The sequence below is a fragment of the Zeugodacus cucurbitae genome, chromosome 5 (genome assembly GCF_028554725.1).
Source record: "Zeugodacus cucurbitae isolate PBARC_wt_2022May chromosome 5, idZeuCucr1.2, whole genome shotgun sequence".
NCBI classification, from domain to species: domain Eukaryota; kingdom Metazoa; phylum Arthropoda; class Insecta; order Diptera; family Tephritidae; genus Zeugodacus; species Zeugodacus cucurbitae.
Genome location: NC_071670.1, coordinates 26,086,716 through 26,230,894, shown reverse-complemented (window position 1 = coordinate 26,230,894; position 144,179 = coordinate 26,086,716). Strand labels below are relative to the sequence as shown.

Genomic DNA, 144,179 nt, shown 5'->3' with positions numbered 1-144,179 from the left:
GTTCCTTATGTATATATTATAAAGTGAACGAATCAGATGAAATTCAAAATTGAGTTATAAGGGAAGTTGGCGTGGGTGTCAAGAATATTATATACCGAATTTCATTGAAATCGGTCCTGAGATATGGTTTTTGACCCATAAGTGGAAGAGGCCACGCCCATTTTCCATTTTTTAAAATCCTCCTCAGTGTGCCAAGAAATATGTGTTCCAAGTTTCATTAAGGCTGTAATACTCTGTGCAACATGTTGCGAGAGTATAAAAATTGTATTACCTTTTCAATGAAAACCTTTTAACATGAAATAAGTCGTTCTTTTTGAAAAGAAAGTAACAATATGTGTTGAAACACAAAATATGTCGTTTTTTCTGGAAAAAAATGATTAATAGCGTTTTCTTTTCTCAATGAAAATTATGACTCTTTACATTTCAATATTATATGTATATGTATATGCTGCTTACCTCTTTGAATGTTTTCCATTTTTGACATGATAAAAAAACAATAAAGTGTCTTTTTATTATGCTGGTCAACTCTCACTCACAATTTGAAAATCGGAGTACAGGGCAGAATAAAAGTTACATTTTTTGAGAAAAGAATACGCTATAATTCTGACACAACTAAGATGTGTCGTTGTCGTGGTTAAAAAATAATGAGACATAACAAGTTGAATTACGTCACATTCTTATTTCACGATTTATATTTCTGCACATCAGAATGCAATTTTTATACAATATGGTCGATGAAATTACGCACATTTCTGCATACTAAACTTATGACACTATTTATCTAAATTAGCGATATGTATTTACATAATCAGTTTGGAATAACTCGCCGTGATGTCTTTTACTCTGATATATATCTATATGAAACAAGTAAGGAAAGGCTAAGTTCGGGTGCAACCGAACATTTTATACTCTCGCAATTTATTGAAGAAATTTTAATAAGATAACACCCAAATTTACCTATAAATTCGGCGCAAAGTTTAATAGAATAACGAAAATAATAACGAACAAGTAAGGAAGGGCTAAGTTCGGGTGTAACCGAACATTTTATACTCTCGCAATTTATTTTTTTAACTTTATTTATATTATATAATACACAATTTGACCCACATATTCGTCATATATATTGTATAAAGTCCATTGAAAGTTGGAAACCATAATATTAGGTTAGAAGCACCGAGGTCCTCGTGTTCGATATATGGGACCTTAAAAACCTATGGTCCGATTTCGGTGATTTTTAGAATGGGGCTGCCACACTTTTAACATAGTATTTGTGCAAAGTTCTACACCGATATCTTCACTAATACTTATTTTATATATTGTAATGTAAACGATTCAGATCGTCTTCAAAGTTCTGGTATATAGGAAGTAGGCGTGGCCTATTTTCACAACATATCATAAGGATGTACGGAAACTATTACAAACCAAGTTTCATTGAAATCGGTCGAGTAGTTCCTGAGATATGGTTTTTGACCCATAAGTGGGCGACGCCACGCCCATTTCCATTTTGTAAAAAAATCTGAGTGCAGCTTTCATCTGCCCTTTCTTATGTGAAATTTAGTGTTTCTGACGTTTTTGGTTAGTAAGCTAACCCACTTTTAGTAATTTTCAACCTAACCTTTGTATGGGAGGGGAGCGTGGTTATTATCCGATTTCTGTAATTTTTGGACTGTATAAGGAAATGGCTAAATAAAACGACTGCAGAAAGTTTGGTTTATATAGCTCTATTGGTTTGCGAGATATGTGGAAAAAACTTAATAGGGGGCGGGGCCACGCCCACCTCCCCAAAACAATTACATCCAAATATGCCCCTTCATAGTGCGATCCTTCATACCAAATTTTATGGCCATTGCTTTATTTAGGTCTTAGTTATGGCACTTTATGTGTTTTCGGTTTTCGCCATTTTGTGGGCGTGGCAGTGGTCCGATTTTGCTCATTTTCGAAAGCAACCTTCCTATGGTGCCAAGTGTGCCAAGTTTCATCAAGATATCTTAAATTTTACTCAAGTTACAGCTTGTACAGACGGACGGACAGACAGACCTTCGGATTTGAACTCCACTCTTCACCCTGATCACTTTGGTATATATAACCCTATATCTAACTCGTTTAGTTTTGGGTGTTACAAACAACCGTTATGTGAACAAAACTATAATACTCTCTTAGCAACTTTGTTGCTAGCAACTTTGTTGCGAGAGTATAAAAACGTCCTATATAGTGTATGAGGGCTGAGGTAATTCCTGAACCGATTTCATTCATTTTCAACAGCTAGGTACACTATATCCAAAACTATACACGTACTTAATTTCGCAAAGATATAGATTTCACATATTATCCAATACATATGTGTAGATTAAAGCCCACCGTATTTTTGAAAAACCTATAATTAGGTATATGGGAGCTAAGAGATGTTATTATCCGATTTTAATAATTTTTGGAACAGAGACACACTATTAGAAGAAAACAATTTCCTCTGAATTACATTAAATTATCTAAGAGATTTACCAATATTTTCGGTTAAAATTTAACCTTAGGCGCTGAGTTCAACATGTCCGATATCTGGGGTCTTGAAAAGTTATAGTCCGTTTTCGACAATTTTTTCTCAAGTGAAGCCAGAGATGATATGTACTATTTGTGTAAAGTTTTATTCCGCTATCTTCATTGGTTCCTTATGTATACATTATAAAGTGAAGGAATCAGATGGAATTCAAAATTGAGTTTTATGAGAAGTTGTCGTGGTTATAAACCGATTTCATCCATTTTTCACATGTATCATCAGGGTGTCAAGAAAGTATTATATACCGAATTTCGTTGAAATCGGTCGAGTAGTTCATGAGATATGGTTTTTGACCCATAAGTGGGAGATGCCACGCCCATTTTTCATTTTGTAAAAAAATCTGATTGCAGCTTCCTTCTGCTATTTCTTATGTAAAATTTAGTGTTTCTGACGTTTCTCGTTAGTGAGTTAACCCACTTTTAGTCATTTTCAACTTAACCTTTGTATGGGAGGTGGGCGTGGTTATTATCCGATTTCTTTCATTTTTGGACTGTATAAGGAAACGGCTGAAAGACACGACTGTACTGACGTTTGGTTTATATAGCTTCATTGGTTTGCGAGTTATATACAAAAAACCTATTTGAGAGCGGGGTCACGCCCACTTTTCCAAAAAAAATTACTTCCAAATATGCCCCTCCCTAATACGATCCTATGCTCCAAATTTTATTTTCATAACTTCATTTATGGCTTAGTTCTGGCACTTTATAAGTTTTTGATTTCCGCCATTTTGTGGGCGTGGCAATGGGCCGAACTTGCCTATTTTCGAAAGCAACCTCCTCAGGGTGCCAAGGAATATTTGTGCCAAGTTTCATCAAGATATCTTAATTTTTACTCAAGTTACAGCTTGCACAGACAGACGGACGGACGGACGGACATTCGGATTTTGACTCGTCTCGTCACCCTGATCATATATGTATATATAACCCTATATCTAACTCGTTTAGTTTTATGACTTACAAACAACCGTTAGGTGAACAAAACTATAATACTCTCTTTAGCAACTTTTGTTGCGAGAGTATAAAAATACCCTCTAAAATTAAGATTTTATTCTTGGACAGTATGAAATTGTTGTACTGATTTCAATACATAAACGGACAGCTCGTATGTGTGTGACTATGTTCACTTAATACGAACATATCCCATGCAGAGCAGCCAGTCAGCCTTGTGAAGAGACTTTGGCGTTTTCGTGGATTTTTATGATACAGTGAGGATACACAAGCATAATAAAACATGACGGACACTAAAAATAGCAACCCTCCGCATAGACTACACGGATGAAGTGGACAGACGGATATAGGGATGGCAAGAGAAATGAACAAACTGAACTGGCGAACATGCAAAACGGAGAATAAATAGACAGAAAATGATGCATCCGTGTCAATGTCAACCGCAGCCGTAGCCGCGCTCACCCAAACGTACAAACTCTTTAAAACGCGAGCACACATCAGTACATGTGTGTATATTTATGTAAATATAAAAACCAAATGCAACCGGTATATATGTATGTATGTAGGTATTCAGATATCTGTACTTTCGAAATATGTACATCTCATGCATCCCCCACTTCTCAACGACAACCAAATATATTTTTAGTGAAAGAAACGGACATTAATTCAAAATAGCAGATTAATACTTGTGCACCCTTGAGGCGGGAATACTGAAAAACTGAATCAGAAAAATCTCAAGTGATTGACCCGTTGTTGTTGACATTGAAGGAGGAACAACGAATATTCCCTCCGAAGTCAAAACTGGCAATTTGAAGTACTTTCAAGGCATGGAAACATAACATTTTGGTGTCTTCATCAACTATATAGAATATTCATAAGAGTGTACGAATACATACATACACATGTACATATCTAACCACCCGTTATGTGATGTTGAATGAACGATATAATACATATGCGTTTGTCCGTTTCGCACAACCCGGCGTTCCAGCGCTCCAGATGTGGCGACATTCGGGCAAACACCAAATGCATCGATGCGTCGTTAAGTGCGCCTTCGGTATCCAACGGATACACATGTTTATTTATTTTCGGACTTCATTGCGTATGACGTTATATACCGTCACACTTGCGCATAATTTCAAAGCGTTCTCGTCCATAAACATCACAAACACACACATCCACACTTACATGATATGTGCCCGCTCCCAATTGAATGTTTGTGTGTAGGAGCATGTTCTAAGAATATGCAATAACAAATAAATATGTACACATGTGCCAACGTAAGGATGCAAACATGGAAAATAGAAAATCATAGATTCATGAGGTACGAGTATCTGCGCTCATGAAATGTACCAAGCTAACGAATGTGTCTGTATGTATGTAGTTGCATTTTAGTTTATGTTGTTAATGTGGGGTAAGTCCATTCAAATTCTCAAATTGAAAAGGAAAGTCAAAGTCAAGTTCACCTCACTTACACCCATATACATGGGTATTTATAAACTCATTTTTATATGTATTTAGATAGACAAATATATCTACATATTTGTGTGCATTTGGTTTGAGTTCTATTAATAATCTCATATTATTTCTTTTAGATACATCCAGTTCGTTGAATTTAAATTTAAGAATGTAGGTGGGTCCATATCGACGAAAATCAAAACAAATAGTGATGGTTGTTTATCGTTCTTACATATCATTAATTTACATGAATAGTGCCATAACTCAAAAAACACGATTTTTCAGTTGAGTTTGCAGAAATGTCTGCAATTTCATCGTCCGTATTGTAAATAAATTGCATTCTGATGCGTAGAAAACTAAACCGTGAAATAAGAATGTGACGTTATTTATCTTGTTATGTTGCATTATTTTTTAACCCCAACAACGAAACATCTCAGTTCTGCCAGAATTAGTCATGTTTATTTTTTCAGAAAGATCGAAATATTTTGTGATTTTGTGTTACAACATTATTATCATAAGGTGAAGTTGGTTTCTTTTTCAGAAAAAACGACTCATTTTGTGTTGCATAGTTTTCATTGACAAGATATAATAATACAATTTTTAATGTTGATTTTTTAGCAATAACGACAGTTTTAACTTATGACTACGAAATTAATTTACATACATACATTGTTGAAATTGTATAAGAATAAGCTCAATATGTATGTATAAGTTTTTGCATAAGTCTGGCAACACTGCGATGTTTAGTTTGTGTTCTTATTTATCGCATTGTTCACTTACATCTACATTCGCAGTTTTTACAGCTAATCTCAAGTGCTCATTTCACAATAAAAATACATTTCTTTTTTATTCCAACATACATAATTCAAAGTGGGTCACGTTAATGTCCACGAAAAACCTTTAGTACACTCTATTTAGTCCACTTATACTCAACTACTACTATTTAATATATTACATGTCACGAGTTAGCTTAATAACATATGGCGTTTTTCTATATGAGCTAAATAAGATATAATTGAAAACATTAAACCGCAAGAAAGAAAATAAAGAAAAATATATTTTTTTGAGTTGTGACACTATTCATGTAAATGAACGATATGTATAAGTTAAAGAACAAAAATATTAAAGAAAGCAAGGTCTGCAATTAATATTTCGCTACAATCAAAATGCAAGCCCAGCCTACTAACTAGCAAGGAAATAAGCCAGCGAATTAAGCAACACGAATACCGAATTGCCCAACACGTAAATCAGCAGCATCAGCTAAAGCGCACATTTATATAGGGCTAGCTTAACTTAATAGTTCAGTTATAATTTAGCAGTCGTAACTCAACAATTGTAATCAATCAAATATTGGCAAAAATTAAAGCACCCATTTCGTGTTTTTATTTTTTTTTTATTCTTTTAAACAAGAATGAAATTAACTTATATAACACGCATTCGAGCTTACAGTAATAATAAATATTTACTGGCACATAGCCAAAAAATATTTTTCATTTTTTACATATTTTGTCTGAATATAAACAATTCTCATTTGTAATGGTAAACGAGGGAAGCTAAATTTTTTGTGCATTTAAACATAATTTAATCTAACTTGTAAATTAACAAAAATTATACATTTCATTTCATAATTCAAATTTTCTTGTGAAATAGTAAAATAAGTAAATTTTTTAAGCTCAACGAATAATCGTACATCGTTTTAATTCCTTAAAATACAATTAATTACTTCCCAAAACCACTTGCAAACACTTTCGAACTGATCTTACGAAGTTTGTCCCTACTTCCCGCTCTATGGAGACTGATACTTCTAGTAAAACCTTTTTCAGCTGATTTATAATAATAATAATTTTATAGCTGATTTGTTCTCGAAGACTCTCCTGACCAACTCTTCCCAGAGATATAAGTTAAATTTTATTCTTATTTAAAAGAATAAAATAAAAAATAATAACACGAAAATGTTTTTAATCTTCAATTTATTTTTATGATCATTACCACTGACTATTCATAACTACAACTAAATTAAGACTATTCGTTTCTACTACTAAATTATGACTATTTAATTATATTAAACCTAGCCCTATATAAACGTTCGATTTAGCTGACGCTGCTGATCAATTCGGTGCGCGTGTTTCCGTGCTAGTTTTGTTTGGCTGGGCTTGCATTTAGGTTATTTCGAAATATTAACTGCAGAACTTGCATTTCGTTATTTGTTTTATTCTTTTACGAAATAAATTGCAAAGCTTGCTTTATTTAATATTTCGTTCTTTAACTTATACAATTAAATTGAGATCGGGGCTCTGTGTAGGTGTTTCAAGTAGCTTGGGGCAGTTGTGAATTTACCAAAGCTGTGCTATGTCTGAAATCTGCTTCCGATCATTGTCCCGGTGGCTGGCAATCTCCAATTCCTGGGAAGTATGCGTAAGATTTTGCTTTAAGAATTTTCTAACGCACTAAATAACAAATTATCCATTCAAAAATAAAAAAAAAATTGGTATCACAACAAACTTTAACTATTTAGCAGGTGTTTAAGGCCGTGTATTAAGACATTCATAAACGTCATATAAATGGATTGCATATTTTGGTAAAGCATGGAAGTAATGAATAAATGCTTTGCATGGCATTGGCATCAGTTTTAAAAATACTTTGCATGTTGCTTTTACGAAGTAGCCATTTTAGAATGACATTAAATAAAAAAAAAAACAATATTTACATTACAGTTTGATCGCAAATATATTTTCAGGAATCCCAAAACGAAAGATTCTATGCTAAATTCTTCGATAATTTCATTTACAGTGAACTTCCAACCACTGAACCATTGCTGCGCCAACTTTAACTTAGCTAAGTTCCTTTTGTTTTTACGTGATCTCTCCAAGTCCGACTCTTATCAATTGTAATCCCCAGATTTGTTGCGCATGTGTTTACTGGTTGTTACTGACCATGTGTTATATCCAACGAGGATATACCTACACTACTTGTACAGACTTTTCGGTGATAAGGTCATTGTTCAAAAGCACAGGGGCCAGTATACTGCCATGGCGCACGCCAGCCCGAACAGGTCTCAAATCCGACTCAGTATTACGGCATATGAATGTTTTTATGGTAAAATTAATAATTGTACTTAGTGTTTGAACAAAATGTTGCAGATCATTTGAAGCCCATTCGAACGCTACACAGCATGTTTTGCCAGGTGTTTGATTTGCAAATGGTAGGATGGTGCTGATATTTTATATTCAAATGCTTATCTATATCGGATTATGCAAACTTTGAATATTCATATTATATAATATCATTTAATAGCTGTCTTCGTCAAGGCACCAACCAAATTATGAGCTGAATTTGTACAAGATAATGTATAAAGATTAAATTAATTTATGCTCGAATTGTGAGTAGCCAATACATAGCGAATTCGCCAAGAAAAGGCGAAGGAACCGGCGAAAATGAATATTTGGTATTGTCCCTGGCGAATGTGGAAAATGAGTTTTGCTTCCACTGTCAAAATCTGGCGAACGTTTATTTGGGGCACTCTATTTTTAAATTTCCTTAGAATATCTGAGATGCCAAAAAATGTTATGAACCTAATTTCATTGAAATAAGTCGTGAATTTCCTGAGAAATGGTTTTTAACCCATTAAGTAGGCGTAGGACCTAGATAAATTGCTTTTCGTCCTTTAAAAATTAACTTTCTTAAAATTTTAAATCAATGTTGTAGAACATTTTTATTTTATTTTTTACATTAAACCCCTGTACAAAATTCAAAACAAATTTAATACAGTAATCCCCGCGTGAGTGCCTATACTTTGAGGCATGGTTGTTCTTTCTATGAATTAACATATAAACTTCTCCCTAAAGTGTCTCATCCGCTTAAATGCCTGTAACATTTTTTTCGTCTTTTAAGTGTCTTTTTAATATTTTTTGCAGTGAATGCACTGAACATTGTCAACAGCAAAACATACACATATTTATGTAATTTTTATATATCAAAACGATCAGGGCGACGAGACGAGTCCTAATGTCTGTCTGTCGGTCCGTGGCGAAAACCGAAAACACATAAAGTGTCATAACTAAGCCATAAATAAAGTTATAAAAGATGGTCCCAGTAAGGGCCATATTTGGATGTAATTTTTTTGGGGGAGTGGGCGTGACCCTGACCCAAATAGGTTTTTTGTATATATCTTGCAAACCATTAAAGCTATATAAACCAATCTTTCTGCAGTCGGTTATCTTACGTACCTCACCATACCCCAAGAAAATATTTAAAATGGGATAATAACCACGCCCACCTCCCATACAAAGGTTAGGTTGAAAATTACTAAAAGTGCGTTAACTCACTAACGAAAAACGTCAGAAACACTAAATTTTACAGAAGAAATAGCAGAAGAAGCTGCAGATTTTTTTACAAAAAGGAAAATGAGTGTGGCATCGCCTGCTTATGGGATAATAAAGCGGAATAAAAGTTTACACAAATACTGTATATGATCCGTGGCATCACGTTTGAATAAATTGTAGAAATCGGACTATACGGGTCAAATTGTAAGTTATCTTAATAAAAATATAGCAATAAATTGCGAGAGTATGAAATGTTTGGTTGCACCCGAACTTAGGCTTTCCTTTGATTGTTTTTTTTTTTGTTTTTCATTCTTAATAAGAAATAAATGTGTTTTTCATTCTAAAAGAAAAAAAGTAGGTCGAGGTATTTGAGAAAAACTTTGGGAAGTGACTTGAGGCATTTAAACGGGTTCGCCAAGTACTTTCGCTTCGCCAGTAACAAAACGAAACAAATAAGGGAATAAGGGAAGATAATTAATTTCAGTTTCACCATTTGACTTAATTTTTATTTAAATGGTCACGATTTGCCATTTAAATATTATTTAAATACTGTCATACGTAGCCATGGTTAGGTTTTTCTATAAGCTGATTTCCAATTTGTTTCCCATTTTGACAAACAAATACAATTTATTTGTTTTCATAAATCAGCTGTTTTTGTTACTAACATCCCTGCCTTTTAATTTTTTGGATGCCAAATGTAAAATTCGTGAAACCGGCTGTAAAAGCCTAAAAATTAAAATAAATAATTTAAAGTAACATTTAAAAATTTACTGGAAACATATTCGCGAGTATAGACCCAATGTAGCCCCATTAGACCCAATATTGTGGTGAAATCAGTCCAGACCATGATCTAGCCCTATTCCACTATTATAACAATTTACGTGGTAGAAGTTGTCATAATACGTATAATTAAATTAGATTTTTTCGATTAGTACTATGTATTCTAGTTCTAACAAGTAAGGAAAAGTTAAGTTCGGGTGCAACCGAATATTTTATACTCTCGCAATTTATTGCTATAGTTTTATTAAAATAACACACAATATGACCCATATATTCGGCATAAAGTCCAAGATATTTCACATATTAACCGATTTATAAGCTATTAAGCCCATCGTATTTTTGAAAACCGTATAATTAGGTATATGGGAGCTAGGGGAAGTTATGACCCGATTTTAATCATTTTTGGTACAGAGACAATCTATTAGAAGAAAAAGATTCCCTCTGAATTAAATTAAGATATCTGAGAGATTTACCGATGAGTTCTTCATATTCGATTTACGGGGCATTGAAAAGTTATAGTCCGATATCGATAATTTGTTCACAAGTGCTGTGGCATCATATACAGTATTTGTGTAAAGTTTTATTCCGCTATCTTCATTGGTTCCTTATATATATTATAAAGTGAAGGAATGAGATGGAATTCAAAATTGAGTTATATGGGAAGTAGTCGTGGTTGTGAACCGATTTAATCCATTTTCCACACGTGTCATCAGGGTGTCAAGAAAATATTAAATATATTAATATATAAGTGTGTAGCTTCCTTCTGTAAAATTTTGTGTTTCTGATGTTTTTCGTTAGTGAGTTAACGCACTTTAGTAATTTTGAACATAACCTTTGTACGGGAGGTGGGCGTGGTTATAATCCGATTTCAACTAGTTTTAGGATGTGTGGTGGGGTACGTAAGGGAACCGACTGCAGAAAGTTTGGTTTATGTATAATAGTTTTATTGGTTTGGGAGATATATACAAAATACCCATTTTGGGGCCACGCCCACGCCTAAAAAAATTTCATCCAAATATGCCCCTTCCCAGAACAATCCTTCGTGACAAATTTCACTGTCATAGCTTAATTTATGGCTTAGTTATAGCTCTTTATGGTGCCAAGGAACACATGTTCCAAGTTTCATTAAGATATCTCAATTTTTACTCAATTTACAGCACGGACGGACAGACAGACATCCGGATTTGAACTTTTCTCGTCACTCTGATCACTGTGGTATATATAACTTTATATCTAACTCGTTTAGTTTTAGGACTTACAACCAACCGTTAGGTGAACAAAACTAAAGTAGTCTCTTAGCAACTTTGTTGCGAGAGTATAAAAATTTTAGCTATTGGTAAGTACATTAACACTGCACTGATATCATGAATTTATCGATTTGTGTTATTAATCCATTTCACAATTTTTGGGTTGCACCCGAAATTTGTCATTCTTTAATTTTTCCTTATTTGTTTTTTTTTTTGCCATTTGGTAAAGCGTTACGCGCCCTATATTCCCCTCGTTGTTTACCTCCTCCACAAGTTTAACAAACCACACATGTCCGAATACGCGCAGGGGATATCATGAATACATGAATACATCCGTTATATGGGCAGATAAATGATGTGTGGCCACAACTACCGTAACCTCACAGCTAATATTCGAATCCACTACGCATCAATGGCAACGCATTCGATGTGATCCTTCGCACAAATAATCTGTGACCGAAATTTTTATTATGCAAAATATGAAGTATTGTGTCCAAAACTACTGAATAAATATGTATATGAATGTGTGTACCATAAGTGCACGAGTGTTGCGTAAGTACTTCTATGCAAATAGCACATGCTTGGATTATTTGCCCTCCAGCAATTAATATTTGGGCGAGTGCATTGAACGTTTGCATTTGGCTTGTTACTTTGTGTTCGAACGATTTGATCGTTTGTGCAATTTGCCAACTATCAATTGAGCAGCAACAAAGCAGGGAAAATTTTGCACGCTTGTCAGCGTTTTGTGAATTTCGCACCAAATAATTGAATGCGAGCGAAGACTTTCGTCTGTTCGTTTTTATAAACCGTTGTGGTTGATTCGCTGGTCAAATTTATGGCGCGTAAGTGCTGCCACGCTGCTGCGTAAACAATTCGAACAAAAGGGCTTTGTTTGTCGGAATCACATCAAACCGTAAATGTCAGTGGCGAGTAAATGAGCTGCAGGTATTTGCTTACATAGCGCGTATATTGTTATTTTTTAGCTTCTGCAATATTGTTGTAGCTGACTCTTAACCTCTTAACCTATTGAGAATTCAGTACTTCAAGCTGTGGATCTAGATTTGTTATACTCTCGCAACAAAAGTTGCTAAGAGAGTATTATAGTTTTGTTCACATAACGATTGTTTGTAAGTCCTAAAACAACGAGTTAGATATAAGGTTATATATACCAAAGTGCTCAGGGTGACGAGTAAAGTTCAAATCCGGATGTCTGTCTGTTTGTCCGTCCGTTCAAGCTGTAAGTTGAGTAAAAATTGAGATATCTTAATGAAACTTGGAACATGTGTTCCTTGGCACCATAAAGAGCTATAACTAAGCCATAAATTAAGCTATGACAGTGAAATTTGTCACGAAGGATTGTTCCGGGAAGGGGCATATTAGGATGTAATTTTTTTTGAGCAAGTGGGCATGGCCCCGTCCCCTCCTAAGTTTTTGTGTATACCTCGTAAACTACTAAAGCTACATTAACTCTCAGGAGTCGTTTTTCAGGCATTTCCATATATAGTCCAAAAATGGAGGAAATCGGATTATAACCACGCCCACCTCCCATACAAAAGTTACGTTGAAAACTACTACAAATGATTTAATTCAGTAAGGAAAACCAACAGAAACCTTAAATTTCATTATAAAGAAGGTACGGAAGACCTGCACTCAAAATGGTATACAAAATTTTAAATGGGCGTGTTTCCGCCCACTTATGGGTCAAAACCATATATCCGAAACTACTCGACCAATTTCAATGAAATTCGGTTTGCAATATTTCAAATCGGTTCACAACCACGCCTACTTCCTATTTACCAGAACTTTAAAGACGATCTGAATTGTTTACTTTACAATATATAAAGTAAGCACTAGTGAAGATATCGGATATCATTTATAGTGTGGCATCGCCCTTCTAAAAATCGACGAAATCGGACCATAAATTTTCAAGGCCCCATATATCGAACATAATGCTTATAATTTTTTTTTACCGAAAATATATTTGGAGGGAATATCTTTATTTTAATAATATGTCTGTGCCTAAAATATGTGAAATCGGGTCATAACTTCACCTAACTCCCATATACTTAATATTAGGGTTTTCAAACCTTCAATGGAATTTATACGAATATGGGGGTCAAATTGTGTGTTATATTAATGAAATCAAATAAATATATTGCGAGAATATAAAATGTTCGGTTACACCTGAACTTAGCGCTTCCTAACTTGTTATCTGTAAATTTAGAGATCTACAATTAGTCGCAGAGGAGTAATTTAGTGAGTTTTCGGAGTCGTAGAATTTGTGGGTACAGTTAAGGTTAGACTATATTAGAAGATGTTTCACAAGCCTAAAAAGTTGATATAAACTCTCTTTCATACCGAATTATGTTAGCCCTAAGTATGATAAAAAGTAATTATGAATTCTCAAATTCCAAGTATTCTTTTCGCTACACACTATTTTTCTTTAGTAAGCAAACCTTTTCGCAACAACTCGAACATTGTCAAATTGTCATATATTATTTTTTGTATGCGAAAGTAAAATTTACAAAACACCGAAATGAAATTTATCTCATAAATGGCCTAAGATTGTAATTTGCTTGATACTTACAATTAGAGACCGACCGATTAATTGCCCTTTGCATCGGCCAGTATCGGCAAAAAATATCAAATTCGCATCGGTATCGGCCATATTTGGCCGATTCTTTGTACTTCTATCGAATGTCACTTAAAACGATATTTCGTTGTTTGCTTTTTTAAAGGTTGAAAAATCTTCTTCTGAACCAAAAACTCCTCACGGCAATAATATATAAAGTCTAGTATAATTAAATGTATTATTCTTGAATTGAAGTTTTTATTTAGCACAGTTAGAATGATTCAATGTCAAATATGCATAATTTTGTTCAAATTTTTTAAGTTTGGAAGATAATGTCATAAGTTCACTCTTATAGGAACCCTCGTTGCGAAAAACTGAGACTATCAATTTTAAAAAGTTTCTCTTGAGTCGAATGTTTCGCAATAGACAGGAACAGTTAATAATCACTTTTTGTTCTGGACTATAAGGTGGTCAGAACAAAACAAACCGAAGCTTCTATCGAGTCACCATCAATATGTGTGGTCTTGCTCTGTTGAAACAGAAACTTCTATTGGCTCTACGCTTCTGGGCAATACCTTCCTTCAGACGTTCCCATTTAAATCTAACTATAGATATTTTGTAGTATCCAAAAACTCTTTGGAAGCTTGTGTAAGGCGTTCCCGAAGTCGTCAACTATAGAAATGAAAGCTGCCTTATTTGTAATAAGTTGTGAGTTAAACTCTAATGATTGAGTTATAAGAATATTTTTGTATTATAAAATATAAAATTTGACGAATACTGTTTCGATCTATTGCGCTATCTTCACAGTACTCGTAATAGTCAAAAGAATTCAACATGTTAGACTGATTTGGGAGTTGACGATATGCTTTTTCATACATTCTAAAATTTTACTCACGTTTAAATTAACATAACAGCATGTTGACCACTAAATTTTTAAGTTTGATGCAAAAATATTATGAACGATAAATAATGCTTTCGAAACCAAAGTGCTATAGAATAAAAAACCCATATGTGTGGTCAAAATGTGACAAACATAAGCCGATGGATATTTTATTGTTTACGAATTGCCAGCTGCAACACATATGTATAAACATACACACTCGTATAATAATAACATAATCGCAAATGTGCTCCATGGTGTTTATGTATGTACATATGTACTTATGTACTTTCATTACGTGATTAAAAGACATTCTACATAGTTTTGACTTCTGGCAGATGTGGTTGATTCGAAACTACAAGGTTTTGGTATAATAATCCATATCATAGGATTACATTTTACACTTGAATATTACGTCCTTTGTATTTGTCCATTTCACTGTTGACTCACCTTTGCGATTTAATGTTCCCAGATTTATTAGTTTTTTAGTTTCCAATATGATAACATTTAAAAAAGGATATATGTATGTACATGCACATGGGTATGTGTATGTGAATATGGCATATGGATATACGGATATTTTATTAATGTTGCAAAATTTTCAATTACAAAGGAGTGTTAAAAAAAGTTCATGACTTTCAAGTAAAAATATCCGCTATATTCACCCAATGTACTAGGAACATTTAAAATTACGAACGGTTTGGATAGCATTGTTAATTATGATTTGAGAGTCTCTTCTCCCAACATATCAAACATTTTCTCAAAACTGAGTATCACATTATATCTGGAGCCAAATAATTTTTAGAAACACTCCAATAATTTCAAATTATGGTACATCAATGCGGTTATAGAGGTTCCCTAGCTTTTTTTTCGTGATGTCACTATAGCTGATTCATTTTGTAATAGGTGAGCCACAACATAATCTTTCTTTTATGATTGCAATGTAAGGAGGGATATTCCTTGTTTAATATTAAAAAAATGGGGACTACTACATATCATAGTAAAGGTTGTATGGAAACTTTGGTCAAACCGATTATCTCAGGAACTAATCGATCAATTTCATCCAAATTTGGTACATAACATTTCCGATATCCTGATGATATATTCCGTAGGCGTCGATCTTCTAAAAATGGTCGAAATTGAACCATTACTTTTCAAGAAGCAACATACCGAATATGAGAACAGCAGTCACTACGGCTGACTTTTTTCCCGAAAATATTGTTCTACATATAAGATATGTAAATGAGTTAACTAAACTGAGAGTATATACATATGTAATTTTGAATTGAACTTTGTGGTACTTCATGTTGTGTATTTTTATACTCTCGCCACAAATGTTGCTAAAGAGAGTATTATAGTTTTGTTCACATAACGGTTGTTTGTAACACCCAAAACTAAACGAGTTAGATATAGGGTTATATATACCAAAGTGATCAGGGTGAAGAGTGGAGTTCAAATCCGAATGTCTGTCTGTCCGTCTGTAACTTGAGTAAAAATTAAGATATCTTGATGAAGCTTGGCACACTTATTTCTTAGCACCATAGGAAGGTTGCGTTCGAAAATGAGCAAAATCGGACCACTGCCACGCCCACAAAATGGCGAAAACCGAAACACATAAAGTGCCATAACTAAGCCATAAATAAAACTATGGAAATAAAATTTGGCATGAAGGATCGCACTATGAAGGGGTATATTTGGATGTAATTTTTTTGGGGAAGTGGGCGTGACCCCGCCCCCTACTAAGTTTTTTATACATATCTTGCAAAAAAATAGAGCTATATAAACCAAACTCTGCAGTCGTTTTTTTAGCCATTTCCTAATACAGTCCAAAAATGAAAGAAATCGGATAATAACCACGCCCACCTCCCGTACAAAGGTTAGGTTGAAAATTACTAAAAGTGGGTTAACTCACTAACCAAAAACGTCAGAAACACTAAATTTCACATAAGAAATGGCAGATAGAAGCTGCACTCAGATTTTTTTACAAAATGGAAAATGGGCGTGGCGTCGCCCACTTATGGGTCAAAAACCATATCTCAGGAACTACTCGACCGATTTCAATGAAACTTGGTTTGTAATAGTTTCCTTACATCCCAATGATATGTTGTGAAAATCGCTTCACAACCACGCCTACTTCCTATATACCTGAACTTTGAAGACAATCTGAATCGTTTGCTTTACAATATCTAAAGTAAGCACTAGTGAAGATATCGGTTCAGAACTTTGAACAAATACTATACAAATACATTTTAGTGTGGCAGCCCCATTCTAAAAATCACCGAAATCGGACCATAGGTTTTTAAGACCCCATATATCGAACACGAGGACCTCGGTGCTTCTAACCTAATATTATGGTTTCCAACTTTCAATGGACCTTATACAATATATATGACGAATATGTGGGTCAAATTGTGTATTATATAATATAAATAAAGTTAAATAAATAAATTGCGAGAGTATAAAATGTTCGGTTACACCCGAACTTAGCCCTTCCTTACTTGTTTTTAATTACCTTCTGATGTCTGATATGAAGCTAGATTTTAAATGATATTTATTTACGACATAACGGGTGTTTTTTTGACGTGTGGCAATACTTTTTTCTGAGTTGTTCGTTTTGACAACTGTTACTTGATTTATACTCATTTGGATTTGCTATTTCATAATAAACCAAGAATGATAGAAGACAAGATTACAACAGGCTGAAGCGTTCATGACGTTCATGACGAATGGGAATAGGCAACAGAAGAATTGTCAAATGGAAAACGGAAATGTGAAACATAGTGAACCAAATTGAATAATGTGCAGATAAAATATCACAATGAACGTAATTCTTAAAATCTTCATTTATAATTAAAATTATATGTTTTCTTACAAAAAGTTCGCCATTTTGCCAACTTTTTTGTTGGTTGGAAAAGTGAAAAAAATTCTTTATAGACGACTGTTTTGTACTATTGTTGTTTAATTGCGCCATTGCGGACTTCTTTTTCAAGTTAATACATTTTTCACTTAGAATTTTAAATAATAATTAAGCACTAGCCTTGACTTCAGCTCTTTGTTTTGGTTTTATTGTTTTGTACCACCGTGCAATTTTGTTTTGCTCGCGTGTTCGGGGTCGTGAAAGTTGTCACTCAACAGGAACTCAAAACCCAAAAAAGCTAACTGTAAACGCCTGTCGTAATCTTGTCTTCTATCATTCTTGATAATAAACATATTTACTCCGGACGTATATTGCTGACTTTCGCACCCAATCGCTGCAAAAAGTGGTCGATGATCGGACCGCTCGTCTGGAACTTATTCGAGCCCGAAAACATTTTTAAAAACTATTGGCAAATCTTTTGTAATTAAGCTAAATTCTTGGCCAAAACATTAAATTATATGCATTTTATTTCTTCTTGACTACAAAATTACTTATTATCATATATAATTTTGCTATTGAGCTAGATTTATGATTTTCGCCCATTTTTCACAGTTAGAGTGAATTTTGTATTTCATTACCGTCAAGATTTCTAAGGCGCAATGTATAAGTAAACAAGTAAGGAAGGGCTAAGTTCGGGTGTAACCGAACATTTTATACTCACGCAATTTATTTATTTAACTTTATTTATATTATATAATACACAATTTGACCCACATATTCGTCATATATATTGTATAAAGTCCATTGAAAGTTGGAAACCATAATATTAGGTTAGAAGCACCGAGGTCCTCGTGTTCGATATATGGGGCCTTAAAAACCTATAGTCCGATTTCGGCGATTTTTAGAATGGGGCTGCCACACTATTAACATAGTATTTGTGCAAAGTTCTGCACCGATATCTTCACTAGTGCTTACTTTATATATTGTAAAGTAAACGATTCAGACTGTCTTCAAAGTTCTGGTATATAGGAAGTAGGCGTGGTTGTGAAGCGATTTGGCCTATTTTCACAACATATCATTAAGATGTAAGGAAACTATTACAAACCAAGTTTCATTGAAATCGGTCGAGTAGTTCCTGAGATATAGTTTTTGACCCATAAGTGGGCGACGCAACGCCCATTTTCCATTTTGTAAAAAAATCTGAGTGCAGCTTTCATCTGCCATTTCTTAAGTGAAATTTAGTGTTTCTGACGTTTTTCGTTAGTGAGTTAACCCACTTTTAGTAATTTTTAACCTAACTTTTGTATGGGAGGTGGGCGTGGTTATTATCCGATTTCTTTCATTTTTGAACTGTATTAGGAAGTGGATAAAAAAAAGCGACTGCAGAAAGTTTGGTTTATATAGCTCTATTGGTTTGCGAGATATGTACAAAAAACCTAGTAGGTGGCGGGGCCACGCCCACTTCCCAAAAAAAATTACATCCTACATAGTGCGATCCTTCATACCAAATTTTATTTCCATAGCTTTATTTATGGCTTAGTTATGGCACTTTATGTGTTTTCGGTTTTCGCCATTTTGCGGGAGTGGCAGTGGTCCGATTTTGCTCATTTTCGAAAGCAACCTTCCTATGGTGCCAAGAAATAAGTGTGCCAAGTTTCATTAAGATATCTTAATTTTTACTCAAGTTACAGCTTGCACAGACGGACGGACAGACGGACCTACAGACAGACATTCGGATTTGAACTCCACTCTTCATCCTGATCAATTTGGTATATATAACCCTATATCTAACTCGTTTAGTTTTGGGTGTTACAAACAACCGTTATGTGAATAAAACTATAATACTCTCTTTAGCAACTTTTGTTGCGAGAGTATAAAAATATAAGTTGACTTCTTAGACGTGCTCGAGTAATTTTTCACCAAAGACTATCCTGGACGTGGGGTCTCACAAGTATAAGATTCTTTTCACTTCATAATATATATTAAGAATAAAAGTAAAGCTTTAAGATTAAGACATCTTTTTTGATCGGCTTTTATTTATAAAGATTGAAATACTCCAACGAAAACCTTTTAATTTTAGAACTTTTCAGAATTTGTTTAAATTGTTTTAAAATTTTTTCCAATTATTAGTAACTAAATATTTTCACATATCAAATGAATAATTTTGTCATAAATTATTATCAAGTAACCAAATATCTACTTTTTGTGGCAAAAAAAAATTGTGACAATCGGTTAACATATAGCAACACTGTGGATATACAAAATTGCTACATCCCGCGGACACAAGTTATCATTATATGTATGTTTCTTTGCGAGGTAGTTGCTTTATAGGCCTCTTGTGATTGGACTTCTACTGAAACCATGTTTTTGACAAAAAATACATTTATTTTGCATTTGTCCATTTTAATATCGGTTGCAGCATTTCATTATCAAATTATCGAGCTCAGATACCGAAGGGTTCCTATGATCACTTGTCAATTGATTGAAAAATAAACTACGACCATAAACGATAGACTTAGTGATTTTCAATATAATTTGATAAAAATATTATATAGATACCATAGTTAACCTATGAGAGAATTATGTTAAGTTTAACAGCTTGACCTACGCCTGACATACATCCCCACATTCAAAGCTATATTTGTTTATGTTTTTTTGTTGTATATTGTGAATGCAGATGTGTCAATACATTCGGCTGGACATTCATTACGACATTTCGACCTTCTCTTTCTTTGTTTCCCATCGAATATTTGCTTCGCACCAATAGCGTTAGCGCCAACGTCAGCGTCAGCGCCACCCGCTGTTGAGTCCAGTTGTAAGTCGTTCACAACTGGTTGCGGTGCATGTTTAATACCTGCTTACAAATTTAACACCGCACAAATGCACTCATACATATTAAACATATCATGCATTTGAAGCCCTGAATGCCATACGTTCTCGTCTTGCCGCATTCATTGCAAGTGCAGCACATTGAAATGCCGTGCAGCGTGCAACGTGCAACAAACTCGTGAGTAAACATTTTGACGATTCGCAAGACTCGAGCCGATTCAATAGCCTCTTCTTCGTTCACCTCAGAGTCAGTTCACTTTGGCAACAGAAAGAGTCTTTGCATCTGCAACTGGGTCTAAAACAAAAAATGACAATGTATGGTATATTTACAGTTATCTACTTTTATTTTTACTAAACACGGGAGTATGTATAAAATTTCGGAGGGGAGGGGAAAGCTTTTAAATAATTTGATTTCGAAATTCGAAATGGCGATAACCGAAAATCTATAGATTTGGTACAGAGGAGTATATTAGAGATTGGCATATGTGGATGCAAATTTGTAGGGAAAATGCGCATGGCCCCGCTTTAAAAAGGTTTTTTGCATATACCTCTAAATAAGCTATATAAAACAAATACGAAAATAGATCAAATCGGATAATAAACGCACCCACCCCCCCATATAAAGGTACTACTAAAAGTGCGTTAACTCCCTAACGAAAAAGTCAGAAACACTAAATTTTACAGAAGAAGTGGCAGATAAGAGTTGCACTTAGATTCTTATAAAATAGAAAATGTACCTACATGATATTTTTTTGACACCATGATGTTACCAATTGAAAATAGGCGAAACCGGTTAGCAACCACGCCTACTTCCCATATAACACAATTTTTATTTTTCAATTTTACTGATTCGTTCAATTTACAATAACATATCTAGAAATAATGAAGAAGTCAGATTAAAACTTTTCACTAATACTACATTGAAGGCGAACCATCACTCCTCAAAAATTGTCGAAATATGACAAGCTCCATATACCATTTAGTGTATAATTTCGCTCTCATATAACTAATATTAGGATTTCAAACATCCGGCGGTCATTTTATCGTATACATATATCAGTTTGATTGTGAGATATTTTATGAAAATTAAGTGTGTATAGTCTTGGAAAATACGTGAAATCGATTCAGGAATTATCTCTGCCCTTCAATATTATTTGTTTGATATATTCTTAAGGAAACTTTATTTCACAAATGATACTGAATTCTAAATAATTTATTTCAATTCATTGAATTTAACGATCCCGAAATCGCCGCCCATGCTTCACAGTAGAATTATTCATGTGAGTGTGTGTTTATAACCAAGCCATGCAGTGGCAGCAGCAACAGTGGCAAACACTATTAACATTAGCATTAGCGGCAATAATTGTGAAACTGTTTTTTTTCGATTTTTTTCTTTTTTATCTATTATGTGTATATACATACATATATACATAGCTGGGTCTACTATTCGGAGGATTATGCTGGTAGGTAAAAGAGTTTTTTGTTTTAATTTTCCACTTTGACATCGCTTAAGACATCTCCACGTCATGAAAGAGAGTGGATTTGCCCAAAAGTAGCGGTGACTGGCAATATTTTTGCACTTTTCGTCGCGGCCGCCTTTTACTTGCAGTTACCTTGGCCTGCTGTGGACCAGCGAGCATAATCCTAACCACCTTCTCAACCAATAACAATATTAACTAGTAACTGCTCTGCAAGTACAAGTACACAACACTTTTACAGCTGTGACCGTCTTAATAGTACGAGTACGTGCTAAATGTATGTAGTATATTGATGGAGATGACAATAAACAATGCAAACCGATGTTAAAGCGCTGGAAAAGTTATGAATTGCGGAGTAATACTTGGGTTTAAACACCTCTATCAATCTCATCCGTTACCATGAATTCTGCAAACCAGTACTTGTCCGATGAATATGCTGGCCAGGTTGGAAGTAACATTTATCAAACATTCGCTATGCAAGCAATCATCTTTTTTCCACCAGGAATCAAAGTTTTATCAAACAAAAATAACAAAGTTAGCGACATTTTCAGAGCGATAACTGGAGAACGATTGGATGAAATGTCCTGAAAAGTTGATAGCATCTTTTGTTTGTGGCGCGATCTTTCGGTCGGCCAAAGACTTTTGTCTTCGGCCTATGTGTGGTTAGTGATTCATCAACTACATAAACGAGGATGTCACGACCATGAAAACTCCAATAGATTTAAAGGATTAGTATGAAAATGTTAGTTAATTAACCGATGTTTTAACTGGCGCTTGACTTGCAGAGTAGTAATACATAAGCTTTTCAAATTGATTTTAGGTTCTATTTAATGGTATTGAACAAGTCGTGTGCCTTTACTCTTACGATAGTCTTAAAAGTCATATTATACAGTACATGAAGTAGAAATGGCGAAAACACGTTGAACATTCGGCAAAGAGATAATAACATCAAGTAAAGGAGCTGTCAATTATTACTTATTCCTTTTTTCTTATACATACATACATATATGTAAAAGACAATACTTGTCGTCTTTATCGAGATAAAATCAGATCTTTTTCATTTTATTGTTATTGTCGACAATAAATATAAGACTGAAATTTTAATTTCTATAAATATGGCAGAACCTGTACTATGGTCATATGATGACTTATGCCCTTATGATGACGCACATACATACATACAAACAAAATATTAATTATTATTGGTAAAATATTGCAATATTAAATAAAATAAAAATATTAAGGTTACTCAAATGTTGTTGTCATAATAGTGTGTGTACATACATAATTTGAACAAATTGTTTCATTCACTAACTAACGGTCACCCTAACGGATATAGGGATGTGTATGTGTAAATGCCGGTGGATGCGATCATGACTATGCCGTTTAGTGGCACATCCTCCACATATATACAATCCGCGTCATCAGGATAGCGCCCCCCAAGCATTCTTGGTTGATACCAAATATTTGGGTTAGAGCTACAAAATTTATTTCAACATACTTTAAACAATTTGCCTCAAAATAAGTTATAAGAGAACACAATACGATGCATTACAGTATACTCTCGAAAAGTAAATTCTCAGAAAGTAAATAATCTCGGAAAAGTTAATAACCTTTAAGATTACACATGCACCTCGAAAAAGTAAATTTTTTAATTTATTAATTTTTTAATTTACTTTTCAGAGAGTGTGATAAAAAATTCGACACGAAGCAAGCAGTGTTTTTTACAATGTTGCAAAAACACTTTTTCTTCTTCTTGACTGGCGTAGACAACGCTTACGCGGTTATAGCCGAGTCCAAAACAGCGCGCCACGTATCCCTCCTCCTGGCAGTTTGGCGCCAATTGGTTATTCCAAGCGAAGCCAGGTCCCTCTCCACCTGGTCCTTCCATCGGAGTGGAGGTCTCCCTCTTCCTCTGCTTCCACCAGCGGGTACTGCATCGAATACTTTCAGAGCTGGAGCACGTTCATCCATTCGAACAACATGTCCTAGCCAGCGCAGCCGCTGTTTTTTTATTCGCTGGACTATGTCTATGTCGTCAAATAACACATACAGCTCATCATTCCATCTTTTGCGGTATTCGCCGTTGCTAATGTTTAAGAGACCATAAATCTTCGCAAAACCTTTCTCTCGAAAACTCCTAGTGCCGTCTCATCGGATGTTGACATCGTCCACGCTTCTGCACCATAAAGTAGGACGGGAATGATGAGAGACTTGTAGAGTTTGGTTTTTGTTCGTCGAGAGAGGACTTTACTTTTCAATTGCCTACTTAGTCCATAGTAGCACCTGTTGGCAAAAGTGATTCTGCGTTGGATTTCCAGGCTGACATTGTTATTGCTGTTAATGCTGGTTCCCAGGTAGACGAAATTATCTACAACTTCAAAATTATGACTGTCAACAGTGACGTGGGAGCCAAGACGCGAATGCGCTGACTGTTTGTTTGACGACAGGAGATATTTCGTCTTGTCCTCGTTCACCACCAGACCCATACGCTTCGCTTCCTTATCCAGTCTGGAGAAAGCAGAACTAACGGCGCGGGTGTTGTTTCCAATGATATCGATATCATCGGCGTACGCCAGTAGCTGTACACTCTTATAGAAGATTGTACCTTCTCTGTATAGCTCTGCAGCTCGTATTATTTTCTCCAGCATCAGGTTAAAGAAATCACACGAGAGTGAGTCACCTTGTCTGAAACCTCGTCTGGCATCGAACGGCTCGGAGAGGTCCTTCCCGATCCTGACGGAGCTTTTGGTGTTGCTCAACGTCAGCTTACACAGCCGTATTAGTTTTGCGGGGATACCAAATTCAGACATTGCGGCATAAAGGCAGCTCCTTTTCGTGCTGTCGAAAGCAGCTTTAAAGTCGACAAAGAGATGGTGTGTGTCGATCCTATTTTCACGGGTCTTCTCCAAAATTTGGCGCATGGTGAATATCTAGTCTGTTGTTGATTTTCCAGGTCTAAAGCCACACTGATAAGGTCCAATCAGTTTGTTGATGGTGGGCTTTAGTCTTTCACACAATACGCTCGACAGAACCTTATACGCGATGTTGAGGAGGCTTATCCCACGGTAATTGGCGCAAATTGTGGGGTCTCCCTTTTTGTGTATTGGACAGAGTGCACTGAGATTCCAATCGTCAGACATGCTTTCTTCCGACCATATTCTGCAAAGAAGCTGATGCAAGCACCTTATCAGCTCTTCGCCGCCGTATTTTAATAGCTCGGCCGGTAATCCATAGGCACCCGCCGCCTTATTGTTCTTCAAGCGGGTAATTGCTATTCGAATTTCTTCACGGTCGGGCAATGGAACATCTGCTCCATCGTCGTCGATTGGGGAATCGGGTTCGCCATCTCCTGGTGTTGTACTTTCACTGCCATTCAGCAGGCTGGAGAAGTGTTCCCTCCACAAACTCAGTATACTCTGGTCATCAATAACTAGATCACCTCTGGGGGTCCTACAGGAGTGTGCTCCGGTCTTGAAACCTTACTCTAAAAACACTTACTCTCCTGTTTATCGCGTCTTTTTAGTAAATAAACTCTCCTACTTGATCCACTGGTTTAAAAATGAAAACGATGCAAATCAGGTGTCAGACTTTTTGAATTGTCGTACAAAAATGGTCAGAAAATATATTGCAAAAGAAAAAAAAACAAAAGAATATTCAAGATTTTTTCTCTTCATAGTAAATACATATGTATGTATGTAAATGTAAAAATGTAAAATTACCCAAAATACCAATCGATTTACTTTTCGAGAGTATACTGTATAAAATTTTAATATATTAAAAACCAAAGCAGTACAAATATTTGATAACGGAAACTGGGTCATCAGGATAGCGCCCCTTATGGTAACTTCATTTTTATACTCTCGCAACAAAGTTGCTAAGAGAGTATAATAGTTTTGTTCACATAACGGTTGTTTGTAACACCCAAAACTAAACGAGTTAGATATAGGGTTACACAAAATGGCGAAAACCGAAAACACATATAGAGCTATAAAATGTTCGGTTACACCCGAACTTAGCCCTTCCTTACATGTTTCCATTCACAGTTTTCCGAAATAACGAATATTCGTTTTAACGAAAACCTATAAACGTCAAGCAAATTTGTTACATTGAGTACTTTAAATAACGAACATCGGGGATTTTTAAGTACTCGGTTTAACGAACAACATGAAGAAGAAATATGAAGAAAGAGGAAAAAATCAAATAACTTCGAACAAGAATTAAAAATAAAACTGGAAAAAATTCAAAAGAAATGTGCAAATTGAAAAAATGTTGAATTTTATAAAAAAGCTTAAAATTATTGATCAGCACCAAATAGAAATATGAGTGTCAGAAATGGTCCATTTTGGAAGAATTTATTGGATTTAAATTGTTTTGTTATGGTTTTTCATTTTTTAACAAATTTATTAATTATTAAATTGCAATTTACGGATATATAACTCATTTTTATTGATAAGAATACCTCTAAGTGAGTACTCGAATTAACGAAAAATTCGATATAGCGAACAGGCCTGACAATTAATGTGTTCGTTATTTCGGAAAAGTTTTTAATAAAATCTAGTGTAATGGTTGACCAAACAATTCTTATACCTGAGACAGACATGTAGTATTTATTGTAGTATGCTATACAATAGAGTTCTAGAAACCATTGAAATTTTGTGGTTTTGTGAAATGTACTACAATGGATTGCATTGAACACACAAAGAACACAAATCTCTAAGCTCTTCTGCCACAATCATATGTTTTCTGACATTTTGACATACAGAAAATAAATTAAATTCAAAATTAATTGAAATTAAAAAACAAAATTTAAAAAAAATGATGTGAAAATATGTAATATGTAATAATTATATTGGACAATAATATTTTAAGATTGCTTGAAGTTATAACTAAGTCAGGATCAATTTTCCTGCCTGTTATTCATAATTACATTTTGCTTGAATTTATTTGTATCAACTGATGAATGTAAACATAGTACAATATACTACGTGTGTGTCACTATGCTGGTTCATAGTTTCTAGAGCTTTTATTGTAGTACATACAATAGTATGTCGTCGATTAATTTCGTTTTGGTGGTATATTGCTTACCACTCTCATACACCTTTCCAACCAATCATCCCCAGACGTTATCTATAATATTTAGGTCACGGGAGTATGGCTGCCACTCCAGAACACCGACATTTTGACCTTGTATCCCTGTTTTTCAGACAGTACAAGCTGAATTTAGGCATTGTTGTGCCGTGAATGTCATTCTAGAATCTAGATTATCAAAAATATAAAACACAATTAAGGAAGGGCTAAGTTCGGGTGTAACCGAACATTTTATACTCTCGCAATTTATTGATGTAATTTTATAAAGATAACACAATTTTACCCATATATTCGGTATAAAGTTCAATAAAATAACGAAAATCATCATAGATAGTATATGGGGACTGAGGTAATTCCTAAACCGATTTCACTCGTTTTCACCACCAAGATACAATGTATCGAAGACTAAACGCTCACTTAATTTAATGTTATTTATAATTAGGTATATGGGATCTGGGGGAAGGTATGACCCGATTTTTACCATTTCAGTTACACAGAGAAACAGTTATAAGAAAAAAATTCAGATGGAATGAATTACATAAAATATCTGAGGGATTTACCTATATTTTCGGTGAAAAATTACCCTTAGGCACTGAGTTCTTCATGTTCGATATTAAGGGCCTTGAAAAGTCATGGTCCGATTTTGAAATTTTTCCACAAGTGATGTCACAGCTCAAATACAGTATTTGAGTAAAGTTTTATTCCGCTATCTTCATTTGTCCCTAATGTATATACATATGTATTATAAAGTGAACGAATCAAAAGAATTCAAAATTGAGTTATATGGGAAATAGATGTAGTTGTGAACCGATTTCGCCCATATTCCACCCGTGTCATCAGGGTGTCAAGAAAGTGTTATATACCGAATTTCATTGAAATCGGTCGAATAGTTCTTGAGAAATGGTTTTTGATCCATAAGTGGGCGACGCCACGCCCATTTTCCATTTTGTAAAAAATCTCAGTGCAGCTTCCTTCTGCCATTTCTTATGTAAAAACTGGCGTTAGTGAGTTAACGCATTTTAAGTAATTTTCAACCTAACCTTTGTATGGGAGGTGGGCGTAAGGAAATGGCTAAAATAAACAACTGCAGAAAGTTCGGTTTATATAGCTTTATTGGTTTGCGAGTTATATACAAAAAACCTATTTGGGGGCGGGGTCACGCCCACTTTTCAAAAACAATTACATCCAAATGTGCCCATCCCTAATGAGATCCTATGTTCGAAGTTTTATTTTCATAACTTTAATTTTGGCTTAATTATGACACTGTATAGGTTTTCGGTTGCCGCCATTTTGTGGGCGTGGCAGAGGACTGATTTTGCCCATTTTCGAAAGCAACCTCCTCAGGGTGCCAAGGAACATGTGTTCCAAATTTCATTAAGATATCTTAATTTTTACTCAAGTTATCGCTTACACGGACAGACGGACAGACGTCCGGATTTCAAATCCACTCGTCATCCTGATCATTTATATATATTTAACCCCATATCTAACTCTTATATTTCTTGGCGACACAAACAACCGTTATGTGAACAAAACTATAATACTCTGTGCAACAGGTTGCGAGAGTATAAAAACGTTCAGCTTTCTTAATCCCCCTTTTAGTAGTTGATTTGAACACTTTAATGTTATTTTTCCTTCAGTTTTGACCAGGAGTCGTGATAATTCGAAGCTTCTCTGAGAATTTACCGCCATTCTGCTTCCGTAAATCGACGATTATTGCCACAAGAGGTTCTTTGGTTTGGATGTTTCCTCCGTAGATAAAACAATTCTTCTTCCCAAATTGTACAACAATTTGAAATAAAAACCAATCAAATAAGCACCAAAAAAATTTGGTGCTTGTGGTTGCCAAATTATGCGAGATAATTAACATTGCATTTGGGAGAGCTATACTGACGCAATTCTCATTTGCAAATTTTTGTACTGTTTTGGTTTTTAAATAAAAAAAAGTATAATGCATCGTATTGTGTTCTATTATAGCTTATTTTGAGGCAAATTTTTCGAAAAGTTCGAAAAAATTTTGTAGATCTAACCCAAATACTTTGGCTATCCTGACGAGACGGAGTGTACCTATATATTTATTATATGTGCATATGCAGACGATTATATCGGCATTCAATTGGGGAAAGAGTGCTCTCGCTGAAGACTCACTGACAGACAGTGGTTTACGATGATATGCAATGATAGCGATTTCATTACTTTGGTTTGCCAGCGAATTCACATTTGAAGAAGATACCAACATACTCGTAACGACATATCCAAGCGACGTGCACAATACTCGAACTCGTTGCAACAACTTACTACACTTCCCAACGCGGTCATTGCAGCATGAACACAATCTTTAATGATCGTGAGTAATTTACAAGCATGTGGTCGTCACCCGCCGCCGCCACCACTGCCTATGCCACTGGGAAACCCTGACAAATACATTTTCAACGATCTGGCAAACATGTTGCGCTACATTTGTATGACCATGCCATCTATGTGATATATCTGCATGTATTTCATGTATTTGTTTATATTCTAAGGCTTGAATATGTAGATAAATATATAAAAATCGTGCATACAAGCATACACTACCCAATAACAACAATTGTTTGACGTCAAGATGAATTACTGCAACAGTTTGAGTTCATTTAGTTTTCGGAGATCTGCTACGTAAATATTGGAGCTGATTGTAGGTGTACTAAGCAAATGCCGTTATAATTCCACTGAGGCACATCCATATGAACATATGGAACAATGACTGCACTCACGTAATACCCAACCTTTCTCTTTGACCTATAAGTATATTTATTTCTCCATACGAACCTTACTTATTTGGGGGTTATAAATTAGGAATAACGACAGAATGTAAAATGATGGTATCAATTACAAAGGGTTCCTTTGCAAAAAAAAAAACTCTAATAGGGGAAGTCCAGACACTTTATTTCTACAAGTTCTAAGGCCAACTGGAACCCCAGCTATAAACAGTAGTCAACAAACGATTCGTGTAGGTGCCGAAAAGATATGCTACTTTTGTATGAACACATATAAAATTTTTATTCAGATGAATTGGGTTCGGTCGGGGTGGATAAAGACACAGAGCTAAGCATCTAAGCGGACGGATCCAAATTGGATAAACGAGTGGCAGAAGGTATCTTTTCAGCTAAGCTAGATATCAGAATCGCCTTCCGACTACCAGATCACTGTAGGATCAGAGGTTGCTGCAATTAAAGATGGTCTTCTTGATCTGACAAAGAAGGTGCTTACAACAAAAAACTTATTTATTCGACAAATATGTTATAGAGTTGGCTGAGTCGTAATGAAAGCAATCGATGACTTGCTCAACAAGCAGACAAACGTGGCCTGAATAGAATAAGGGCCGCACATGCCGTTATTGAAATTTAAAAGGAACGATTTAGGAGTTCTAACGGGACACTGTTTGATTGGTAAAGTGTCTGCAGATTTGGGATACGATACGATGATAATGGAAGAAGAAGAAACGGTAGAACACCTTCTATGTGGATAAGGATAGTATAGCAACTATCGGTTGCGGTTTCCTCTATGATATCTCGGAAGTTGCACACTTACGACGTTTTTAATTAAGACCCAGGTACTTTGTTCGACATCCACTATAGATCAAGGTGATCAAATATAAAGAAATAGGCCAATATTAAAAAATCGAGTGCAACTCAGAATTATATCAAAGGGTTGTTCAATGAATTATGGAAATTAACGAAAGTGGTTTGATCGTGGTTAAATTTTGTCATATTTTTGTTGTTTTAATTGATTTCAGTATTTCACTAACACTTTTAATACAATATTTTAAATTATGGAGGATGATAATTATAACGAAAATCAAAATTTATTTTAAATAATGAACATCAAATTACCAAAACTATAGTACTATTGGCGTAAAAAATATGTATGTATATGTGTATCCACAGAAATACGTACTTATTTATTTTTACAGCTTAAGCAGTGATATTGTGGTCAATGGTTATTGTCAAACGAAAAGCAAAAGAAGAAGAAGCTGCTTCTTACTGTGTTGTGGTTTATTTTTCTAAGGTAACAACACATCCAAAGGGAGCGTGTAAACGGAATTTTTCTCCCCCGATAAGATACTGTGCTTGGATCGCGCGGCACAAAGTTCATACCATTTGAACTTTCACCTATTTTATGAAACAGAGATTCACTTGCATTCTTAAAGTCCACTAGAGACGAAAGCGTTCAACAATTCAGACACCCAGACATCCGACTACCTAGTCCAGTGCATCAGTCAAATGGTCAACCATTCATTCGTAATGATTCGTAAAGCATGCTTTCAAATGCCACCTAGTTGTTGTAGCCGGGCAGTTATGTATTGTATTGGATAATGCAGAAGCTAAAAGCCAAAGGTAGAAGAAGAGACACACCACGAAGCTGGAAATCACTGCTGACGTTTTTCAAGCACGAGAGCGTCCATCGCATGTCCATAAGATTCTCTGCCCTGAATCGCATTGCACAAGCGTGCATTTAGTTCGAGTCGGTGCCCAGCCTAGTCGCGCTGCTGCTGGGAGCGCTTTTTTTATTTTGTGCCTCACAGCGTCACCGGTTGTAGCTACCATCGTTGATTTGCATTTGCAACTTTACAACGTGCGCATATTTACTGACGACGCTGTGGCACGACATGCCGGAGCAATGTGGTGTAAGGAAGTCGCAGCACACCGCAAATTGAAGTAATCCACTCCTTAAAACCGCTACCAACTATTCTTTCACAGCTAAGGTGATGCATCTATATACGTACTTGCAAATTGTTAAGCTCTCTAAGTGCAGTATTTTTTCTCATATTCACTAACTACAGTGGCCAGCCTGAATATTTCGATTTTGTTTTTTATTTTTTTCAAATACTTTGTCTATCAAAGCCTCTCGCTCTTCGATGAAGATTCGTGCGACTCATAGTTGGTTTTAGGGTGCAATACTGCTTTGGATGACATAACGTTGACCTCTGCCCGCCGCTCTCGTGTAGGCCAAATAGCCGTCCAAACCCATTTCAAGCAAGCTTCCAGAGGCATGAAGATGCAAGGCCACTGCATTATTTCACTTGTTTGTTAGAAACACTTGTTGGCTAGTTTACATATCATTATTTTTGGATATTTTTTCAAACACATACAAGTAATTGTATTTATGTAATTATGCAGTTTTTATGTAACTCGAAATTGTGATATTAAGTAGAGATTTGAATCGCATTTTTAGCAATTTCAGTGAACTTCTGGTACAATACCTGATACGAGAGAAGGTAGTACATATAAATGGGAAAACCGCATAAACTTTTTCGGAAATTATACCCCCCCATAAACAGATGAAAAATATATTGGCTATTATTTCTAACAGTAAATAATAAGAATATCAACAAAAAAATTGTAAACAGAATTCATAACATACAACATTATATTTATAAACAGCACCTGTGCTGTGAAATCTTGCAGATTTTGACATCTAAACAAAAATGCTTCTTTTCATCTAATATACGCTCTTGTATGTATGTGAAATCTCCTAATCGTGCAAGCGATAGTCGTATCTTAGACAGAAACCTATTCTGTTAGTTAGTTAAAGTTTCTGATAAACAAAAGACTTTAGCAACATACTTTTTATCAGTGCTTTACCCTTCATAGTCATTAGTAATAAAATGAAAGAAATAATATTTTCTGGTTCAACAAAAATATATTTATGATAAAATATTACTTAAAATTAATATAATTGAGTGCTTTAAAATATCATATATTTAATGTAATATATTACATAACTAATTACTTAAATTCTTAAGGAACTCGACAAAAAAATTTTGAACAATTAATTCTATTAGCGATTGCGTTAATTTCAAATAAACATTTTCATGTCCTTCCGAGTTGTCCGAGTTTATGTATATATATATATATGTAAATGTATATATATACATATATTCTACATTTATGCATTACATATAACATGTATGTATTATTTATACTACTCTATAATTAGTATTCGTAAAAGATTTAAAGAAATGCATGCTAGAAATATATGTTTTGAGACGAAAGTTATAAGTCAAAATTCGCATCAAAAGGCATTAAATATTTTATACACATAGTAAAATATTTATAAAGCCACTTTCGTTTAGCTCCATACATTATTGAAAAATTTATAATTTTACCGTTATTTTTATTTTTATAGTTTTGTTCACATAACGGTTGTTTGTAACACCCAGAACTAAACGAGTTAGATATAGGGTTACGAAGCGAGTCAAAATCCGAATGTCGGTCTGTCCGTCCGTCCGTCCGTCCGTCTGTGCAAGCTGTTACTTGAGTAAAAATTAAGATATCTTGATGAAACTTGGTACACTTATTTCTTGGCACCATAGGAAGGAAAAAGGCAAAATCGGGCAACTGCCACGACCACAAAATGGCGAAAACCGAAAACACATAAAGTGCCTTAACTAAGCCATAAATAAAGCTATAGAAATAAAATTTGGTATGAAGGATCGCACTATGAAGGGGCATATTTGGATGTAATTTTTTTGGGGAAGAGGGCGTGGTACCGCCCCCAAATAAGTTTTTTGTACTTATCTCGCAAACCAATAGAGCTATATAAACCAAACTTTCTGCAGTCGTTTTTTTATATATATATATATATATTTGGCGTAGGAACCGCTTTAAGCGATTATAGCCGAATCCACCAGAGCGCGCCACTCATTCCTCCTTTTTGCTTTTTGGCGCCAACTGGAAACACCAAGTGAAGCCAGGTCACTTTGCACTTGGTCTTTCCACCGGAGTGGAGGTCGTCCTCTTCCGCGGCTTCCTCCAGCGGGTACTGCATCGAATACTTTCAGAGCTGGAGTGTTTTCTTCCATCCGTACAACATGACCTAGCCAGCGTAGCCGCTGTCTTTTTATTCGCTGAACTATGTCAATGTCGTCGTATAAATCGTACAGCTCATCGTTCCATCGTCTGCGGTATTCGCCGTTGCCAATGTTTAGAGGACCATAAATCTTGCGCAAAACCTTTCTCTCGAAAACCCCAAGAGTCGTCTCATCGGATGTTGTCATCGTCCACGCTTCAGCGCCATACATCAGGACGGGAATAATGAGCGACTTATAGAGTTTGATTTTGGTTCGTCGAGAGAGGACTTTACTTTTCAATTGCCTACTCAGTCCAAAGTAGCACCTGTTGGCAAGAGTGATTCTGCGTTGGATTTCAAGGCTGACATTGTTGATGTTGTTAATGCTGGTTCCCAGATAAACGAAATTATCTACAACTTCAAAGTTATGACTGTCAACAGTGACGTGGGAGCCAAGACGCGAGTGCGCTGACTGTTTGTTTGATGACAGGAGATATTTCGTCTTGTCCTCATTCACCACCAGACCCATACGCTTCGCTTCTTTATCTAGTCTGGAAAACGCAGAACAAACGGCGCGGTTGTTGCTTCCGATGATATCAATATCATCGGCATACGCCAGGAGCTGTACACTCTTGTAGAAGATTGTACCCTCTCTATTTAGTTCTGCAGCTCGTATTATTTTTTCCAGCAATAGATTGAAGAAGTCGCACGATAGTGAGTCACCCTGTCTGAAGCCTCGTTTGGTATCGAACGGCTCACTTCTTAATACAGTCAAAAAAAGAAAGAAATCGGATAATAACCACGCCCACCTCCCATACAAAGGTTAGTATGAAAATTACTAAAAGTAACGAAACATGTCAGAAACACTAAATTTTACATAAGAAATGGCAGAAAGAAGCTTCACTAAAATGAAACATATTATAGCCACATATTAGCCACTTTGGTTGAGCATTGTATTTTTTAAATTTTGGAGAACAATAAAATGTTTAGTCCAAGTTAGCAATAACCTCTTCCAGGCGTCTGGACATATGAACAATTAAAGGCATTTCTTAGTCAATCAATCGCCAATCGAGGAAATTTATGTTCCAAGACAGCAACAAATCAGCTGTTTTCTCGAAACGATGAATTGCTGCATTGTTTTGCTGGAAAATGAATTCGTGCTCTTCTCCGAAATCAATTAGCACTTCATATGGCAGTTTAATGTAGTCTTCCCAATACAATTGTTACAAAGTAAACTGGAGTTTTCCCACTGTAAGTTATCCCAGCCCAAACCATTAGTGATCAGCCACAGAATTTCGTCGCTTTCATTTCTGCTTTGGTAACGCTTTATGCCTCCAATATTTTTGGAGATCATCTGGGCCACCTAAGTTGAATTATATATATACTACCCAATCTATCACTCGTCGTACTCCAGAACCCAAGTTTTCTTGTTGTTTTATGCTTCTCGGATACACATTTTCTTGCAAGACTTTAATGCTACGTTTTTGCCTCTCGTTTACTTAATTATAACAATTTTTTTTATTTTCTCTTAAAATTTTTTATGGAATTAAGTAGCTAATTTAATTACCAATGCAATAATAATTAATAACACACATGTAGGATATGTGGACGATTATACCATTTTTTCCAAAATAAAACAAAAAAATAGATTATTAGGCTGGCTTTATAAATATTTCGCTGGGTGTACATTAAAAAGTTATCCGAACACTAAATTCTTAACATTGTTTTATATTATTTATGCTATAATGTACAAAAAACAGTTTCTTAGTTTTGGGATACATACCTGAAGGTTCTGAAATATCTATGTATGGTGCTATGTAGTATTTTCGGAATATTTCAGATTTTATATAACAGCCAATTATCATTTATGAATATTTACATGACGGATTTGTCCATTCAAATGTAAGTACATATGCGCTTGCAATTCAGTATATGTAAGTAGATAAAACTTATGATTTTGGACGATAACAAGTAAACGGTGCTTGGAACCTTTTCTTTAATGCGTTGGTAATTTTCTTGCCTAACGGCTGTGTAGCGGACCTAATAGCAATAATACATGTGCCAAGCTTGTACTCCGTATGTATGTACATAGCCATCTTCGACTTCATATGTTCATATGAGTATTATTATATAGTTGTTTGTATGTCGATTTATAGAAAGCGGTAGTTTACGGAGGAAGAAATAATTTGGTCTTGAACATTTATTCTCACTTGGACTTTAATTTGCCACTTAAATATCGCTCGAGCATGCACGCGCAAGTGTACAGAGCATAACGAAAACTTCACTCGTTCCACACCTCACTGTCGGTAATGCGTCCTCAACGCCTTCGACGCCACAAGAAGGCGACAATAATAACGCACAGTGTAAACAAATGAAGATTTTTGCATTAAAAATTGTCAGCTCTGAAAAAAGGAGAGGGGAAAATGTCCAATAAAAAAACGACTACCTTTGATATTCTAGTTTTGATTATTGTCAATAATTTTAAACTGAACATCAGCACGCCTGAGGACTTCTTGGACGTCATTAAAGACAGATTTGAAAAATTTATTTTAAAGTAAATGATGAAAACGAAATTATTACCAAGGTGTTACCATCCAGGACTGTTACTAAATAACGGCGCTGTTGTTCAGATAACTGTTTTAAATGGTAGATTAAATGTTTGCCAATTTGAGACACTTTTGTATTGTATACATATACATATGGAAGTATATTAAATATACACACGCTAGTTATTGCATATTGAAACACTATGCAACGGCGAATCCGATTGTGACCGAAGCAATCTTTCAGATAATAATCGGTGCAGTATTTGTTGTCATTTTGTGGGCAGCAAGCGTGGAAACAGTTGGAAAATCTCATGCCACATTTACTATAACTGCAAATACGTAGATATGAATGTGTGTGTACGTAGTCATGTACATACCATGTTCGTAGGTGAGCATATGAATGGGTATACACCTGCACAAACACATATGCATGTTGTCTCTAATACACACACGCATACATACATGCAAGTTAGGCGCATATCGTGCAGACGAAAAGCATAACGCCACACATGCGGACGTGTGTGTGGGAAGTAAAGAGCGTTAAATTTTAGCCGTTGGTGACAAAAGTCAATAAACGGCGCAGAGGAGCGCACTAGCGGTTGGCACAAAAATAAATCACTGGAATAATAATGCAGTAACAATGCATTCGGCTAATGAGACAAATAAGTGACTTTGTAGGAGATTGGCAAAAGTTGCATTTTTTCTGTGGAGTAACTCAAATGCTGATCTTCAATGTGTCTATATACATGCGCACATATTTACATATATACAGATACATATGTACATACTTATGTATGCTTGCCGTTCGTGCATCTGAAGCTTTCGTTGAAACAAAGGAGCTCGGGGCGCATTTAGGCGACAATTTGACGCCTGTCGGACTTGTTAAAAGAAAAACGCAGTCAATCAAACACTTCCGAAATTTTCTAAGCTCACGAAACGAGTTGATTTCGAGCACGATTGCTTTGCTGCAGTTTAACAAACCACCTACAACTATACTTATTTATATCTATATGTTTTATGCCATGTATGGTATGTATATAATGCAATGCTATTCAAATGCTTTTACAGATCGTGTCTTCCTAAGAAGTCGACTGAATCAAACGTTAAAGTTGTTCAAGTTTTGTGCTTCTTCACTATAATAGCGGCATGATAATTAAAATATGAAATGTTACAGTGTGATAACTTATGCTTAGCATATTAATTAACTACATCACAATTGGATTTATACACAAGTGACAACTGAATTTGATAGTAAACTGTTGGTTAAAAGGGTAGGTCGTATAAACGCCTGACCGCAAATTGCTCACTTTAAGCCAACATATTCGGCTCGTTGTGTTTTCAAATGAGTCCTCAACTTAACATCTGAAATTTCCACAAAGTCCTCACTGATGACTTCTATCATGTTACTGGTTAGTAGTGTACAAGGACTAAGGTTATGACCTTAGTGTAAATGATTACATACAATAAATATTATAAACTTAAAGTACCTTGATGGACTCTTTATAAATTAGTTTCTTTGTTGCACTTCATCGGCTGTGTCAAATAATATTTGTCGTTATTTTAAGTTGGGTAAACTTCCTTCTTTTTATATATTTATTTCAAATAACTTGGAAGGCACTTTTACATATGGATGCCGAATACTACAAAAAACTTTTACGGCCCAATTTACCGCCACTATTTCTCTGAGACATCTAATGAAACTCTGTCGACGTCTTTTCCTCAAAATTGTGTATACTGTTGCTAAAGGTTGTAACATATATATATATTGATTTTCGTTATTCTAGTGTGAAGTATGTATGTCAAATTAGGAATTATCTTTATAAAGATAGTGCAAGGCAAAACGTTCTCGCATAAAGGACCTTCTCTTTCCCCAATGATCCCAATAAAGTAATGAATGCGATTTAGACCTTGGTCTTGCCCCCCTGCCATTAATATAACGATGTTCGAACATTTGGTTGAATTTTCCCTCATGATGTGAATATAATTAAGTGAGAATATTTCGATTAGTATTATATCAACTAATAGAGAAAATGATGGATATTAATTAGTATGTGCTTTCTAACTGCATTAACATGTTGAATATATTGACTTATTTCAGTTAATAGAATTTGTTAAATAGTTAAATAGAATTACAGTTTCTCCAATATCTAAAATATGTTTCCGCACTGTGAAAGTATAAAATATTTGATTACACTTAACGTAATCCTCCTTACTTTTTTTATATAAAATATACCAACATATCAATGACAGGAATCCTTTGAGATTTGGAAGAGTAAAAAATTTTACACTCGAACTTAGTCCCTCCTTACATACATCCTATCTTTAGAACTATTAAAGTATCATTAAGAAAGTGCATAATTTGTGTTAGTAGTTTTTCGGGACCTCATGTTCACTTTCACAAGTGAAGAAATTCGTAAAGTCCCATTCTATATAATGATAATCCTCTTTAATATTCCAGTCTTAAAGGGTTACATGGGTTTCCGAGAAAAAAACGGGCTATTTTAAATATATTTTATAAAGGGTGAGAATATTTTATCATTCGACAGAACATTCCTTGGCATTTATTTTTTAATGATTATCTCTTTCAAATGTTGGCCGCGGATATGTTTCAGATTGTCCATCCGTTGAGTCCAACCAATGACACGCTTAATGTTTTGCTCCAATGCCTGAATCGAAGCAAGTGTGTCCGCATAAGCTTTGGAGTTTACATATCCCCACAGGAAATATTTTAACGGTGTTATTTCACACGATCTTGGTCGCCAATCGACCGGAACAAAACGTGAAATTATCTGATCACCGAAGTGTTCTCCCAATAAATCCATTGATTGATGCGATGTGTGGGAAGTGGGGCCGTCTTGTTGAAATCAAATGTCGCCGAGATCACGAGCTTCAAATAGTCGGTTATCATGTCATGATAACGATCGCCATTGACGGTTACGTTCTCCCCGACATAATTTTTTAAGAAATATGGGCCGATGATTCCACCAGCCCACATACCACACAAAACCGTTGTTTTTTCTGGATGACAGCGCTTGAATCTCTTCAGGTTGCTCTTCGTACCAAATGCGGTAATTTTGCTTCTTTACATACCCATTTATTCAGAAATTAACCTCATCGCTGAAAAGAATTTGGCTCGAAAAGGTCGGATCTTCTTTGAACTTTTGAAAAACCCATAGAGTGAAGCGATGTCGCTTGGGAAGGTCTAGAGGCTTCAGTTTTGCACAAGTATTTTATACGCTTTCAATTTATGATCTTGACGTAAAATGAGCCAAGTCGTTCCATACGTCAGTCCAAGTTGCTGCGAACGGCACCGAATCTATTATCTACGGCTGCTATATTTTCTTCACTGCGTGCTGGATGTGGTCTATTTTAACATATAATGAATGCTGGATCTCAAGATTGGTGATGGTGTTACGAATAGTACGCTCAGTAGGATTAGTTTCATGAATATCGGCTCTCTATGAATCTTGAAAACCCACTTTAAAAACTTCACATTCTAGTTTGTAATAATTACCGCGAATTATATGGAATCGGTCTTCATTTTTTTTGAGCTTCAAATTTCTATTTTATGCGTAAGCGTCTTTGTTTTTATTTGATATGTAAGTAATAATTATAACGCGTGAAATAAGTTCAACCTCTAGCCGATTACGGTTATTCAGAGCACAACATTCAAAGTGAAGCAATTACCACCCTGGTAAAAAGTAATAATTCTCCAACAACTACAAATTACTCCACTATTCTATATCTGTGTACTAAAGTATGAAACAAACAAACAAACCAGTTATGATGGACTCATAGAGAGAAAGTCATCAACATACAGAGATGACATAAACTGCATTCTGAGTGGTTTTGGAGACAACTACTCTTATGAAGCCGCAAAGACCGCAATAAAAGTTGAGCAGTAAAATTCATTGGTATTTGGCAATTATATTTTCGACATATTTAAAAGATTTTCTTCTGGATATATATATGTAATACATTTTCCACTTCTTCGTTTAACCGAGTTGTTGATCATGGTGGTAAAGAAAGTGCAGTCGGGGTAACTCTTTACTCAACAATAAGGCGAGTTGTCCACTGCAATCGCAGTGAAACATTGTACATGCTTACGGACAATAGTCATCACTCGCCATGGTCGGTAGCTTTAGTTAATGACAATTCTTTCAGGTAACGCACAACAGTGCCGCCTACAACAAAGTACCTTGTATACAAAGATACGCTATAAGAGAGTTGCAAGTTTGTGTGATCGCTTGAAAATGTTTATGCCTCGTTCCAAATGCACATTTAGGAACTACGTTTGACAAATATTGTAAACTTTTCATATTTCTTCATTAATTGTAATTTGAGAAACTTTTAACTAAAATCGTGAACGATAATTTGAAGGCTAAGTGCGACATTTTATTGCGGTTGTATCGCTCATCGTGCTGAGCCTATAATTAACAAGTAAGGAAAGGCTAAGATCGGGTGCATCCGAACATTTTATACTCTCGCAATTTATTGATATATTTTTATTAAGATACCACACAATTTGACCTATATATAAAGTCCAATAGAAAAACTAAAATCATAATATATGGTATATAAGGGCTGAGGTAATTCCTGAACCGATTAAATGCATTTGATATCATACATTATATCTAAGATTATACGCTCATTTAATTTGGCTAAGATATTTCACATATTAACCGGTTTACATATATGATTATAAGAAGTATTTTTGAAAAAAGGGTGTCCAGAAAATATTATATACCGAATTTCATTGAAATCTGTCGAGGAGTTCCTGAGATATGGTTTTTGACCCATAGGTGGGCGATGCCATGTCCATTTTCAATTTTGTAAAAAAATCTGAGTGCAGCTTCTTTCTGGTATTTATTCTGTAAAAGTGTTAGTGTATCTGACGTTATCGTTAGTGAGTTACCGCAATTTTAGTAATTTTCAAACTAACCTTTGTATGGGAGGTGGGCGTGGTTATTATCCGATTTCAACTATTTTCATGGTGTGTTGTGGTACGTAAGAGAACCGACTGCAGAAAGTTTGCTTTATATAGATTCACCCTTTTTGGGGTGGAGCCACGCCCACCTCCCCAAAAAACTTACATCCAAATATGCCCCCTCATAGTGCGATCCTTCATACCAAATTGTATTTCCATAGCTTTATTTATGGCTTAGTTATGGCACTTTATGTGTTTTCGGTTTTCGCCATTTTGTGGGCGTGGCAGTGATCCGATTTTGCTCGAAAGCAACCTTCTTATAGTGCCAAGAAACAAGTGTGCCAAGTTTCATCAATATATCTTAATATTTACTCAAGTTACAGCTTGCACAGACGGACAGACAAACATTCGGATTTTGACTCGCCTCGTCGCCCTGATCACTTTGGTATATATAACCCTATATCTAACTCGTTTAGTGTTAGATAGTGTCTTTATTTTTCAATTGCCAACTCAGTCCAAAGTAGCACCTGTTGGCAAGAGTGACAATGCAAGAATGACATTGTTGGTGTGATTGATACTGGTTCCAAGGTAAACGAAAGTTCAAAGTTGTGACTCTCAACAATGTCATGGGAGCCAAGACTCGAGTATGTCGACTGTTGGCTTGATGACAGGAGATAACAGACCCATTCGCTTCACTTCCTTATCAAGTTTGCAAAAAGCAGAACTAACAGCGTGGGTGTTGTTTCCAATGAAATCGATATCATCGACGTACGCCAGCAGTTGCACACTATTATAGAAGATTGTACCTGCTCTATTTAGTTTTGCAAATCGTATTATTTTCTCCATAAAAATATTGGAAAAGTCGCACGATAGTCACCTTGTCTGAAACCTCGTTTAGAATCTTATGTGCGATAATGAGAAGGAATATCCTAAGGTACTTAGTACAGATTGTGGGGTCTTCTTTGTTTGTGGATTAGGCTGAGTAAACTTAGGCTCCAATCATACACCTTATCAGTTCTTCGTCGCCGTATTTGAATAGCTTGGTCGGCAATACATCGGCCACCGTCGCTCTGTTGTTGGTCAGGTGGGTAATTGCTATTCGAATTTCTTCATGGTCGGGCAATGGAACATCAGTTCCATCGTTATCAATTGGGGAAGCGGCTTCGCTTTCTCCTCGTGGTGTGCATTCACTATCATCCAGCAGGCTGAAGAAGCTCACGAGTATTGACAGATTTGCTTTAGACAAACAAACTTAATTATGTATTTCTTTGATCCTCTTAACATTTAACAAAATTTGCGTTCACAAAACGTATTAAAATAACTTTTGAAAATCATTTATGATGTGGGATGGCAAAAGGTGAAAATATGAACCAAACATTAGCAAAGAAACGAATAAAAGATACATTCGACTACCGACTACTTTTATATACATATGTATATACTTTTAAGTAAATATGGTTGTATGAATATGTGAGCAACTCGTGCATACACATTAACATATATTGTAGCTTATACTCAATGGTTTATATGTATCATATACTTCTGTATATACATACAAATATATGTATTCGTTTGAAAATGGGATGGTACGAAGTAGGATTGGTCTTTAAGGCCCAGTGTGTGGTGATTGTTCGAAGTAATAACAGTGTCTTGTCAGCAAAGCAAACACCTACGTGCTGTCACTACAGCAACACACATCTCCTGAGCCCCATTCATATCACACGCGCTAATCAACAGCTTAGCCTACTTGATATTCATTGACATTGTTTACAATACCCTGCAGTCAAATGAACTAATTGCAACTAGTATGAAAAACAAGCCCAACTAGTCGAGTGTCCATCTTTTTTATTGAAACAACCGGTCTTCTATTTTCATATCCTACGATCTTTTAAGATTTCGTTTAGAAACCTGACCAATTCATATCGGTTAAAAAGAAAGGTCAACAAATTCTTATCGGAGAGAGATTATAGAGCAAAAGCACTGGCTCGATTAGAATCCTATATTAGTTCTATAGTTGGTAAAGTTTGACGATTTTCTGTCAGTTGGATTTCAGACAGGAATCAGACAGTCTAGTTGTAAACTGACTTCTTTAACGCTTCAAGTTCATAAATGTATATATGCCCAATATTCGACTTATCCCTATATCTTTAAGTGATCTAATTATATCTAGATAGATTGAGATAAGCTTAAAGAAGCCAAATGTAATTTATTTGTAGTTTGTATGGAAATATAGCTTATGAAAGATTGTTTTCAATCAATTATAAAAATTTTTGGAGCTTGAAAATTGTATAATATTTGAGTCAAACAAGTATCCATATTATGTTCTGAGTAGAATACGCTAATACTAATTAAAATAAATCAAAGTTAATCATTTTATTTATTTAATGTATTATTTGTAATTTTAAAAATATATTTTATTAATTATTTTTAATTATTTATTTGTGTTTGTTCGTTTTAAGCAATGTATGTACCAGGTTATCATTTGTATTCTGTCAAGACTTTCAATACGAAAATGTAGTATTCTTAAATATAAATATATATATATATATATATGTATATATATTTGTACATTAAGGTGGAGCGATAATGTATGGAGAATTTTTTTTGTTTTTTATCGGCATAGCTATGAAAAGTTGACTTTTAATAAGTAAAACCAACATACAAAATATCAAACAGTGGGCTTAATGTTTTGAGGTACCCTAGTACCGTTGAAAATTAAAAAAATTTAAATTTTAAACATTTTTTAAGAAATATATTTTATAATATTACTTAAATACTATTTACACATCAAGTTGTTTTTTGTATTGAAATAAGACATTCATTGACGCGATTGCTGACTTGCCCTAAAAACACCATCTCGTTTATTTTCCGCACAAACTGCACTCGATGCGTCTGTGCCAACATGATGTAGCGCTCCACGGCTTGGGTGTGGCATGTACCAAGACAGTTTTTGACAATGTCTTTCAAAGTTTCATCGGAAATATTTAAAGTTAGAGGTGGCTCAGTTATATCACAGTCTCGCCACATAATAATGTCAGTGTGACCTTCGGCATCGAAGTTGATTCCAGGTAGCCATCTAGAATAGTTAAGAGCTTCAGCGGTCATTTGTCGTATAAATACTTTTGGTCGGTACTAGGCTCTTCCCTAGTTACTTCAGATTATATTGTAGGTATAACGGTAAATTCGACTATCTGAATTGTTTGACAAATTTGTAATTGAGATCCGATGACGCCCGAAAAGCATTTAGGTCTGTAGTTTTTCTTTCTAAATATAATAAAAGATGACGTAGTGGTAACTCATTTGAACGCAATTGACAGATAACCACAATTGAATTCCTCCTCCATCAGATGAATGACACCACCTTTGAAACCTGTATTCACTTCCGTTCCATCCCACCCAACAACAGCTAATTCACTCAGCTTTACCGACTTAGATTTCATATGTAATAATATAGTGTTTTTAATATCTTTAGGTGTCTCCGACTCACAGTTGACATGGCCAAAATAATAGTTGCTTCGTTAGTTTGATCCGATAACATCACATCTTCTATCTGTCGTTTTCAGTAAAATTTCCCTTATTTATCAATGCTTCCTTCCGTCCAAATACAAACCATGTTGTCCGCTTCTTGTAAAGTTTATCTGACCTTAGTTCTTTCACGGTGCAAATTTGAACGATCAATGACACAACTTGGATCGTTGGATGAAGCAATACCAACGTCTTTTAAGACAGAAGAAGCTATAGTGGCAGCGGGTTTGTCGGAGACTCCAGTACGATCTTTGCATTGCTGGTGATAATTTTCCCTTGATCTGTTCTGGGTCTTTTTGGTTAGGACTAGATGGTACGACAGTATTAACCACTATAAAAAACTTCAAAAGTACTGATTATACCGAAAAAAACAGCGCATTGGACGCCCAAAGCATCCATATATTCTCAAAAAGGTGGACCAAAATCCAAAAGTAACTACCTTAAAATTAGCCAAACATTGCTAAATGCATCACAAAAGGGGTATCTTCTCAAAACAATACAAAAAAGCTGTTTCCGATAACGGGTTCAACCAGAGATTACCACACAAGTAGCCCCAAACATGAGCTGCTGCTTTCAATTGAAAAGTCATCAGCCAAATAATAAAAACAACAGTTCTTGTCAAAATAGTGTACCTCTGTGTTACGCGATAAACCTTTTTATTTTATTTCTTGTTTTCTTATTATTCACAGTTGCAACTATTTGTATCTAGGAACATCAAATAGTGTTTATAAAATGTTTGCGAATTTATAAACATAGCACGAGATTACTGATTTTTTTGTATTTAATTTTCACCAAAAACAGCAACTTTCTACAGGTATACCGAAGCAAAAATAAAATAAAAAATTTCGCTCCACCCTAATTTACATGCATTGATGAAAACTGTGTACACTGCAATCGCAATTGTTGCCTCAAATTAGACGCACCTTGAATAATTTTTGAGTAATATTGGACGCTATGAGGTGTGTCACATTTCGAAACTTATCTTCAATGCAAAATTGTCGATCGCTTGGCATCACCAACGATGTTCAACTTTGCTTCCGGTATGTGTACATGATGCCCACAGAAGAAGTATAATTTCTCGCCAGTATTGCTTTTATTTGTAAATTATTGATTGACTAGAATTAAAAGTTGTTCTTATTTTCTTTTGTATACATTTTTTAAGCCACTTCGAATTCATATTACTATAATATTGGTATTCTGATTGATTGAAGTTATGAGAACGAGAGGAAAATAAAGTAAATGTTTATATTCAATAAATTTTCAGCGCAAATGCATTTTATAAATTAATAAGGAATTTTGAATTTATTTTCACTCTTTCCTCAAAAAAATATATTATTTTTTACTTTTAATTTTTTACTTTAATTAAACAATTTTAATATTAAGGTTATGGGACTAAACGAAGGACCGATTCCTTTCATATTTAACGACAAGGTATATTGGGCTAGGACAAGGTCTGAGGAGTTTGCAAGTACGATCACTGAATTTTGGGAAGATTCTCGGAAGTTTAAAGAAGGCTAGGAAGTTTTGCCCCGATTTAAACCATTTTCAATACCAGGGAAGAATTTTGTCAGGCGTAGAAACCGTTTATCCGATTATAGCCGAATCGATATAGCGCGCAATTTTTCTCTTGCCCGCAATTCGGCGCCTGTTGGAAATCCCAAGTGTTATCAGGTCGCTCTCCACCTGGTCTTTCCAACGGAGTAGAGGTCTTCCTCTTCCTCTGCTTCCACCGTTGGGTAATGCATCGAACACTTTCAAAGCTTGAGTTTTTTTTTTTCATTCGGATAACATGACCTGACCTATGTCAATATCGTCGTATAACACGTACAGCTCACCGTTCCATCGTCTGCGCTATTCGTTGTTGCCAATGTTCAGAGGACCATAAATCTTGCGCAAAACTTTTCTTTCGAAAACTCTTAGTGTCGTCTCTTCCGGATGTTGTCAACGCTTCAGCACCATAAAGCAGGACGGGAACGATGAGGGACTTGTAGAGTTTGGTTTTTGTTCGTCGATAGAGGACTTTACTTTTTAATTGCCTAATAAGTCTAAAGTAGCACCTGTTGGCAGACTGATTCTGCGTTGGATTTCGAGGTTGACATTGTTGGTGTTGTTTAATTAATATATATCAGGAATTGACCGTTGTTAAAAATCGGAAATAGACATTAAGGTCTCGAAATTCAGTATCTGAGTTTAGAAGTAGACGTGACTGTGAACGCTCTTTTCAAACTTTGTTTACATGAAATCGTACAAAAACTATACCCATCCCCCAAACTAAGTGAAACTAAGTGAGTGAATATTAGAGTATTTCATTCACGATTTCGTGGAACAAAAAATATTTAATTCTTTTGCAAGTACATTTATGTACTTTAAAAGTTTTGATTCCAAACATTCTTGTTCAATCTAATAAATTTCATAGGAGGAGGATTATCATATTATTACGTCGCGCCATTTAACCCATTCGTCTGCAACACAACTGCTTTGATTACGAATTCACGACCAAAGTCTGAATTGAAAGTCTTATTGAACGTTTTGTTAAGAATATATGTATGTAATTCATTGTCCAAAAATCCGACAACATATTTCCAACCCAATTTCGTAATTATATGTAACAATAATATAAAAATTATGCCACGACTAAATTAATTTCAGACATAACAAGTAAAGGATAGGCTAAGTTCGGGTGGTACCGAACATTTTATACTCTCACAAATTATTGATGTAATTTTATAAAAATAAAAAAAAAATGTATCCATATATTCGGACTAAAGTCCAATAGAATATCGAAAATCCTCATATATAGTATATGAGGGCTGAGGTAATTCCTGAACTGTTTTCACTCTTTTTCACCACATTATATCCCAGACTATACGCTCAGTTAATTTTGCGATATATGATGAATAAATCCTACCGTATTTTTGAAAAACCTATAATTAGGTATATGGGTGCTAGGGAAACTTATGACCCGATTTTAACCATTTAAACACTATTAGAAGAAAAATATTCCCTCTATATTACATTGAAATATCTGGGAGATTTACTGATATTTTTGGCGAAAAATTACACTTAGGCACTGAGTTCTTCGATATCCGGCGCATTGAAAAGTCACAGTGTGATTTTGATAATTTTTCCACAAGTGTAACCACATATGATACACAGTATTTGTGTAAAGTTTTATTCCGTCATCTTCATCGGTTTCTTATGTATTTATTATAAAGTGAAGGAATCAAATGGAATTCAAAATTTAGTTATATGTGAATTAGTCGTGATTGTGAACCGATTTCCCGCATTTTCCATCTATTTTCAACACGATGTCAAGAAAGTATTATTTATCGAATTTCATTGATATCGGTCGAGTAGTTTTTGAGATATGGCTTTTGACCCATAACTGGGCGACCAATTTTTTTTTAATCTGAGTGCAGTTCTCCTCTGCCATTTCATCTGTAAAATTTAAGGTTTCTGGTGTTTTCCGTTAGTGAGTGAACGCACTTTTAGTAGTTTAAACCTAACCTTTATATGGGAGGTGTGCGTGGTTCTTATCCGATTACATATAGTATATCAATTTGATGTGTAATTAAGGTGTGTAATGGGGTACGTAAGGGAAACGTCCGCAGAAAGTTTGGAAACTTTGTTGCGAGAGTATAAAAATATAGCGGCTGCGTTATATTGGTAATACTGTACAAGGGAGCTATGCCAATGTTGTAAAAGGCAACAATGTACAAATGCAACCACCGCAAAATCCTCCAAATAGTGGTATTGAAAATATGATTCTAAATCTGACTCAATGTATGACACAATTCATGTCTACGATGCAAAACATGATCCAAGATTTAATAAAATCACAAAACCAAATGCTGCAAACCTTATTAAGTAAAAAATGAGCATACTAAACATTTGTATATGGAACGCTAACGGTGTTAACCAACATAAACTAGAGATAATTAGATTTCTGTCTGAAAAAAATATAGATGTAATGTTAATACCAGAGACTCATCTGACAAACAAAAACAATTTTAAAATACCGGGATTTAGACTGTATGTTACAAATCACCCGGATGGAAAAGCACATGGCGGAACGGCAGTATTGGTTAGAAATCGGTTAAACCACTTTACTCTGGGTTCTCATGCTACAGCACAGTTACAAGCTACAACAATATCGTTAAAAAATCGTGGTTGTGATTTAAATCTATCGGCTTTATACTGCCCACCTCGTTTTAAAATTACAGATAGCGAATTTAAAGACTTCTTTGGAACGCTAGGTCATAGATTTCTAGCAGGTGGAGATTATAATGCAAAACACATGTACTGGGGGTCACGTCTTAATAATCCGAAAGGACGCCAGTTGTACCAAACCATTATGAACCACAATAACCTTGATATAATATCTCCTGGTAAGCCTACATACTGGCCCAGTGATCGTAACAAAATACCAGATTTAATTGATTTCGCTGTAACCAAAAATATAGATAGATCACTTGTGACAGTTGATACATGTACAGACTTATCTTCAGATCATTCACCTGTACTAATAAAGTTGTGTGAAGAACCCATATTCGTTGAGCCAAAGGTGGGTCTAACATCTCACAAAACGAACTGGTTAAAATACAAAAAATATGTGAGTAGCCACATTAATATTGATGTAAAAATAGATACAGAAAGAGATATTGATGAAGGTATAAGAGAATTTAATGATGTAATATCAAATGCAGCTGTCATAGCAACACCAAACATAAGCAATAAACTGATTATCCGCAGAAAACTCACTAATAATGAAATAGAAAAGCTTGTAAATGAAAAAAGGCGAGCTAGACGTGAATGGCAGTTAAATCGCTCCCCTTCTACTCAGCTGCAACTAAAATATGCTGTACGAAAACTAAAAACAGCGCTTAAACGTGAGGAAGAATACCACACTCACAATTATATAAAGAAACTGTGTCCAAATTCAAACAAAGGAAATTCTCTTTGGAAAGCCCAAAAGTCAATGAAGCCTCCAGTCGACTCCAACTTGCCTATAAGAGGCTTGGGTGGAAACTGGGCAAGAAGTGACGAGGATAAGGCAAATTGTTTCGCAAATCACTTAAAAAAGGTATTTCAACCTAATTGCCCAAAGAACAGCTTTAAGCTGCCAATCATCTCCAATAGCGCTAACGAGTCGCTTGGGTCTATTCAAACGTCATCTTCTGAAATTATTAAAATCATAAAAGAGCTGAATCCTAAAAAGTCGGCAGGACACGATAAAATTACTCCAAAAATGCTAATTGAGTTACCAAATATTGCTTTAACAGTACTCTCCTTGCTCTTTAACGCTATTCTCAGTTTCGGATACTATCCAAGTTCATGGAAAAAGTCGCAGATCATCATGATAGAGAAACCTGGTAAAGACTTGACACAGCCGTCTTCATACAGACCAATCAGTCTTCTACCCTGTCTTTCTAAAATATTTGAAAAAGTGTTACTATCAAAGATGTCTCCTTTCCTCCTTGAAAATAATGTAATACCAACGCACCAATTCGGTTTTCGTGCAAAACATGGCACTGTAGAACAAGTAAATAGAATTACTAACGAAATCAGAAGGGCGTTCGAGTATAGAGAGTACTGTTCTGCTATATTTCTAGATGTGGCTCAGGCGTTCGATAAAGTGTGGCATGACGGGCTTTTATATAAGATTAAAAAAAGCTTACCTCTCGAAATGCATAAAATCTTGGAGTCTTATTTAAAAAATAGAAAGTTTACTGTCAAAGTAGGAGACTTCATATCTGAAGAACGACCAATAAGAGCTGGTGTACCTCAGGGCAGTGTTTTAGGGCCAACTCTATACATAATATATACAGCAGATCTTCCAACAGCTAGTAATATTTTGACATCAACTTTTGCGGATGACACAGCTTTAGTGAGCCGAAACAAATGCCCAATTATTCACATCAAAAGTATTAGCAGCGCATTTGATTTTTGTCGAAGAATGGCTAGCAAACTGGCGTATAAATGTAAACGAACAGAAGTGCAAGCATGTTACATTTTCTCTAAGACCAAAAACGTGTCCGGCAGTTAAAATGAACAATATTTTAGTGCCCCAAGCGACTGAAGTAACATATCTTGGTATTCACTTAGATAGAAGGCTCACGTGGGGAAAACACATATCGAGCAAAATAACCTGCATGAAGATAAGAGCTGCAAATTTAAATTGGCTTCTAAACAAAAAATCAAAACTTAGCCTAGACAACAAAGTTCTATTATACAACGCGGTCATAAAGCCGATTTGGATGTACGACATCCAACTGTGGGGTACGACCTGTGCAACCAATATCGATATAATTCAGAGATTCCAATCAAAAATGCTTAGAACAATCACGTGCTCACCATGGTATATGCGTAATGAAAATATCCATAAAGATCTTGGTATTCTCATGGTAAAGAAAGAAGTAGAGAACAGCAGAAATAAATATTTGTCCAAACTCCGCGATCACCCAAACCCATTGGCTAATGCTTTATTACATTCTTGTAATCAATCACGTCTAAAAAGAAGAGATATGCCAGCACACTGAGGAGCAACGTTTCACCAAAACAACTCAATCAATTGGTTGAGCTTGTCTAGTTTTAATTACAATTAAGATTTTATAACTTATTGTTAGGCTCCAAAGAGCAGATTCAATAAATAAAGAATTATATGAAAAAAAAAAAAAAAAAAATATTGGTTATGCTGCCTGAATGGAAGAAAACAATCCAGCTCGCAAAATGAACGATCCGGTGTCCCCTGCTGTCCGACCAATTAAAGGCCGTCATTTCAATTCAGATGGAAGGAATGTAGACCTGGCGAAATTTGAGATCCTCAACTGGCGTCGTCGGGTGCAATGTAGTGACGATTATAATGTATTTATTCCTTACTATCGATGTAGTTCCAAAGGCGCATCAATGACCCTAACATTTTTAATACCATCATTTAAAAAACGTAGTACAGTATACTCTCGAAAAGTAAATCGATTGGTCAGTCACCGACTATCACTCGTGTCGAGCAGACGTGTTCATAGTGTACATTTTCTCGCCTGAGTATAATTTACGGTTCTTTTTTGTTTAATTTATTTTCATTAGTTTCTCTAATTGAGTTAGCTAATTCATCTTTTTTGTGCATATATTAAATATTTAATTTCGGAGTGTGCTAAATTAAAGACAATATGGCCCCAGGGCCCCCAAATTTAGGGGATAACAGATTCGCCTTACTGGGATCTGAACCCCAACCAAAACGAAAAAAATTTAAAAAAAGTCTTGAACCTTTCCCCAAACTTCCAGAAGTCGAATTGAAAAACCCTAAATATGTAGTGTTATCATCAATCGATGCAAATAAACATCTAAATAAGTATAACTGTTTCGCATTACATTCTGCACTAAAATTAGTATGCAATGAAATTATCAAAATCACTGAATTACGTGACGGGAGTTTATGTTTATTTCTAAAAGACAAACCAACCGCGGAAAAATTCATTCGTACTAAATTTTTACACGGTATCTGTGAAGTGAACGCGAAAAACCATGAAAAACTTAATTACACTAAAGGCACAATATATGCCCCATGCTTAATCGAACTTAGTGAAGAAGAAATAATTAAAAACTTATCTGATCAAGGAGTTGTAGGGGTTTACAAATTTTCAAAGGTCATAGATGGTAAACCAAAACATACCGGAGTCTGCCTCCTTACTTTTGACAAATATTCCCTTCCTAATCGCATGGACATCACGTGGCACTCAGTCATGGTCAGACCCCATGCTATGCAAAAATTGTGGTAAACTTAATCATACAGCTAAACGCTGTAAAAACCCGAAAATGTGTCAACACTGCAATCTACCCCCCCCCCCCCCCACAACCCCGATATATGCACACGTACAATGTGTGCAAACTGTGCAGGAGAGCACGCATCATATGACAAATCTTGTCCAAAGTTTTTACAATCAAAAGAGATATTAAAATTACAAGTTCAAAACAGATGTTCAATGAAAGAAGCGATAAACTTCTATAAACAACAAACACCATCAATTGTTGGGGGTCCTTCTTTCTCTTCAATTACTAAAAATCCCATCATAAATAGTAGCCAAAATCAAAATTCATTACAAACAACAGAAAGCATAAAACAAAAAACCAGTTTTGAGCAAACTACTAGTCTGCAACAAAATCAAACCTTAAACACAATTCCCTCTCCACAAAACGCAAACAGTGATAAAGCATTGTTTGAATTCTTATCACAACGTATCACCGAATATCAGAATCTTCTACCTGCACAAGGAAATAATGAAATTCCTTCGCAAAATAACAATCCAACAGAAACCAACAACATTTCGTATAATAGATCTGCCTACAATAATCGTACAGTGCAAAACGAGGAAAGAGAAAGAATGCAAAACCCAATTGAATCATTCACCTCTGCTCTCACTAGTCCTTCTTTCCATATAAACAACATACATTCATTAACCATAGAAACACATATACGACACAATTTTGGCCCAACACCTCCACATGGCTACAATGGGTACTTCTTTAATTCCGCACAACACCAATACAGCAAAGAAGGTGTTGCAATATTGGTAACCAACATACCACATAAAATCGTGTTTACCGATGACTCCCTACTCACTATTGCGATTGAGATACTAATGAATCCAAAATTTACGTTAATCAATACCTACATCCCACCTAAACAGCACTTCTCCTCTACAGATATTCTACAGATTTTAAATAAATCCCAAAACACTATCTTCTGGTTAGGCGATTTTAATTCTTGGAGCCCAATTTGGGGCTCACCACAATCAAATGATAGAGGTACAAAAATTGAGGATGCCTTATTATGCACTAATCTTGTAATCTTAAATGATGGCAGTCCTACACACTTCTCCACTCATCATTCGTTTACCCATGTAGATGTCACAACATGTTCCTCCAATATTTTACCATTATGTACTTGGAAAGTCTGTAGAGACCTTCACGGAAGTGATCATTTCCCGCTGACGATAGAAATTGGAACTCAGTCGTTCACACCCATTAAAAAATTTAAACCCATTTTTCTGACTAACAAAGCTAATTGGTTTAATTATAAAGCAATCTGCTCTACAATATCTGATAAATTCCCTGTTTCCAATAACATTAATCGAGAGGCTGCACTTATCCGTAAAATAATAAATTCTTCAGCTCACTACTCGATCCCTCAAACAAAAAATTCATGTAACTCCCTTTACAAACCTTGGTGGAGTAATGAGTTAAAAGAGTTAAGAACACTAAAACAAAGAAGTTGGTATAAATACAATAAAACGCAGAACCTTTTAGACCTTTTAACATACAAACGTGACAACGCTATCTTTAAACAGCAAAGCAAAAAGGCAAAAAAAGCCTGCTTGGAAAAATTTACTACTAACATCAATTTCAAATCCAATCCTAAACAAGTTTGGCAAGATATAAGACGTCTGTCAGAAAGCTCTTAACTATAACATATTACCCATTAATAAACTTAACAATTCAGCGCTTTCTTTAGAGACAATTATATCTATTGACGAATTTGATTTAGTAACTTCCAATGCTAGAGGCAAAACACCTGGTTTTGACAGGATTTCCTACGATATGTTAAAGAATATACCTCAAGAACTTAAAAAAAGGTTAGTAAACCTTTACAACGAAATACTTTCAAAAGGTTCATATCCTCAAAGTTGGAAAATAGCTGAAATCATTCCAATACCCAAACCTGGTAAATCTTCATTGGAACTCACGAGCTATAGACCTATCTCGCTCCTTTCTTGTTTAGGAAAAGTTTTAGAAAAAATACTTTCTAAACGTTTATTGTGGTACGCAGAGAAAAATAAATTAATCAGTCACAATCAAGTAGCATTCAGAAAAAACCATGGTACAATAGACGCTCTTTTACACTTCGAACACCATTCTTCCAAAGTTATTTCTAACAAAGGACACGTTACTTGTTTAAGCCTAGATTTTGAAAAAGCATATGACCGTATCGGCCTTCACATTGTTATGCAACAATTAATAAAATGGAAACTAGGACCAAAGATATTCAACTTACTGAAAAACGTCTTAATCAATCGTAAATTTCGAGTTAAAGTGCATAACAACTTTTCTCAATGTTTACCATTAGAAAACGGAGTACCTCAGGGCTCCCCCTTATCGGTGGTTGTATTTATAATAGCATTTAATGAAATCAGCCAAATTCTGTTCAAATTCCCAGTCGACCATTGTATGTATGCGGACGACATCTTGATATTTTCAAAACAACTCGATTTGAATAGAATAAAACTTTTATTTACGGACATATTTAATAATTTACGTGAATGGTCTCTTACATCTGGTGCAAAATTATCTTTAGAAAAATTTAATATTTTACATATATGTCGTAAAAGAAATTGTAATAATATTAACTTTTCGTTTAGAGACATAAATATACCTACTGTAAATAAGATTAAAATATTAGGAATAACTTTCGATTCTAAGTTTAAATTTAAGGATCATTGTTTATACATAAGGAAAAAACTGTTTGAAAGACTAAATATTATTAAGTTCCTTACATCAAGACATTCATTTATTAATCCTACAACTCTCATCAACATCTCGAGTGCTCTACTATTATCAATTATCGACTATGGGCTTCCTATCTACGGACATCATGCAGGCAGCGAATTAAAGAAACTCTACGCGCCTTATCACACGGCAATAAGACGTAGTCTCGGGGCTTTCCCTACTTCCAGCACTAAAAGCATACTCGTTGAATCTGGATTGCCCAACCTCTACCAACAAAGAGGTATTTAAACAACTCTTTATGCAACGAGAAAGTGAGCTGAAATTAGAAGGATGGAAATTCATTTATACTGATGGATCCAAAAGCGATCAAAATACTGCATACGCAGTGGTATCCGAGAACTCAAAAATCATCACAAAAGGTCTACTTTTACCTCCATGTTCTGTTTTTACCGCTGAAGCATATGCCATAAAAGTTGCAACCCAATGGATCATGTCTTCGAAAGGTAAATATGTCATCTGTACGGATAGTCTTTCCACAATATCTGCTGTACAAAACCCAACCAACAGCAATACTATAATTAAAGAAATTCGGGACAATTTGATTGAAGGTAAAAGAAAGATTAAACTGATGTGGGTACCAGGTCACTGTGACATAAAGGGCAATGAACTCCCCGACAAAGAAGCAAAAAACACCATACGTTGCCCGTGTATTTATGTTAAAACTTATGAAAACAAAGATATTTCAAAGTTTATTAAAAAGTATACGTATATTCAACTAAAGGTTGCCTGGTCTACATATATCAACCATTATCGACTCACAAATCCTGAGCGCACTAAAGCAGTATACCCTTCTTCCTGCAGCATACCGGAAATTAAAATTTTCATTCGACTCCGTTTAGGACATTGTATTTTTACACACCAGCATATTCTGGAACGCAATACAACAACACCTGGATGTCGACTTTGTAATAGTTCTACGAATTCTATAGAACACTTATTAAACCACTGTCCTGCTCTATGCAATATTAGACGGGAATTCTCTTACCCCATATCCAAACTTCTTAAAGAACCGTCAACTACCAACATAAAAACAATATACAATTTCATCTCCAAAGCCCAATTAAAACATCTAATCTAAATCGAATTAATTACTCACTATACAAATACCTTTATATTAATAAACCCCTATGTAAATATATATATCTACAATTTAATAACACTTTATACTAAAAATAAGAAGTGTACATATACTAATTCTTAACTAGACTAACGTATTACAAATTAATATTAGCCCACAGCCGAAGGCCCTGTAGCTAGTGCTGTTATATCTTATAGGTAGTATTATTATTTATAATTGTATTTCCTTTAAATAAATAAATAAAATAAATAAATAAAATCGATTGGTATTTTGGGTAATTTACTTTTTCGAATAATTTACTTTTCCAAATATATACATAAATGATCTGTTTTTATAATATTAAATGCATTTTTAAACTTAAAAAATTCATTCATTTATTTGCTTCAATAAAACATATGGATTTACATGAAAAACATATTTACATTTACATACATATATATGTATTTACTACGAAGGGAAAAAATCTTGAATATTATTTTGTTTTTTTTTCTTTTGCAATATATTTTCTGACCATTTTTGTACGACAATTCAAAAAGTCTGACACCTGATTTGCATCGTTTTCATTTTTAAACCAGTGGATCAAGTAGGAGAGTTTATTTACTAAAAAGGCGCGATAAACAAGAGAGTAAGTGTTTTTGCAACATCGTAAAAAACACTGCTTGCTTCGTTTCGAATTTTTTATCACACTCTCTGAAAAGTAAATTAAAAAATTTACTTTTTCGAGGTGCATGTGTAATCTTAAAGGTGATTAACTTTTCCGCGATTATTTACTTTCTGAGAATTTACTTTTCGAGAGTATACTGTATTTTAATGTGTATAATAGTGTCCAACAAGATAACTTTGGGGTATAGAAATATCAGCTGAATACTCATATCAAATAATTAGGGACTCTTTGATACATATGAATAGGAATATCTCAAATAGATTTGCAGAGACTGTCTTTACTAACATAATGAAGATCGACTATTAAGCGAAAAGAAATAGCATTTGACTCTAATTTAGTAGTGGTAACCCCATCAATAGCGGACACACTATGCAAGTGTCTTCAGGGCGTTATGGACACTAGCCTCACGCAATGAATGAGCGTGAGCTAGCTGGTCGGCTTTATTGCCATTATACGGTAACTGCAGTCTCTTAATTCACAGTAACTGCATTAACCAACGCTCCTCTCTAGATACACTGTCCGCTGCCAGTCACGAGTCAAACGCGCGAACATTGATTGTTACTTGTACGGTATTTATGGATTTAATACGAACACAAGTGCATGACGTGATTGGCCGCTAATTTCGCAACAATTTTGGAAGCTGCTATTATCCCCACAGCTGCTGTTTTGTTCCTGCTTGTAAACGACATACTCATACTCATACCTTCGCCTAGAATATTGTTAGTGCTGCCATAATGTTGCATTTTCATTCCAATAAACCTAAATATGTTTTTGTTTTTTGTTTGTATTGCTATTTGTGCGATTTATGGTCGTGTGTGAGCTTATAACCTCGTTTAGAGCGGATATTTTCGGCTGATTGTTTGTACCTCACCTCACGGATAGTAATTGTCGCAATCAGTTTTGTTAGATCGATTATACACGAGCGCAGTGCCCGCTGATTGTCGTCGCTTAGTGCGATATTCTCGTACTTTGAGCTGGCGCGGATGGTTACTAAGAATACTTTCACGAATGGAAAATGCCCCGTTTATTAATCATGACATCCATCTACACATATGTATATATAATAGATACATATGTACATACGTATATATACAAGTCAGCACACTTTTCTGATAAAAATCGATTAAACTTCTACATTTCTACATATTTATATATTTGTGTATTGCCCCAGTATGTATGACAACACATTTGATATTCATAGGATATATTTCATTACATGGACCCCCCTCTGTTTGACATCAAAACTAGCATAATATAACCAATACCGTTAAAATCTAGATCCTCAAAGTTCCGACCATTAACTAGTAATAATTCGAAACATGTTTTAATAGTTTTCCAATATTTTACAAAAATATTTCGATTAAAGATATAGTGGGATATCATATAAATATATTATGTTTATTATAATTTTATCTTCTCTTCTCCACAATTTAATTCGTTTTCATTAGTTTCCAATTTCGTCATTTGAACATGCTTTAAATTCTTTCGCCTATCAAACTAATTTCGTGTTAATCAAACGAATTTATGTATTTCGGAGACAGAGTGTTATAAACGGTTTGATCTGATTAATACTCAGTCTTCCCGCTCGATAGTGCCACTATTGCAAAAAAATTTTATTACGTAGTAATATATTGTAGTACTTGTAGTCAACTTCGGCATAATGAGACTCCCATTCTGTTTATGATCGGTTATGGAAATGGACATGTCTGCATACTTTAGAAAAATGGAAATGAAATAAAAATAATTTGCTTGATAGTTGTATGATATCAGATATTTCGTTAACGCGTTACAATGTGGAAAACTGGTAGGATTGGTGCCTCATTTACTCTTTCCGAACGACAAGCGCAACTGTGAAACCTCTTCATCGCTGAAGTTTCTGAGTCTTTTCGAGTTCGATGAAACACGGATCTACTGTTACAAAAATGTGTTCACAAGGCTAGAGATGGAACATGTACTTTAAAAGGCTATATTGGCTCAAGGAAGTCCATAACTCCTTGTCAAATCCAAAAATCCAGAGAGCGTCTAACTCAGAGTGAGCGCCTCACTGGGCAGGGTATGTCTCCAAAGTAGGAGCGGCTGAAAAACAATTCCCAGTTCACTGGAGGTCAACGACAATACTGGAAAGCCATAGCCTAAGCGCAGTAAGACGTTGTTGAGACCCCACTGGAAATGGGTTATATATATCGGCACTGACAGACGTGGTATTCGGCAACTTCTCCCGTCCCCACTAAAACCTTGGCAATGGTACATTCGATGTTTGTCGTCATTGAGTTGTCGCTGCAATTTCCGGTTAAACTCTGCTCCTGATTAACGCTGATCTGGCACTGAACGTAGGCACTTATAATGATCTACTTCACCCTTTGGATAGCCAACGACATTTCGCCGAAGATTAACTATAACGAGAATCGGAAACTTGGTAACTATGCTTGAAGATCTTTTAATATATGTATGTGGCACTAGTTTGAGTCCTAGAGCAGGCAGTCACGCTTGAAATCAGAGAAATGGACGAGGCAACGATACCTGAAGAAATAAATAAGACTATAAACGAGGAACTTCCTGATGAAGACACTGTAGAATGCGGTGCTATCAAAGCTATGCGTTAACTGAAAGAAGAAACACAAATTGCTCACCTAAGCCTTACTGTTTTTACCTCATACAAAGTCCTCAGTGTAATAGGTTGGGTTATTGTATTCACAGCCGTACAACATTATTATCATCATTCGCAAATTTTGACTTAGTACTCCTGACTGACGAATACAAACCAACTTTCATAAAAGGTAAGAACACTATGGTTATCACTTCTTCTTCTTCTTGACTAGCGTAGACACCGCTTACGCGGTTATAGCCGAGTCCACAACAGCGCGCCACGCATATCCTTTTGGCAGTTTGCCGCCAATTGGTAATAACAAGTGAAGATAGATCCTTTTCCACCTGGTCCTTCCATCGGAGAGGAGGTCTCCCTCTTCCTCGGCTTCCACCAGCGGATACTGCATCGAACACTTTCAGAGCTGGGGCACTTTCGTCCATTCAAACAACATGACCTAGCCAGCATAGCCACTGTCTTTTTATTCGCTGGACTATGTCTATGTCGTCAAATAACACATACAGCTCATCATTCCATCTTTTGCGGTATTCGCCGTTGCTAATGTTTAAGGGACCGTAAATCTTCCGCAAAACCTTTCTCTCGAAAACTCCTAGTGCCGTCTCATCGGATGTTGACATCTTCAACGCTACTGCACCATAAAATAGGACGGGAATGATGAGGGACTTGTAGAGTTTAGTTTTTGTTCGTCGAGAGAGGACTTTACTTTTCAATTGCCTACTAAGTCCATAGTAGCACTTGTTGGCAAGAGTGATTCTGCGTTAGATTTCAGAGCTGACATTATTATCGGTGTTGATGCCGGTGCCTAGATAAACGAAATTATCTACAACTTCAACGTTTTGACTGACAACAGTGACGTGGGAGCCAAGACGCGAATGCGCTGACTGTTTGTTTGATGACAGGAGATATTTCGTCTTGTCCTCGTTCACCACCAAACACATTCTCTTCGCTTCCTTATCCAGTCTGGAAAAATCAGAACTAACGACGCGGGTGTTATTTCCAATGATATCGCCAGCAGTTGTACACTCTTTTCCAAAAAAAAAAGTTGTACCTTCTCTATTTAGCTCTGCATCTCTTATTATTTTCTCCAGCACCAGGTGAAAGAATTCACACGATAGTGAGTCACCTTGTCTGAAACCTCGTTTGATATCGAACGGCTCGGAGAGGTCTTTCCCGATCCTGATGCAGCTTTTGGTGTTGCTCAACGTCAACTTACACAGCCGTATTAATTTTGCAGGAATACCAAATTCAGACATAGCGGCATAAAAACAACTCATTTTCGTACTATCGAAGGTAGCTTTAAAATCGACAAAGAGATGGTGTGTGTCGATCCTCCTTTCACGGGTCTTTTCCAGGATTTGGCGCATGGTGAACATCTGGTCAGTTCGCCATCTCCTGGTGTTGTTCTTTTACTGCCATTCAGCAGGCTGGAGAAGTGTTCCCTCAAAAAGCACAGTATACTCTGGTCATCAACAACTAGATCACCTCTGGGAGTCCTACAGGAGTGTGCTCCGGTCTTGAAACCTTCAATTAGTCGCCGGATCTTTTCGTAAAATTTTTCATACTCACGCATTTTGGTCTCTTTCTTTTTTGTCTGCAAATGCGTATCTTTCCCATCCCGCTCGTGTTGCGGTCGATCGAACATTGCGAGGTAGGCAATCTGTTTTCTCTCCACTGCGAGACGCAATCCTCATCATATCAGCTGTTTTTTTACTTTTCCGAAAGCCAATGGTTTCGGTGGCAACTGTACGTAAGGAGTTTGAAAATCGTTTTCTACAATGGTTACCACCTTTAAAATAAAAATTGTCTTCAATTCAACGAAGGGGACACTAATTATTAGAGCTCTGGCAGAGTTAAATGTCCCCAACTACCTTCTCTCAATTGTGACAAGCCATTTCGTAGACAGGGTACTGGTATACGACACAGAATGGGGTACTGAAACGTAAAAGTAAGTGTCGGTGTCTCACAGGGGTCAGTTCTCGGTCCTGTACTGTGCAACATAATGTATGAGGGAGTTCTGATGATAGCGAAAACACTTGATGAAGAGAATAATAAGTGTAATAAAATCATAAGCAATGTTAAAAAATTGCTAGAGAAAGGTGGACTCGAACTAGCTGCTTATAAAACGGAAATGATACTAATGAGTCGTAAAACTTGAGATTTTTGAGATTTGTATTGATAATAATTGGACATATTTTAAAATCGAGTCCTCATCTCATACAACTGAGAGTCTTGGACCACAGACTCTCATATAAACAGTCTGTGCAGAACTGTGTCGTCAATCGCAAGAATAATGCCTAATATAATTCTTAAAGAATCATCTCGTAACTGGAAACAAGTTGAGAAAATAATAGAGCTTTCACAAATTAACTCATCAGAGTTACCAGCGGTTAGTTTGTTGTGGATATAGCTCAATGTAGTAATTTCCGTTCTTCTGATTTATTTATATCAAATCTACTGGTACATTGAGTGTGGGTTTGAAGTACGCATTTTAACCCGAAATAATCCACGATTACCATATGGTATCCGCTACTTTTTCGTATTTTCCGGAAAAATTATATAATGAATCGTAAAATGGACTTCGTTTTCGTGTCCATAACTATACTTAATTTCACCGAAATCTGATACGAAAAAAGTTGTGGGCAGTACAGGGTTAAAGAACTATATGAATTAGTAGAAAATACAATGATATTTGTTTATACCATTATAATTTGAATCAAAATTAAGATATCTGACGAAACACGGTACACATATTCCTAGGCACCATGGGCGGGTCGGTATTGGAGAATACAGATCGGTCACGCCCCCAAAATGGCGATAAACGAAATCATAACAAGTAAGGAAATGCTAAGATCAGGTACAACCGAACATTTTATACTCTCACAATTTATTGATATAGTTTTTTTTAAGATAGCACACAATTTGACCAATATATTCGGCATAAAGTTTAATAGAATAACGAAAATCATCATATATAGTATATGAGGGCTGAGGTAATTCCTGAACCGATTTCACTATTAAGCCCATCGTATTTTTTGAAAAACCTATAATTAGGTATATACAAGAAAGTTATGAACCGAATTTTACCATTTTTGGTACAGAGACACACTATTAGAAGAAAAAGATTCCCTCTGAATCAAATTAAGATATCTGAGAGATTTATCGATATTTTCGGTGAAGATTACTCTTAGGCACTGAATTCTTCATATTCGATATCCGGGCATCGAAAAGTTATAATCCGATTTAAACATTTTTTTCACAAGTTATGATCTGATACTGATCACATACAGTAGTTGTGTAAAGTTTTATTACACTATCTTCATTGGTTCGTTATGTATATATTATACAGTAAAGGAATGAGATGGAAATCAAAATTAAGTTATATGCAAAGTAGTCGTGGCTGTGAACCGAGTTCAACCATTTTCCACACGTGTCATCAGGGCGTCAAGAAAATGCTATATACCAAATTTCCTGAGATTTGGTTTTGACCCCATATGGGTCAAAAACCATAAGAAACAATTGGAAATTTTAAATCGCTCTCCTGAAAAATCGACTTTTTAGAGTTGTATTCAAGTAAATGGGTATAGTGTAGCTTGCTGGGAAAAATTAATGAAATCGGTTTAGGAATTACATCAGCCCTCATATACCATATATAATGATTTTCGTTATTCTATTGGACTTTATGCCGAACATATGGGTGAAATTGTGTGTTATATTAATAAAATTACATCAATAAATTGCGAGAGTATAAAATGTTCGGTCGCAGCCGGACTTAGCCTTTCCTGACTTGTTGAAAGAAGGTTTTTGTTGGTCTAGTGGATTTTATGATAAAATTAACGGAATTACAAGTGGAAAGTGACCCGGCTTCACTTGGTGTTTCCAGTTGGCGCCTGAAAGCAAAAAGGAGAAACGAGTGGCCCGCTCTGGTGGATTCGGCTATAATCGCATAAAGCGGTTCCTGTGAAAGCTAAGGGATACAGAAGTAAAAATAAATGAAATTTTCGTCATCCTGATCAAATTGATGTAAGTATATAACTCTATATCGACTTCCTACAGTTTTAGGTGTTACAAACAACCGTTAGGTGAACAAAACTATTATAACCTGTGTAAGATATTGCAAGTGTATGAAAATCATTTTTGTAATTAATTTGTTTATGTTAGCACGTTCCACATCGTCTTGTCGTATCGAGCATCACCAAAAAACTTATTGACCTTCGTATCTATGGAGGGTGCAGTTCCGCAGTTACGGCGAGTCATTTCGCTCGATTAAACCTTATACGCATTATATTTTAGATCCTCCGAAATGTATTTATATATATATTTTATGATAAGGTAGAATCCCAGCAAATAAGATAGGAATGGATCGTTAACTAATATACAAGTTTAAGTAGTAACGAACAATAATGGAAGCTATATGTACAGGTATGCATTTTTATGCGCAGTACGCTGTTATAGCTTAGTGGTGGAATGCTCGGGGTTTAAGTGTTTTTTATATTGTTTGAAAACAAACATATTGCTCTCATGCACTTTTGTGGCAATTAACACTCTGCATTTTGCAACTGACGAAGTGCCCTCGAATTTCGTTGCAATGCTTTGTGAAAAGCCGCATTATTTTCTATACATAGGTACATTCATGTACATATATGTATTTTCATAATTATGTGTGCACTCCTACTTGCCTTCAATCTTAATAATATTGCGGTACTTAGGCAAATACCCTTTGAAAATAGCCGCTATATTTTTAACACGGCTTATTTTTACTGCTAAAATACTTTACTGATGTATGTATGTAAATCTGAAGCTTGACATCGTCCTGCGTAACTTTGACATACTGGAAACATATAGTAAACTAGCAGACCGTTCCGACTTCGCACGGGTTTAAACAAACATTTCAAAAGTTATAAGTTATAGGTTTTGAAATTTTGTTCAGCAGCTACGAGCGCTCGTTCCTCGACTTTCTGGCACGCGATTGCGATGCGAAGAGAATGACTTGCAAGACGATTTTCAGTTTCAGATTAAGATAGATTCTCCATCACGGGGTCTTTTTGATACCCTCACCTGGGAACTATTTCCAGAAAGTTGAGATGCTAGCAATAAATATAGCCTATGTTACTCGGGGTGAATGTAGCTTTCCAATGGTGAACGAATTTTTGAAATTGGCATAGTAGTTTTTGAGTTTATTCATTACAAACATACACAGAAATCTTTCCTCTTTATAATAGTAGTATAGATATGAAATATGGAATTTGAGTGTAGTGTGTAATACAAACTTGGGAGCATTGAAAACTCCTTAACTGTATTGTTGCTTTTACATTCAAATACGAGGTGTGTTCAAAAAATTACGGGAATTTTAAAATTTTCAATTATCCAAAAGTCCAATGGTCAATTTTATTGTTTCTATTTTTTATTGATACACTTGACTCTGAAGTGCGATACAATTTTCAGCTTCATACATATGCATATACCTTGCTTGCTTTGTCTGTAGCCGCTAAGGTCAGATGTGATTTTATGAGCTTGACGATGTTTGTTTGTTAAAAGCTCATACATCGTTGCTTGCACGGGAATTCTTGGCCAAAACAATGCTGTAACGATGCTCCAGACTCCATATTCGGCAGTCATACCTCCGTGTGACTTTTTCCTATTTCCAAAAATAATAAAGCAAGCCAACGGCTATCCCAAAAACCGAGTTTGTGAAGTGTTTCGACGATTGGAAGAAGGACTGGCATAAGTGCATAAATTCCCGTTATTTTTTGAACACACCTAGTATTTTCTAGTGACCATTTATCTATCTAATATTTTATATTTTCTAAGTGAATTACCTATTATGCCCCTCTATCTAAATTATACTCAATTTTTAATGATCGATGCATTGATGTTCGACAACTCTTTATTTTTCCTTTTTTTATTTGTTTTGTGAACCATCAACATCGCAAGAATATTGTGTTAAAGCTTTAGGTCATTCGGAGAAAAACTAACGAAGTTACAGCAGGTTGAATAACGGTACCTCTAACTTAGGTTTGCTTTCCAGCTACCTGCGCTGAGTGTACAAAACTTTGAATCGATTTTTTCAAATATGTCATTCTTAAAGTCGGTGACCAGCCTACAGAAAAAACTACTGCATCAATCGTTTTTAAATTTTGAACAAATATTCTACATATATATAGCTCTCGAATGACGTCGACTTTTTCCGGTTTTTATACTCTCGCAACAAAATTGCTAAAGAGAGTATTATAGTTTTGTTCACATAACGGTTGTTTGTAACACCCAAAAGTAAACGAGTTATATATACCAAAATGATCAGGGTGAAGAGTGGAGTTCAAATCCGAATGTCTGTCTGTCCGTCCGTCCGTCTGTGCAAGCTGTAACTTGAGTAAAAATTAAGATATCTTGATGAAACTTGGCACACTTATATACCAAAATGATCAGGGTGAAGAGTGGAGTTCAAATCCGAATGTCTGTCTGTCCGTCCGTCCGTCTGTGCAAGCTGTAACTTGAGTAAAAATTAAGATATCTTGATGAAACTTGGCACACTTATATACCAAAGTGATCAGGGTGAAGAGTGGAGTTCAAATCCGAATGTCTGTCTGTTTGTCCGTCCGTCTGTGCAAGCTGTAACTTGAGTAAAATTTAAGATATCTTGATGAAACTTGGCACACTTATTTCTTGGCACCATAGGAAGGTTGCTTTCGAAAATGAGCAAAATCGGACCACTGCCACGCCCACAAAATGGCGAAAACCGAAAACACATAAAGTGCCATAACTAAGCCATAAATAAAGCTATGGAAATAAAATTTGGTATGAACGATCGCTCTATGAAAGGGCATATGTGGATGTAATTTTTTTGAGGAAGTGGGCGTGGCCCCGCCCCCAAATAGGTTTTTTGTACATATCTCGCAAACCAATAGAGCTATATAAACCAAACTTTCTGCAGTCGTTTTTTTTAGCTACTTCTTAATACATTCCAAAAATGAAAGAAATCGGATAATGACCACGCCCACCTCCCATACAAAGGTTAGGTTGAAAATTACTAAAAGTGTGTTAACTCACTAACGAAAAACGCCAGAAACACTAAATTTCACATAAGAAATGGCAGATGGAAGCTGTACTCAGATTTTTTTACAAAATCGAAAATGGGCGTGGCGTCGCCCACTTATGGGTCAAAAACCATATCTCAGGAACTACTCGACCGATTTCAATGAAAATTGGTTTGTAATAGTTTACTTACATCCCAATGATATGTTGTGAAAATAGGCCAAATCGCTTCACAACCACGCCTACTTCCTATATACCAGAACTTTGAAGACGATCTGAATCGTTTACATTACAATGTATAAAATAAGCACTAGTGAAGATATCGATGCAGAACTTTACACAAATACAATGTTTATAGTGTGGCAGCCCCATTCTAAAAATCGCCGAAATCGGACCATTTGCTTTTAAGGCCCCATATATCGAACACGAGGACCTCTGTGCTTCTAACCTAATATTATGGTTTCCAACTTTCAATGGACTTTATACAATATATATGATGAATATGTGGGTCAAATTGTGTATTATAAAATATAAATAAAGTTAAATAAATAAATTGCGAGAGTATAAAATGTTCGGTTACACCCGAACTTAGCTCTTCCTTACTTGTTTTTTAATTACTAACAATTTTACAATAACAAATAGGTCGATTTTAGACGAAAAAATTTCATTTTCATTTTGGCTTGAAAATGGTACCAAAAATTGAAAAATTAAAAAAAAAAACTCGACGTTAATTGAAAGATAAACTAATAAACTACAGAAAGCATTTTGATTTTTGGGTTTCGGATGATCCAGTGATGCTGTAGGCTGGTCACCACACGAAAACTTCTTTTCGAGGTACCTGCAGAGATCGACGATAAATCCGTTATTCCTCGCTATTTTTCGATAAAACTTTTTTTAAGTATCCTTCAAAAATTGACTACGTCATCCTGGTTTGTAGCTGTGACATCTCTCTTGGACCGAAATTCTAAATTGACGCATTAAGATCATCGATATCTTTTTTTTTACCACCAATATAGGTTATTCAATCAGTCATTTATGAAAACTTCTCTTTCAAGTCAATGAAGTGACAGAAATATGTTGGAAATGCTATTAATCCATCGAGGTGTCAACTGCCAACTGCTTCTACAATCGCAGTTTGATATTGTTGCAAAAACACTCATATGTTAGTTGTTAATTAGCGATTCTTTATGTGTTAAAGCGCTATTTTTGGCGATTTTGCCGACTGGTGTTAAGTTCATTTGCAATTTAGTAGTAATTTCAAGGCCTAATGTGGCGTTTGTTTGCCTACTAACAGGTGCCAAGTTGCCCCTATTCCCGTTAATCTTGGTGGTGAAAGTGAGTGAAATTGATTTTGGAATTACATCAGCCCTCATATACTATATATGATGACTTTCTATTGGACTTTATGGCAAATATATATGTCAAATTGTGTGTTATCTTAATAAAATTACATCAATAAATTGCGAGAGTATAAAATATCCGGTTGGACCCGAACTTAGCCTTTCCTTATTTGTTACAAATTGTTTTGGGCTATCGTCACAACCTTATACAATTGAACAATAACAAAAATATTTTAACAAAGCAACAATGATAACCTTTAAAATATTATTTTTTTGTTTTCTCTTTTTTCTATTTTTCTTGTCAACTCCAATAAAATTCTCTTATTATTATCTTCCTCGCAATTTTTCCATATTTACTCACTTTGTAATCTTTTTTTGGCTTTCCACGAATATTTCAAGACTAAAATTAGCCAGATCGGTTTGGCCGTTCTCGTTTTTTTGCGGCACAAACAAACAGCAATTCATTTTTATACTCTCGCAACAAAAGTTGCTAAAGAGAGTATTATAGTTTTGTCCACATAACGGTTGTTTGTAAGTCCTAAAACTAAACGAGTTAGATATAGGGTTATATATACCAAAGTGATCAGGGTGACGAGTAAAGTTCAAATCCGGATGTTTGTCTGTCCGTCCGTGCAAGCTGTAACTTGAGTAAAAGTTAAGATATCTTAATGAAACTTGGAACACGTATTCCTTGGCACCATAAGAATGTTAAGTTCGGGCGGAATCGGACCACTGCCACGCCCACAAAATGGCAATGGCGCATTAGAGAGGGGCACATTCGAAAGTAATTTTTTTGGAAAAGTGGGTGTGACCCCGCCCCTAAAAAGGTTTTTTGTATATATATTGCAAACCAATAAAGCTATATAAACCAAACTTTCTGCAGTCGTTTCTTTTAGCCGTGTCCATATAGAGTTCAAAAATGAAAGAAATCGGAAATAACCACGCCCACCTTCTATACAAAGGTTAGGTTGAAAATGACTAAAAGTGCGTTAACTCACTAACGAAAAACGTCAGGAACACCAAATTTTACATAAGAAATGGTAGAAGGAAGCTGCACTGTGATTTTTTTTACAAAATGGAAAATGGGCGTGGCGTCGCCCACTTATGGGTCAAAAACCATATCTCAAGAACTACTCTACCGATTTCAATGAAATTCGGTATATAATACTTTCTTGACACCCTGATGACACGGGTGGAATATGGGCGAAATCGGTTCACAATTACGCCTACTTCCAACATAACTCAATTTTAAATTTCATCTGATTCCTTCACTTTATAGGATATACATAAGGAACCAATGAAGATAGCGAAATAAAACTTTACACAAATACTGTATTTGAGCTGTGACATCACTTGTGGAAGAATTGTCAAAATCGGACCATGACTTTTCATGGCTCCTGATATCAAACATGAAGAACTCAGTGCCTAAGAGTAATTTTTCACCGAAAATATAGGTAAATCTCTAAATAAATTGCCAGAGTATAAAATGTTCGGTTGCACCCGAACTTAGCCTTTCCTTACTTGTTTTTATATTATGTTATTATCAAGCGACAATTTTTTTAATTCCGCACAGGACCATTCAGTAGGGAATCGACCGCGCGAGTGATCTTAACCCCCTCCCGTAACACCGTGCCCGAGTGACGCGTACAACTCTACATACAACGCATAGTTAGCCGCCGAGCGGCTTTTCAAAATTTTTAACTCGTGATATCTTTTGAATGGAATGTCAGAATCTAATAATTCAGTTATAACTATAAAGGTTTGGAAGCGATCTTAAATAATAAATCATTTATTTCGATAAGGATTAATACTATGGTACAAATAAAGAGCCTTTTCAAGTAGTGGTATTTTAATTAATTTTTTTATATAAAATCGCTTATAGTGACAAAACTATAATAGTTAGAGATATGATGTTTTTTGTAGATAATGATAAGTTCTACAAAATTGTAGTACATCACTTTGTTATATCTTCAATCGTTTTCGCAGCATTCGCGATTAAAGAAAGTTTTTTGGTATTTTTTTTTTACATTATCGGAGTTTTGGTAAGGAACCCTATTTTTTTTAACTAAATATAGCCTATGTCACTCAGGGATAGTATAGCTTACCAACGGTGAAAGAATTTTTCAAATCGGTTCAGTAGTTTCGGAGCCTATTCGAGACAAACAAACAAAAAAACAAACCTTTCCTCTTTATAATATTAGTATAGACTAGTATAGATGATTAGTTTCCTTTCTGTTGACATTATATATATATTTTAAAACAATTAAAAATTATATTATAAAACAATACCCAATTATTCCATAATAAGTAATTGTTAGGTGAAGAAACGAAAAACGCTTATGGAAGCTCTCGATTTCAAACCTAAGATGAGCTTATTATCAATAAGAATAATAATAAAATTTTTCATTTTCGGTTATATTCCAATTGGACGACAACCATCTGTAAAAGTAAACTTCTGTTGGAAAATTATACTAACAGCAAGTTTGAGTGTGTTAATACTTATATGTATGTTTGTATATCTGCCAATTGACATCTAAAGGGGTAAACTTTCCACATTTTTTGCTCTCTGAATCAAACGCACTAACACTTACAAATGCTTCTACATATCAAAACTTTTAAGTGAGTGCGTGATTACTCTTTCCTGGACCACCTTTCACAATCAGCAAATAAGAGAAGACTATGAAGAGAAAATTTGAATTTTCAAATGAATATTTCTCAGAAGTTTATCAGTTCATTTCACCGGAAACGGAAACTCAGCGACACAGCTTACACCCACCCCATGAAGCAGTCACGCTGCTGCCGCACAGATTCGCCCTCCAGCAGACTTAAAGGGGTAGTTCAATTGATACCTGGTAAGGGGTGCATTGGCTTGTAGAGTGGGTGGCGTGTGGGTCCAGCGGGTTGTTGCAAGCTGTGGTCACTATTTGTATATTTGGCATGTGTTAGTTGTATATTCTTCGGTGAGATGCAGAGAAAGAGGTGAGAACACAGAGAGCGTGCTAAAAAGAAAAATTCAAAAGAGAAACTATTCACAACTGTCCTTAAACAAATTTGTATTATGAGTAAGGCAAGCTAAGTAAGTCTTTACATTTGCTAACATTTTTTTTTTAAATCGAACTTCCCATTCAGTTGCTTTGCCTAGCGTGTATGTTAAGATAAATGAGTACAAATGTACATATGAATGATTGTGTGTATGAAATGAGAAATACAGGCGTCTGAAGTGGCAGAAAGTGGCTGCTTTATTTGTGTATTTACCTTCAAAGGCACTCTCGTTCAGGTTCTCTTGTACTTTCCTTCAAATCTGCCGCCATTCAGTCGGCTTTGAGAAACTTGATAAATCTCATAGGAGTAGGTTAGCAAAGCTACTACGCCGTTCAACATATTCAAAACATGATTACATATGTACAGTATTATAAATATAATATGTATACAAGCGTTATTTGCTTCATATGTGTCAAAGGAAGACTTGGGATGATGCATTCTCGAAGACACATATGAGCAGGTTGTAATGAAACATGAACACATATGTATATATGTACATATGAGTGTATGTATATACTTGTCAACTTTTGCGTACTTAGCAAAACCGATGTATGTATATATATGTATGTCATATGTACAAATTTTGCTTTATTTAATTTATAAATACCGAAATGTACTTTTGTATTTGTTGTTTAGCTTTATATCAATATGCCGGACAGTTGGTAATATGCTATGTAAAATTTGAAACTTGCCTTTGTATCCTCATGCATACATAGATATGTAAGCATTGCATATCAAACATACAGGTATCAACTTCTACTGTATATATGTATTTGTTAGTAATACCCAAATGCACACATGTATATGAATAAATAAAGAACGCAGTGTCTTTACTACAATACCACTCAATTTGAGGAAATTAAAACTAAGCGCCAGATATAGGCCAAGCATCGCCAAATGGAAGAGGTATTTAAAGATGGCGCTATATATGTATGTATGTATGTAGGGGGAATTATGCATAATTTTTACGAATACTTCAATGTCATGCAGATAGGATCATAAATTAAAAAGAGGAATAAAATTAGAGGACTGCATTTAAAGGAAACTTATACGAGCCTACAAAATATTATTTGGTCAAATGGGATATGTACATATGTATGTATATTTTAGACATTATTATCACACCAATGCATAGTTCGGTAAGTGTATACAGATTGTTATGATTAGTAAACATAAACATACATACACACATACATATATAGACACTTCAATATCTATTCTAAAATATCAATTAAAACAAACATATATTTCCACGCATATCCAGTAAGTACTCATATGTAGATATATACATGTATGGTATATATAGTAATTCTATTTGCATTTCATATATAATAATTGATATGTGTACATATACGTATATATTGAAAGTACAATAACAACCAGCTTACTTATCCATATGTGTTAGATTGTTGTTGTTGTTAGTGTCATTGGCAAAGTTGAGGTCAGACCAGCTACGCAAGGTGCGGCAATCGTAAAAAGAGTATTGTCAAAGCAATAAGTAAACAAGCTACGCTAGAAACGAAATATTGAACACTCACATATGTATATGTATATTATGTACCCATATGCTGCTCATTCATATATACATACATATGTATGTAGGTGTATATGTACGCACATATGTAGTTGTTCATATGAGTGCATATATAACAGCATCAATGGCTACAACTCTGAGGCCTTTTGTTGCCAACAACACCGTTTTGCCACATGCATAGCCTCTGTGCACACTCATACGATATAATACTTATGTACATGCATTCATACATACATATGTACATACATTTATATATGTACATTCATACATACATATGAGCATACATCCGTAGATGTACTACCACAAAGCATGCTTGGAGATTTGTTCGAACTCGTACATGCGTTGCTGAGCAGACGACACAAATCGTCCTCCGCTATCCGTTCTCCGGACGCCAACTGCTGAACACTCACGCACACAAATAGTCCATTTACTCACTCCAGTTTCCAGTCAAAAGTAACAACGCATCCACAATATAGATTGTGTGGTGGCGCGTCCGAACTAAGCTATACTCCACACCTCTTCATTTCATTCTTGTTTTTTTTTTTTTTTTATTTCTGTGCACAACACAAGCCCCCCTCATTCAGCGAACACAAACGCTAACCATAACGCACCAGTCCGCTCTTTATCTTAACATTACACTCCTTCACATCTTACTCCAATGCTACCGAAATGAAACGCAAGTGCGCTCAGCGTATGAGAAACCCCTGTTGCTGCCTTTGCTGCTGCCCAAGGTGTTTTTACCAACTCCGTTGTTATAGTCGCCGTTGTCGTCGACGTCGTAGTTGTCGTCATCGCCACCGTCACCGTCACCGTAACCGTAACCGTCACCATGTTGACGCCGCCGCACCACTTTATCACGGTGTTTGTGGTGAGCGCGAGTGAGCAAGCGAGTAAGGCCAAGCAGTCAGCCAGCCAGCCCTACGGACATACATACATACATATATACATACATATGTATGTATGTTGTTATTTAACTCGTGAGTGGCGAGTGGCGACTTTCGAGTCAAGTCGATTTCAACCGAGCTGAAAGGTCGGCCGGTTGGCTAGTCGACGATGGAGGAGAAGTGAGCAAAGCTAAAACTAACAAAGAAAGCCAAGCGCGACAGAATGACAGAGCCAGTAGCCGTATGAATGGTAAATGGTAAATGGACGGATGCGACTAATGTGAGTTTATTAGTTAGACGCACACGGACTGTCGCGTTGTTAGGACGTGCTTTCTTGCAAAATAGTTCAAGAATAGTGGAATTGTTTTATATCTCTGTCTGCGTACTTTTGCAATAACGTGTGTTTCGATATTACTAATATTACTGTCATGTACAGATTTACACATACAAATCAAAAGAACTTTGTTATCAGTGCATAAGTGTAATGTGTTGTGTCTACAAGCTGGACTTACAAACATTCAAACGCCGAATCAAAATTAAAAAAAAAACAAACGTGAATAAACAATTAGAGCTCTAAAGCCGCCGCGAGAACCAAACGAGCATTTATCTACCTGTATCGGAAATTTGTCACTATTATCAGTTTCGTTCATTTGTCCAGTTGTGTATGAAATAATTTCTAATAACTTTAGCGGCGGAAATAAACAAACCGATTGGACACCGCATGTGAATCGAACGCAGAGAGACGGTTTTTGGCAGAGTTTGTGGTGCGACCGAGTAGTGACACGAATCCTCCCACTGAGCATACAAACAGACGCATTTGTTTATATATGTAAGCGCGTGTGTCCGAATGTACATAACATAGAGCTGTGGTGCACATGGATACGAACAAACATACGAGCGCACAGGCCTTTCCATGCGAGAGTGTGGCGGTAAATAGCATGTCACCCCTATCCCGCCGCGTTTAACCAACTGAGCGACATCCTCGTCAATCAGCTGCTTATCCATTCCCGGCGCTAATGCATAGCGTTGGCTGCATACTGCCATCAGTGCTAGCGTCGACTTTACCACCAACGCCACCTCCATCCGCCACTGTGCGGCCGCCGTCACCGCCGTCGACGACACAAACAACGTAACCAATAAACCAAAATCAGATTTTCAAATTGGCATCAAAGTGTAAAAACCGTTAGATAAAATTGAATTATCCCAATGTATGTGGCCACAGTCACTCGCAGGACATCGGCGCGCACGGACGCACTCATACTCGCACTTGCACGCAGGCAGTGCAGAAGCGAAGAAATACGTACGATTTTGTAGTAGTTTTCTCTTCAACATTAGCCACCAGTGACCGGTAAATGTTCTATTTAACTCTCTCGCTCGTTCGCTCCCTTACAAGTGATTCTGGCAAGTTTCTAATTGGAATCGAATTGTCGAATTAGAAGCGGTGAACCCGTAGAAGTATAACAGCATACACAATAAAAACAATAACAACATCGACATACCAAATCATAAATAAATATAATGAAACACACTCACATACAAGTTCATGTGCGCTCATACAAAAATACAATGAATAACAACAAAAAAGTGTCGAGAAACTGAAACTGAAACAGAAGTGGAGTTTCCAGCGGTGCAATAACATTCCGTAAATGCCGACAACTCACGAATAAAATCTACTGAAATAAAATAAATTGCATTTGCTGTTTTTCTTTAAAACAAAGTGTATAAGGTTCCTATCGTTAATTAAAAATATTAAAAAAATATTGTGATTATTTACATATGTATATGTGCTTATGTGCTAAAACAAATAAACAACAAATGAGCTTTTTAATATGAAAACTTGAAAGCAAAGTGTTGACGCGTGAAATCGGAGTGTTGTCGGATCGGTCCAAACGAAAGCCTATACATGAACTTAACGTGGTACTTGGTATATATTTTAGACTGATTCAATTCAATATATTATATTTACATATCACTTCGTGCGTGTGTGGGTTAAACTCGCAACGCACCGACGCAACTGAAATATTGTAGCCGTGGCGGGAGTGCCTCTTGATGTGGATATACTCCTCGGTAGGCTTCAATATACCCTACTAATTGCTAACTCAGGAAAGATGAGAATTAAAATGCCCGCCGTCAGAATTGCACAAGGTGAGTAGATAACTACTATAAGACTTTGTCACGTATTATCCTGGTGGTGGGCTACTCCTATCGCTTTGCTAATTGTTTGTGATTCTGATTGTTGAAAAGGCATTTTTTGAAGAACCGTGTAAAGCTAACGTTTATAAATATGTCTTTTATATAAATAAAATATAAAAATGAATACAAATAAATTTAAATATCAATATGAACAAATGGCAGGAAATGGTTGATCATTTACGGCATATCTTACTTTAATTTACAGATTAACTTTCGATTGTAACTCTTTATACTTGTCAAGCGAATTTGTTTATTTAAACTTTTCCTTTTTTTTTAAACATTGAAGTTCGAATTTTCAATTTTCATATTTTCTTTTATGAATATGTAAACTACAGCTCCTTAAGGATAGGGCCTTATTCGAATAATAATTTTCGTATTTTGCAGTATCAGCATAGTCGTAAGTTGTCGCCTATTCGATTATCTGACTATCCGGTTAATCGTTCGATGTCGACTATTCGAATAGTGGAAGTTCATTCAATTTCTATTTTTATTGAAAAAAGTGAAGCTCACGAAAAATGCGCACAATTGACATTTTCACAAATAAAAACAAACAATAATAAAAGCCTGCTTGGATTTCAAACAATTTTCATTTATTCAAATACTCGCAGAAGAGCAACTATTCGCAGCAGAACACATATTCGAATAATTGTAGTAGAACGACGATAGTCGTAACATTGCATATTAATCGGCCGAATAATCGGTTTTCAGGTTATTCGAATAATTTTAAGAGTCCTAATGTAAACTTTTCCAATCTTCATATTTTCTTACATGAATATGTAAACGTTACCAATTTGTTAAAGGTTTTTTATTATCAAAACAGCATTATAAAAATTATGGATTTAATTCAATACGTCAATCCTACGTGTATTCTCCCAAAATGTTACCAAAAATATAATGCTAGGTCATCATTTTTACCTGTTAATATCTTTAGTTATGAAACGATAAGATTTTGCGAAATGTAATTGCTTTAATATAATTGTCAAACACAATAAATGTTATCATTTATTGTTATTTACTTAAGAACTTGTCACATATATACATTGCTATGAACGTGTTTACATATATATATATAATACGCCAAGCAACTTCTAATTGTATTTTCGAAATTTCTACAAAACTGTGTTTGCAAGAACAATATTTATTTCACAAAACTTTTAAAATATTAGTTAGCCTATTTCATTCTCTAGCTTGTTCTAATAAGCCCGCACCCATTTGCCATTTCAGATATGTACATATGTTTGTATGGACATACACTACATTCAGAATTGAAGGCAGCCGGCAAGAGTTCAAATAAGAAATCAGATCAGTAAATTCATAAAATGCGTGCTCGATTGTATATGTATATGTACATACGAACGTACAAACAAATTAAGGCATGGTTAACATTTTTAATAGAAATCTTGGAGTTGTTTGTTGAGTAAATACTCACTTTTTTAAATGCAATCATAATTAGATTCATTCGTATGATTGGTATTTCTTATCATATATTTTACAGTAATTACCGAAAGTGAGTATACACTGAAATCTGTTCAATGTAGGGAGGTTTCTTAACGTTTTTTCTATAATTTTTTCTACATTATTATGTGTTATTCACACTAGTTTGTCCCCTGTCTGTCGGAGTAAGTTACTTGTTATCATACAAACAATTATTTTGGTGGTTAGTAATGAAAATCAAATACCGAGTTTTGCATTATAGTTCAAAATTAATCGTAAATTCGTTCAAATGTACAAAGTGTATTCAACTGATGGAGTGATTAGAACAAGTTTGTCATAGTAAATAATTTCCAAAATATGTTGCAAATCCGTCATACCGCCGGAAGAGCAAATTAATACGGTAAACGTAAATTTTAGCATATTTTCTTTAATAATACTGTATGGTGTTTTCAGAAAATATATATAATATAATTCTAAGTATAAACTACACAATTAAAGCAAATAGGCGAATTATTAATTGCTTTTACTTTTAACTTTTATTAAAACTTTCCGCTTACAATTTTATTCAAAGTTTAATTTTAAATATAAAAGATATCCATATTACAAAAATCAAACCTAATAAGAAATTTCGGACCTTTAACATATCTATACATACACATATGACTTATATTCATATACTATAGTACACATACATATGTATTTGTATTTATACACAAACACACATATTTGTATGCCGCCGATCGGCCCTCAGCCTTATTTCGAACATAATTATTTTGTTTCATTATTAATTCTTGTCTTCTGAACGCACTTGTCCTTTTAATTGAATGTCTTATCAGGTCGTGTTATTCTTTGATTGCTTTTGTACATTCTCAAAAAAACTTGTTAACATTACCGACCATAAGAACGAAAATTGATATCTGAAGAAGTGTTGTGAAAATACCCCAATTAACTACCAATATATGTCAAAATTTTCGAAATTTTGTATGTACAAAATAGATATAAGTTGTTTTAATCACCGGATTAGTGTCTCGAAAATGTAGCGTTTAAATTATTGTTTCTTCGATTTGTTGCCACAATTAATACTCATTTTAAATTATTCTAAAATGCGATAGGTTATTAATTGAGAGGAGACATGGTCGTTTTTAAAGTCAGTTTATAGAGAACCCCAAAAGATTCAGGGCATGCTATCAACTTAGATTCGTTATTACTGAAATGTATGCTTATGCACATACATACATACATACCTATGCTCAGGTGTGTATATTTCCCAGCGAAATATGTATATGTATGTATGACAATACATATGTATATGTACATATATACATACATGCCTATAATGGGAAGAAATTACAAATTTAATTTGATTATCGACCAAACCGTGGTCATTACTAAGTTGTAATATTTTGAGTCCTAAAAATTTATTTCGATTCAATAAGGATATCACCATGGCAACTCGGCCGTTTATTGATTTAGAATAACACTGCGCAAAGCCGCAAGGATAAAAACGGCAATGATATGATTGTAGCTATTGACCCAAGGTTGCTTTGGAAATTGCCAGCAGCTGGAAAATGTTCTAATTGTTTGTAAAAAATAACAACACGTTTCATAACAACCACAGCGAATTTGTGTAAACAGACTGTGAAGGATGCTAAGCACTCCCACCACACTACAGCACACATTCCAACCTAGGTGTTCGCGCTCAAACCCATATAACCCTACATATGTACATACGTACATATATTTGTGTGTTAATTCGTCAGAAATACGCAAATGTGCCTGCCATTTGTGAAGATTGGTACGCGTAAATGTATCGCGTGAAAATAATAAAATATAAAAAATACATGCCTGTCTGAATCGTGCGTAAACGATATGCACCAAACGCGAATCCATCTGCCCTCCGACATTCAAACTAAGTCAACAGTCAGCAGAGCCAAAGAGATTGGCGGTACAATCCTGACGGATGCATACGGGCGCAAACGGACAAAGCCAAATAATTATATGCGAGCAACGAAAAAGTTGACATAAAAAACTCACCAGGAGAGACATTTTCAATTTAATTTAGTTTTTTCCTACAAAAATATAAAGAGTTTATTTGAAGAAAAAACATGTCCACATTGGCAACCATACATGCATACACACATATATAAGTTCAAATGAATATATGTACATATGTATTTGTGTGCGAGTATTTGTCATAATACATGATACGTAATATTCACAAATATGCACACAGTTTGATATGACGATGCAATAATGGGCAAGAATGACATCCATTCGCAGCCTGCTCTCCGCCCCGGCGTCATCCGCAATACTCCCAATGGTGGTGGCAATGGTGACTGCTTCTGCTTCTGGCAGCATAATCAGCCACAATAGCGCAAAGGGAATTACTTCCGCTGCGGCGACGCGGTGGCTCGCTGGGCTGGCAGGCTGACTGGCTGACTGGTAACCCAGCAGCAAGTCAACAACTGCATTCACGAGTGTTAGGATGCGATTGTTTTTTACTTTCCTTTGTTTTAAGCATCCCTTTTTTGAAAGTTTAGTATATGTTTTTGGTGTGCAGCTGAGTACAGCCTTTTTGTTTACACATTATTTTATTTCAAGCCACCGCAACGTACACCTAATTCCCATATGTACACGCCGAATCATAGGAAAGTATCTGCTAATCCACTCAAACCAAAAGCCACACAAAAATTCGCACAATTAAAATACCACAAGCATCGAGAATACTAACAAAATTTAAAGTTGCAAAAAATAAAGCCGGGTCTCATAGAAATTGAACGGGTAAATTTATATATAAAAATAAAAAAAAATTAAATTCTTAATTTCATTATCATTATACATATAATTATTTTTATTTTATTGACTATACCTGTGTAACTGTATTGTGTGTTCTGATTTATACAGTTAAATATTATTATTACTAAATTCATATACATATGTATTTATATATTTACATATGTCAGCTTGGTTTTGTAATCTAAAGCAGCTTTAATACTTTTGTTAACTTCAAAACATCTTCAATTAAGGTGTTATACGATATGTTTAAAATATTATCCAAAAATATCAAATTGATCCGAGTAAAATTTTAAGCTAATTTTAAATCCATATTAACCTTATGGAAGTTCCGCCCGATAGGCAACGTCTGTTTGAATGTACAACTTTATACGCGTTTATCTCAAAATTCGATTTTTCAAATCGGTGAACATGAAGTGATTTTGTTAAAATTGCACACATCTTTGTAATAACATAATCTAGTTAATGAGTTAATGAACGAAGGAATTTTTTATATTCTTATTGTAACTATTTATTTTCGAGCTAATGTATGTCGAAAATTCTACCAAAACATGAGTTTTTTTTTGTTAAAATCTGTCCAAAATACCAATTTTCATATTTTCTTTTTTCCATCGATCATTAACAAGATCCATGTACTGTTGAAATATGTTTGGTTTATTTACTTTGGATGAACCAATAATGAGTTATGTTGTCCACGGCAAGTTCTTTTTTTGGACACGTAATGGGAGATGAGGTCCCAACAGCTGAGTTTTCAGAATTTGTAAATAAAAATTTCACAAAATACTGTTTAAATTTGTAAATTTTGTATGCTGAAATGTTTAAATGAAATATATGATTCTATATTTAAACAAAAAGTAACCTTATTTTAACCTCTGAAACCCATCTAACCACGTAACTTCAAAACTCCTTCATTTAACAAACGTGTATCAGATTTGAATGGATTCGTTAGTTAATTAATATGTTTATTACTAAGAATGTATAAAAAAATATGAACCGCCTATCTTTTTTTGGTATATAAAAAATAATAAATTTTATTTGATTAACTTAAAAAAAGCAATTAGTTTTTATATTTTTTTTTGTGAAAAAATAACTCCAAACGCCAAATATATTATTAACTGAAAAGCATAAAAATACCCAGAAAGAAGAAAAAAAATATCGGAGGGTAATATGGACCAGGTAGTTGTAAGGGTCCCAATTTGCCCTTTTACCCTTGACAATACTTAGGCTGATATGATTTTATGGAAAACATTGTTGGTTAAATAAACAAAATGGTCTGTTTCCTTTTCAAGGATATAAAAAAGGCATTCACATAATATTTTGCGAAATCTCGTGCTCTTGCCAATGAAGTTCCCGTTGGAGAGCGGAACGCTAAATTTGGGTTTCTCTTTAAAAACAGACTCATCCAATGGGTGCATAGTATAATTTTTTCAGCCAGTTGATAGGCTAATTACTTAATATCCATAGTCCATATTAGCCTCTACCGTGGTAGTCCATATTAGACTAGAACCGTGATTTTACAGAAATCACTATTGCTCGAATATCCGCACTTCTTGAACGATAAATTTAAACTGAGGATTCAAATGACAATAACGGAGGATTTAACAACTTGTATTCAAGATAACTGGGTGGTCCATATAGTATCAAGGGTCATATCAGCAAGCAACAATGCTTAAAATACCAATTGTTTTATATGTATTTACGTATGAATTGGTGGTTACGGAAATGGTGAACACATCAGATCTAAAAAAAATTTCAAATTAAAATCAAATCATATATCCGAATTGATGCTCGTGATGTTGATGGGCTGTATCTTAAGCTAAAGTACAAGTTATGCTTTTGTTTTGATTACTTCGAAAATTCCCTTAAAAAACACACAAAAGGACCGTGCAACCAAGTGAACAAGTGAATTCTATCGTTAAAAAAAGAGACATGTAAACAAATTAGTTCATGTTATATGTATGCCACGTGTTATATTACGATTATTTGCACGGTTGTATATGAAAACAAGCGTACATACATACATATATATGTGTATTGTATATACTTATTTACCGTCAAAAGAGAGTCATGAACTTGCGTAAAAAGTTTATTCGCGGATTCTTTTAGTGTTGCAATTTTCACTTTCAACTGGAAATATTTTCTCACCCCATCCACGCTTTGAAGCTAAGCGCCGCGGAGTGGGAGAACGTCTGTAAAACTACATCTTCACTTATATACGACCATAATAACTTTGTATAATGACAACTACACATACATTCATACAAATATATATTCACAGTATATATCTACAATTTATATACATACACTGTATAAATTTAAAAGTACATACTATTTTTTTATGAAGCGTTTGCAAGCGTTGTAAACGAACTGCCGGCGACGGTGTTTATAGTTCCACAAAGGGGTTGCTTGGTGGGAGACTCGCCAATCTCTCGCAGCAGAACGAGTACCAGTACGTATTTCGAGAGAAGAGATATGAAGGTGTGAAAGCTTGAGCTGAGCATTTTTAACGCGCAATATACATATGTATGTATGTACGTACAAACAATTGAAATAAGCCACTGGCAGGGCGCGAAATATACTGCACCCCACATGTTCGTAATGTGGTAACCTTTCTGGCGCAAATGTTTTATCAACGTTTCAGTTCCAACTTAGAGTTAGATATTGTGGTGTATGTTTGAATCATTTTCAGAAATATTTGATTTCAAACTAATTTGAAATGCATTTGGACCACATACAAATGATTGAATTATGCTTTTGGGATATCTATGTTGTCCAACTAGAACAATGCACATATGTATGCGATGTTTTTGATGTAACAGCTTTTCTAAATTTGGTATTTGATAATTTTTTTGTACAAACTGTTTAATATTAAACGAAAAGTAAAATTGTCGAAATACCTTAAAAATTGCCAAGGTGTTTGATATTAAAGTTGATTTTACTGTATACTATAAGAGGCCTCTTCGAATTAACAAGCGTGGGAGAGTAGTGACTCAGTATTAAAAAAAAAAAACAAATGTTGCAACTCTGCGCTAATAGCTCACCTGATGCATGCGTGCTTGTATTGTGCTTCTTTTTGCTGGTTTTCATTCCGCATCAAAACACGTTTTAGTATTCAGTTTGCTTTTCAAATTTTAATTTTCTACAATTATTCGTAAGCCCAGAAATTCTCGTAGAGAAAGGGGGAATCAAAGGCAACTAATTTAAGATTAGTAGGATAGAGTGTTCGGCCTTTCTGACATGTAATCGGTCTTACTTTCCGACCAACAGACATCTTTTGGATGCGACTAAATTATCAAATGCATTTTAGCTAAATAAAATTGTATCACCGTTATAAATATAAATAAATAATAAATTCAAAATGAAATAATAAGCTTTGTTTGCGCTTTCAATACTCTTAGATTTAGCGACAATTATGGAATTGAATTAACCACATCACTGTCTATTATAATAGAAAGATATAGCAGTATCGATCCACTTATACCTAAATACATATGCATGCATACACAGATCCAAAAAGTGCAAAAATCGAAAAATTAAACAGAACAAGACAAAAGCACGATCTAAAAGATTTAAAATCCAACCCACGCAACAGCTTTGGAGATGGTCCCGCAATCAGTCTTCAGCACGCGTTGGAAGTCCGGCCGAGCCCGTGGCAGACGTAACCACAAGTCTGTTTGTAGCTGAAGATAATCATAGCGTCACTTTTGCGAGGACAAGAGAAAGACGTAGGCAGGAAGCAGAATTGGCTGGTGATGATCACTTGCAGTTCGTTTGCGCGGTGATCGTTCAATAGAGTACAACAAAGCCGGCATACCAACATACCGACATACATGTAGATGGCATGAACATATTTAACTAGCACGAGTACGTTTGTTGTATCTACCTCTACCTCTGCCTACAATACTTGTACTCGCTGTAAAAGCGAGTGTGTGGCGTGACACGCGCGCTAAGACTAGCCCTTTGTCAGGCCAAAAAAGGAGGGCCTCAGCATCAATGATGAGGCAAACCCAGATCGGTGTGGCAACGCAATACTTTGAGTATGTGCAATGGTTGTGGCATTTTATGCGATTGTGTATATTGTTATGATCACTTCGTTTGTTGATTTGCTGTGTAGGTGTGGGTGCGGCCGGATGGACGCAAAATCTCATTTCATAATTATTCATTTAAAATAAGACGAAGTATGAAAATAAATCAATCAAGAATGGGCACAAACCATATATACATGCAAGTAAAGATCTATAGACACATATTAAAATAAATATATGGGTATATCTTTGAATCAATACGTATGGGATATATATGTACATATGTATAATATACAAATGTAAAGGAAAAGCCGAAATTAAATTGATCATTTGTCGTTTTAAAAATGTGCATTCATGTAGTACAAACTTACTCGTAAAGTCGGTAACGGTTTACGGCAACATTCTTAACTTAACTGGCGAAGACAACGCTTACACGGTTATAGCCGAGTTTACAACAGCGCGCCAGTCGTTCTTCCTTCTCGCTGATTGGCGCCAATTGGTGATTCCAAGTGAAGCAGGTCCTTCACCATCTAGTCTTTCCAACGGAGTGGTGGTCTTCCTCTTCCTTGCCTTCCACCAGCGGGTACTGCATCGAACACTTTCAAAGCTGGAGGGTTTTCGTACATTCGGACAACATGACCTAGCCCGCACAGTCGCTATCTTTTTATTCGCCTTCTATCTATGTCAAATCTTCTGCAAAATCTTTCTCTCAAAAACTCCTAATGTTTTCTCATCGTCCATAGCACCATATGGCAGGACGCGATCGATGAGGGACTTGTAGAGTTTGGTTTTTGTTCGTCGTTAGAGGACTTTACTTTTCAATTGCCTACTTAGTCTATAATAGGACCTGTTGGCAAGAGTGATCCTGCATTGGTTCCAAGGTATATGAAATTATCTACGACTTCAAAGTTATGAAGTCCCAGAGACGTGGGAGCCCAGACGCGAGTGTGTGTGTTATCCAGTCTAGAAAAAGCAGAGCTAACGGGGCGTTTGTTGTTTCCCATGATATCGATATCACGAATGTATACACGATATATATTAAAGTAAAGTAACACAATGGTCTAAATAAGAATGTCCATGTTTTTATTTACGCTCTGACCGGTTCGTTAAACACTTGCCGTTAAACACACCGAAAATATTCCGTTAAAAAAAGAACAATTTAGAAACACTTTGCCATATGTTGTCTTAACATAGCTGTAGGCGGAGTTATATCGAATATAGTGGTCAATGCTGCACGCATACATGTGTAATTTCAGCATTTATTTATACCGGACGGTTGCCCCAAAGCTTTGTTCCACCCTAGTTGGTTAGTTCTGACTCGTCACCGTTATGACTTCAAGCGTGTTGAAAATCTACTTATCCAACCTGAGCTTAACCATACCACATACTCTTATGAGCTATGGCTGCTGTCTGTGTATGCGCACAAACGAGTATACATACACACATACGATTATGCATATGTTTGAGTTTCACTGGAACAACTCTCTCGGCTGCTGTTAGCTGCACGCAACTGGATCGGAATGTTCATCTTTATCCCAGTATAAAAGTACAAACTTTTTTACACATGTACACATATCCATAAAGACACTCCAATATAAATACATACATACGTGTACATATATACCCATATTTATGCGAATAAAAACGAACGTATATACATGTACATGTGTAAATGGGTCCGTTCGATATTAAAGTTCCAATTGTCCTTTGCAATACAAAACGCTACAAACCAATACCCGAAACTTATACGGACATGCCCAGTTTCGGTCGCCAAGCGGGTATTTGTATAAGATATACTACATAAATACATATGTACATACATATGTCCATATGTTGCTAGTGCCAACTGCCCAACATACTTTTTGACAGAACCTCGGTTGATGTTAACTGCATACTCACATACAGACTGCGGCCACATTGCGAGCTGAATCATGCTCTGATAGATGCTAAGATAGAACACGAAGCTAAGCCAGCCAACAACTATTGGCAAAGCGAAAACTTAGAGGCAACAAAGTCAAACGGCATTCGTTGGAACTACATATGTATGTATGTGGCACCTTGGCACACACATAAATAAATTTATTGCCTGTGTGGGAGCCAACAAATACATACGAAACTCACTGAATGAGAGAAAGCCCATTCAAGCGTATGCTAACATCCTTAGAAGTAAAAGTATATCCACATGAGAAACCAAGTTGTGCACACATACACACCAACGAAAAGGAGTGAACGAAGGCGAGTCGGAAAACGCATACGTGGTCAATATGTTGATTTGGCCCCGAGCAAAACCGTGGTCCTCGCATAAAGTTGAAGCTGAACAAATGTAGTTATATACATACATAGATATTATATGCGTACACAGGTGTATGTTCCAACACATATGAAGGAAAAGTCAATTTTAACCATATCGCAAGCAGATACCACCGCACAAAACATACATATGCTCTTTTGCAGGATAGCAATGGTAAACGATCGAAAAATTTTAACCAGACTATTGTTTAGAACCATTAAGATATAACTCGTACAGTTTAAACTTAAGCGAGAACTACAAAAGTTCAGTTAGTTCAGTTACATTTGTAGCAAAATTACCTCATTGTGACCCAGATGACAATATCACTAATAAGAGGCTCAATAAGGTATTTCCTCGATCCATTGGAGTTACTATAGTTGATCAAGTGTTACAATTCAATACGCATATCTAGGTACTGTGGCTCTTTAGATCGGCTCAAAAAGAGAGTATTTACTGCGTCAATGGAATGGACAAATGACCATAGACTACAGGCCATCTGCTCTATTAGTAACTCTTACTGGTTAAGTAAATGGGATCAAACAAAGTCGTTTTAACTGCACATAAATAGTCCTATGATGCATAATATCTTTACATACTTGTCGGTCCTACGAAATTAAATTATAGAGTGTTCTTTTCTCTAACAAATGTAACATTTATTCTGCCCTGTACTCGGTTTTTCAAATTGTGAGCGAGACTTGACCAGCATAATAGGAAGGCATTTTAATGTTTTATATCATTTAAAAAATGGGACACATTCAAAGAGGTAACGCAGCATTTGTATAATGTTGAAATATAAAAAGGCAGCATTTTCATCGAAAAAAGAAAACGCTATTAGAGATAATTTTAAGGTATTTTAAGTTTTGATAATACTACATACCTTTGGAGTCCAGGTTTGTTTGATGTATGGTATATATGTAGGTAAACTAAATCAGATCGGTATAAATTTAAATTTGTATTTATTTTCTGTTACTCGTCCAGCACCAGATTATTGGTATGCTTTATGAGTTCGCAAGCATTGTTAAATGGCAACTTATTGTTGGTTGTAAATTCCAGAAGTTTTTCTAGCGATCTCTCCTTTGAATTAAGCTAAAACTTTTGAACAAATCCAATCAAAATACTGGTAGGTGCTCATCGATTTCCAATAATATGAATGAGTACTACAAATAGTTTTTTGGATAAATTGACACTAGTAGAAAAGAGTAAGCAGTTCATAGTTTTTGTATTTATCATTAGATTTTTCTTAATCTTATTTTTCTGATCTCTTAGCAGTAATATTATTGTGGTATAATGATGAATTATTATCTAACAAAATTCGTGTTATGTACATACATATATCAACAGATATATCAACATTACCTGTCTATAGATTTTGCTTTGTAAAAATTGTCTATAGATGATAACTAATTTTTAATTTGCTTTAAACATGGTAGTTTAATTCTCATTCATTATACCTTATAAACACAAAATCGTAAATTTCTGCGATCAATTCTCTCATTTGTATGTTTACGTTGATATTTAACGCCCGAACATTTGTGTGTATTCCCTAATATGTGCGTATATGTACATATATATGCATGTATATATTTAAGAATACGAAGGCATATTGCGAATTTAATACATAAAAGTGAACAAAACACAGATTAAAGATCACACTTTTTGTGCCTGTGTACACATACTTCAGATTCAGTGTTGGACACCTCCCCTTTTTCGTTTCCATTATAATTGATGGTAATGCAGTTGTTATTGTATTTTATTAACTGTTTCGTTATTTACTTTTGAGCAGTTAGCCACTCGCCTGCCTATTCGCTCGTTTCAAGATTACAAGTCAACATCGATCGGACAAGCTCGTTTTTTCATTCGCTCACAGCTTGAGAGCGAGAGAGTTGAACGAATCAGGTTTATTATCGTTGGAGTCGGACCTTTTCTGTTCTTAAGTCGTATATACAATATGTATATGTATATATTTATGTGTTCAGCTATATGTTTGGTGTATAACACATTGTGGAAGAATGCATATATAAAAAACAAAAAGCAAAACAAAATACGCATAAATTGTCACCTTCTATACGACGAGTTTTTGACTATAAACAAAACAATTACATTTCATTAGGACAGTGGATAAATTGTTTACGATCTTACGGTTCGTTAAAAGTTTTGGAATTTCCTTATTTGCAAAGTATTTTTAAATTTTCATACATTTATTTGTACCTATAACATTTATGTATATAAATTTCTTTAAGCAAAATCACTAAGATATATTGTACATCGTAAATAGTAAGTAAATTTTTTTTTGAGTTTAGAAGAAATCATAAAGTGGTAATAATATTTAGTAATAAATTTTTCATCTTTAATTCCTTAAACCAAAGATCTTTCAATCATTTGAAAACATACCAGTAATTAGTATGTTTTCCGAATATTATGTCATATAATGCAAATTATTTTGAACACTTACATATATATGTATGTAAACATACAAACACTATAATATAACTATATGAATGGATAATCAATAATGTTTCTTCCCTTTTTAATTTCAATGTATAAGGCTTATACATATATATATATTAATTGTATATGCAGTCCGTGAGTGCAGGAGAGGATTCTTTGAAAAACTATAATATCGAATATACATATGTATGTATACATTCATACTTTAAATACTCCCTACTTTCGTCCATTTAAGGATTAAGAAGTGCAAAGAAGTTTAAACATAATTACTTACTTAAATATGTATATATATACATAGTATGTACATGTGTTTGTGTATGATATGTGTATCAGTATCCATTTGCAATATCGTACATATATTTCGACATCGACGAGTACTAATTATACTAACTCCAGTAGATAAAACTAATCTTACGGTTTAGTATTAATATCAATTTTTGAGATCATTGAACCTTTTGTGGTTTTCTGTCACACCAATCCATTTCATCGTAATGTTTCCTTTTTGCAGTTTACAATTACTCTGACTCTGGATGCAAACGGACAGTATTGTGGTTAACCAAAGCCGTTCATAAATCATAAATATGTCTTACGATTTGTACGGTCTAAGAAATCGTATGTAATCGTATGTATGTAAATACATAAGTTAGACTTCATTGGGAATAGAGCATGTTGTATCAATGAATTCGAGCACGATACGTGTATATACCACTTATTATTTCATACATTATTTATTCTTTTTAGAGACAGTTAGAGTTAGTCATAGACATACAGAGGTAGTCAAAATTATTTACACATCGGACGTTTTTTTCCAAGTTTCACACAAAAAGCTTTCGTTTGTCGTTGTTGTTGTCGCAGGGTAACAAAATGCTATGTTGTTGTAAACCTTGATCTATTCCCGAGCGAATGAAGTCGGTTTGGCAAGAATAGCTAGAAATATGGCGGAGAAATAAGCAAATGAACTGAAGACTCGCAGTAGTCAAAAGTATTTACACACATTTTTTTTGCGTCAAAAGTATTTACACACAGCGATTTAGCCTTTATCCTTGGATTTGGTTTGAGCAAAAGTAGTAATTTGATTCTATTGCATTCTTAACAACCTAACTCAGCCTTAAAATATAAAAATTGGTAAATAAAATATCGAAAACAAAGGAATTATCGATTATAACTAGATTGGAGACTGTTACTAAGTTTAAGACTCGGGTTTAGGCTTCGGAGTTAGTTAAAATTTATAGAATTTGATGGAATACTGTTTATAATGTTATTAAAAAGAAGGAAACGAAGTATTGCAAGGACAATTTAAAGATAACTGAGCGGAAACCTGTGATAACTCAAAGAGAATGCAGAAGATTAGTAGGAACTGTCATACAAAATCCCACAATTAGTCCTCTTAATATTGCAGCATCATCGAATCAGCATATTGCATGAACAGCCAATGATGCTACACTGCTAAGGACATTTAAAAATAGTAACATAAATACATACGTTGTGTATAAAGTTGACCACTTCCGAAACCAAAAAAGTTTTATTTCCGAAACCAAAAAAACGATATGCCTCTCACTTGCCTTAAAATGCATCCTAAAGCCTGTCGTGGGCAGATAAGGCTAAATTTTAGTTCCAGAGCTTCTTTAGTAAACGCTTTATGCATTTACCACGTGAAAAAAAGAATAATGCAGTTTAGGCGCAAAACAGAGTCGGAGGTGATATGATGATTTTTTGAAATTTTTTTGGAAATTTTCCTTACTTCTGTTTTGAAGATTTGGTACTAATTTAGGGACCCTAAATCATCCGGATATATCAGAATTCACATGACCATGCCATTGTAGTGGTCCGTCGGATTTTCCAAATATTGACTACATTTTACAACAGGATAATGCTCCAGTTCATGAAGCATCTTTACCTTCAAAAGTTTTAAATGAAGCAAATCAAGTTGACCCCCGCACAGCCCTGACCAAAACTTTAGTCAAAATGATTGGTCTTTCGTTAAATATCAGAGGACAATTGATATAATAACCGAAATCGCCGAAATTACCGACATTTGGTCTAAATTAACTGTTAACTTAGCGTACAATTGTGTTGAATCAATTCGCACCATTAAGCAGGTTGGTATTGACGCCAATGGTAATGTAACCCATTATGAATTTATCGCCTTAAAATAGGAATTTATACTGAACATTAAAATGTTATAGCTATCATTAAATAGGAACAGGATAATATAGTTCAAGTTGTGTGTAAATACTTTTGACGCAAAAAAAAATGTGTGTAAATACTTTTGACTACTCCGAGTCTTCAGTTCATTTGCTTATTTCTCCGCCATATTTCTAGCTATTCTAGCCAAACCGACTTCATTCTCTCGGGAATAGATCAAGGTTTACAACAACATAGCATTTTGTTACCCTGCGACAACAACAACAACAAGCGAAAGCTTTTTGTGTGAAACTTGGAAAAAAACGTCCGATGTGTAAATAATTTTGACTACCTCTGTACATATACAGTTTTCGATTTTAATTTATTAGAAGTAATTAATTGACTAATTATTTATTTAATTTAACTCCCAATTTTCTTAAGGCAGACTCAAGTAAACATTTTTTATTATCTAATAGTATCATATTTAATTTATCACACTTAAGATTAAAAAAATTACAAAAAAATCAAATATATAATATTTCAACTCCAAAGGTTTACATTTCCAACTGCTGAACAATAGTTGACAATGTAGAAAATTGAAAAGATACCACTCGCTAGACGTTCCCTTTCGATTAATGTAAAACTTTTTTTTTATTATTTTATTGTTTTTTTTTTCATTTTTTAGTTTAATTTAATTTTTTTTATTCAATGTCATACTACCATAATTAATACTCACACTTTTTTATAATTACAATGGATTCTAAATATATTGAAATTTACAAAAAAAAATCGATGGAAACTGATGACGTTTAATTATTATAGTAATTTAAGATAATAATATTATATTTTCTTGACAATTTATTTTAGTAAAAACACCACATTTGTAGAGAGAATGGTGTGATATTTCATCACATTTAAAATGTTCAGCTTTTAATCTATTTAGATGAAACGAATGTTAGTTTGGTCAAGTTCTATTAATGTCGAATTATCTTCATTTGGATTGACGTTACCAAAGTAATTGAATTGGCACGACGTCATTACGAGCAATAGTACGATTTAAGATATATATATATGTATATTGTGGCCAAGACGTCACTAATTCGATACATTCTTAGTCCGAATCTTGTATTTGATTAGACCTAGACAACCCCCTATATTCAATTATACTGAGTTATACATATTTTAAACTAATTCCACCACGTGTGATTTGGGCTAATTTTAAAAAAGTATTATCAACTTGTTTAACAAATTATACTGAAGCTATATTGTACACTTATATTTCTTACTTGGTGTTATTTTTAGAAAAAAATTATTTGTTTATTTTAGATCGTTTATTCCTACTGAGAATAGATTATTGCGAAATACACCTACACGCTACATGTTTGCTCCACTGTTATAGCATTTCAGATAATTTATATTTACACGTGTATATTTTAATGTAGGTATAAGGACATTCATATTGCCAAATTTAAATATGTTTATTAAGAAAAATATATTTATTTTAACATAGTTTCTCATCGAGTGCTATCTTGCACTCAACTTCAATATTCACCGAGCAATTTAGTTACACGCATTGGTGAAAATACTGAGACCGATCCACATGTGAATATATAAGCAACCGACTTCACTGTTAATTGTATACTTTGGATCAGTAAATGGAGCAATTAGAATCATCTGCTTGTCATATTTTCAATGTATTAATGAAGTTATTTAGCACATATTTAGTTCTACTAGACAATTGTTGTATGCATACATTTTTCTTAGACATTTCATATGGAGTAAAACGTAGAAGTATACATTTATACATATGTATATGTATGTATTTATAGATTTGCGTGTGTACAATAAAATGTATTTGCAAATGTGTACAATGGCCCATATCGGCAACTTGCATATTTGGCATTCTTATAATGCGCACTCACGCATTGATTGAGTCGATTTGCAGGCACCTTGCAAATTCAAACTCAAAGGGCTTCAAATGTTCTCACGGCCAGACAAATGCATTTCTCCATTGAGTTTTTGACAGCTGATTTTCGGATGGCAAAGATTGGCTGTACATGCGTGCACACTTTTCTGTTGCAAAGTTGTGACTGACACATTTCCGAACAAAAGCAAACAATCATGTATGTAGTCAAAATACGGACAAACTCATAACCTGGATGATCACATTTCATATAGGTTTACACCTTTTTTATTTGCACTTTTTTATTTTTCAATTTACACGAGAAATAATCATATATAAATACCGCACAATAATTTCTGAAACACTTCTAAGGCCAATTTATCATTGCACTGAAATATAAATTTATTCGAAGTTAAAAAGTAAAAACTAGACCATAAATTAAGAAACAATTTTAATCAAAGTGTAGATAATCTTCGGTTTGGGGGTCAATATCTGTTTCACCAAGATAATGACCACAAGCTTACTCGTCTTTGGTCTACGGTCTATCGTTAAAAAAGGTATGCAAATTCACAATATTAGGAACGAGACACAACTTAAAGAAGCATTGCAAAAGAAATGAAAGAAGTTATCCCCAAAACTTACGAAGAAGTTGGGGAAATTAATGAAACGGCGATTGCACGCAGTTATTACACAAAAATTATATCCCACTAAGTACTAATTCTAACTTATGCTATTCATAATAGATATCAGTTAGGGGTGTACGAATACGGATTTTTCGTACTGTATGTGCTTTTCTTTTGACAATTCTCAGCGTATCCAATGTCAAAAATATTAAAAGGCACTTAAAAGAGAAAAATTGCAAACAATTTTGTATTTGTGGCCTAAATGTTACCATCACTTAAGCGGGGATCACTGTATTGCTAAGCCTTGCTCGAACTTCCTGTAGGTAGAGGAATTCCCGAAGTGTCTAGGAAATGTCATAGTGCATTCGTAAAAATTGGTTTTCCATTTCGTAGTTAAAGCCCCAAACCGGGCCTAAATTATGTCGCGGGAAATTGCTTTGCACCTCTGTAATGAGCTAATAGTTCAACTGCTCCAACATACGAACACGCAAAATTGTCCCAACATAAATTTACTTGCATACCCACATGCATATAGAACACACTCATTTACTGTTAGTCTGTCTCCATTAGACCTACATACATACACTTCTGAAGGCTGCTAGATACTAAATAACCTTTGCTTCCAACTTTTCAATGAACGCATTTATACACACAAACGTTGTAGACACAGCACAAACACACCTAGGGATGTGTGCCCTAAGTGTGCATAAGCAAATTATTTGCACATTGAACGATTGAACGTCTTTGGATGCGCATGTATAAAGATGCATGTCGAAAGCTACTGTTCGTCGCACATGTATGCATTTTTGTTTTTACATTCCCATTAGGCTTGTACTTTACAGTTTCTCCTCATATAACAGTGTTGCGGTTTCTACTGCCTTTTGATTCTTATTTGTTTTTTTTTTCAATCAAACCGTCTCGCCAAGTAGCTTGAACTGTTGTCTGGCGCTACAAGTTTTGGGCCGTTTCTTTTAGACACGACAATCGACTTGGTCAGAGCCAAGCACAACACCTACTAGCCCTTGGTGCTGCTGCTGCTGCTATGTTGGCGAACCTGCTGCGGCATTTCTATCTGCACTTTAATGCAATCGCGATTTTATAATATGAGAAAGTTCTCACTATTGTTTGCTGTGCTGCTGTTAGCAAGTAGCTGCCCGCGGCGTCATCACCCATGAAAAGGCAAAGGCTTGCATTTGTGCTCCAAATGCGCTTAGCTGATGAGCCAATACCCAACACAATTGCACTGAGAAACTCTTGCCAATTGTGTGGACATCAGTGGTCGTGATGACCTGATCCCGTCGTCTCGCGTAAAATGCCATGTACAGATTTGCACTTGAGGCTGCATCGCTTCTGCCCCCGCAACTATTCCCTGCCCCGTTTCAAGCGTTTCTGCCCCACTTTGACTCCGCATACATATGTTCGTCTATGTATGTGTGTATGTATATGTATGGGTATTTGCAGTAATTTTTCGCGTTGCGGAACATGCGAATAAGTATAATAGTTCTGCATTGGTGGTGTGAAACCAGCACTATTATTGTACTTTGTATTTATTGTTACGGGTGTGAATTCGCCATACACCTGGCGATTTATATTCAGTTAATGAAACGAGCATTGCCGTTAACTTAAATACTTAAGAAGTTCGGCTAGCTAACAGTGAGAATATTTTGCTGATTTACTTATATATGAAAGAGCTCACCTTTGGAGAGGTCATTATTTCATGAACTATTCTAATGTGGAATAGAGGCACAGAACAGCCAAATGAAATTTCATTCATATTTGTAGATGTTGAATAGCAACAATTCGTATATTTTAACGTAATCGTGTGGTCTTGTAGTGAGTAGAGTTGGCATTAGCTGTGATGTAATAGTTCGATTAAGTTTCGAACCTATTTCGACAGATTTATTATAGCTCCTCGTAGAAGTCGAGCGTAAACTTCAGTTTGACGGGCTCCACAGCTCTAGTTTTTGATCTTGTATTTAAGAAAAGTCCATTATTAAATATCTCAACCTCAAATTTATTTGTTTGAAACTAGTTTCTTTCGTTGGCTTCTTACCAATGATTGATATAGATATGTATTTATGTACTACATACAAGCAGTCAGTTTGTTTAGGACATTCAACTACGTTATTTGTCCGCTGAACTTAGCTCTCGATAATGAACACCAATTCAAAGTACCCCTATGCGAAGGTGTACAGTTACAGACTGCAGCAAGATGTGCAAGTGCATGGAGCTATTTTGCCACATTGCTCTAGTTACCACGCCTCGTTTCGCCTTGTAGAACAATGTTATATTTTTGGATTGCTATAAACCTCTGGGGTACACATAAATCCGATCGCATAAAAGGACAATGGAATTTCAGTGTCATTGTTCTCACATGCATCCATTCATACATACATACATATACGTGGCCGACGTGATGATGGGAAAATCGGACAGGTGCGTTCGCTCCCGGTCTTGGAAGTGTTGTGAACTCCTTTACTTTCACCTTTCACACAAACACACTACCTACAATCCATGCATGTATATATATATATATATGTCATTTCTGCTCACGCACTCACTCTCAATATCAATCAATGTACAATGCAATTTCTTCTTTTTGCACATCATCATAATCATCATGATCTTGATCCGTAGCAGCCGAACTGCATTATTGTTATCATCAACGGTTTTTTTTTTCTTTATATGTGTGTCTTGAAGCTGTGGCGAGAAAATCGTACTTCTGTATGTGTGTATGTATACGCTTGAGAAGCAAAATATTCTTAAAAAATAAGAGATTGTGATCTGTCATTGACAATGACAATCGGGCAAATCTGCTCAACAATTCGCAAATGCAATTTGTTATACAGCCGAGACAAGAGGGTTATAGGTTTTACCTGAATTTTGAAATTTTTAAAAGGGACAATTTAATTTTTTTAACTGTTACATGTTGACAAATATGCACATACACATGTTTATTAAATATAGGCATACCAAGAAACATATATGTATATGTAAAAATGCTTATAATTAAACTTTTTTTTTATAAATTTAGTATTTTATAAATTTGTACCTGGGAACCAGCATCAACAACACGAACAATGTCAGCCTCGAAATCCAGCGCAGAATAACTCTTGCCAACAGGTGCTACTTTGGACTGAGTAGGCAATTGAACAGTAAAGTCCTCTCTCGACGAACCAAAATCAAGCTCTACAAGTCGCTTATCATTCCCGTCCTGCTCTACGGTGCAGAAGCTTGGACGATGTCAACAGCAAATGAGACGACACTAGGAGTTTTCGAGAGGAAAATTTTGCGCAAGATTTATGGTTCTCAGAACATTGGCAACGGCGAATACCGCAGACGATGGAACGATGAGCTATACGAGTTATACGACGACATTGACATAGTTCAGCGAATAAAAAGACAGCGGCTACGCTGGCTAGGTCATGTTGTCCGAATGGACGAAAACACTCCAGCACTGAAAGTGTTTGATGCAGTACACGCCGGAGGAAGCCGAGGAAGGGGAAGGCCTCCACTCCGTTGGAAAGACCAGGTGGAGAGCGACCTGGTTAAACTTGGGATCTCCAACTGGCGCCGAACTGCGAAGGAGAGAGAGAGGTGGTTGCAACGCCAATCACATACATACATATCGCTCATTTAGTGAATAGTGTCATAACTCAAAAAATACGATTTTTGAGTTGAGTACGCAGAAATGTGCGTCCATATGTATGTAAAAATAAAGGAAAAGGCAAATTGCTTTGCAAATCACCTAGAAAAGGTATTTCAACCCAATGGCCTAAAAAACAACTTTGAGTTGCCAACTTTGCCCAATATTGCAAACGAGTCAAGCGTGTCTATTAGGACGTCTACTTATGAAATTACCAAGATCCTAAAAGAGCTAAATCCGAAAAAGTCTTCAGGACACGATAATATTACTCCAAAAATGTTAATTGAGTTGCCAATATTCAATGCTCTATTTGCTCTTTAATGCAATTCATGGTTTCGGTTACTATCCAATTTCGTGGAAAAAGTCGCAGATCATCATAATAGATAAACCTGGAAAAGACTTAACACAACCATCTTCCTACGTCTCTTACCATGTCTTTCCAAAATATTCGAAAAAGTTTTACTATCAAAAATGTCTCCTTTCCTCCACGAAAATAATATAATACCAACCCACCAATTCGGGTTTCGTGCTAAACATGGCACAGTAGAGCAAGTGAATAGAATTACAAACGAAATCAGGAAAGCATTCGAGCACAGAGAGTACTGTTCATCTATTTTTCTCGATGTAGCTCAGGCGATACGATAAGGTCTGACATGAAGGCCTTTTATGGAAAATCAAAAACGTTTTACCTTACGAATTGCATAAAATATTGGAGTCATACTTAAGAAATAGGAAATTTACAGTTAAAGTAGCAGATTTCATATCAGAAGAACAAGCAATAATGAGAGCAATGGTGTACCTCAGGGCAGTGTATTAGGACCTATCGAGCCTTTACCGCCATTTTAGCGTAAGCGACAAAAACCAAACTTTACAGGAGAAGGTTTTTTTTAAATACTTTTAACCATTAATGTGGTAGTAATTTAAAATTTTTTTTTTTTTTCAATTATATATGTAAATGTCTGAAAAGCATTAATGTATGAGAAATTTTAAATTTTTACCACATTAATGGTTAAAAGTATTTAAAAAAAACCTTCTCCTGTAAAGTTTGGTTTTTGTCGCTTACGCTAAAATGGCGGTAAATGCTCGCTATTCTGTACATAATATTTATATACAGCTGACATTCCAATAGCTAATAACGTATTGACATCAACTTTTGCGGATGACACAGCCATAGTAAGCCGTAACAAATGCCCCATTAGAGCATCAAGAATATTAGAGGAGCACTTAACTTGTGTCGAAGAATGGCTAGCCAACTGGCGTATAAAAATTAATGAGCAAAAATGCAAGCATGTTATATTTTCTCTTAGACCAGAAACATGTCGGACAGTTAAAATAAACAATGTATTAGTACCCCAAGCGAATGAAGTAACTTATCTTGGGATTCACCTGGATCGAAAGCTTACTTGGCGGAAACATATGGCGAGTAAAGTAACTTGCATGAAGTTAAGAGCAGCAAATTTAAATTGGCTTCTAAACAAAAACTTTAAACTTAGCCTAGACAACAAAGTCCTGTTATACAATGCAATCATAAAACCGATTTGGAAGTATGGTATTCAACTGTGGGTACGACCTGTGCAACCAACAATGATATAATTCAGAGATTCCAATCTAAAATGCTTAGAACAATAACGGGTTCACCATGGTACATGCGTAATGAAAATATCTATGATCTTGATATTCCTATGGTAAAGAAGGAAATAGAGGACAGCATAAAGAAATATATTTCTAAACTTCGTGAACATCCAAAACCATTGGCAAATGCCTTGGTACATTCCTGCAATCAAACATGTTTAAAAAGAAGAGATCTACCTGCCTACTAAAGAGCAACGTTCTACCAAACACATTCTTGAGCTTACTTAGTTGTAAATAGATTTAAGATTTTAATACTTATTGTTAGGCTTTAAACAAGGCAGATTCAATAAATAACGAAATATTGAAAAAAAATATTGTATAAAAATTCCATTCCGATGCGTAGAAAAATAAACCGTGAAATAAGAATGCGACGTTATTAAACTTGTTATGTTGCAATATTTTTTAACCACAATAACGTTATGCCAGAATTAGTTATACTTTGTTTTTACGAAACAACGACATATGTACATATTTTGTGTTACAACACATATTGTGAAAAGATGAATTTGATTTTCTTTTCAGCAAAACCGACATATTTGACTTATGACGGCGAAATTGATTTATATTTTTCACAAATAACGACATACATACATATATCAAAGTGGGTCACATTTATGCCCTAGAAAAAGTATTAGCACACTCTATTTGATCCATTTATGCTATACATTGTTTTTAATATATTACAGGCCACTAGATTTGTCAATAAAGTGATGGCAATTTTCTATATTTGCTAAATAAGAGACAATTGAAAACTTTAAATCGCTCTCCTGAAAAATCGACTTTTTTGAGTTGTGACACTATTCAAGTAAATGAGCGATATGTATATTAATATGTGCAATATCTTTAAGATTTAAGTAAATTAAAGAAATCAGAAACCGCGAAGCAACACATTCTTTCAATTTGATGTCTGGAAGCACAAAATATGCCATCCATATACCATATGATGAATAATGAGATATTTAGTATATATTCATTATTTAATTCTATTTTTTTCAATTTCATAAATTTAGAATCTTATTAATTATAAAACTAAATTTCACGAAAACGCAATGAGAATAAATTATGTAGTATGACATTAAATAAAAAAAAAAATTGATTTATTTAAATCTTTTGCTTTCTATATTTTATAATACCATATATACATATATGTATATAAATGTATCAATTGTATATGAAGTTTGCGAATATCGAGTAGGACATTTATATTGACAAGAACGTTTCAAATTTAACACGAGCTTTATTGACTTCATTGAGTGCAAGGTTAATCCAAGCTGTTTTTTTTATCAATAAGTAGTAAAAGTTATTTGTGAGTTATTCTTACCATATGAACTTTTGATTATTTGTATGTATTTATATAGATGTACACATCCACACATACATAAGAATGTAAGAACAGGGTATAAGTGTATTTGGACAAACGCCATGCAGGTGTTGTTGTAGAAACGGTGTTCTTGACTTGAGCACAACTGGAAAGCAAGTAACGATAAGCATCGAGTTCTCACGAACTTTTATTGCGATGGACGAATGTGGCTGGTCGCTGCACTATTTCCAAGCCATATTAATCTACCTACAGTACAAAACCTTACTTTATGGGAATTGTTGCTTTTATTATTGCCAACGCTACTGTTGCTGGCACTGTTGCAACTGCCTTCTATGCTTCTCTGATGCCGTCATTATAGTCTATAGTATGTATGTATGCGTCTCTAATCCCGACTTGTCCCACAGCGCATTGAGCATCTTCACTTAAAGCAAAACTAGAATGCGCAACCGCCGATCGCCAAAAATATGTACATATGAATGTATGCTTATTTATTTCTATTCGAAAACGTTTTGTGTGTGTTTGTGTATGTCAACATTCAGCCGCATCTATTCCCTTGCATTTGTTTTATTCTCGCTGTCTAAACTTGTGGAGGCGCTGATGCTGCCGACGACAACTAAGTGGACATCAGCAGTACACATGAAAAGCAGTCGACATTTAAAGCAATTAATGCCAATTTTCGATTAGCCTTCGGTGTGTTTTTATTCTTCATTGTTTCGGCGTTTTAAATCTGTTTCCGCAAATGAGTGCAAAAGCATCTATGAATGTACATACACACATTTATATATGTATGTACATATATGAATATAGTACATATATTTATATTTTTTTGCGTATTTTTGTGAACTATCCGAATTTATTTCTTGATCTATATGCACCCAAATGCTTATGTACATATGTATATTCAATATTAACAAAACAGTATTATGATATGATCCGACTTTTTATTCAAGAGAAGTTTGCAAATAATCGTGAGTATGGAACATATTATAATACTTTGAGAACTTACATATAGAAATCTCATTATATATTTAATTCGTACGTTTCTAAACAAAAAACATTTATGCATTCAAGCATGCTTAAGGATCATCTATGTACAGTTTCAATCGAATTAGATGTCCAAGAAAAATGTTCAATATACATATTATATATGTATGTATGTATATATGAATGTATGCTTTAATAATCATGTGCACCGCGCCTTGTGGAGCTATTCATTGTGCAATGCCGTAGAATAAATGCACATACACGTGTAACTAAGCCGCTATGAAAAAAATCTGCGCAATCGCCGGCAATCTACTACGTCTGAGATGTAACAATCACGTCATGTATTCGGTATCGGTGCCCATATGGGATGGCCAGCAACATCGTGGCAAGTGACAAGCCCAACATACATACATATAATGAGGAGAAAAGATAAAAATTTAAAAACAAAACTCCTACACATCTCATGTTCATACACATACATACATACATATGTACAAATATGCCAAGCGCACCTGTATATACATAAATACATATGTGTGTATGATTGTATAAGTGTTTGCACAATTGTAGTGTGTTTTGTTTTCGGACGTGAGGTGTTTTGTAATGGAAAACACTGGAGCGAAAAACTGACCGGATCGTGGGATTGTGCGGCTGAGCGATCGCAGCTAAGGTGGCTGTGACACAAGATTGTCACCTTAAGTGGATATTCATGACAAAAACTGTCACAAATTTTTGATGAGTGCACATACATGGATTTACATATAATTTTCAAATGTCATACTTATCGGGAACGAACAATACTGGCCCTCAACGTGTGTGAAGCTAATTTGATTAATATCCCAGGGACGTGTACACACATTTACTTATAATTATTTGTTGTTTGACCGCGCCGAATCTCCGAAGCGAAAGCTGTTGTAGTACATTTACAAAATCAGTTCTATTTTTGGAATAAAAACAATATAAGACAACAGCTGAGTAAAAACACGTGAATGCTCACATTTTATACCCCAAAATCAACACGCACTTCTTATCTCGGTTTTTACTCACAAATTATACAAAAAACAGAATTTCGCCATAAATTTCCAGTTAAACAGCCAACTATTCAATTGAGCCTACTAAAAAGGCACACAGTCAAATTTCAGAAAAAAGTATAAAAGTGTCAAAAGAAATAAGAAAAAATCAGAATCTACATATTCTAGAATCTAGACGAATGAAAAAGCGCGCCAAAAAACTTAATTGAACAACTGTCGTTTTTTGGGTGTTAGAAAAATTGCACATACAAATCAATAGAAGTTATCTTCCAGAACGGGAGGTTTCTTCATCTTTTGTTAATTTTGCTCTGTGGATAATGAGCAATCATCCTTTACCTTTTTTTCTGCATTAATACAATCACTTCGCTTTTGATAGGTGCTCCTATAATAGCAATCACGGATCCAACGTTTTTTTTTTCTCAAAAGTCCTGGGAAAATCTTACCCTACCGAAGGAAAAAAACGTAGACTGCACCAAAAAAAATAGTCATACGTTTGTGTTTTTGCATTTTTTTATGTCTTCCTTCCGCCCTTACGAGTTTTCTTCCGGGTGTCGCAAAGATACATTTACGCGTGTGTGTGCATGTGACCGCATGTATCTCCAAAGTGACGGTAGCAGTATGGTACCACAGCACACATTCTCCCAATAAAAAATTAATATGAGGACAGAAATTTGCATAAAAAATGCCGTTACAATAAGCCAGCCCCTGGCTTACCTAAGGATAACGTAAGAAGGACAATAAGAATGCACAGGACACGTAATAATTTTCGTTGCTCGCCACCATCCCTCCAAACCTCTGTCCCTCTCCCCGCTTGTTGTACTTACACTCGTAATCATATATCCCGTAAAAACATTCCGCGCATACACAAAAAAATCACACACAAAACTCTACAAGCAGCCGGCTTCTAAGGTCTTCCCATCGTCTTTAAAATCGCCTCGTGTGACGCAGTGCGAGGGGTGAAAAACCTCTGCCGTAACCGTACGGGCCACACTGTAAGAATGCCCTCTCGTATTTGTAATTCTACGTGTGTTTTTCTTGAAGATGCGGTAAAAAACCGCTACGTAAAAAACATTGCAAAGCAAAACAATGATTCGTATGGTAAACAAGCAACGAATTTTTCTTGAGACTCACACACGAGTATACAGTACTTACTTGGAGTGAAACACTGCGAACGTACGTGTCGTGTAAGTGTATGCGTGCCTTATGTTCTAAACCCGACAATGCTGGGCATGAAGATAGTCAGTCGTCAGCCTGCAACCGGATTTCGAATTTCTTATCCTTGCGCAACTCTCGGCATTCGTATGTGTGCACATATTGGCCATACCAGCGAACCTTTGCTGGTAAATATCAAAAAATGAAAGGGATAATGAAATATGCTTTTGTTTGACGGAATTTCGCTGAGACATTAGCAGCATCCTTTTCGTTCGTAGCTCATGTCCACCGCGAACGTCGTCTTCATGTTCATGCATGATTTCCGCTTGTTCGTTATTAATTTAAAATCCTAATAAAAAATAACGGACACATTTTTTTTACCTCAAGTAATTGGGAAGCAGATGAACAATCGGAACGAAGGGAAAGGAAAATCGTTACGCGCATGCGCGCACATTTGGTATCATATTGCACACTTTTTTCATAGTCTATATTTAGACGGAGAATTCAGAGCTGGGGTGTACGCAATGTAAGTTTGTGAGAAAATGCAGCAATGCCGCTGAACTAATCTCAATCTATTTACTTAGATGTAGCATATATACATTTGTGTGTACATACATATATGAATGAATGCACAAATACAATATTCACTATCTAGTTGATAAATGATATCAATCTGCTTGAAATTAAGCGGTATACGAATACATATTTTTGTTTGTAGGCGGCTATGTACTTTCATATGTGTGCTTTTGATTTCATAAAAACAGGATTAATATGGATCTTGAAAGACATATTGGGATTAGCGACATGCTATTTGATGATTCTCTCTTATTCTTCGCAAACCAGATCATTGTAGGGGACTTGAAACTAATGTCAATATCCATATAATGTAATAAAAAAGAATTTAACATAAAGAGCATTAAAATGTTAGTAACTCGTTAAGTGCTGAACACAAAGACGACGACACGACACGACGTAGCGACGGCTGATCACAAATGTCGCTTTGAAGCCAGCGTCGTGAACATTTTGAAGACGGCAGCGACATATCAAATAGGAATTTCATTGTTGCCGTACGAAAATCTTTCACTTCAATAAAATTTACATATTTAAATAGATTAAAGAGAAATTTTTTGTGAAAAAATGTAAAAATATATCGATTTATTTGCTCTAAATAGTCCATTGTTATTATAAATGATATATCAAAGCTATTTTACGCTTCTCCTGTCAAAATAACGTCATAGTTGTTAGAACTTTGAATAATTTTACATTTCACATATTAGTGGAAGCTCTACAGCGGCCATTGTCGTCGACAAAATTAGAAACATTTCTAATTTGGCGACAGCGAAGACTTCAACCCTTTTGTCGTGAAGTCGTGCTGTTGTCAAAAAATCTGTGCCCATAAGAACGCGTGTATTTTAATATTTGACAGATGTCGCTCGTCGCTTGTCGTCTTCTATGTGTTCAGCACATTATTTCTCTCTTCAGTAATTGTTGTGCAACAAATATAATAATATATATATATATGCTTAAAGTCAATCTGTACTAAACTTTATTATTGAATATGCTGTTTCTTCTGTTGGTTAGTTTTTTCTGGATAATTCTCTGTATCATATCTGTATATATATCTATAAAAAAGATCTGTAGCAGTAGTTATGTTGACTTTCTTTCGGAAAGTATTATTTGTATACGGACCATTTTATGATATCCATAACATAATTTTATAGATGTATATTTTTATTCTCTGATAAATGCAATAATAAAGATTTATATGCTCGTAGGTATTACTCAATGAAGGTAGGTATTACTTAGAATTATTAAGTTTCAAAGAGGTGATAATACATTTTCAGATCATCAAATGATTTAAAATTTAATCTTCATGAAACATGCGTACATACATATCTACATATACAGTATACGACAAAATTATGTATACCCTATGAATGTAAACACCAATATGATTATATCTTTTTAGCAGTGAAATTTATCGCTTTGATTGTTTTTCTATTTTGTTATTTTTCTATATATAGTACATTTGAACTATTTGTTGCAAAACACGCGATCATCTGCAAAAGGCAATTATGTATTATAATGTTAGCTTATAAATAGAGCTTCAAATATGGTGTTGGCATCTTTAGTGTTAATTACAGTCAAAAGACTTTAAGACATACTGTCTACAAAGTTCAGAAAAAGTGATTCTAGTATGTTTTCCAAGAAGTCCTGCAATCTATTTAAAATTTCTCATTTATTGGGATGACTAGAATATCGGTCGAGCTTATCATTTAAATATTGCTATAAATACTAAATAACATTTAAGTCAGAGGTTTGGGCAGACCATAGTAGGAGCTCTGTCGATTTTTGATCGAAGCATTCTTCCTACACCAACTTGTATGTTTGGGCACGTTATCCTGCTGGTATATAAAGTATCTTCCAAGTCCATGTTTTTGTGCTGAGGGCTCTAAATTTGTACTCAGCATCACTCCGTAGGACTCTCCCGTCATTTGCCTTCGAATAATACCAGATTTGATAGACTATTGTAGATACAGCAATTCCAAACTAAACTATTTTCCTATTAAATGCCAAATATTGCCACGGTATACATACTTTTGTTGTGTGTAAATCTTCAAAAAGTCTTCATTCTGCAAGCAAAACAAAAGCTAATTTTAAAAATACCATAATTATTTGGTAGCTTATAGTATCTACCAATAGTATGTGCATTTTTTTGTTGTTTGTTTTATCTTGGAAGATATATTCAAATAATAGTGAAAAATGTGGTGGGATATCCATAATTTTGTCGGATACTGTATGTATAAAAGGTTGGACCCGTTCAATATTAGTCGATTTGAATGGAAAAGCAGTTTTGCGCACTATCGTTTTCATTGAATGTAACGTACTCAGCGATCTTTTTCAAAAGTAAGCATGATTCCTATAGAGAGTTTCTCCGTGTTCTGGATTGATATGAAGCACTTTAAAACATCACTTCTGACCACTCTTCGCTCATCATCCCTTAATTCGTTGCTGTGACCGCAGCTACCCATATACATGTATGCTAGTATATGTGGAACTATTCAGGATCATGCCACGGAAAAGAGATAGACAGACTCACTCACCCTAACAAGATTCATAGTTAGGCTGCAACGTTTTTTATACACGTTTTGTACGATACTCACCCTGATGCCAGGATAACATGCTCTGTGTGACCGTCAGCATTACTCTAAGCTAGGTGAGCATCTGGGGGACTACGCGAGAGTGGACACAGTAACTTACAATCAGTTCACTTGAAGATTCTGCGGAATCAACATGCTCGCGACATTGACACAGCTAATAAAATAAAAATAACTTGAATACTACGAAGTTTTCAAATCGGTGGGCATAGTGAGCTTTACAAATTGTGACATTAACTTCAAATTCAATTCATATATTGAATAAGTTGTGAAAATAAAAAATTTCGAGAATACTTTTCGTAGATGTCTCTTAGTTTGCAATTTCCAAGAAAAAATAGTGATTTTCCATTTGAGAAAAGCAACGGTCAGAAATGTGAATTCTTTCAAATTGCAAGGACAATAATAATGAAGAAGGAACAAATCATCAATCAAGAAGTTAAGATGCTGTCAGTTAGTGAAGATCACGGATTTCGTTCAATGAGTCGTAAGTTTCTTGAAACTTTCGAAATATTTAATTACAGAGTGATTTAGTAACTATTAAGAGATAATAAATGTCAAACGAAATGTGTATACCTGAAAAGTTCAAATTAACGAGATAAGCTATATATTTATCGTTAAATAAAAAATGCGAAATATTAAGGGTTTTTAAACAAGTGCTAAGTAACAATCGGGGATAAATAAAGTAGTTACTAACTTCTTTACAACTAGTAGGAGCCACAGGACTAATCGACAACCGATTACCTCATTTCCATACAAGAATGTTGCGTTTCTTTTCATTTATGTTCTACGAAATTACAATTGCCAGATTTATTGATTAGATCTTAGCGCCCCAGTAACTAAAATCTCCCCAAAAGACGTTCTATGTGTGGCATAAGTGTGATGTTCTGTAGTCTAGTTGGACCTCAGACAGCGATTTCTGGTTGTACAGACTCAGAGACATGACGTTACTTAAGATTAAATACATTTGAGTTATTTGTGTTTAAGGTTTTGAGATAACAAGCGTTTAACTATTTCATTGTAATAACCGTTACATATTACTAATTCAGCTCTTTATTTATAAAGATCATGCTAACATATGTAAGTGCCAGTGCCATACTTTCTTTGATCCACCGTGTATTTGTACACCGCATGTGTATGCACATTACTCGGAATCTAAGTTGGTTTAGATTCACATATCACCCCTCCAATATAACTTAAAGCCATAAATAATGATACATTTATTTACATATCTGGTTAGTTTACCTTGCGCCAAATAGGTTTGTTTTGGTCTTTAGCTGGTTTTTCTGTCTATATATGTATATATGTATTTTAAATAATATTATTGCGCTACAAAACGGACTCTGTGTACATCTATATTATACATATGTAAATATGCAGACAGACATTTGTAGAATGATACATATCCGGGTGTACATATGTACATACATACTCCTATGTATATTCATGAATGTGCGCACATGTATGCTTGCCACGTAAACACCTCATGCGGGTGTTATCAGTCTGCTTTCACTAGCTCCACGGCAATAAACAAGCAAAGGTGTTTTGCTGCTCCACCTGGCGACGTTAGCGGCTTGGCGCGTTGACGCTACTAAAACCATCCCCCCGTTTGCGCCCGAACTGCGCACATTGCTGTTGCTGTTGCTGCTTTTGTTATAATTGTGGTGCTGATAAGAACAGTGCCGCGTTGTCACTTCGTCTTTTACACACCAAAATAAATACAACGCGCCGACGGAGGGGCTTTATGTGTCGCTGCCTCCTATTGTTGTTGCTGTTGCGTTTCTTTCCTTCTCTATTTACACATGCAGTTTTGCTTATTTCCACATAACATTCTACAAAATTATAATGTAAATATGTATGTTAATTGGTGTGGGTGTACTTATTTGTACTATTTTTTTTATAATTTGAACGCGAGCAACAATTTTTCGACCGTTTCACCAAACCGCATAAGTGCATAGGGAGTATACATATGTATGTTTGTTTCTCGATACAAGACCACAAAATAGTAAGTTTTTAAATACATACACATACGCAAATAAATGCTTGGATGTACATACATATGTGGCTAAGAATGTTTAGATGTAAGTTTGAATGTCCGCATAATGATGATTGCACACGGTTGACACGACTCGCGGCCACCGATGCGATAAGTGCCAGCAGAACTGGCCCATAACGCCCTCAACATTTATCGTTATTCAAACGTAATTTATTTAACATTTTTCCATGAAATGTTGGATATGTTTGAGGAGGTGATAAAACAAAAAATACAAACACACATCCACATACATATATACACACGTATTATAATTAAATACACTAATAAAGCTGTATTGCCCGTTTCAGCAAATATTTGCACAGCATTTTTACTTAATGATACAATGAATTGTGAACAATAATATATGTATGTATGTATATATGTATATATGTATATACATACATATCTGTAGCTTGAGAATATAAGCTAGAAGTAGTAAAATAAGAGTCGAGAGCAAAACAAATGTAGTAAGATATTGTTGAAACTGTCTATATTAAAGAATTTGAAAATGTTAACTCAATTAATTCACACTATGTATTTTTTAAATAATTTTGCCAGATACACATACATTTGCACATTTTATTGAGAAAAACTTACTATTTTTCAAAATGTTATTAAATGCAATAAATAATACCAATAAAATATATTAATGTAAATAAGGTATTTATATGCCTAAACATACATACTAAAAATGTTCCAAGAAGGTTTATTTTTAATTTCACTATAATCTTCTACTATTTTAATTCCTCTCTAAAAATTTAATTTTAACTAATTTCAGAAATTCACAAATTGTATGTACATGCTAATGCTAGTCACATCAATTTATTTCGTAGCTTATATGTATAAGTATATATTTAAAGCTCAAAAAGAGAATAAGAATCGATTACATTGTATCATAAGATACAGAACTTAATTTATTATTCGTTCATCCAAAATACTTATAAATATTTTCTGAAATTACTTCCTGACGCCAAAAATCTATTCCTCTCACCATTAACTGTTCGCATTCATCAGATGTTCAATTGTCAGATAATACAATACATATGCATAATAGCAGAAAAACTGGAATAAATTATGATTTTTACGCGTAGTAGTTTAGTTTCTGCGATTTCCCCCTGCATAAATATTTCGCAATTAGTTTTGCTTGGTGTACGCATGGGTAATAAAGTACAGCAACTATTTCACATCTCATATGTATGTATGAATGTATGTACATATGGATGCAAATTAACTTTCTTAACTAAACGACAATGACTGCTGGTCCAAACTCTTCGAATATTGCTAATTTTATGTCAATATGAAGTTTTTAAACATGTATATACATACATACATATATGTACACAAATACTCAACAGTATTTATTTGTAGCTGCATTTGAGCGAAACAAATGTCCATTTCAAAATGTGTATATATGTACATACAAGCATATATTCTACCAAGTTTGTATACGTTTCATACAAAAATACGTATAGATTAAGACATCTTTTTTAAACAATGAATTTGGTCTGACCTTTCAAAGAAAATAATCTCATCAAAATGAAGGTATTACGAAGATTTTTGTAACTTATGAATGCCAATAAAAGGATATACATACACCCTTTAAATGGCAAATCCGTATTTATTATATTAGACCACTCATCAAATGATGCGTCAAAAGTTATAAGTTACGCACCACTTGGACGGCATTGAGCAAACACAATGCACGGCAATGATTCAGCTCACAATCCGCGTACAATAGCAATAATCAATGTTGTCATAATCACAGTTAATATCGGGCGTTAAATTCAGTGTAACGAATCTTTGTCATCATTTTCGCATGCTTACAGCTGGGATGGAAAGGGTTAAATGAAAGTGTGAAAGTAAGAGTCCGCATATAATGCGGGTCAAAGGTTATACAATAAGTCAATTCTCTGTTCTACCAACACACTGTATTTTGGTTGGTTTGGCAGTTGCAGCATTACATCGATTGTCACCCAAACTCCATAGGATCTATACATGCAAATTGCATCGCATTGTGTGTGCATGTATGAATGGATATTTGGTTTAGATTGGTTGTCATCATTCGCCATAAGTTGGTGACAACTTTCGGCACCCTTTCGTAATTTCCTATAGAATCAGGCCAAATGGACATACGACACACTCACATATTGTATTATCAGTTTGTAGTAAGGATTTTAGGCAGCGGGTTATTTTATTGATGACAACAGATGTCATCAGCCCGTCAGTCATCAGCTGCTGTTCCACTGTTTATAACCTGGAGATAAACCGAACGATTGCCTCGAGCGGCAGCAAACGCAATATTGAGTCAATATTTACGACTGAATATGACACACCTTCGTCTCTCTTGCCGCTCCTCCTGTCGCTCTACTGCTCAACTACGCAAACTAACCAGATTTATCACATGAATAAATACAAACAGTATTGGAGAGCTGTGGGTGTAAACCTTCTACCTGCTAGCTTCCGTAATCCACAACATTTGTCCACAAAATAAATATACAACCATGTGCCACTAAACAAACAAGTTACAAATTTATACATACATGCATACTTGAATGTGTTTCATATATGTATGTATGTAATATATGTATATAGTGCATAAAGAGGTATTGACGCGCACTTACTTATATCGTTGGTAATTCTTATTGGTGTATTAGTATTTACAATAGAACTACCTGTGCATTTGTATGTAGCGTAGCCTTAGTCAAACGCATTGAGCTAGTAATTTCGGTGCCACAAAGACACTTATACCAACACATATATTGCTACCACCAATAACTTGAGCCAACTAACCATACCTGGCACCAACTAGCCAGCTAGCCAACCAATCAAAGAAAGTTAGGATACTTCGAATTATTTGAGTCCGAAATAAAACAGGCAGCACACGAACTCAATGGAAGGTACCTTACATCCTTTCAACAAATACCATATTTCTAGAAACATACATATATATAAAATAGGGAACTGTTGACCAATGGGCGGATTTATGTAGATATGTAGGCGTGCATGTATGTACATATTTACATATTTTGCAAAATAAATAGCATGAAGAAGGTTAAACGAATTAGAATTCAAAATACATAGATCAATGCAAAAGTCATGATATTCATATCAATAATTGTTTTTTTTATTCAACAATAAAGTACGACAAACCCTCCTTTTTTGTGCTCGCATAAATTGACTTCCTAAATGTAGTACTTCTATACTGATAAACATTGTAATCGCAGGGACTTCAATATAACCGCAATTTCCCGCTTTAATCTGAGTCAATAAGGTTTTTAGCTAATAAAAAATAAGGAAAACATATTTTTGTGCGTTTGGCTATTCTCGTCACCGCCCTTGTAGTTACTATTATTTTACCCAATTTAGTCAATCAATCGTTAACTAACGGGCAGGGACGTGCGGCGTATTATTTACCTTTTTTATCACCCTCTGCAATAATAATAAAGAATAGGGAACAAAAAGCGTACTCGCCACCCTCCTGCAAGTGTCAATAACTCATAACATATCATTGGACATATAGACATACACACATACATATGTATGCACATATGAGTGTATTTATGGAAAAATTAACACAAATGTGTATGATGCAATTGATTTCTTGACATCCTCTTCGGAATAGATTTTCTTATTACAGGACGCCCTGTCCAACTTCATAAATAATTAAGTGTTCATCAACACACTATACATTTACTAATTGAAAAGTTGGCAGTTATCTCTCCTCGCAAATTGACTTTTAATCAAGTGCGTATGTATACTAGTGCACTTGCTGAGCAATGCATTGTCCATTCGATTGAGCTTCCAACTGGAACTCTGCAGCAGTCAGACACGCATTTTTTTATATTTGTATGTCTAATGGATGGACAATCCTGTGGTCGCACAATACAGACCGAAACAAACATGTTTTACTACGGACGATACTTACATACATATGTTGAAACATGAGCCTTTTATTGTCAAATGGATACTTTTTACGGGACGTTAAAGCGTGTAGCCTGCAGCTAAATGAAATAGAAGTAACCCCTACGCGTGGTTTCGTGGCGTGTGGAAATTAAACCTTCAATAAATACCTCATTGTAGCATGTGTCAATCGCTCGCACTTATTTGAGCGAGAAAAAACTTCTAATACAAATTTTTTTCTGTATTTTTTTATGGGGTTTTAAACCCATATGGATAAACAAAGACTAGTGAGTATGTGGTCCAACACGAAAAATCATCGAAGACGTTTTAACCGCAAATAAAGTAGTTTTCAAAGTATGACCTATATTCTCTATATGTATATATGAGTATTTAAAAGGTCTGTAACATAATTCACAATTTGCCACATACTATATGCCTGCATATATACGGGTATACTTAAACATAAAGCTTAGTTGCTAAGTCAGAAACGTTCTATAAATTAGAATAATGTTGCGGATTAAAGCCGAATCATCCGCGCATATACTAACATAAAAATACTAAATAATCGCAGCCACCACTGCCGCAATCACACAAATGCTGCGACCTCAAACATACGCATGTGACATACTTGATTACATTCTGGTATACAGACATACATATGTACATATATGGTATTACCATCCCTATATGTATTTACTTTTATGGCATTTTATGTATGCAACTACCAATTTACCTACTTAGCATTTTGCCTATTAACCGTGGGTGGAAGACATCCTTCGAGCGATTGTGCACGTTTTTTCGCAAATTAATTGTTCGAGATCTTATGAATTTATTACCATACGAGTTATCCAATCCATGGTACATATCTACAAATTATTTGCGCACAATTAGGGGGTGAGTTCGTGAATAATAAATTTTTGCAAGTCTTAAATAAGTGACTACTCCCTCCCATAAACTTTATATAAGCTTTTATTATACTTAAGATCTGCATGTAAGGCTATTAGTTGCAATCCGAAATCCGAAATAGCACATGCCCAAGTCGCCAGTTGTTTGTTGCTTTCTACATTTCAACTGATTGCATAGAAACAGAAAAACAAATTAACACACGATTTATATACTCACTTTATTGGCATTGGCGAATTTCCATGTCGTTACTTACATACTGTACAATTAATTGTTTAACGTATTACTTTATTAAATGCGAAGAATCGTTTATGTAGCTTAATAGTAATGAAACGCTGATGCAAAAATCTTCTCTTTTATAGACTCAGATGCCATGGAAACAGACCCGTCGGCACAGGATATGCTCACATGTGGATCCTGCCAAAAAGCTTTTGCACTTTCTGATATCGTTAAATTTATTCAACACAAAGTGCTGCAATGCAACAAAGAGAACTATGGACAGTGCTCCACTCAAGGTGAGTCATAAATAGTTAATCAATACAATTTAATAATATGCTATAAGCATTAAAATCAACACATATTAATGTTAATGAGATTTCATTTCAATTAAGAGATTTAATTTTATAAGTATTTACTTTAATTTCTACAGCCCCGTCGACTGATAGAGATACGGATGATGGCCGACCTCTAAGCTTAGTCAACAGAAGACCATCGATATCGGCACCAATAATTAGTAGAAAAACTTCTGGGTCTGGATCGCGAATACACACGCCGCCTCCAAGCCCTGCGGACCTCTTAGCTGATGGTGCGTCGAGCACACCTAAGCGTTTAGTGGACGGTAAGCTAGAAGTTTTCAACCAACTTGGAATGCATATTCACAAATATCCCTAATGTTCGCCAACAGAAAATGATAACACAACACCCAGGAATGATGAAGCAGTGGAGAAAAGTGCGTCTTTGGAAATCGCCAACCATAACTTAACCGAATCGTATGTCGCAAGCGATTCAGAAAAAACAAATACCGTAAGGATAAAGCAGGAACAAGAGCATAGTGATGAAGTGAACATAAATATTGCATTGCATGCAAATGATTGCAGCCTAGACAATAACGATGGGCAGCCGTTGTCGAAACGTCCTAAAATAGAAGTGGTGGACGCGGAATCCAACACATTGCACACAGGTATGTATGCGCACCGCTACCAACCGAAATCAAATGTATAAATATGTATATACTCACATATACATTTAATTACAAATATTCCGTTAAATAATGCAATCGGTTTTGCATAACTGAATTTAATAGTTAACATTTTTCTGTTCGAACTCGCATGCACATGGCATTGACATAGTCAGTGGTTGACTGACAGCCCAATGTATAATTTAAAAAGAATTCCGCACAAAAATGTTTTTGATGTTAAAGATTTATTTGATTTGTCAGTGCAAGAAAAAAGTCAACCTCGGGCTGAAAACTCACATAATTTGTCAACAGAAAAACAGTGGGCACACATACATATGCATGCATTAGTGTGTATGTGTATGTGAAGATATGTAAGCACTTCACTCTTGACCTCTGGTTTTCACCCTTCAAAAACGCAGTCAGCAACGAAATCCTGTCAAATAAAAACAGGTAAGCCTGACATCAAAAGCTCTTCCAAAGTTTTAAGTATGAGTTCACAACAGATAAGCATTATCTGTAATGGTTATGCCCTCATTGATGACAAAGGGCAGAATTTTGTGGATTTACTACATATATTTTTGTGTGTACGTATGGACACACGTACTTTTCGATTTGGATAAGCGTTTTTTTTTTAATTAGTTTTATCTTCAGTTATGCGCCAACCAAGTACAAAAACTAAATTTTTATTTTTATTTGTGTACACACAAATATTATGAAGAACATTAACAACCAGTATGTACATACATATATACATGTGTATGTATGCATTATCGAAAGTTTAGAAGAAATTGAAGAATATGGAAATGAAAGCTAATTAGTTGGTATGGAAAAATTCCGATTTACTAAACAGATTTATTTGACTTTACTTACTAATTACTAGCTGAGCAGTGGTAAAAACAAATATAAATATCTTTATGTATTTCTGTAGCTTTAGCTTTCATGCAGATATTCAAATATTTAATGCACTTGAATTAAATTCACAATTGTTCATTGATAACCAATGACATAATAATACTGGAGCCTTTTAAGATTCGCATATTAACAATAGAACACAAATTGTGAAAGCAATTCAACGATGTCAATCGTTAAAGCATAAATGCTGCATACAAATCTTTGTACATATGTATTGCTATATTCGTACAATTAGAGTCGAAAGAGCTTATTGCTCCGCAAATTGTACAAGCAATTGTAAATCAAAGGCCACACATGTTAGCCCTGTTACAAACTGAACGTGAGTAATTGTACGTGAAAGCATGACGAGTACGCACTGCTGGCCAAAAACAATCTCCGCTTTGCACAAAACACTTCCAATGACTCGGTCTTCAGTCTGAGTTGCAAGTACAATAGACGCTTCTTTGTTCTTTCTTACGAAGAACTTGCTACTGTGTTAAAAAATGGGAAAAGAGTTAGTGATAAGCTTGTGTAGAGATAGAAGCTGTCCCAAGGGGACCTAAAGATATTCCCCACAATTCTATGTGATTGTAAAATTTTACAATGTTAAACCTTCTTTTTACATTGTCTATATAAACTGCAGCAACTAAATGATACCCGCTTATTATTCACAATTCTATAGAATACACATTGCAAAGTGATAGAAGAAAAACATAGTACAAATGAATATCTATGCAAAGGATAATAGTTGTGTGTTCTGTGTTCGAACTTGAACTACTTACCCAACAAATTATAAATCACTTACATATATCAACTGCCCAACGGCAGTGTGTACGTTAAATTGGCCAGTACTTTTCTAAACTATATCATATTCAATATTCCACTACATGTCAATTAAGAATGAAATATGCAGATGTGAGCATTTCACACTATCAATGTGTTTAAATATTCATTCCATCAAATTAACTAGAATTAAATTTAAACAAAATTTTTGTTGCTGTTGAAAATATGCTTTTGCAAAAAATTTATTAAAGGACAACATTTAGTAAAGAGATTATTACAACAGTTTATTTAATTCTGTCACTTACAAGAGCGTTAGAAAATAGACCGGATTCATCTGCATATGAACTGAACAACAAGAAATATCGAGAACATATGAAAAATCCGATTAACCCAGAGCTGCTAATACGCCACTTATTTACATATACAGTGGTTCCTCGACATACGAGTTTAATTCGTTCCGCAACTTTGCTCGTATCTTGAATTACTCGTATCTCGAAGAAAATTTCCCCAAACAAAACAATTGAACTACCATTAATCCGTTCCAACCTCCAAAATGTCACCCCAGTTATTTTGTTACGTGGTTTTGAATAATAAAAACGTATTTATAAATATCAAATATTTATTATATGGTCTTAGGCCGTTTAGAAAAAAACGTGTCCAAGGAGGTTTGTTTCTTCCTCCCTCTCAGGATGTTCCGGAAATGAGTTAGGCAAGTGTCATTAAAAAGATCAGATGCACGACCTGTTGCAACTTTTTCTGGGTGTTTTTCTTCCACGAACTGTGAAACTCTCTCCCACATTCCTAAGATCTTCTTTATCTCACTTGAAGAAATAACCTCCTCTTCTGACTCTGACCGAACCGGACTCGTATCTCGAATTTCGCTCATAACTAAAAGCAAAAAATTACTTGCTCGTCGGCTCGTATCTCGTATGTTGGGGCACTCATATGTCGAGGTACCACTGTATACATACTATATATGTGTGGGTTGATATGTATATACACATGCGAGCTATGTTGCTAACAACAGGCTTAGCAACATATAACACCATAAACAATTACCGCATCATGTGGGGGTTTAACCCATTCATAAGTTTTTTATACGATTTGCTCGTTGTTCCGCACTGTTATCAGAACTGCAGGCGGTCGGTTGGTATGTCAATTTGGCATTTCCGTTGCTACTTGCTCTTGAGATGCTCACAACGGAAACGCAGTGACCCCGCTGTTATTTCAATATGGATTAAAGGAGGTAGTTAAGGATCTCATTGTGCCACGAATATTCAGAGCCACATAAGCTTTTTGTGATTGTTTTATATTGAATATGTATTATACATATTTGTATTTGTACGGAAAGTGTAATACAGCTGAGGACAATTTTTTGGCCATGCAAATCTTTCAAAGTGTATTCAACAAAAGTAAACATATTTCAAACCACAAAAGTATTTTTTAAATTAATAAAAGAAAATGCCGAATACTTTCTGGTTGTGCAAAACAACTCATGGAAGCAATTTACCAATGTTTTGTGCTCCAACTGACAAATTGCAACAAATTTTGTCAATATATATTATAATATTCAAGATAAAAAAGACATGTTAATGTAAACAGATACATGAATTTTTTACTAATTTATTGTCAAACAAGGGTATGCCAAACTTAGTTCAATTTATTGAATACATTTTGAAATCTATTAACTACAGAAAAATGTCATATTGACAGAATATGAAAAATTTATTGAAGAAAATGTTACAGCCAAATCATGTGCTCAATATTATTATTAAAGTAATTTAAGGCTTGAGTTAATAAGTCTTCTAACTTAAAAAATTCAACAATTATAATTACTGCAAATGCTTATATAAATACATACATATCCAACGCTACAGTTTTATTATTGCACAAGTATAAAGTGATTTTTATTTTGTGAATTATTCACAAAGGCATATGTATGTACCTACATACATATATTCCAATGAAGGATTCAAATAGAAACCGTATACAACACGCAATATTCATTCGTAGCAGTAATGTAGGCGCGTGACACTCTCGCGACTGACAACAAACTCAACCATGACTTCACGGTATAGACATAACATACATACATATATATGTACATACGCAAATAAGGGCAAACGCAACTATGTTAATCTATTTGACAGAATACCTTCACTTTTCTCTATATTTATTTGCATTTTCGAAGAATATGTCGACCTTTCCAAACACGCTTTTTTGTAATTTATGCAAAATAAAAAGTGGAAGTGAAGGATTCACTATAAAAATTCGTTGTTTGTACCATACATATATGCATATTCTACAAAGATTCTATCAACCCTTTTTAATTGTTGGCACGTCTGCCGCTCACGCTTGTGCAACGACTCCGGAACACATCACATACATACATACATACCTACCCCCTAAATAGCTCGTATGGCCCTTCATCATGACATGCGCTGATTGTCAATTCGATGCTCGCGCGATTATACTTTAGCTGCGATCAGCAGCAATTGTCAACGCTGCTACCTCATTTGCATTTTGCTTCCGCTGTCAGTTAAAATGTTCGTACGTCCATATGTGTATACATATGAGCCTTAATAGAAGTGGTTTCCGCTAATGAACTGAAGTTACTCGCTCATAGGGTAGAGAGGGGCTTCAGGGTTATGCTATCATCTCCAGAGATCATGTAACGCAGTTTTCACCTTTGACATTGTTTATTCATGCGCTAGCGAAGGATGCCAAAGAATGTCATCCGTAAGATGACATAGAATATTGCCACATTTACACAAAGGATGCTCACATGCTTCACAATATATATGCTCTACTCTTATGAACGTTGTGTAATAGTGTACAGCGTAGTTAAACTCTATTTACATTCGCGCTTTACATATGGGTTTTCGTTTGAATGAAAATGCTGCAAACATTTCGCTTCGCAATAGGTACATTGTTTAGTGATTGGAGTTCAATAATTGGCGCGGATGGTCAGTGGCTTTTCTTTTTCACCTCATGCAAGCCCTTTTTTATTACAATTACTCGACAAGTATAAATGAACAATTTCCTTCTGATGTAGCATTGCACAGGCAGCGCGCAGCTTCAATCGTAGTAATGTCTTTTATGACATACTGTAGCCAAACAAATAAAAGTCACAACCGCAAACACATGTATGAATATGCCAAGGGTGAAATTGTGTGGCATCGCAAATGTGTTACATATGTGAAATTGTCCATTTAATTTTTTAGACTTCTCATCCGAAATTTTGTGCGACAAAAGCATTTGCAGTTCTTTCTTACGGAAAACCTTGTAGGATGGATTTTCCTCGCCTTGACATTACACAGTTGAATTTACAATTATTCATTTTAAAGGAACATCTGGCGCTGTCATCACCGTTGTGAATTTAAACGAAAGCAACGATATTGCTTCTAAAGACTTAAAACACGTACATTCATACACACACATACGGTCCCATTTTGGACTACACACGAATGTGTGGTGACAATCGATGGTGTGCACTTGCAAACCAATGGATACCGCAATGTGTCGACCTGATATGTGCGAACATATGCCTCTCGATACATAGACACACAGACACACAGACACACCAATATGTAATAGGTGTATTATGTCTACGTGCTCGAGGATATGGCTAACCCATAAAAAGTGAAATAAAAAAATTGGAGCATCCGCAACTAACTACGGCAATGTTTTACAAACCACTCGATTCATCCACTACTTTGTGGTTCGTTAACACATTGAACTCTCCTTTACTAAGAATACATGTACACCCATGCATACATACATACATACGTCGATAAGAGAGGGGATGACGTCCGATGTAAATATACGAGTATCCGATAAGTAACATTCGTAATTGGTGATCATTTGTATGCAATAAGCGCTTTGTATTAGAACCATTGTATGATAAGAAGTAGAAGTAGGTGAGGTTGGCCACAACTACAATACACGCCCTACCAACAACCCCGTCAGCTTCTACTACATATAGACAATGTGCGACATACTTGCAATATGTGGCAGAGAAAAATCGAATTTGCAAAATTATTTTTAAGATATGAATTCCGAAACACATTATTAAAAACTGTGGCTTCACATAAAGCTCACTTAATATATGAAATATATGAATAATTGAAGTTCTTTTTCTATTATCTTTCAGAACCGAGTTATTACACATGTTCTACATGCAAAGTTCGTTTCACATCTGCTTGGCGCTTGATTCAACATGTGCAGCATTCGCATGACGTTAAGATATATGTAGAACTGCCCAGCTCTCTATCTCCACATTCCAATTCAGCGACGGATCCTGCGTTATCGAATTTGCCTACATCAGCCTCTTTGCCTGCGATTGTAGCGGCTCCGGCAAAAACTTTAGCGATATCAACTGCACAGCCCTTATCGACTTTACCCTCCGCTTCTTCTTCTTCTTTATATCCGCCCGTCAGTCATCAATCACACAAATCTGATAACTCGAGTACAAATTGCAACAATAGCAATAACACCGGTAGTGGAACTAATAACTCCGCTGCTGGCATACCAACCCCCACTTGTAGTGGTCACGCAAATGCTGCCCAACAGCATCATCAACAAATCCAGCATCAACTTCAGCAACATCGAGCAGCAGTTGCTGCTGCAGCAGCTGTTGAGCAACATAAGCAACAACAACAAAGCAATCTGACTACAGCAATGCAGAATGCGCAAAATTTAGCAGTCGCTGCCGCTGCGGGCATTCGGCATCACACGCTATTGCCACCGCCCGATATACATGCAAACCCATTTAACCTGCTGCGAATGCCTTTACCACCTTCATTGGCACAAAATCCTGTAGTTCCTACTGTAACGCCTCTATTTTCGCGACCCCATCCCGATCATTACAGAATGGAGCAACTTGTGTCTGAGCAGTTTAGGCATCATGGCTTGAATTTAGCAGCAGCAGCTGTAGCGGCGGCAAGTTCACTCTCCACGCCGCATTCTGGAGTTTCTCAATTCAGCCAAGGTACTAATGCCGCTTCGAATAATTCGATGGAATCACGTCCTCCTTCGAACAGTAATAGCCACCGTGGATCGGCGCCGCCCACACCACTACCACCTCCACCAATAATTCTTCCACAACAGAACACCGCCAATCAGGTGGGTTCTCAGACTGGTATTAATCTTGAGCCGCAGATGGATTTTTACTCGCAGCGATTGCGTCAGCTTGCAGGAACAACAAGTCCTGGGGCTGGAAATATTGTTAACTCGAGCTCGCCGAGTCCACGACAAAAGCAATCGCCTCATTTTGCGAGCCCATCACCATCCCAACTACCTCCAACACCAGTGACAAATAATACGAGACCACATTCGCTAACTCCTCCACAAAAGAGTGATTCCGTGAAACAGGAAATTGAAAATATCAATTCTACTCCTCGATCAGCTTCTACACCGCCTTCAAAGCCCAGTCAAGAAAATGCTGCTGTATTTGCTTGTCCGTATTGTGAAAAGAAATTCAGATTTGAAAATAACTTGATAATTCATCAGAGAACACACACCGGAGAAAAACCATACAAATGTACAGCATGCGAATTCGAATGTTCCCATATCAATAAACTTATGAAGCATATGAGAGTACATCGTGGTGCCGAAGATAGTGCAAGTAATGCAGGATCGATAGATTCCAACGATGCTGGAGATTCAGAAGCTGATGCGGACGCTGACGCAGAAGCTGAAGGTGAAGCAGAAATCGATGGAGAGGAGGAGAACGTTGACGAGGACGGATTAGATGATGAAGAGGAGGACGATGTTGAAGATGGAGAAGATATCGATTATGAAGCGGAAGACCTAAGTGTTAGTAATAGGATCGATACACAGAGTGAAAGCCCAAAAGCTACAAGTACTGGCCCTACATCGCTGGTAGGTGAACTGATGGACAAATTTGGTTTGTCGAACATTGCACAATACTCTGAAGCTTACAAGCAAGCATTGCAGGAATCTGGAAAATTCAAATATTTAACAAATAAGGATAGGGACAATAACAACTCAAGCAATTCAGCAATATCCCACGTATCCGATAAATTGAATGGCTACCCAAACGCATTACGTCTGCGAGATGAGCTCTCAAAGAACATTTTTCAGCAATCACCTCAATCTGATGGCCAGAATCAAGTACCGCTATTCAATCCATTTCAAAACCCATTCGAACTTTCCAAACGAGTGAAAATGGATGGCAATGACTGGTGGAATATGTCAGCTTTGCATCGAAATGACTCCATTTTCGAGAATCTCAAAATGAAGCCATTGGGTCTTGGCACTGCCAACTCAATGCTTCATAATCAAATGCTGAAAAAAGATAATCGACAACGCAATGACACGTGTGAATTCTGCGGTAAAGTTTTTAAGAACTGTTCCAACCTTACCGTTCATCGGCGAAGTCATACGGGAGAGAAGCCATACAAGTGCGAACTGTGTTCCTATGCCTGTGCGCAAAGTTCAAAATTAACCCGTCACATGAAGACGCACGGACGCACTGGCAAAGACGTTTACCGTTGCCGTTTCTGTGATATGCCTTTTAGTGTGCCGTCAACACTAGAGAAGCACATGCGCAAATGTGTTGTCAATCAAGGTAAAGCGGCAGCAGCAGCAGCAAACGCGGCCAACGCGGTGGCAGCAGCGCAAGCGGCAGCTGCAGCCCAACATCTTCAATCACAATTACCTGCGCAATTATCACCTGCAAGCTCACTCTCGTCCTTCCCATCACAATATGTCGGCATCACTGGCAGCAATACTGGTAACAATATGTCACTGCCCGGTAGCATTAGTGGCGACAACGACACCAACCTGCCCACAAACATTCCAACACACCACATCTCACTGAAGGAAGAGGCATGACTTTTTCCGCGGTGGATTGGAAACACAAACAGCGGTCCGGATAATCCTATGAACTACAGTCCACATCACCAACACATACCACCACAATTATTGCCACCCTTGCCACCACCACATCAGCATCAACATCTTCCATTCGATTCCCGCCTTCACCACCATCATACGCAACATTCTTTGCCACCAAATGCCCAGTCTCATCAATTGTCGACGGCAAATCGTATGATGTCGCGCATTTTCTAAAGACTCTTCGATTGCCGGTTGCAGAAACATAGTATATTATGAATAAAACTTCGACCGATCGGGGTATAAACGAATATACTGATTCTCGCTGCAATTGGCTGTTTACTGAATCTTTCTCCGAAACCAAAAACAAAAAACCAAATGCGCGTATTGTTGCAAAGATTTGTTTTTTGACCACATATAGTTCTTTTGTTCTGAGATACAACCAGAGGCATTCGATACCAAAGCAATAATCTTAATACATATATGTACATATATACATTAAGTATACCGTACAATAAGTCTCTCGCATATTTTGCTCACGCTCCATGCTTACATATGGTATGTATATGGATGTTAATAGTTATATATTGATTTTCTTTTGGCCTTACTTGCCTTATCGACTACATTTAATTTAATTAATATGTGAAATACTTTAAAATCAAATTTAGTTTCTTGTTCCCCAGTGTAAATTGTTTTATGCCCAGTGACTTATGTACACATACACACTATTTGCATATGTACATAACTGTATATTTAAAATTTATAATTATAAAAATAAAACATTAGTAATAAGTTTTATTATCTTTACTCTTGATTTTAGAATAATATACTATTATATTATTATATACCTTATACTATTCATACTATCGAAATTATGCATTGAAGTTGAGAATAGATTTTAAACAATTGTGTACTTGTTAATATTTTATTGTGAATTATTAGAAAATATAAATGTATATGAATATTTAAAAATATATAGCGCTAAATACAATATGTTCGACTTTTAGTTTTTTGTTTATGTTTTTGATATCATGAACAATACAACGCAATTGAAAGACAATGCTCTTTTAGTACATCCAAGACTGAAACAATTGTGTGAAAATAAATATTTAATAATTTTATTTCATTATTTGTACAAGTAAGCTCGTCTGATAAAGATTTCTTTTAATCTAATCTCAAACTGTTAACTTTTTATAACTTTCTCTGTTACAATTCTATTTTTTACTTTGTACCACAATGGTGGTGTTATGATTATTGCCACCTTAAGCTAATGTTCAGCAGCAATTTTGTGTTGACGAAAGGGATGGATTTAAATCAGAGGTGGGCACCGCTCTACGTAATTCGTTTATATTCGTGCTGCACCGTTGTTCTAAATACATCCCAAAATGTGCAGATTACGTTGCTCAATATATTTCTAAATTCCATTCTAAACATTGTTTCAAGTAATCACTTTTACATTTGATTCCATTTAAAAAATTAGCTAAAGTTATTAATTCTAAAAGTGATTTCTTGTTCTATTATTTCACAAATGGCCTTTGTTTACCACATTTAAAGCAAAATATTTTACCATATTTTATTATTGGGTTATGTGGGATCCTGTCCGATTCTATTATTTTTATTTCAACCATTGTGCTAAATTAATAATAATGAATCAGACATTCTTCTATTACGATTATTTTATAGTATGTATTTATTAATATATTTAACTTAAAAATTGAACTTTATTATAAATACGAGTGTTTGCTGCGTGTAAGAATGGTCATAAAAATTATATAAAATATTTATAAAAAATTAACTAATGCATGTATTTGTGTACGAGCGCATGTGTGCATGATGAGAAAAAATCGAACATTTTAGCTAATTATCAATGTCAAATGTTACATACACATGTACGTTTATGAATTAAAGAAGTTACATTGAATTGTTTATAACAAAAAAAAATATTTAATCAAACAAATGTAATGAATTGTAATAATTTCTACTTGCATATAAATCAATGAGCAAAATGTTTCCCAATAAACAGTTGTATACAGATGTACGTTTATATATAAAAAAATATTGTGTATATATATTTCCAATATTTTATATGTGTGTGCAAGGATAAGTTATAGAATTATGTAGCTACATATATATGTAGATTGTAAGTAAAAATGAAAATAAAACTAAAATTGATAAGATATAATCCAACGTTTTATTAATGCCTACTAATATAATACAATCATATTCACAAAAAGTCCATATGTGAATGAAAATGTTTCATTTACATCGCGTAGCGTCTGGCCGAGTCGTGAGATTGCTTTTCAGCTACGACCGCCGGCGATCACAGTAAATCGACGATTTTGTCATTCTCTTATTTTCGGTGGACATTATCCCAAACTTTTTACAAGTACTTTAACCATTTTTGACGCAGGGTGTTGAAGCTACTGAAGTATAGTTTCCAGTTTGTGACCTGACCTATAACAGTTTACTTTCACTTTACGATTCGCTGTTTACCTAAGTTTCTTCAGCATTGCTCAATTGCTCATTGAAAAATAATGATTTTTTTAGATAAATTTTGATGAATTATTCTATTGGAAACATTTTTTGGATCTAAGATCAAAAGTGTCAAGAAGTAAAGTGTTTGATTGGTCACTTCTCTGACCGGAAAAGAGGAAATTTTAGAGCAAGGTTGCACCCAGAGAACTTGCTATTTGTTTGAAGGTGAGAATAGTTTGTACGCTTGACGAGTCAGAAGAAAGCTAATATATGATTATAAATATTTGTGTTATTTAGTGTTATTTATCATATAATGAAAATTGGAGTACACATGACTTTGAATCATTAAATGTCCCTCTACTCCAGAAATCTCAGAATTCAATGACGGAAATACATATTTTGCGCAAAAAATCATATCAATTAGAGACAATCCGAAGCAGCTTAAAGTATTTACTGTGACTATGTGAAACAGAAATATCCTTTGAGTATGGAAAATACAGATATTGCATTAGCATTGTAAACTCAGCGAAGGCAATGCACAAAAAGGACACAATATTTTATTAATGTAAAGTTTAGCTAAAATATTAAAAATAAAGCTAAAATATTAAAGTAAAGTAAGCATAATAAATAATCTCTTTTCAAAGTCGCTTGGAATCGTGTCAGTGAACAAACCCAAGTTAATCGCTGGAAGGATTTTTTTTAATTTTGCTGAAAACGATGATGATCCCGAAAATTTTACGCACATACATTATAGCCATTTGCAGTTCATTACTTTTTTTTCAAACTATTTACTCCTTAAGTAGAGCACATAATCTTGAAGGAAAATTTAATTCATTTTATTGTATTGGTCTACAACTTTTCTTCCGCCGTTTTTTGTAAATTTAATTTTTTTTTTAAAACGGTTACAAATGTCGATGAGCCTCAGATGCACTTTTCTTGGAATTAAAAGAAAAGCAAAATTTCCCGCAAATGTCGAGAATTCGGCTCAAAAAGTGACATTTTCAGTTGCGAATAAGTTTGGGATGCAAACAGATCTCTACAAATATTTTGTTGGGTTAATGTTGACACTAGAGACCGACCGATTAATCGGCCTTGGTATCGGCATCGGCCAGTATCGGCCACAAAATTCAGCATCAGCATCGGTATCGGCATCGGCCATATTTCGCCGATTCTTAGCCGATTCTTTCTACTTCTTACGGATCACACTCAAAAACATTTTTTTTACTTTTTTGATTTCTTTAAGGAATAAAATTTGAATTCTACCATATAAAACACAGTGATTCACGTTTGACTAAAATAATAATTCATCACGGTGATAATTTAAGTCTAGTATAAAGAAATTCAATAATTTTGCATTAAATTTAAGGTTTTTTTAGAACTGCTAGAAAGATTCGATTCGATTCAGGTTTGTTTAACAACTTGTTACGATTTTGAAGATAATCTTATAAAGCCACTATTATAGATGCATTCGTAACTAGTAAGTCGTAAGTCTATTTTAAAAGTTCGCTATACACAGGATCACGTAATAATCACGAAGTGGCCTGGACTATAAAGTGCATGCAAAAGAACCTCCCAAACAAGCTTCCGAAGTTTCTATATAGTCACTATCCCTATGAGACGCCTTTCACAATGCGAGATATAAATGACAAAAGTCATCTCTTTGAAAATAACGGATTCTTTTTACTAGACCTACTATTTTCGATTATAGGCCTTAATGCTCATATTTGTCCTTAAAGGTAAAAGGCTATATTGCTGATTCGCTTTAAGAAAACGAGAATAACTTATTTTTTCTATCAACATATGTATATCTTATAATAATAATTTATTTAGTTTTGAATATTAATTAAATGAATAAAAAACTTCATCATATGAACTGAGTTGTTTACTTATTTTGTGATGTTATTTGTCTTTGGTTTTCTTTTGTTACTATACTAATTTACTAAAAAAAGTTTTTGGCATCGGCATCGGCATCAGCCAAAAATTTGGTATCGGTCGGACACTAGTTGACACAAATGTCCAAGATCTATATAAAAAAAAACGATTTAATAGACCAGTGCTTGACCCAAGAGACATCTATTGGAAAACGGCGGAAGCAAAGACCTAATAATAATTACAGTATGGCCAACTTGTGCAATTCCAGTTTGAAAATTGGATAAACGTAAAATTTACTTGTATTATGGTACTATGGTTAAAAGAAAAATGGAAAGCTGAACTTCGCTCCTCAATGAGCAACACAGTCGATTTCCTTCACAGTTTAAATTCTGAAGATTGTTTTTGTCCGCAGAAATGCTTAAAATAAGTTAATGCAAATTTGTTTCTTATTGAAAAGTTTAGAGTGAACGTACGTTCGTGGATGGAACGAAGATATTGAGGATGATAATGCGGAAGACGATATTGAACCAGAGACTCCGTGTCAAAGACACTAGAGAAAATCAAACCAAAAGAAGTCATGGGCAAGTCATGAAGGCGTCGGTCAAAAGTGGTATTATAATTATTAAAAAAAAACAGAAATTACAAAAAAGGTGAGTGATTTTTTAAATAACGGTTTTCTCAAACTTACATTTCCTATCATATGCATTAAGAAATTAATAATGTGAATATAAATATGTAAATATACATAGATTAACATACACTGGCACTTCCATAACTCGAATCTTCTATAAGTCGAAGATCTGCATAACTCGAACACTTGAATAGGCAATAGCGTTTAGAAGCCAAATTTCATACAAATTTCCTTCCCTAATTCGAATTTCTATATCTCGAAGTTCTCCATAACTCGAACCCTTGAAGTGGCAATAGAAGTCAAATTTCCTTCCTTAAATCGAACTTTTCGACCAGGACATTGTACAAAATTTAAAATTTTACTATCGACGCAGAATTTTAAAAGAATCTTTCTATATCTTATGGAGGCAAACAAAAAATATACTTATAGATTCCCTAAATCGTGAAATAAAGGCATGAGGTATAGATGTCAAGAGCCAAACAATAGCAAACTGCAAAAAACGAAATTACAAAATAAATGTTTTAATGTATTTAAATACAACTTGTTGCGAAGTAAATAACTAAAACTGTGTATAAATCAATATTTTACAGCTTTTTGAAAAATGTATGTTTTAATGAACATTTCTATAACTCGAAGTCTCTCTAACTCGAAGTTCTTTTGTGGATTATGGTGATTCGAGTTAGAGAAGTTCCACTGTATTATTTTTGTGTATTCGAAAACGTGAACATTTCGCAAATGTGAACTGCCTTGGTTTTATTAGTTCATTTTCAGCGTGCGCTGTATTAGCGATTTGGAATTTGTGTTCCCATGCTCATGATGATCATATGGGAATACCCAGTATGTTCCCAGTTTACCTTTATGGTAATTCAATCTCCACTATAATGAGTGCTGATCCTCGTATTGCCCAAAAGTATGCTATAAGTATTAGCTATAAACTTTATGGAGTGTTCTTTATAGAAGCGCAGTAACATAGAAATAAGGGTGAAAACATTGATAACAAATTATCTAAACTCTATACCTTTATGATTAGATAAGGTAAGGTTAAGCAATGCAAATTGGCGATGGTGTGGGATTTAATTTAAGTATCTAAAAAAGGATTTAAAAAGGATCATACCTAATTTTCCTGTTTACTATCAAATTTAAAATAACCTTTTTATAAATAAAGACAAACATCTTAACAGAAATATAATAAATAGCTAACATTGCTTGCCATAATTGGAGTGAAAGTAGTGAAGTGAAGTTAACTACTACTTCTTTATAATAGCGTCCGACCGATTCTCAATTTTTAGATGATTCCGATTAATCAGACAGTTTACAAATTTATTTAGTAAACTAGTATAGTAACAAAAGAAAAACAAAAACAACTAATCACAAAATAAGTAAACAAACTCAGTTCATAATATATATGTTTGAATTTAATTAATATACAAAGCTAATTTACTTATTATTATAATATGTTGGTAGAAAAATAAGTTATTCACGTTTTCTCCAATCAAGTTGCTTTGAGGCTAATATTCGAAAATAGTAGGTCTAGTAAAATGAAATCCGTTAATTTTCAAAGAGACGACTTTACTAATTCGTATCATTGTCATCGTTATCACAGGAATTTACGAAAACTTCATCAACCGAATTTCCATAACAGGCTTTTCACGCAGGAATTAATTGATCAATTAAGCGGCTTTTGGTTGATTGAAGCGCTGATTTAGATCGCTTTACCATATAAAAGAAAATTCTTAAATTACTCAATTAATTGTTAATTGAATACAAATCGAGTTGAAACAGAATTGAAAATCTGCGGATTGAATTGTCCACGCTCTGAATTTGTATTTGAAAACTATATAAAAAATGTATGTATGTAATGTCAACATTTATAAAGGATTCAATCATTTTAACACCTTGAAAAAAGTGCAAGAATTTTACTGATTTTATCCGTTCCATAGTACATCAAAATGGCGCATCTAGCGTTAATTCAGTCAGTATACCTGTACTCCTACCTGCCTACCCGTTATAAAGGAATCTTCCCTTAATATAAAAACAATCGCCCCTATTCCCGTTGTCGTTATCGTTTTAAAACGACTTAAGAACGCCTATTTGGCATTCCTGTTGGCGTTAACGACATTTATCGAAAATAAATTGAGATTCCCCAATTTGAAACGACTGTAGAAACGACATGGAAACAGTCGTTTTTTGTCGTTGCTATAATTGTGAGCGTCATAGAAACGACGCGGTTGTTTGAAGGAATATTTGAAGTAAAGATGAAAATTCCAAATCGGAAACAGTTTGAAATTTTAATTTCTGAAATAGAAAAATATCCTGCATATGCCAAGGACTTTAGAAAAGGGTTAAATCCTTTAAATTTCGATTTCTTGAGTGGGATATTTTTTTTCTCAAAAAAAAAAAAACTAAATCCATTCCACCGCTTTCTCGCGTCGGAAATTGTTGGCATTAATAAAATTGCATTTTTATATCTAAGAGTATATTTAAGATATGAAAGGTCTAAAAATTCAAAACGAAGAAAAAACAGTACTCCAACAAGACGAGGAGTTAATAAACACCTACCCATGTCTCCTTTGGCTGGACCACTAGGTAGAGTAGTCGGATTAGCCAGAAGCAAGGAGCATGAGACGCTGGAAGTATAACATATTTTAGAAGAAAGTTAGGAGGACGCAGATGTCACCACTACTTCTTTTAAAAAATCAAATATGGAAGACTAACATTGTTGTACGTAAGTACAATAATTACAGTGATAACGTTGTTTAGAGTAAATAGAGAATAGCATAAAATCCATTAAGGACTGCTTTAAAAATTTGTCTCGTTACATAAGAAAGAAATTTTTATATGGGAAAAGAGCGCCTTAAAGTATACTATATAAAATATGTAGACAAATTTCGATAACTTATCTTAGGCGTTACGATATACTTCAAGAATACCAATTTAGGAACGAAACGACGATAAGAACGACGACGACTATTAAAACGACAACGACAACGGGAGTAGGGCCGAATGTTTATGTTGTTTTCGGGCGACGTTAGACAGTTAGTATAACTTTTATAAATATTTAAGTACATTTTCAAAACCAACTAATTACACATATTGAATTGACCTTGTAAAATTTTATTCAATGGGTAAAACAATCGGCCCTATTCCCGTTGTCGTTGTCGTTTTAATAGTCGTTTCTAAGTCGTCGTCGTTCTTATCGTCGTTTCGTTCCTAAATTAGTATTCTTGAAGTATATCGTAACGCCTAAGATAAGTTATCGAAATTTGTCTACATATTTTATATAGTATACTTTAAGGCGCTCTTTTCCCATATAAAAATTTCTTTCCTATGTAACGAGACAAATTTTTAAAGCAGTCCTTAATGGATTTTATGCTATTCTCTATTTACTCTAAACAACGTTATCACTGTAATTATTGTACTTACGTACAACAATGTTAGTCTTCCATATTTGATTTTTTAAAAGAAGTAGTGCTGACATCTGCGTCCTCCTAACTTTCTTCTAAAATATGTTATACTTCCAGCGTCTCATGCTCCTTGCTTCTGGCTAATCCGACTACTCTACCTAGTGATCCAGCCAAATGAGACATGGGTAGGTGTTTATTAACTCCTCCTCTTGTTGGAGTACTATTTTTTTCTTCGTTTTGAATTTTTAGACCTTTCATATCTTAAATATACTCTTAGATATAAAAATGCAATTTTATTAATGCCAACAATTTCCGACGCGAGAAAGCGGTGGAATGGATTTAGTTTTTTTTTTTGAGAAAAAAAATATCCCACCCAAGAAATCGAAATTTAAAGGATTTAACCCTTTTCTAAAGTCCTTGGCATATGCAGGATATTTTTCCATTTCAGAAATTAAAATTTCAAACTGTTTCCGATTTGGAATTTTCGTCTTTACTTCAAATATTCCTTCAAACAACCGCGTCGTTTCTATGACGCTCACAATTATAGCAACGACAGAAAACGACTGTTTCTATGTCGTTTCTATAGTCGTTGCAAATTGGGGAATCTCAATTTATTTTCGATAAATGTCGTTAACGCCAACAGGAATGCCAAATAGGCGTTCTTAAGTCGTTTTAAAACGATAACGACAACGGGAATAGGGGCGAATTTCTCAATTCTTAAAAAAATATGTACATATGTATATCTCATTCTTAATAAAGATTATTAGCTTTATTTAAATGCAATAGTGTTCGAACAAAATCTAAATAAATATAATTTATTTAAATTTTCACTAAATTATTTTCTACTTAAAACTAACAAATACTAAAATATCGGAAATACGTGTAATACACATAATATAAATAAAATTAATTTTTGAAAATTATACAAAAGACGCGTTTGATTATGAGTTCGATCTCCTTTTTTTATTTTTATTTTTACATTTTATATGTTCTCGGTGGTTAACAGTCTCTTCTTCTTCTTTACTGGCGTAGACACCGCTTACGCGGTTATAGCCGAGTCAACAGTGCGCCACTTATTCCTCACTTTGGCAGTTTTGCGCCAATTGATTATACCAAGTGAATCCGTCTATGTCTACGTCGTGGAATAACACATACAGCTCATCTTTCCATCGTCTGCGATATTCTCGAAAACTCCTAGTGCCGTCTCATCGGTTGTTGACATCGTCCACGCTTCTGCACCATAAAGTAGGTCGGGAATGATGAGAGACTTGTAGAGTTTGATTAGAGGACTTTACTTTTCAATTGCCTACTCAGTCCATAGTAGCACCTGATGGCAAGAGTGTTTCTGCGTTGGATTTCAAGGCTGTCATTATTATTGGTGTTGATGCTGGTGCCTAAATATACGAAATTATCTACAACTTCAAAGTTATGACTGTCAACAGTAACGTGGGAGCCAAGACGTGAATGCGCTGACTGCTTGCTTAATGACAGGAGATATTTCGTATTGTCCCCGTTCACCACCATATCAATACGCTTCGTTTCCCTATCCAATCTAGAGAAATAATAGCGCGGGTGTTGTTTCCCATGATATCGATATCATCGGGGTACGCCAGCTGCTGTACACTCTTATAGAAAATTGTACCTTCTCTGTTTAGCTCTGCAGCTCTTACAGTAGTGAGTCACCCTGTCTGAAACCTAGTTTGGTATCGAACGGCTCGGAGAGGTCTTTCCCGAACCTGACGGAGCTTTTGGTGTTGCTCAACGTCAACTTACACAGCCGAATTACTTTTATAGGAATACCAAATTCAGTCATAGCGGCATAGAGGCAACTCCTTTTCGTGCTGTCGAAAGCAGCTTTAAAATCGACAAAGAGATGGTGTGTGTCGACCCTCCTTTCACGGGTCTTTTCCAAGATTTGGCGCATGGTGAAGATCTGGTCAGTTGTGGATTTTCCAGGTATAAAGCCACACAGATAAGGTCCAATCAGTTTGTTGACGATGGACTTTAGTCTTTCACACAGTACCCTCGATAGAACATTGCACCTTATCAGATCTTCACCGCCGTATTAGAATAGCTCGGCTCTTACGAGGGCATCAATCAGCGGGCTGGAGAAGTGTTCCCTACACAAACTCTGTATACTCTGGTCATCAACTACTAGATCACCTCTGGGGGTCCTACAGGAGTGTGCTCCGGTCTTGAAACCTTCAGTTAGTCGCCGGATCTTTTCTTTCTTTTTTTTCTGCAAATGCGTCTCGCTTCCCTCTTCAGCTCCCGGTATCTAACATTTCCAAAAGCCAGTTTCGGTTGCAGCTTTATGTAAGGAGCAGTTCCCTTATACCGAGTTGATGATGAGTGCACTCAGATAGCAGGAGTGCAAGTCGATTAGAAAATCGTTCGGCTGTCGGTTGTGATTGCAGCTTCTCGATGTCGAACCTTCCTTGTGTTTTTTGACGTGTGCGACCAAAAAACCGAAGCGGTATTAATAACAAGTAGGAAGAAGCTTAAAGATATCATAATTAATATTGACGGGCATAACATCACGACATAGAAATCACTGAAGTACTTAGGAGTTCTGATTGGTAAGAGGCTATGCTATAAAATGCACGTCTGTGAAAAGCGGCACGCGTAACGGCGATATAAAGATGAGAGAACCAAACTAGAAGAAATTATAACAGAACGAGTAACACCGGATACTATCGTACGGCATATGTTAAAATCCCGGCTGGTTTGGGATAAAGTACGAGTGTGGTCGACACTACCAATGCAGGAACTTCGAATAAAAGAGTGGCAACGCAGCGAAAGCGTTGGAATAAACGGTAACTAAACAAAAATGAATATCTGACGAGTCGAATGGCTAAGCTTGTCCGTACATAAAAGCACTGACGATGAAGTTAAGGGTTTAGTACGTAGGCGTATTACCCACAAGTCCTTATGGGCGCGGTCCCAAATCAGGTGTACCTTAGTGGACAATACGAATCGTGCATACCGTTATCGGTATCTTTAGAAGATTCCCCCTTCATAAACAAAAAAACACAGAGGCGGGTGGGTACCCACATGAAAAACACTAGAAAATTTTCCGACTGTTGTGCCAAAGCACCTTCTATACCCCTCCTAGCGTTGAAATCGTCAAGCACGATTTTGACATCGTGGCTGAGTAAGCGCTCAGAGGTACGTTCTAGGCGCTCATAGAAGGTATCTTTGATCACATCGCCCTTCTATTCCGTCGGAGCGTGGGCGCAAATAAGTGATATGTTGAAGAACCTCTCTTTTATGTGGATTGTGGCTAGACGTTCATCCACCAGGTCTCTCTCCCACTACAAATCCAACACCAATTTTATATGGCCGCTGTAGTCGATGTCACAATGAGGTCAGTCTTTACTCTTACGAGGGCATCAATCAGCTGGGCAGAGACACCTTCCCAATTAAGGGTCCGGACATTCCAGGGGGTCTCTCATCCGAGGCTGTTGTTTCGTTTTCATTGGGGATTTTTTTTGTGTGTTGGGTCCCAAACTCTACGCAAAACCGCATAAGCGGGATGAATGACAGTCAGAAACTTTCCTCCCTTATGTGAACTTCTACATATGACTCCATCCTCCAGGTAAACAGTGTCTACGGAAACAAATTTTATAATTCCTCAGAATATTATAAGTGCAAACATCTTACAATATATGAATTTATAACGAATTGCACAATAAAATAAAATTTACATAGTTGTTAAAATTCAACAAACTATTTAAAAATTACTATATTTTTCTACATTTAGTATAATATGTATTTTATTGATGGTCTCTAATGCTTATTCTCTTTGGATTAATTCTTCTCGAACATTTGTCGACCATATGTAAGAGCAACATACATGGACAATACCTGTATTTCCTCATAACCTCTTGTCCTCGAACAAATGTATGTAAATATGTATGTATGTATGTGTAAAAATGTTTTCATACGCACGGAGACAATATCTCCCTTCTACATATTTTATTGAAAGTAAACTTACCACAAACTGTCCGAAGTCCACCGGTGTATTCTCAATTTCTGAAATGTGAGAGACCTTATAGGTATGTGTGGGTATAACAACATACTAATATGTGTATCTTCGATGTAGAGAGCATACACATGAGAGTCCGTTTTCACACATGCTCAAGTCCATTCACATTCGTGCAAAGCTACTCAGTTTCCATAGAATTACTAAAGCACAACAGGCTATTCACTTTTGAAAAGGGTCCATTGGCTCACACGAACATTCTCCCGGGCAGGAAGAGAAAGCATTTCTCTTCAAGGGGAAACAAGCAATGGCCACACGATGGCTATTGTCCATTTGTCGACATTTGACCAATCCAATGTCATGTTGCCACCCAACAAAGCCATTCAATCCCAATATTACTCGTATATGTACTTACTCCTTCATACATATATACATACATACATACACAAAATTTATACGATCTATTTCATAAACATATATACATATTGTACATACAAATGCTCATATGTCCGCACGCACATCCATTAATACAAATGCCAACTCTGAAAAGTTCACGAACAGTTTACTCATGTACATACGTATAAGTATTTGTATTTGTATTTGTGGGAGGTTTATTAAAGAGTGCGGCAAACATATTGAACAGTGGTGTGCATATTTTTGTTTGTGTTAGTAATTGGAAAGGCAAAGCAAACCCAGTAGGAAAGTGAAGATATCATTAAAATTATATCTACAAAACTACAAGCTTTTAGAGAATTTGTTGATTTATACATAACAATTCTACGTTTCACATAATTATTTGAATAACATTCCAATAATATAGTTAGTATTTAAAGTGAATTGAATAGTGCGAAGGAATTATCTTATATCCATGAAAGGTTTGTTGGCCGCGAATTCTTTAAGGTGTTCAAAGTCCGCGTGAAATTGCACAACTTCCACATATGCAAATTGGGCAAACTGAAATAGTTTATATTATTAATATTATTGCAAGCTGATTTATTTAATATCTACACCATTTAACTAATACTTTCAGATTTATGTCAATATTTCGGACCTTAGCGTCCCATCGAAACATGCATATATGTATGTATGTATTATACATAATACCAATTTTCAGATAAGTTTATTCAACTTTACGAATTTTAAATACATATAGTTTAATGCAATGTTGGCAGAGAATTGAACGTTACGGACTCCATAAATGTGCCGTACTGATGATGACACGCACCACCAATATTTCCAATAGGTGATTTCACCGTTTGAAAAGCAAATATAAATTTCACGAACGGCGTAACAATTAACATACATATGCAGCTTAAATGCAATGTAAATGATTAGTAAAGCAAATTGTGCTCTATATATGTATGTACATATGATGTATATACAAATACATATGTACATACATGATGGTATGAGCTTATAAGCGTTTTTGTACCCATTGCCAGTGTTCCTTGGGGTATTGTACAGTTACTACCCTATGATGCGGTTAATAACATAAGGAAATACAAATAAATACAGGAGATACATAGGTTGACGAACGAATTTTGTTAGAAAGTTTTTTTATACTAACTCAACAAAGTTGCTAAAGAGAGAATTGTAATTCAAAAGGAATATGTTTCTTCTAATAATATGTCTTCGTGCAAAATATAAGTAAAATCGGGTCATAACCTCCCCTTTCTCCCATATACTTAATATTAGGGTTTTCAAACTATCAATGGACTTTATACCATATATATGCCGAATATGTGAGTCAAATTGTTTGTTATATTAATAAAATTAAATAAATAAAGTGCGAGAGTATAAAATGTTCGGTAATACCCTAACTTAAGGGCTAATTTAAGAAAGAAGACAAGAATAAATATACATAAAATTATATATGTAAATATATAATGAAAATGTACAACTGTATTAGTTAATATTGTGCATCGAAATAAATATACAATTTTAGTGAAAATCAAATTTGAAAATGTAATTTAGCTTGTTTCAATATGATAATTGGTTCAATTCCGAGAAGTACGACCTTAGACGAAAATGCATTGATATATATTGTGGTATTTACGTGTTCATTCACTTTATTTGTACATTAAGCTGAAATTATTGTGGTAAGTTTTTATCCAATTACCCGATTTTCACAAAACACAATGCAAGAATTCGTACCGCCGCTATCGTGTTGTGCGAGGGTTGCCTATATATGTATGTAAGCATATGCGTTTATCCGTTTGCACTTTTACCTCCTAAATGTTTTTTCTGGAAACCATTCTTCACAGAACAGGTTTATTCATAATCAACCCTATGGTGCAAGCTCTCTTTTTAATTATTGAACAGCTGTGTCATAAAGGCCAGTCAAGGTTGGGAAGACCTCTTTGGTTGCCACTCTATAAATATTTTGAACGTAAGTGTGCTCAATTGAAAGGATTTGTTGTTGTTGAGTACAGAGATAGTCAAATGTATGATACATTTTATATTTTTTTAGAAGTTTTTAAAGGGAACAATTACCATCAAGCAGGCCATGGGTTTGAATTCCAAAATTTTATAGAGTCGTTTTATTTCTTTTTGCAACGCTTTGACCGATGACGATCCACTTGAATACACCAGAAACCAAGAAAGATTTGTTTCTCTCTGAGGTCCAGTACCTATAAATGCGAAGACTGTCCTCACAGACAGATAGGTGACGACTAATTTTGAAGACTTTTTGTTCTCATAAAGTTACTTACAATAGTTTATCTAACAAAAAGGCCCATAATGATAAAACTATTGTCGAAGTCAATGAAGAAATTTGTGTGGATGTGTCTAGAAAGCTTGTAGGAAGACAACTCAATGAAGTTTAACAAGGAAACAATTAGAATATTGGAATGGTCTGCACAAAACTGGGATCTCAAACCAATTGAAAACTTGTGGAATGAAGTCAAGACAAAAATAACGAGGAACAACATAAAAATATTGGTGATTTCAATCCTATTCATAACCCTACACCACCACCCCCCACCCCCCATATCTATCCTCATTGGGCTTAGTGACACAGATTCAGTAGGATTAACAATTCAAATTAGGTATAACGAAATTTTAATGCAGAGTGAAAACGATCCCAGCAGTACCCGACCGCTTCTGGTACAAGTACGAGTATATTTAATGTCAATTTTATGAAAAAAATAATAATTATTCCCATTTCAACAAGGGTTCTTTACGATCCGTTGACCAGTCATAAATATTTACCTACAATTACAATAGATATTTATGCCCATAAACTCGTCCAAATGATAATAGATGTTAATTGACCATATACCCAACAAGGTCATCGCATAGGTTAAATGTCATCCTAAAAACAGCATCCAGTGAACTGATAAAGTCAATGATCATGTGTGAAATGAAACAAGTAAGCATGTCAAGAATCCGGTAAAACTACCCCAAATACTGTGAGTATTTAAAAAACTTGGATGCTGCAAGGGTAATTATTCGTTACGCGTACAAACAATTCAAAATACCTATAAATACTAGTCACGAATGTACACATATTTAGAAACTCGTTTTTTATTCTTAAACTACAGCTCATATTCACCAACACATTGAACAAGGCAATAGCTGTCCTTGTATTATTAAAATTGTAAATTAAAGGCTTTTTTGTATAAAAACGGTTACAAGAATGTTATTCATTGCCGTCGCTAGCTACTACTTTTGACTCAAAAAGTGACATTTTCAGTTTTGATAATAAGTTTGGGATGCAAACAGATCTCTACAAATATTTTGTTGGGTTAATGTTGACACAAATGTCCAAGATCGATATAAAACGATTTAATCGACCAGTGCTTGACCCTAGAGGCATCTATTGGAAAACGGAGGAAGCAAAGTTGTAGACCTGTAGTATGTGGGGACTGGGTAATTCATGGACCGATTTCAACAATTTGAGACACATAGCTATTTTCTATCCAAGACTATATGTTCACTAAATTTTGCTGATACATCTCACATATTAACCGATATATTTATGTGGTATAAAGTCTAATAAAAGTTTGAAACCCGTAATATTAGGTATATGGGAGCTAGAGGAAGTTATGACCTCTAAGTCTCTTAGATATTTTGAAGAAATTAAGAGGGAATATTTTTCATTCCAAAAATGAGTGAAATATAAGGTAATGGGAGCTAGGGGAAGTTATGTCTTACCTACATTTTCGTTAAAAAATTTATTAGAAGCACTGAGGTCCTCGACAGAATTTCCATCTGCGAATCGCTGCTGAATCGAAATAATATCGCCCTGCTCCTATCTATGGTGAATGACGTTGCTTGTTCAAAATAAGCCTAATTGAAACCATTTAAAAATGTCCCAGTTTTTTGTCCATAGCAATATCTGCCATTCCCCCTATCAATAGCAACTGTCCCACAGTTCAAGGAACATGTGTACAAAGTTTAATCAAAAAATCATAATTTTTAATCACGTTATCATTGCATGGACAGACGGACGAACGGACAGACAGAGGGATTTCAATTCTTCATCCTAATCATTTTTATACTCTATTTTATACTCTATATACATGTTGCACAGAGTATTATAGTTTTGTTCACATAACGGTTGTTTGTGTCACCAAGAAATAAAAGAGTTAGATATGGGGTTATATATATACATATATAAATGATCAGGATGACGATGGGAGTTGAAATCCGTATGTCTGTCCGTCCGTCTGGCCGTGCAAGCGATAACTTGAGTAAAAGTTAAGATATCTTAATGAAACTTGGAACTCATATTCCTTGGCACCCTGAGGAGGTTGCTTTCGAAGATGGGCAAAATCGGTCCACTGCCAAGCCCACAAAATGCGAAAACCGAAAACATATATAGTGTCATAACCATAGATAATGCTATGATAATAAAATTTGGAACATAGGATCGCATTAGGGAGGGGTACATTTGGATACAATTTTTTTTTAAGTGGGCGTGAATCCGCCCCCAAATAGGTTTTTTGTATATTACTCACAAACCAATAAAGCTATATAAACCAACCTTTCTGCAGTCGTTTCATTTAGTCATTTCCTTATACAGTCCAAAAATGAAAGAAATCGGATAATAACCACGACCACCTCACATACAAAGGTTATGTTGAAAATGACTAAAAGTGCGTTAACTCACCAACGAAAAACGTCAGGAACACAAAATTTTACATAAGAAATTGAAGATGGAATCTGCACTCAGTTTTTTTTTACCAAATGGAAAATGGGCGTGGCGTTGCCCAGTTATGGGTCAAAAACCATATCTCAAGAACTACTCGACCGATTTCAATGAAATTCGGTATATAACACTTTCTTGACACCCTGATGACACTGGTGGAATATGGGCGAAATCGGTTCACAACCACGCCTATTTCTCATATAACTCAATTTTGAATTCCTTCTGATTCGTTCACTTAAAATATATACATTAGGAACCAATGAAGATAGCGGAATAAAACTTTTCACAAATACTGTATTTGAGCTGTGACATCACTTGTGGAAAAATTGCCAACATCGGATCATGACTTTTCAAGGCCCCTGATATCGAATATGAAGAACTCAGTGCTTTATGGTAATTTTTCACCAAAAATATCGGTAAATCTCTCAGATATCTTAATTTAATTAAGAGGAAATCTCTTTCTTCTTTTAGTGTGTCTCTGTACGAGAAATGGTTAAAATCGAGGCATAACTTTCCCTAGATCCCATATACCTAATTATAGGTAATATAAAATTAAGTGAGCGTATAGTCTTCGATATATTAGCTGTCATCGATTGGCTAACTGCTATAGAAAAGCCAATCGAACAAATTTTCCAAATTTTCATACGAACTGGTATCACTGAAATCGAATTGTCTATACTTGGTCGCACTGAACTCTTCTACCACCATCAATGTCTTACGTTTTCTGCAACAAATTTAATATTTATTAAAATTTTTTTTTTCAATAAACTCAATACAAAAATACTTACGATTTATCTTCGCCAATTTTTATTATTTCGACAGTAATTTGACCTTTGAGCCGTTCACAATAGTAAAATTGTTCTAAAATGTGTAAAACAAAGCTTGGTAGCACTCAGCAAGCGGCGAAAGAATTTTTAATGAGGTATTCGCATACTCTCCTGCACGAATTCAACTCGATAACTTTGTTGTTGCTTTCACATGTAAAATTTTTGACAGGCGAGCAGCGCCGAAAGATAGCGAGCAGAGAAGTGGTAAAAAGGAGTGAAATCGGTTCAGGAATTACCTCAGTCCCCATATTCTATTTATGATGACTTTCGATATTCTATTGAACTTTACGCAGAATGTATTGGTCGAATTGTGTTATCTTTATAAAAATACATCAATAACTTCTGAGAGAATAAAATGTTCGGTTGCACCAGAACTTAGCCTTTCCCTACTTGTTTTTCAATTTGCTTCATTCTCTCTCTTTTGTCAATGACTTGCTTAAAACAAGTTCAATGTTATATTGCTAGCTAGGCTAACGGGAATTTGTTTGTAGTGCATAAACCTAAGTTCGTTGTTGTGGATACTTTTAATGCAATTTTTTTTACTAATCTATATTTGTATGTATGTTTGTAATGAATAAACACAAAAACTACTTTGCCGATTTCAAAAATTCTTTCACCATTGGAAAGCTACATTCACCCCGAGTTACATAGGGGTGAATGCATACATGCATACATAGTTGCAAGAATCCCAACTTTCTGGAAATAGTTCAGATGTGAGGGTATCAAAAAAACACCGTGATGGAGAATCTTAATCTGAAACTTAAAATCATCTTGCAAGTCATTCTCTTCGCATCGCGATCGTGTGCCAGAGAGTCGAGTAAAGAGCGCTCACATCTGCTTGCTGAACAAAATTTCAAAACCTCCCAAGTACGCGCTTGAGAGTCGAGTACGGAGCGGCTTGAAGGAACAAAATATTAGAAATATACAATCTCGCACTAGGGCGTCGAGCTCTGAGCGTTCCCAACGCCTTCATAATCAGAGAAAAAGACATCGGACACCAAAGGCTAAAGGTCGTAATCAAGTTTTAGCTCATTGCAAATAAAATATAATTTCATGTTCGAATTTTACTAATTTTACTTTTTTAAAATGAACCCACGCAAGAAACGGGAAAGTACAGACATATGTATATAAAAATTAGGTCTACAACTTTGCTTCCGCCGTTTTTTTTTTTTTTTTGTAAATTTAAGGCTTTTTTTATATAAAAACGGTTACAAAAATGGTATTCAAAATATTAAAATCAACCCACCTAAGAAACGGGAAAGTGCATACATATGTATGGGATAGTGTGTATAAGTGTGTAAAAACTTATAAGTTTTGAAATGATTGTTTAAACCCGTGCGAAGCTAGTATGATATCAAAGAGGTAGACATTCGTTAAACGCACCTTGGCAAATAAGGCGAAAACATTTTTTTGATTGGAGAAAACAACTGTATTGCTTCGTAAAATAAATTTTGGTATCTTTTGGTTAATTAAAGAGTAAAATTGCTTTATCATTATATACATGTTTAAGATTATATCACGATTCCAGAAGGAAAATACCTCGGGGACTCAAAAAAGCTCAAATCAATATTTACCATAATGAAAGTTATTGAAATCTGGAGATCGGGAACAAAATTGAAAGATAAGATGCAGTCGAGAGCCGTTACAAAAAATTGTAAAAATTATGGCGTGAAAAATTCAACGAAAGGCAATGTAAAACTTAATATTCGCCAGATAAATCAAATTAAAAACCAAACCACTAAAAAATTTATGAACTGCACAAAAAATAAAAGATAATTTGGAGTTTCCAGTGACATCCAGGCATATAGCTCACATTTTACATAATAGAAATTAGTCAAAATAGAAGAAATGGTGTGCAAACCTGGCTGTAGCCCCATCACAAACAAGTGTACTTAGACTTCACGCGGAAACCCATGCAGTCGACAACTGAGATGGATGATGTTGTCTTTTCCGATGAAAAATATTAAATTTAATTTGTCCAGACTCTAACATTTGTTGCTGACACGATTTGTCAAAAATAAAGTTTGGTGGTGGCAGGGTTGAGGTTATGATGTGGGAGGTATTTTAATCGAGAGGTATAGCAAAATTACGCTTTGTGTTGCAGAAAATGGACTCAAAATATGCACCGAAATGTTGGACCATGCTCTCATTTAATTTTTGGATGACAAAATGGATGAATATACCATTTTTAAACAGGTTAACACTGCCATTCACGTTTCTAAGGAGTTTTGGACTTATAAAGTGCCCAGCGTTTTGGGGGAACATATCGCGCAAAATCTGTGGGCAAAAGGTCCAAGGACACCTTTATTGGACTGTATAAGAGCTCAAATTGGACAAAACATAAACTTGGGAAGATTTTGATCATACGAAACTGAAACAATTAGTGAACTCAATGCCAAATCGTGTTTTTGAAGTTATTAATAAATAAAACAAGTAAGGAAGGGCTAAGTTCGGGTGTAACCGAACATTTTATACTCTCGCAATTTATTTATTTAACTTTATTTATGTTATATAATACACAATTTGACCCACATATTCGTCATATATGTATATTGTAAAGAGTCCATTGAAAGTTAGAAACCCTAATATTAGGTTAGAAGTACCGAGGTCCTCATGTTCATATGGGGCCTTGACAACCTATGGTCCGACTTCGGTGATTTTTAGAATGGGACTGCCAAACTATAAACGTAGTATTTGTGCAAAGTTCTGCATCGATATCTTCACTAGTGCTTACTTTATAATATTATATATTGTAAAGTAAACGATTCAGATCGTCTTCAAAGTTCTGGTATATAGGAAGTAGGCGTGGTTGTGAAGCGATTTGGCCTATTTTCACAACATATCATTGGGATTTAAGGAAACTATTACAAACTAAGTTTCATTGAATTCGGTCGAGTAGTTCCTGAGATATGGTTTTTGACCCATAAGTGGGCGACGCCACGCCCATTTTCCATT

General features: G+C 35.1%; 3 protein-coding genes and 1 long non-coding RNA gene across 5 annotated transcripts; 3 read left to right on the top strand and 1 right to left on the bottom strand.

Moving 5' to 3' along the window:
* Nucleotides 1-55,636: 55,636 nt before the first annotated feature.
* Nucleotides 55,637-56,523, top strand: LOC128922191 (uncharacterized). Its single transcript, XM_054231929.1, has one exon. The coding sequence runs from the start codon at nucleotides 55,640-55,642 to the stop codon at nucleotides 56,477-56,479; it is 840 nt and encodes a 279-aa protein (XP_054087904.1). The 5' UTR covers nucleotides 55,637-55,639; the 3' UTR covers nucleotides 56,480-56,523.
* A 17,230-nt stretch (nucleotides 56,524-73,753) lies between these two features.
* LOC105218979 (B-cell lymphoma/leukemia 11A) lies at nucleotides 73,754-122,994 on the top strand. Of its 2 annotated transcripts, none has more exons than XM_011194877.3 (5): nucleotides 73,754-75,722; nucleotides 113,532-113,684; nucleotides 113,819-114,007; nucleotides 114,074-114,349; nucleotides 120,174-122,994. In XM_011194877.3, the coding sequence occupies exons 1-5, from the start codon at nucleotides 75,686-75,688 to the stop codon at nucleotides 122,876-122,878; spliced, it is 3,360 nt and encodes a 1,119-aa protein (XP_011193179.1). In that variant the 5' UTR covers nucleotides 73,754-75,685; the 3' UTR covers nucleotides 122,879-122,994. The 2 variants fall into 2 exon arrangements, with proteins under 2 accessions (XP_011193179.1, XP_011193178.3); XM_011194876.3 differs by lacking the exon at nucleotides 73,754-75,722 and adding an exon at nucleotides 106,506-106,818.
* LOC128921904 (uncharacterized) lies at nucleotides 105,083-106,481 on the bottom strand. The gene is made up of 3 exons (XR_008471233.1): nucleotides 106,341-106,481; nucleotides 105,874-106,281; nucleotides 105,083-105,809 (listed from the first exon to the last, which is right to left on the bottom strand). It is a non-coding gene; the product is annotated as an uncharacterized LOC128921904 (long non-coding RNA).
* On the top strand, nucleotides 122,927-124,076 carry LOC128921903 (uncharacterized). Its single transcript, XM_054230888.1, has one exon. The coding sequence runs from the start codon at nucleotides 122,927-122,929 to the stop codon at nucleotides 123,113-123,115; it is 189 nt and encodes a 62-aa protein (XP_054086863.1). The 3' UTR covers nucleotides 123,116-124,076.
* The last annotated feature ends 20,103 nt before the right edge of the window (nucleotides 124,077-144,179 follow it).

What these genes read in the sequence shown, in the direction of transcription:
- LOC128922191 (XM_054231929.1), top strand. Translation starts at nt 55,640, where the DNA reads ATGCAACGAGAAAGTGAGCTGAAATTAGAAGGATGGAAATTCATTTAT.
- LOC105218979 (XM_011194876.3), top strand. Translation starts at nt 106,638, where the DNA reads ATGTCTCTTAGTTTGCAATTTCCAAGAAAAAATAGTGATTTTCCATTT. An exon ending in ACCTAAGCGTTTAGTGGACG is followed by an intron (nt 114,008 to 114,073) that starts GTAAGCTAGAAG and finishes GTTCGCCAACAG; the next exon opens with AAAATGATAACACAACACCC. An exon ending in ATCCAACACATTGCACACAG is followed by an intron (nt 114,350 to 120,173) that starts GTATGTATGCGC and finishes ATTATCTTTCAG; the next exon opens with AACCGAGTTATTACACATGT.
- LOC128921903 (XM_054230888.1), top strand. Translation starts at nt 122,927, where the DNA reads ATGAACTACAGTCCACATCACCAACACATACCACCACAATTATTGCCA.